The following is a 137,568-nucleotide window of genomic DNA, read 5'->3' on the forward strand; positions in this document are numbered from 1 at the left end:
TCTTTAAGGCAGAAAATGGCCCTATTCTCTATAAAGAAATTAGTATTTCCTCACATATGCTTAAGAAGCTCCAAGGATACTAGATTTTCTAAATATGTATGCATGGTGAAAAAATGCAGATCAAGGAGAAATGTAACTGATCTTACAAAAAAAATCAGTGTCAACCGAAGGGGAAAATTCTGAATATTGTAACAACACTTCACTATATTTAAGGGTCAGATTTTAAAAACTGTTCCTACACAGACACATACACACTCATACTCACTTCCTAACACACATGCCACAGCTGAGATCAGATTATTGAATTAACTGAATTCATTTTATCTTCATGGTATAAACCTAGTCAAGCTGAAGAGACTGTTCTATTTCAATTCAAATTATTTCACATATGCCGCTGACTGTAGGTAAAATGGACCCACTCTTCCAGAATAAGGCATCTTTATAAAGCCCAGGAAGTCAAGTAACAGAAATGATTTTTAACCGTGATGAGGTTATGGGAACAAAGCTCTATACGCTCTTCTCTATTAAGTAAAATCTTTTTAGCTCTATTTCTGCCAGTAAGATTGATTCTACAGGTCTGTTTTTTTGCTTATAATGCTGATTAGTGACGTTCTAGACCTATCCTTAAAACTGCAAGTTTCCATAATTAACGGAGATGTCTCTATTTCTCTGCAGCTACAGTTAGAGATGTGTCTTTGTCACACAACTGGTTTAAAGGAACTATTTAATAAGGTGTTAGACTGAGAACTTTTTACAAGAGTATCAATCATTTTTTCCAGTGGAAACTGAGGTACATATGGATATTCATAAATGTCACCAACTGGTTTTTTGCTCTATATGTCTATCCTTGGAAGTATATTTTTAACAAATATTTCAACAATTTTAGAAATTATCATGTTCTCTTGGAAAAAAAGAAAACCTCTAAACATAACTTTGATTGACTGTCTTAATTGATAATTTAGTGCCTAAGATAAGACTGCAGCTGACTTCTGTAAATTTCTGAGCAAAATAAGCCTTAGTGACTTCTCTGTCAAATCACTTTCTTCTTCTCCTGCATGCATGCTGAAGAAAAGGTCTAAACTCTGCCAAACTTATTGAACAAATAAACTAAAATTCTGCATTTTATTTAAAGTAACAGAGTCAATGCTATGAACCAAAGTGCTAGAAAAACTGATGCTGCTCTGACATCCATTATGTACCCCCGATGCTCTCTCCTAGATCATAATGTACTCGGTTCCACATTAGTGATGTTAGTAGGAGACATCACTAACATGGTTAAGTGAAATCCACAAAGAATGTATGAACTAACCAGTATTATCAAGCTTCTCATACCTAATCAATGTTTAACTACTGACAAAATGAATGGTTGAACAATTCCATTTACCTGATGGTCCTTCAATGAAAGATATTAAGCATCACTAAAAATAGCCAAAAAAGAGGAGATAGGTAAGGAAAGGGGGAAAACAAACACCATGAAAGCCTCATACTGAGTAGCTGCCCCTGGGTGATTTTAGTTGATGTCTGTGCCCTTTTCTTGTTCATTACTTAAAAATAAACTGTCTTTAATTACAGAATAAAAACTTCAGAAAATATTTAAAACTGTTTTCACAAACACAGGTATCTCATTAACCTATGTTTTATTTTGAGTAAATTCATTATTCATTATTTCACATTATAAAAAGTAACCACACACGCATATGCATTCACAAATTAGATCTTTATCATACATCAATATATTTTTTTAAAAAAACAAATATTTTCAATATCAATATAATTATATGCTGATTGCATTTTGAAATAGAGAAGCTGACAATAGCTTCATACAGTATATCTCAAGAACTGACATTTTTAAAATCAAGAACTGTATAGGTTCCACAGGCAAATTTTGATGGAAATAATAGCATTAGTACAAATAAATGCTGTTGACATAGCTTAAGCATGATAGCTTGGAATAACAGCTGATTCAAACTAGATTCATCATTTCTAATTCAGTAAGGACAAATACAATCTAAAATGTAAACAAAGTATTTATAAAATAAATTCTTCTAGGTAACAAAGGAAATCATCAATCTATTATTTTTAAGGTAGTTGTAGCTAAAAGTTATCAGAAATCTTTGTAGAATTTTCATTGCCAAATTTTAATTTCGGAATGTCCAGGTACAACATCTTGTCACCACAATCGCAGGACTGATATAATTTAGGACAGCTGTTTGTACCCTGTTTCAGTGTGACTTTTCTATTGGGCTTGGAGATTCGTGAGAAAATGCAGTGACTTTTTTACTCCCACGTCCCTGTCCAAGTGATTATCTAGGCGGGGTGATTTCAGTTGATTTGGGCCTTTCGTACAATTTTTAAATGCTAAACTCTAGCACAGTTAAATAGATGGTTTCCTGCACAAGTAAATGCAGACTTATCTCTTTTGTAGCAGTAGTTAAAGCACATACCTAATGTTTTTTTTTTCCTTACACTTCACTATAACATTGGAATTCTGTAACCACATTATTGTTCAAGAAATATATATTATACCTCCTAGGGAATATAATTTCAAATATGGAACGTTTAACAACATCAGCTGCCATTATGTATCTCTCTTTTCCAGTCATCAGCCATTGCTTTAGCTTTTGTTCATCAATCACATTATCTCCAGTTGTCTTTGTTTTGCCTCCTTCTTCAAGGAGATGGCCTAAGGATTGGATTTTCTGGATTTTCTTTGTCAGAAAGGAAGAAAGAAAGAAAGAAGAGAAGGAAGAAAGGGGGTAGGGAGGAGAAGAAAAGAAGAAAAAAGAAAACAAAACATTAAAAAGTTTATCCATATAATACTTACAAAGAAACAGATATAATCTACTTTGAAAAAACCTAATATATGAGAACTGTGATTAAGTAGACAAGTGAATGACACATTAAAGTTTACTTGGAATAACCTTTAATTACTCAAATCTTATATGCATCTAACATAGCATTCAATTCAATTCATACTTTTCCTGTTTTTCATTTCTATAACCATAGCGGAAATTAACACAACCTAAAATTATCAATCATCTGGCCTTGTAAAACGTAACATACAATGTATTCCTAAACTTCCTTTAAGACACTGATGTTTTTAAATGGCAGATGTATCATCTTTATGACAATGGAAAGTTGGAGAATGTACTGCATAGAATTTTTTTAAGCAGCAAAACAGAGATAATTAATACTTTCTGAAATCACTTCACAGGCTTATTTTAAGCAAAAAGGATAGATTTTCATTTGGATATGCCATAGTCCTGAATGGTGGATAAGAGTCCACAGAAACATGACTAATATCTACAGATACCGATCACCTATTGCAGTTATGTGGCAGTATGCATTCATGAGAAAGTCTAAATTAGAACCACATAACATGGAGAGAGCTGTGGACTTGGAGATTCAGTTACACATTAACCAAGCAGCTGTGATACCAATACACTTCTTACTTCCGAATATTCAGAAAAAATACAAACTTCACGTGACTGTTTAGCAGTGTTTGTTTCTAGATTCATTTTTTTAAACAATTATATATGCAACTGATTATATAATTCTATATTATAAATATTGAGCAAATAAAATTTAGTCCATAAAAAGGAAAAGCATGCTCAACAATAAAAGAACACATAAAGAAGTAATCTGAAATATTGATCAGTTGCTCAGCTGTGTCCGACTCTTTGCGGCTGCATGGACTATAGCCCGCCAGATGCCTCTGTCTGTGAGAATTTTGAGGCAGAATACTGGAGTGGGTTGCTATTTCCTCCTCCAGGGGATCTTCCCGACCTAGGGATCGAATTTACCTGCCACTTGTGTCTTCTGCATTGGTAGGTAGATTCTTTACCACTGGTGCCAATAATGGAGAGCTGGTATAAGTAGATTAGATTGCAATGGTCTTTACTTTTAACAATAAATGACTATCGCATTTAGAAAGATGAGAAGAGAATGAATTTCATTCTGATATTATTAAATGTGTTCTTCAGTAGAAGAATTCCAGAGCAGTCTTTTGAGAGGAAGAGGGTCAAAAGTGATCAAGAGGAAGGATTTCAGGATGTCAAAAGGTTAGGTGCCTCAGAGGATGAACTGAGTCTGTCCTGTGCCCCTTCACAGAGGGGCACAGCGAGGACCAGAGTGCTGACATGAACTGCATGTCCAGCTCTGTGGTCTCCATAGATCATTACCCTGTCCTGCCTCTATCTCAAGACTTTAAATGGAGCTTCCACAGTACAGTCATTAGAGCAATAATTGTATGGCCAAGAGATTCTCTGTAGTAACACTACTAACCTGTACCATCAATATTATTTTTTCTATTTACTATCAATTTTTTTCTATTATGTAGTCTTCCCTTGAGCTCTATTCAATAAATACGCTAAGTTTTAAATGAATTTGGAATACATCTGTATTTGTATATACCGATGGCCAATTAGAAATTTAGAACAAATTATAATACAGTTCAGTTCCTAAATGAGACTCCAGTATGGAGTTTCTGATGTGCAAAAAGATGCACGATGGAAACTGTATTAGAAAATATTCATCAAAATATTCATGAATTACCCTGATAGCTCAGTTGGTAAAGAATCCGCCTGCAATGCAGACAGGAGACCCCAGTTGGATTCCTGGGTTGGGAAGATCCCCTGGAGAAGGGAAAGGCTACCCACTCCAGTATTCTGGCCTGGAGAATTCCATGAACTGTATAGTCCATGGGGTTGCAAAGAGTTGGATGTGACTGAGCGACTTTCATTTTCACTTCATTCATGAATTAAGTGAACTATGTTTAAAAGAAAATCTGAATCCTGTTTAAATTCTCTTCTAATCAGAAGAGTCAGGGGTCCCATATGGAAGAGGAAACCTGTAACTGTAGTTTGGGCATCTTGGATGAATTGCTTCTATGTGGATATGACCTCTACTTATGTTGATTTTTTTTCCCCACTACCCTCTTACATGTCTAACCTAAGAGAAACAAAGGTTTCATCAAATAAGATACAACTGGTGCATAAAAAGGAACCACGAAGGGGTTCCTTCTAACTTTAAGGAACAAATGTCAGTAGAAATCTCTATCTTATTGGACCCACAACTCTAGATTATATAGTGCAGTAGTATTTCTTAACTGGCGGCATTACACCCATCCTTCTGAGCACTGGGTGATTAAATACCATGACCTTAAGCTAGTCGTTTGTTTTTGTTGTTGTTTTAGTCTCTTAAGTCATATCTGACTCTTTGCAACCCCATAAACTGCAGCCAGCCAGACCCTCAGTCCATGGGATTTTCCAGGCAAGAATACTGGAGTGGGTTGCCATTTCCTTCTCCAGGAGAATCTTCCTGACGCAGGAATCGAACCCACATCTCCTGCACTGCAGGCAGATCTTTACTGCTGAGCCACCAGGGAAGCCCAAGCTAGTTGTTTAAAGGAATACAAATATTTTGCAGAAAAATACATAGATCTCAGCTATTAATGGGAGCCATTTAAAGTTTCTCATCAATTCCCTAAGGTTACAACGTCTTTGCCATATATAAATTATCTTCTACAAAATATGTAACATAACCAGAGGCATGTGATAAGAACCGTTTTAACTGATAGCATTTTCCCATTACAGACACTTCCTATTCTTTGGAAACTATTTAAGTGGGAAGGAAAGCACACTAAGAAAAAGAACAGAATCAAACACTTGGCAGTCCACCACTGGATTACTTACAAGGTAGCCTTCCGTGGTTGTGTATCTTTACTTCCACTGCTCTTGGGATCAACTGAGTTACCTGTCCCTCGGGAGGTGCTGGGCAGGGAAGTATTAGAAGAAAAGGAACTGGGAGCACTATTGGTGTTACGCATCCGGAATGAGTCATCTGAAAGAACACATGTACAGTCAGCCAGATGGAGTCCACTAGAGAGATGTGAACCTTCAAGAAGGTTCATGAGAGCTGACTTTTCCTCTTCTTTTAAAGCCAACTTTACTAAGGTATAAATTATATACAATAGACTGCACAAATTTAAGGTCCTGAAATTTGTATATACTATGAGGCCATCACCACAATCAAGAATGAACACAACCATCACATTTGCTCCTGCCTCATCATCCCTCTGCTCCCTCTCCAATGCCAGGCAACCACGAACCTGCCTGCTGCTGCTCACTACAGATTAGTCTGCATTTCATGAAATTTCATTTCAGTATACACTCTTTTTTTGTCTGACTTCTTTCATTCAGCACAATTATGTTGCAATTCATCCTCATTTTACATGTCAATACTTTATCCTTTTTATTGCTGACCAGTATTCCTATTGGGAAATGGCATCACACTCCAGTATTTTTGCCTGGAGAATCCCATGGACAGAGGAGCCTGGTGGGTTACAGTCGTTGGGTTGCAGAGTACGACATGACTGAGCGACTGAGAACATTCCTATTGCACGGACATGCCGAAATTTGTCTATCCAGTCTCCTATTGACAGACATCATGATTTCCACCCCCATTATAATCTAATACAAATAAAGCTGCTGTGAATGACAGTGTGCAAGTTTGTATGTGGACATGTGTTTTCTCTTTCGTTAAGTCTTGAATGGAACTGCTGAATAATGTAGTCAGTGTATATTTAATTTCCTAAGAAACTGCCAAATTGCTGTCTGAAGTGATTATACCACTTTGTGTTTCCAGCAGCAATATATGAGACTCCTGGAGGGTTACTCCACATTCTCACACACTTGATATTGTGAGCATTTTTAAACACTAGTGGATGTGATGTGGTATCTCCTTGTGTGTGTGTGGTTTTTTTCTCATTGCATCAACTTTCATTTCTCTAATGTTACTGATCTTAAGCATCTTTTTATTTACTTGTATATCTTCTCTTGTGAAATACCTGTTCAAATCTTTTTCCCATTTTAAAATCAGTTGCCTGATTTGTTTTAAAGATTGTTGTATATTCTAAAAACTAAAAATAGAGCTACCATATGATCTTGCAATCCACTCCTGGGCATATACCCGGAGAAAACCATAATATGAAAAGATAAATGCACCCCAGCATTCATTGCAACACTATTTGTAATAGCCAAGGCATGAGAAGCAAACTAAATGTCCATCAACAAATGAATGGATTAAGATGATTTGGTGGAATATGGAATATTACTCAACCATAAAAATAAAGTAATGCCATTAGCAGCATTTGAATGGACCTATGATAGTAAGTTGTCATACTATATGAAGTAAGCCAGGGAACAATAAATATAACACTTGTATGTGGAATCTAAAAAAAGAAAAAAGGTATAAATGAACTTATTTGCAAAACAGAAAGAGACTCACAGACATATAAAACATAAAGAGGATGGCAGGAGGGATAAATTAGGAGGTTGGGAATAGCTTACACACACTGCTATATATAAAACAGATAGCCAACAAGGATCTATTGAATGGCACAAGGCATGTGTACTCAGTCATGTCTGACTCTCTGTGACCCCATGGACTGTAGCCAGTCAGGCTCCTCTGTCCATGGAATTTTCCAGGCGAGAATACTGGAGTGGGTTGCCATTTCCTTCTCCAGGGAATCTTCTTGACCCAGGGATTGAACCTCCATCTCTTGAGCCTCCTGCATTGGCAGGCAGATTCTTTACCAGCTGAGCCACCGGAGAAGCCAGCACAAGGAACTATACTCAATATTTTGTAATAATCTATAAGGGAAGAGAATCTGAAGAATATATATATAACTGAATCACTGTGCTTGTACACCTGAAACTAACACTATTGTAAATCAACTATACTTCAACTTGAAAAAAAAAAACAACTTGTATATTCTAGATACAAGTCCTTTGTCAGGTATATGTAACACGAATATTTTCTCCTAATCTGTGTCCTGCCTTTTATTTTTTTAACACTCTATTTCAAAGTGTCAAACTTTTAAATTTTAATGAAGTACAGTAAGTTAATATTTTATGGGTCTGGAGAAATTTTTGTCAATTCTAAAAATCACAAAGACTTACTTCTATATTTTCTTCAGAAATGTCACATTTTTAACTTCTGTGTTTAAGTTTACAATACATTTTGAGTTAATTTTGTGTATAGTGTGAGATAAGAATTGAGGTTCAGTTTTTTTGGGTTTATTATGGATATTCAATTGTTTTAGCATCAAAAAATTTTAGTAAAAAAAAATCTTAAAACTCAGCCAACTATGTTTGTCAGTGTAGGTCATACAGTCTTGAGTACTGAAGCTTTAGGAGTAAATGATATCAGGTAATTTTTTTTTTCAAACTACTCAGTTCTGTGTATTTAAATACACAGTAACTTTCAAAAATATTTTTATCAAGATTGCATTGAATCTCTGGCTCAATTTAAAAACAATTGACATCATAACAATATTAAGTTTTCCAATCCATGAACAAGGTATGACTTCCATTTACTTATGTCTAATTTCTTCCAGCAATGTTAGTATCTAGCAAACATTTTGCTAAATTTGATCCCTGAGCATTTAATATTTTTGAGGTTATTTAAAATGTTATCTTCAATATACAATGGATTAAAGACAATCTCTTTAACAAGTGGTGCTGGGAAATCTGGTCAACCACTTGTAAAAGAATGAAACTAGAACACTTTCTAACACCATATACAAAAATAAACTCAAAATGGATTAAAGATCTCAATGTAAGACCAGAAACTATAAAACTCCTAGAGGAGAACATAGGCAAAACACTCTCTGACATACATCACAGCAGGATCCTCTATGACCCACCTCCCAGAATATTGGAAATAAAAGCAAAAATAAACAAATGGGACCTAATTAAACTTAAAAGCTTCTGCACATCAAAGGAAACTATTAGCAAGGTGAAAAGACAGCCTTCAGAATGGGAGAAAATAATAGCAAATGAAGCAACCGACAAACAACTAATCTCAAAAATATACAAGCAATTCCTACAGCTCAACTCTAGGAAAATAAATGACCCAATCAAAAAATGGGCCAAAGATCTAAATAGACATTTCTCCAAAGAAGACATACAGATGGCTAACACACACATGAAAAGATGCTCAACATCACTCATTATCAGAGAAATGCAAATCAAAACCACTATGAGATACCATTTCACACCAGTCAGAATGGCTGCGATCCAAAAGTCTACAAATAATAAATGCTGGAGAGGGTGTGGAGAAAAGGGAACCCTCTTACACTGTTGGTGGGAATGCAAACTAGTACAGCCACTATGGAGAACAGTGTGGAGATTCCTTAAAAAACTGGAAATAGAACTGCCTTATGATCCAGCAATCCCACTGCTGGGCATACACACTGAGGAAACCAGAAGGGAAAGAGACACGTGTACCCCAATGTTCATCGCAGCACTGTTTATAATAGCCAGGACATGGAAACAACCTAGATGTCCATCAGCAGATGAATGGATAAGAAAGCTGTGGTACATATACACAATGGAGTATTACTCAGCCATTAAAAAGAATACATTTGAATCAGTTCTAATGAGGTGGATGAAACTGGAGCCTATTATACAGAGTGAAGTAAGCCAGAAGGACAAACACCAATACAGTATACTAACGCATATATATGGAATTTAGAAAGATGGTAACAATAACCCTGTATACGAGACAGCAAAAGAGACACTGATGTATAGAACAGGCTTATGGACTCTGTGGGAGAGGGAGAGGGTGGGAAGATTTGGGAGAATGGCATTGAAACATGTGAAATGTCATGTATGAAACGAGATGCCAGTCCAGGTTCAATGCATGATGCTGGATGCTTGGGGCTGGTGCACTGGGACGACCCAGAGGGATGGTATGGGGAGGGAGGAGGGTGGAGGGTTCAGGATGGGGAACACATGTATAATTTTTTTTTAATTAAATTGAATAAAAAAAAAATAAAATGTTATCTTCACACACATAACTTTTTAAAGTATTAGGTTTATAGAAAAATTGAGACGGGTATGAAGAATTCCCACCTACCCCCACAGTTCAGTCAGTTCAGTCACTCAGTCATGTCCAACTCTTTGCACCCCCATGGACTGCAGTATGCCAGGCTTCCCTGTCTATCACCAACTCCTGGAGCTTTCTCAGACTCATGTCCATCAAGTCAATGATGTCATCCAACCATCTCGTCCTCTGTTGTCCCCTTCTCCTCCCACCTTCAAATCTTTCCCAAAATCAGGGTCCTTTTTATTAATACCTTACATTTATATACTATACTTGGTACAATCAATGAACCAATGGTAACATGGTATTATTAACAAAAATCCACAGTGTGTTCAGATTTCCTCAGTATCACCCAATGTCTGTTTGTATCTAAGGATACCATTCAGGACACCACAATACACTTACTTGTCAGGTCTCCTTTGCTGGGACAGCTTCTTAGCCTTCCCTTGTTTTTGATGACCTTAACAGTTGTGAGGGGTACTGGTCAAATATTTTGTAGGCTGTGCCTCTACTGGAATCTGTCTGATGCTTTTCTCACAATTAGACTAAGGTTATAGGTTTGAGGTAGGATGACAGAGTTAAAGTAGTATTTTCATCACATCATATCAAGAGTGCACACTGACAAATCTTTTTTTCTGTTTTCTGTTTTTTTTATTTTATACTTCATGACAGATCACTAGATACGGGATTTTTTGAGGAAATATTTTTAAAAACTAGGATTCCTGATGAACTTGACCAAATTGCTCCCAAAAACTTCCACCGATTTTCATATCCACCTGCAATGGATACATTGCAACTTGTTTCCATGAATCCTTACTAGAATTTCCTTTACATTTCCTCCAGCCTGTGGTGCCTACAGAGCTTTGGAATGCTATAATTGATGACTGATGGGTACATGTTAAGTAAATAGTATTAATTTGAGTTTCCACACTGTGTCTTTGACATTTCCATTTTTTATTTAACACTACTCCCCAACCCCACACACACCCTCTCCACACTCCAGCCTGACAGGCTGCTGTTGGTCTCTAAAGACACAATAGTCAGCTTTTACTTCTAACAGGTTCTCTGAATGGGATGGTATTCCATACCCATCTCTGCCTGTCAAAATTCTAGAGCACCTTAAGGTTCATCTCAAATGACAATCATCCTCAAGCCCATCTTCGCTCCCAAAGTAAATACAATCTCTATGTAAACACCTAATATATTTGTTTAGAGATATTTTGCTCCCATTTTCTCATTATAGAGCAGATATGTAATTGTATAGTGATATTTTCCTCAGTCTGAAAGTCAATAAGTAACAGATAATAAGCACATTTTTCTAACCAAGAAACCTAGGAAATACTTCATTTAATTTATTTCCTCTCCCCAAAATAATACTGAAACTTTAAGACAATATTTTTCAAATATTTTAATAAATGATTTACCCTTATGAGAGATATGCTTTTTAGGCCATGGATGTTAAACTTTAGAATCTGCAGACCATACACAGACCTACCTCAATTTATTGCTCTTCATTTTTCAAAACAGATAATGCATTTTTTCTTGTTTTTTTGGTTTTTTTTTTACAAATTGAAAGGTTTGTGACAACACTGCATCCAGAAAGTCTACCAGAACCATTTTTCCAATAGTATTTGCTCACTTCTTGTCTTTGTGTCATATTTGGATAATTCTTGCAATATTTCCAACTGTTTCCTTGTTATTATATTTACGGTGGTGTCTGTGATCAGTAATGTTTGATGTTACTACTGAAATTGTCTTAGGGCACCATGAACCACATCCATATAAGATGGCATACCTAATTGATGAATGTTGTATGTGTTCTAATTGCTTTACTTTCTGGCCATTCCCTGATCGCTATCCCTCTACAGGCCTCCTTTTTCCCTGAAATACAACAATATTGTGTTGAATAAAAGCCACACCTACTTGTTATGTATTGTCTGTGGCTGCTTTTACTCTGCTATACTACAGCTGAGTAATTGTCATAGAAACCAGTTTGGCCAAGAGAATCCAAAATATTTACCATGTGGTCCTTTACAGAGAAGTTTGCTTATCCCTGGTATAAACTTTCAAGTATGTAATACTATAACTGTTTAGCTGCATATGATCCACAGTGAAGCCTTAGTGTTTTTAACTTCCTTAAAAATTAAAACTTTTAGTCTATGCCTGAGCAGGTCTTCAGACTGCAGTAAAACCTATCCTATCATTTTGTACTTTTCCTCTTTTAAAAGTATTGAACTCTGACTCTTGACACAGTGAAAACAAAATAGTATTGTCAAGCATTTTAATTGCTAGGGGAAAGTTTCTTTGCTATTTGATACAGACATAAATTTGGGGACACTGTATCTAGAAATAAAGAAATGAGTCATTTAAAGAAAACTGTATTTTATTAAATTTAATAATTATTTGAAGAGCTCAGATTTCTACTTACCAGTTAGTGAAATCATAGAAGTCTTTGATAAACCTGAGACAGAAGGTGTATATGCTGCTGTAGAACTTTTACTAGAAAAGAACATGATTTAGTTAAAAATACAAGAAAATGTATCTTTCAGCCTCAGCCACTGATCAGAAAATAACACTTGGTCTTTCCTAACTTTTCCTTAATGCTTTCCTCTACTTGTTATGAAACATGCTTACTACTTTTCTCATTTATTTTTTACATTCCACACCTCACAACAATTACTTTAAGTTAAAAGCATTTCCTTAAACTTCTGCTACATCAGAATAACAGTTTTTCTTTTGATACGCAGCCAAAACAGGTAATAGAGATAAAATTTTCCTAGGAATAATACATCTTTAGTTCTATTCTCTTTTGCCCATCTTGAGATCACCCTATTGGCTAGGAACTGTAAATAATTCTACCAATAATGTCCAAAAGCATAGCTGAAACACATCCAGATTAAGCTTTTTTTTTTTCAATTTTTTAATAAAAATGTTTAAAAAAACAAAAGAAAAAACATTTTTTCCATAACATAGTCTTTTTCTTGATAAGGAGTTTTGAAGACATTTACGGTTCCTTAAAATTACTTTGCTTGCTGACTGATTTGCAGCTGTTACATATTTACTATATGTATACTATATATAAGAGTCATGGTCATTTAATTTATACTGATTCTCCCCTAATCTTAACTGTTTATAATTTTGTCTACTGGGCCAAAAGGGAGACTAGATGTACAACCACAGTCAGGAGAACTCTGTTGTGACCATTTTACCACAGAAAGAGGCCAGCGGTTTCTTCATGGACAGAAACAACACAAACAGCAAATGGCTATCACATCTATTCAGTGAATGGGGCATGTCCACACCCATTTAGAAGCTGTGTGGCACATGTGATAGAGCACCACTCTCCTCATAAAACGATATACAGATTCCATGATGTGTTACACAGGATCGGGGAAGCAGTCTTCCTAGAATTCCAGGATAACTGTTCTTATGCAAATTGGTAAGACTATTATTTTCCTTAACATCAAATTTTTATAGATGGTAACTTATTGTTCACCTATGAAAAACCTCAAAATTAATTCCAATTTTATATAATAATGTAAACATCTCACATAAAGATGTGTTAAAATAAAAATTAAGTCAGAATGTGAAGAGCTGACAGATCATACCTAGTAGTACATTTGTCTAAGTTGCCATATTTTGCATGAAAAGCTTGATTATTAAAAGACTGGCTTCGAATCAATTTAGATTTCTTGATTTCTTTACCTAGAGTAACAAACAGAAGGCAAATGCAATTATTTAGTTCATCAGTTCATCCTCAGCTGCCCCAACCCCATTCCCTCTCCAGCTCCCACCACTGTGAGTACCACACTGAGCGGGTGGCTTCCCTGCCTTGGTTTGACCTGACTGGAGTATTTCTTACTTTACTGCCCATTAAGAAGCACCAAACAAAGTAAAAGAAAACTAGAGCTTTTCAAACAATATCTCATATCTCATAGAGTGACTTCCTTGTAATTATCATTTATAAAAGGAAAAAAGCAGACACAAAAACCAGTTTCTTACTTGTGGATGGGGTGGCAGAGGAGGATCCAGGAACAGAAATGGGGATGTTCTTGGGCAGACTTGTTGGTGTCTTAGAGTCTCTACCTAAAACAAACTCTGTTTTAAGTGTTACAAATTCCTCTGATTAATCTCCATACACACAAGACAACACAGAGACTATGAACCACTTTCTCTCACTAAGCAGCACTATTTCCCAAATCTTATTCTTTATATATTTAAATATTTCATTCTTAGTTACTCAGTGATCAATTTCACAATCTTATTGCTATTATCAAACTTCAAACTTTCCTTTGAAGGATCTGAACCTCTGCACTGATCCTCACCATTTATTTATTGGTGAGGATCTGTATCAGTTAGCATCCATTTATGAGAACAACTTTTGATAAACCAAAGAAAGTGATTTTCCACATAAAATTAAAACCTTAGCATAGGGAGGTTCAAGAGGGAGAGGACATATGTATACCTATAGCTGATTCATGTTGATATTTGGCAGAAACTAACAAAATTCTGTAAAGCAATTATCCTTCAATTAAAAAATAAACAAACAAGTACATATTTTAAAAATTAAAAAAAAAAACAACTCAGCATGGCCTTTCAGAATGCTGGGATATAACGTCAATTATGTACCTTGGTGGTGAGGATGTGGCAAAAGTACTTACGTTTCTTTTCAAAGGTTTTATCACTCATGGGCCTTCCATCATTTTGTTGCTTCTCTTTTTCTAATTGCTCCTATTAATAAAACAGCACCTTAGTATTAAAGGTAAGCATAAGTAGGTTTACTTTTTTAAGGTTTCTAAAATAACATTTATTTATTAAAAGTTAACATGTGCATAATAGGCAACCAAAAAAACACAAGAAGCAAAAAGCAAAGTCATTCACAGTCACAAGCAGTTTACCGTTCGACGTGTCCTCCCAGGTCTCATTTGTGTATTTTCATAACTAAGCATCCATTTTTATGTAATTAAGATCATACAGTTATGCATCATGTTGTTTCACACATCATGATTATTCACCATTTCAAAGTCCCAAAGCTATGAATATTTTAATAACCAAGAATACACTACACCAACCAACTCAATCTAGAAGGAAAAAAATGCAATCTTGCCTTTCTTGATGACAAAAATTTCAGAGAAGACAAAAGTGGCAACAGAACTCTAGATAAAGATACTGGCAGAGCTATGATTAAAATACTACATTCCCTTATGTCCAATTAAAAGTGAGACATAAAGCAACAGAGTACGCAAAGTATAATGCTTCTAGGAGGATTCATTATCCGATCTAAACTATTAAAGTATAGCAAGGAGGTATGCTTCCGTTGAATTAATTATTTAACAAGCATAAGTAGATTTAGAAAACTATTCTAATTAGAAATTACTCTAAGCTTTAGAGATATAAAAATACAGTTCACAAAAATACCTAACAGAAGTAATTTTTTTTCAAAATTGGTATCTAAAGAAGTCACAGTTCTTTCAGATTTTTTTTACATCTACGGAATTGTGCCCTTGGAGGGCTGTCAAGATAAAACAATGAATTTGGTATCACTGTTGCAATAAGCCTTTCAGATGGTAGAGAATCTGCCTGCAATGCAGGAGACCCAGGTTTCATCCCTGGGTCGGGAAGACCCCCTGGAGAAGGGAACAGCAAACCACTCCAGTACTCTTGCCTAGAGAATTCCATGGACAGAGCCGCCTGGGGTTTATAGTCCATGGGGTCATAAAGAGTTGGACACGACTGTGTCACAAACACTTTCACTTCACTTTCATTCACTAATTCTCATCAGCAAAATATTGGTACTATTGGCCCTTTCCATTTCTAACTGATAAGTGAAAAAACAACACCCTTCTTTTAAAAGCCTAAGAGAAAAAAAAATTTTGTAGATATTATTTAAATTTTGATTGAAGTATAATACACATAGAGAAAGTACACAAACTGTAAGTATACAGCTCAGTAAATTTTCCCAAAATGAACACACCCATATAATCAGCTCCCAGACCAAGAAACAAAATGTTACGAAGCTCAAAGTCTTCTTTATCCCAACAGAATAACCAAGATAACTCATATCAGTTCTGAACAAACATGACATGACCAACATGTACAGAACACTACAGTCAACAATGGAGAGTACACATTCTTTTCAAGAACAAGTGTAAAATGAAAAGAGAAAACAGACAAAAAACTCCACATAGACTTGGACTGCATAAAAAACTATTAAATAAAAATTATAAAACTGAAAATAAAACATGCAAAGCTGAAAAATATTGCTAAGTGAGCTTAAGAAGTAGTGCCATTTGTTTTATCTTTTCCTCTACTATGTAATCATATTAATCACAATTATCTTGAAGTCCTCGTTGGGTAACTCTAATAGTAGGATCATCTGTGAATCTTTTTCTAGTCTCTGATTTTTGTCTTGGGTTTAGGTTATTAAGTCCTAAAGTTATAAGTTATATAAGTTATTAATAACCAAGTTATATAACTTATTAATAACTTGTATAACTTATAATAAATTACAAGTCCTAAAATTTTTAGAGCCTGTTTACTCTTTGCAACGTCTACCACTGACTATCCTGAGCTCTAATCTTTGTTTTAGACTGCTGAATAACACAATCGCTTTTCAGAGGATTTCCACTTAAGTTTTTAATCTCACAGCACAATTTTTTGTAGAGAAATAGACAATATAATAAAATAAATGGGAATATTATAACTGAAAAACACAGTACTGGAAACTTTAAAACCACTGGATGGTCTCAATAGCCAAATGGAGAAGGCAGGAAAAGAATTGGTGACATTGAAGATGGATCAACAGAGATTATTCACTCTGAGAAGCAGAGTTTAAGGAGGAAAAAAGAGAAAGAATAAAGCCTTACGGACCTGTGGGATGATATCAAAAGATCTAACACGTGTATAATTATTGACCCAGAAATATAAGAGTGAGCAACAGGGGACAGAAGATATATTTAAACAACGGGTCAAACCTTCCCAAATTGGGGAAATGATACATGTTTACAGATTCATGAAGCTCAACAAATCCAAAACAGGATAAATATGAAGCAAATCATGCCTAAAAATATCAAAATCAAACTGCTAAAAAACAAAAAAATACCTTGGAAGTAGTCAGAGACAAACAACATTATACAAAGAACAATAATTCAAATGAGAGCAGATATTTTATCAGATACTAGAGAGACCAGAACAAAGACAGAAATAACTCTTTTAAGTACAGTATGAAAAAAGGCTTGCAAACTTAGTATTCAATAAAAATATCCCTCAAAGAGGAAGGCAAAAATAAGATGAATTTTGATAAAATTTATCAAAAATTTTAGATAAAGGAAAACTAAGATAATCTGTCTAAAAATACTTGCACTCCATTCTTCAGGCTGAAGGGGAAAAAAAACGAGAGGGAAACTTGGGTCTAAGCAATGGATGATGGTTCTATAATAACCTACAAGACCTTCTAGAACTAACACCAAAAAAAGATGTTCTTTTCATCACAGGGGACTGGAATGCAAAAGTAGGAAGTCAAGCGATACCTGGAGTAACAAGCAAGTTTGGCTTTGGAGTACAAAATGAAACAGGGCAAAGGCTAACAGAGCTTTGCCAAGAAAACGCACTGGTCATAGCAAACACACTCTTCCAACAACACAGGAGAAGACTCTACACATGGACATGCCCAGATGGTCAATACTGAAATTAGATTGATTATACTCATTAGAGCTGAAGATGGAGAAGTTCTATGCAGTCAGCAAAAATAAGACCAGGAGATGACTGTGGCTCAGATTATGAAATCCTTATTGCAAAATTCAGAGATTATTCACTCTGAGAAACAGGGAAAACCACTAGACCATTCAGGTATGACCTAAATCAAACCAAATCCCTTACAATTATACAGTGGAAGTGACAAATAAATTCAAGGGATTAGATCTGATGGGCAAAGTGCCTGAAGAATTATGGACGGAGGGTTGTAACATTGTACAGGAGGCAGTGATCAAGACCATCCTCAAGAAAAACAAAAGCAAAAAGGCAAAATGGTTGTCTGAGGAGACCTTACAAATAGCTGAGAAAAGAAGAGAAGCAAAAGGCAAAGGAGAAAAGGAAAGATATCCTCATTTGAATGTAGAGTTCCAAAGAACAGCAAGGAGAGATAAGAAAGCTTTCCTCAAGATGACAAAGAAAGATAAGAAAGCTTTCCTCAGGTAGAATGTCTGATTAAATCTAAAAACCAACTTCTAGAACAAATAAGAAAACAGCATGTCTGCAAAATACAAGGCTGATATACAAAAATCAACAGTATTCTTTTTTTTTTTAATTTTTATTATTATTTTTTTTTACTTTACAATATTGTATTGGTTTTGCCATACATCAACATGCATCTGCCATGGGTGTACACGTGTTCCCCATCCTGAACCCCCCTCCCACCTCCCTCCCCAATCAACAGTATTCTTAAGCTCCAGCAACAAAAAACTAGAAAGCAAAATTTAAACTTACAATTCCATCCACAATGCCAAGAAACATAATATACTAGAAATAAATCTAACAAAAGACTTCCTTGAACTCTATACTTGAGACTACCAAAACTACTGAGAAGAAAAGTAAAGACTAAATAAACCAATCATGAGAAGACTCATAAAGTTTAGATGGCAATTTTCCAAATTGATCTACAGATCAGTGATAATTAACACAATTCTAACTAAAATTTCAGGCTTTTTAGAAATTGACAAACTGATTCTAAACTTTGTATCAAAATGCAGAAGGCCTCAACTGGCCAAAGCAACTTAAAATAATAAGTTTGAGAACTGACCCTACCTGAGTTTAAGAATTACTACACAGTGTTCAAGGCAGTTTAGAATGCCCAGAAAGACAAACATAAAAATCAGTGGAATGAAATAGTGAGTCCCTAAGCAGAGACACACACACACATATACACACCTATGAACAACTGATTAAAAAAACAAAAAAGGTGCTAAAGCAATTCAATGGGGAAAAGCCAGCTTTCCACAAATGGTGCTAGAATAACTGCTTAGTCAGAAAAAATACACAAAAGTAACTTGGAATGATTCACAGACCTAAATGTAAAACCTAAAACTAAAATTCCTAGAAAAAAACAGGAAAAAGTCTTTATAATTTGGGGATAGACTAAGGGCTTCCTCTGGTGACTCAAAAGGTAAAAGCGTCTGCCTGCAATGCAGGAGACCTGGGTTCAATCCCTGGGTTGAAAAGATCCCCTGGAGAAGGAAATGGCAACCCACTCCAGTATTCTTGCCTGGAGAATCCCATGGATGGAGGAGCCTGATAGACTACAGTCCATGAGGTCGCAACGAGTTGGACATGACTGAATGACTTCACTTTCACTTTCAAAGGATTCTTGGGTACAAAAAAAGCATGAACTATGCTAAGAGAAAACACGGATATAAGTTGCACTTGATCAATATTAAAAATATCTCAGTCGTATCCAACTCTTTGCAACCCCATGGACTGTAGCCTGTCAGGCTCCTCCGTCCATGGGATTTTCCAGGCAAGAGTGCTGGAGTGGATTGCTATTTCCTTCTCCAGGGGATCTTCCCAACCCAGGAAACGAACCCAGGTCTCCCGCATTGCAGGCAGACACTTTACCGTCTGAGCCACCAGGGAAACCCCTTCAAAAGATACCATTAAGTAAATGAAAAAAGAAGCACAGACTCTAAGAAAATATTCATAAAATGTGTATCTGACAAAGGAATTGTATTCAGAGTTTATGAAGAACTCTTACAACTTGATAATAAAAAGAGAAACAACCCACTTTAAAATCTGAAAATAGACTTCATCAACTAAGATATAAGGATGGCCAATACACAAAGGCAAAGATGCTCAGCCTCATTAGGCATCAGGGATATACAATCTGAAATTGCAATGAAATACCATTACACCCTCACTCTAACAAGCATTACAGAGGATATGAGGTAACTGAAGTTCTCCACCACAGTCAGTGGGGGTGTAAAATGGTGCAGTTACTTTGCAAAACAGTCTCTGTTTTTAAGTTAAGCATACTTTAACATATGATCCGTGCATTCAACTCCTAGGTTATTTTCCCAAAGAAATCCAAGTATACATCCACTCAGAGACTTCTTCACTGATATTCCCAAGCTAGAAGTAACCCAAATGTCCATTAAGGAAGGGATATAACACATGGTAAGTGACTTTCCAGGTGGCGCTAGTGGTAAGGAACCTGCCTGCCAATGCAGGAGATGTAAGAGATGCGGGTTTGATCCCTGGGTCGGAAGATCACCTGGAGAAGGGAAAGGCAATCCACTTCAGTATTCTTGCCTGGAGAATCCCATGGACAGAAGAGCCTGGTGGGCTATAGATGGGGTCACCAAGAGTTGGACACAACTGAAGCGACTTAGCATGCATGCAAAAACATGGTGGTATATCCATAGTCTGGCTACTATTTAGAAATAAAAAGGAGTGATCTCTTCATATACACAACAACGTAGAAGAATCTCAAAAGAATTATGCTGATGGAGAGAAGCATGACCCACAAAGTACTAATAAATGATTCAGTTCATTAGTTGTAGATCACAAAGGGGCACAACAAAATTTTTGAGGGAACAGCAATGTTTGGTATTTTATATGCTGGTTTCATGGATATGTCCATGTCAAAATTCACCAAATTGTACACATTAAGCATTTGCAGTTAATCATAAGTCAATATACTTCAAGAAGGTATTTTTTAAAAGGCTTTCAAATGTAGTTTTTCTTCCAGTTCATGAAAGAACATATTTCAAAAGATTAGGACTCTTCTTTAGTTATTTATAGAGAAAGTAAAAGTAGCGTGATACTGAAATAATTTACTAAGTTTAATAACAGCACAGTTAATACTGGTCAGAAAGAAGTAGGTGTGTATGCATGTGAACACATACCATTTCCAAAAGAAGTAGTTCTTCTCTTTCTTTCTCTTGATCCAACAAATCTTTCTCATAAAACTTTTTCTGAAACTAAGTTTAAAGTTTAAAATGAAATTGTGAAACAGTAATGATGAGTCTCTGCCAATTTTTAAAGATTCCTTTCCACACAAGGTAAAGGGAGTATACTTACAGCATCCATGGACATTTCCATTCTGTCCAACTCTAACACGGTCTGCAAAGAAAATGTTTTAAAATAATTCAACAGCAATTAAATCGACTACTCATTTCTCAAAAAGATTCCTTTTCTAGACAGAGGTTCAAAGAAGAGATTTCTCCACTATGTGAAAGGCTAAATTAAAAAACCTTTAAAGTTCTTCTTAACTCTGTGCTGACTTTTAATCAGCCACTATACATTAATACCAGGATTTCCCTGGTGGGTCAGATGGTAAAGCGTCTGCCTACAATGTGGGAGACCCGGCTTGAATCCCTGGGTGGGGAAGATCCCCTGGAGAAGGAAATGGCAACCCACTCCACTACTCTTGCCTGGAAAATCCCATGGGTGGAGGAACCTGGTAGGCTACAGTCCATGGGGCTACAGAGTCGGACACAACTGAGCTACTTCACTTCACATATTAATACCAGGATCAATTTAAACTTTAAAAGTTTTTAACCTTAAGAAAAGCAGGTCTACAGGATTCTTTTAAATACTAAATACATGCAATTTAACTATTTTCTAATAACTCCCTGTGCCACTCTTTCCTGAATGTTCAGAAATATAATTTTTGAAATTAAAAAAATCTTTTGGCTAAATACATATGAAGCTGGCTACCATTTGGTTTAATATTCTTGGTTCCTTTCCACAGAAACTTTTGATCCTTATGACATTCTAATGAATAGAAAATACTTTGCTCTGAAAGCATTCTCTTAATTTATGTCTTTCAGAATACACTGTCTGAAATAAATTATTTCAATCAAACACTGGCCCATCTAATCCAGGGTTCTATCTCTGACAGAAGACAGTACTTCTTTATAGGAATAACTCTGATGGTCAAGATATAAGTACATTTATTCACATGCCCAAAGCTATCGATTGCAAACATAGTATTTATTTGGTTTTATTTTTATGCTGAAATTTATGAAAATGTTGCAATTCACACCATGAAATATCCCTTTTAAATGAAATGATTTTTCATCTTAAAAAAACTGACCAGACTAAGCTATTTCATTTTTATTGCAAGGCTTTGAATAGCTTCCTGAGGGGTTCCCACACCAATACGTCAGTCTGATAAACATTATAGTACAGAATTTTTAGGAGACAGAATGACTTCCTCATGTGCAATGTTCTTAAAATAACTGTAGTCCTGAATAATCCATTCAGTAATCTATTTAATTATAGCATTTTGCCCCAATTTAATGGGATCAGCTTGAGTTATCTCTTCAGTTTATAAATACTCTCAAAAAAGTAACTGGAACTTGCCTGGTGGGTAGGGGTTAAGAATCCCCCTCTGGATGCACGGGACACAAGTTCAGTCTCCGGTCAGGAAACTAAGATCCCACATGCTGCTGGGCGACTAAGCCCACACACCACAGGGGAGATCTTACACGGGCAACTAAGACCCGATGCAGCCAAATTAACTAATTATTTTAAAAAGTAACTGTCTCACGTTTACTATTTTGAAAGTTAACACCATTGCCTATACTTCTGTAATTAAATGGTAAAGACAGAAATATCTGGTAAAAACAAATGTATGTATATCTATGTTTTTAGATTTAGATGTATGTCCAGATTCTGAGTATCTCTGATTATTTCAGTTAATGAAAGGAGAATTTACATTTCAGTAAAATAAAATTATACTAATTAATACTAAGTTATCAAATCACTTTTTAAAAAAGCTTCTTATGCAACATCGCAAGGGTCTCTAGAAAAAAGAAAAGAAAATAAAAGGGTTCTCCTTCCCCTACCCCCCATCACTGACACCAAGTTGCTGATAACATTAATAAATTCATTTCTCTCACTACAAATAAAGGCTCAAAAACTATGTATCCTGAATTCCACATTCAGATTCATAGAAATAACAACTTGACTTAATCTCATAAAAACATTAGGTAAATGTTTGGCAAAAAAGGTTTTAAAGATTGTAAAGTATTTTCAAGTTTGACTTCACTAACCCAAATGTTTACTGTTTCAGTGTTAAACACTGCCAAACAATCCATATAAGATCACAGGCTTAAAAAAACCTAACAAAAAAGCCATAAAACACAATGTTACATAGTTGAAAAGGGGCAGTTCAGTTCAGTTGCTCAGTTGTGTCTGACTCTTTGTGACCCCATGAATAGCAGCACGCCAGGCCTCCCTGCCTATCACCAACTCCCGGAGTTCACCCAGACTCACGTCCATCGAGTCAGTGATACCATCCAGCCATCTCATCCTCTGTCGTCCCCTTCTCCTCCTGCCCCCAATCCCTCCCAGCATCAGGGTCTTTTCCAATGAGTCAACTCTTTGCATGAGGTGGCCAAAGTATCGGAGTTTCAGCTTTAGCATCAGTCCTTCCAAAGAACACCCAGAACTGATCTCCTTTAGAATGGACTGGTTGGATCTCCTTGCAGTCCAAGGGACTCTCAAGAGTCTTCTCCTACACCACAGTTCAAAAACATCAATTCTTCGGCGCTCAGCTTTCTTCACAGTCCAACTCTCACATCCATACATGACCACAGGAAAAACCATAGCCTTGACTAGACAGACCTTTGTTGGCAAAGTAATGTCTCTGCTTTTGAATATGCTATCTAGGTTGGACATAACTTTCCTTCCAAGGAGTAAGCGTCTTTAAATTTCATGGCTGCAGTCACCATCTGCAGTGATTTTGGAGCCCAAAAAAATAAAGTCTGACACTGTTTCCACTGTTTCCCCATCTATTTCCCATGAAGTGAAAAGGGGTAAGGGGTCTCCATTCCAGCCCTGAAGCTGCCACTTACTAATAAGATCTTAAGCTGATACCTAACATTTCTAGGTCCAGAGCTTCTGCAAAGTCAAACAGGTCACTGAAGGCCCTTCTAATCCTTTCATGGCTAAGTTCCTAGCTAGCTGGCTATGCCAGGTCTCAGCTGTGGGATGTGGGTAGTTCCCTGACAGGAAATGAACCCAGGCCCCCTGCATTGGGAGCGTGGATTCTTGGCCACTGGACCACCAGGGAAGTCCCAGGGCTAAGTTTCTATCAAAGGTGACTTTACCAACAAAGTCTTACCAATTATAATCACTTATAAATAGTCTGTGAGTGAAACATTCATTATTAGCTGAAAAGTATTTACAGAGTACCTAAAATGCAAGCTCTCTCTCATAGAGCTTATATTACCAATAATAAAAGCTTAATGTTTCAGCGCCCCCTGTGCTTAGTCACTCAGTCGTGTCCGACTCTTTCTGACCCCATGGACTACAGCCCACAAGGCTCCTCTGTCCATGGGGATTCTTCAGGCAAGAATATTGGAATGGGTTGACATGCCCTTCTCTAGGGGATCTTCCCAAGCTGGAGATCGAACCCAGGTCTCCCATAGTGCAGGTAGATTCTTTACCAGCTGAGCCACCAGGTAAATGCTTTCTAGAAGGAACTTCCCTCTTCAGTTAGAGCACACATCCACCAAATCCTTACTACTCTAGCAATGATTTAAATATTTTAACATACTACTGGTAGCCCATCAAGTTAAAATAGTGAAGCTATGATTCAGTTCAGTTCAGTTGCTCAGTAGTGTCCGACTCTCTGTGACCCCATGAATCGCAGAGTGCCAGGCCTCCCCGTCCATCACCAACTCCTGGAATTCACTCAAACTCACGTCCATCGAGTCAGTGATGCCATCCAGCCATCTCATCCTCTGTCGTCCCCTTCTCCTCCTGCCCCCAATCCCTCCCAGCATCAGAGTCTTTTCCAGTGAGTCAACTCTTCCCATGAGGTGGCCAAAGTACTGGATGCTTTAGCATCATTCCTTCCAAAGAAATCCCAGGGCTGATCTTCAGAATGGACTGGTTGGATCTCCTTGCAGTCCAAGGGACTCTCAAGAGTCTTCTCCAACACCACAGTTCAAAAGCATCAATTCTTCGGTGCTCAGCTTTCTTCACAGTCCAACTCTTGCATCCATACACGACCACTGGAAAAACCATAGCCTTGACTAGAAGGACCTTTGTTGGCAAAGTAATGTCTCTGCTTTTTAATATGCTATCTAGGTTGGTCACAGCTTTCCTTCCAAGGAGTAAGCCCATCTTAACCCAAGAAAGACAAATGCCATTGCAAGAGGGATACTTACTCTTTTTACAATAGCCAGAACATCTTTATCTTTTTCTTGACAGAGGAGTTTTCTCACACACATTTCCAACTGCTGAAGTAGATGCTTATCTGCAGGAATCTTCAGAGTAGATTTCACTTTGGGCAACAAGTAGCAAAGTTTCATTCTATAATAAATTAAAAAGCATTAACCTGTGAGTGAGTTTAATAACCTGGAATAATAGTCACAAGAATTTGAAAGAAAATTCAAGCTTTAGCTAGCTTGAGAGTTTATTATGCAGTAAATATCTATGGAGGGCACATGAGTCAAGCACTCATTACTTTGGGTGCTGAGACATTGCAGTGCATAAAATCAACACAATTCTCTGCTTCCTCACAGAGCTTTCATTCTAGTCCACAGGTAGGGAGAGAGGATAAACAAATGAATAAGCGTTAGTCGCTCAGTCGTGGCTGATTCTCTGCGACCCCACGGACTGTAGCCCGTCAGGCTCCTCTGCCCATGGGATTCTCCAGGCAAGAATTCTGGAGTGGGCTGTCATTTCCTTCTCTAACAAATGAGTAAAATGTCCATCAAACAGCGTAAGTGCTGCAGAAAACAATAAAGCAAGGAAAGAAGGTGAAGGAGTACCAGAGGAGGGGGGTTACAAGTTTCAAACATGTGGTCAGAGAGGGTTTCTGTGAAGCTTTCACTGAAAAAATGACATTTAAGCAAAGACTTAAAGTAAACTGGGGACTAACCCATGTGAATATCTAGAGAAGACTGTTATAGTAAGAGCGAATGCCCTATGAGGGGAGCTTGCCTTAGGAGTTGCCCCAAATTAACAAATTGGCCCAAGCTGGCTAGAGTGGTGAGAACAGAGCAAAAACAAATTTAGCTAGAGGCCTCAGTATGGAAATAGGAGGTCAGATCATCCAGGGCCTTGCAACTACAGATTGGAAACTGGTTTTATTTTGAGAGCAATGAGAAGCCATGGAGGGTTCTGCACATACAAGCAATAAATGCTGGAGAGGGTGTGGAGAAAAGGGAACCCTCTTACACTGTTGGTGGGAATGCAAACTAGTACAGCCACTATGGAGAACAGTGTGGAGATTCCTTAAAAAACTGGAAATAGAACTGCCTTATGATCCAGCAATCCCACTGCTGGGCATATGCACTGAGGAAACCAGAAGGGAAAGAGACACGTGTATCCCAATGTTCATCGCAGCACTGTTTATAATAGCCAGGACATGGAAGCAACCTAGATGTCCATCAGCAGATGAATGGATAAGAAAGCTATGGTACATATACACAATGGAGTATTACTCAGCCATTAAAAAGAATACATTTGAATCAGTTCTAATGAGGTGGATGAAACTGGAGCCTATTATACAGAGTGAAGTAAGCCAGAAAGAAAAACACCAATACAGTATACTAACGCATATATATGGAATTTAGAAAGATGGTAACAATAACCCTGTGTACGAGACAGCAAAAGAGACACTGATGTACAGAACAGCCTTATGGACTCTGTGGGAGAGGGAGAGGGTGGGAAGATTTGGGAGAATGGCATTGAAACATGTATAATATCATGTATGAAACGAGTCGCCAGTCCAGGTTCGATGCACGATACTGGATGCTTGGGGCTGGTGCACTGGGACGACCCAGAGGGATGGTATGGGGAGGGAGGAGGGAGGAGGGTTCAGGATGGGGAACACATGTATACCTGTGGTGGATTCATTTCGATATTTGGCAAAACCAATACAATATTGTAAAGTTTAAAAATAAAATAAAACTAAAAATAAATAAAGGAGCTTGTAATGAAAAAAAAAAAAAAGATTCAACTTAACATTTGGGAAGTATTATCTGGTTACTGTGTTGAGATTAGACTGTAGGTGGACAAGGACAGAAGGGATAGGATAGGGGAGGCTCTTTCAGTAATCCAGGCCAGAATCCAGTAATTCAGTAATCCAGTAAGATGATGGTGGCACCACCATCACTCTGGTTCTTGAACCAGAGAAGCAGCAGTGAGGCGGTGGGAAGTGGCTTGCATCTGAATATTTTATACAAGCAGGAGGATGTGCTGAGGGCCTGGAGGTGGAATGACAAAAAGGAGGTCAAGGCTCTGACCTGAGCAAGTGGCAAGACAAAATGGTTATTTACTGAGATGGAGAAGATGGCAGAAAGAGCAAGTGTGGATGAGGAAGGTGGGGCTTAACTGGATAGATTAACTCTGAGGAGCCTGTTAGGTAGTTGATGGAAATGCAGTGGGCAGTTGCCTTGATGAACCTTCTGTCCAGGGTGGATGCCCATGCTGGAGATGTGCTGTCAGGAATCTTCAGAGCATAGATGCTATGTCAACCAGGAGCCCGGAGAATTACCCAGGCAGCAAATGCAGTTTGAGAAGGAGAGATAAGAGGAGAGTTTCTATGGCACCCCCATGGTCCAGATGGGCTGATAAGGAACCAACAAGCAAACTGAAGAATTCCAGACAGGTAAGAGGAAATCCAGGAGAGTTAAAAAAACAAACAAAAAACCAACCTACCAACGGAACAAACAAACAACCTTCTAGGAAAAAGTGGTGCAGGAAATGTTCTATTTACTAAGCTAAAATTCTATTGCTTTGTCAGGGCTGTTGTCTAATTTGTGGCTGCTGTATTCATTCATTCATTTGTCTCAGCACTCTCCAGATACTATTTTTTTATTTCTATGCCAAAGCTTGAGACAACTAAGTCCCACTCCTGGAGTTCTCAGGATGCTTTCTCAGCTGAGCTTCAGTACAGGATTCCTCATATACAAGAAAATTTGCTTTTTATTTAACCAAAAAGGCAAAAGATGTTTCTTCCCCAGAATTTTCACCTCTGTACATAGCAATAATAGTCTCACACTTATTCAGGACTCACCACAGATACTGCTAAGCATGGTGGTGATGCTTTTTCTAGTTAAGAGGTCCCAATTACCCCAAAGAGAATTGTTTTCATTTCTGGCAGCTGAAGAGAAAGCTCCTCTGAATACCAATAGTCTTTTTCTAGCCTTGATATTGTCCAGACTCGATGAATTTAAATTTTCAACATTCACTTAAGGAAAAGCAGAAACAATCAGCAGTCCATGCACACTTCATTCTTTATAACCCAAGGCACATCTAGAAAACCTACATTCAACAGAAGCTACCCAAGCCTTAGCAATTATTTAACTCGATGAGAATCCTGGGCCCAGGAGATTAGGAAGATTTTGAAATTAAGGGCCACACTTTTCAGGTAAGCTAAACTCTGCATGTACACTATCTCAGGTATTTATTCCTCAGAACACCCCCATGAATTAAGTACCAAGGAAACTGATGCACAGAGAGGTTCTGTAATTTGCCTGGACGCGCAGCTGGTATAGAGGTCAGGAAGTGTGGCTCCAGCTGCTCTCCTTCTAACCTGCATGATCCTGCCTCTCTCGCCTGTGGCGGCCTCCATTCTATCCGGCCATCTCTACAGAGCTGGGCGAAGGCTTTGGCATCCAAGAGTACATGATGTAGCTGGACCCATTTTTTTTGGCTGGCAGCTGCCCAGGCAGGAGAGTCAAAACCAAGACACAGATGATCTCTTACTCAACAAAACCACCAAGACTCACAGAGCAATATTCATCTTCATTTGGTTTTTGAATTGACAGGTTGCTTTCTCTTAGAGTCAATGCTATGCTGCTAGTCACACTGACTTGAGTAGAGATGATTTCATTCCCTTTCAAATAATTTTTGGGAACTGTCTGATAAGGGATAATTCATCACGTTGGAATCTGCTTTTCTAGAATCACAACTTCAATTTGCAAAAGGTTTACAATGTGGTTGAATCCATTAACTATTTACCAAGAGATAAATTCTAAAGAACTGCCATCAGGGTCTTTCAATCTACTTAAAATCACTTTAATTTAAATCTCAAGTCAAGGAAACCTTAGCTCTTGTTTATACAGCACAGGAAAGATGCTGCTGCTGCTGCTGCTGCTAAGTCGCTTCAGTCGTGGCCGACTCTGTGCGACCCCATAGACAGTAGCCCACCAGGCTCCCCTGTCCCTGGGATTCTCCAGGCAAGAACACTGGAGTGGATTGCCATTTCCTTCTCCAATGCATGAAGGTGGAAAGTGAAAGTGAAGTCCCTCAGTCGTGTCCGACTGTAGCGACCCCATGGACTGCAGCCTACCAGGCTCCTCCATCCATGGGATTTTCCAGGCAAGATGCACAAAATACTAAAGCCAATGCTATTATGTTTTCTGTATTTTCTCTACAAAATAAAACCAATATCTAGATTTGTTCCTCCTAAATAATGCTCATAACATTCTCAGGCTGAACTCTTCAACATCTTTTGACAAATCTTGGTATATGTCTTTCTCAACAACTATGCTATTAGTCTATGCTTATTGCCTGGCCAATTCTTCCTGTTAAAAAGTGTTAAATGATTACCCGTTGCCTACAATGCACATCAGTTGTTTATAAAAGATGCACATATGTCACACAGCATGGAACGAGCATGAAGCGTGGCTGGCATGTGAATACTCAGCAGGGAGCTCTGCAGTCCTGTTCAGGAAGTCTTGACTCTGACTGTGTCTCCTACGGATGTGAGTTCCTCAAACGTGGAACACCGACATAGAGCACAAACACAGAAACCTCATGGCTGACAGTTTAAAATTCTCTTTAAATCAGTATGCAATGTACAAATAACTCAAACCCTGTGTGTGTATGTGTGTGTGTGTTTCATGCCACTGAATTGTACAAAATGGTTAAAATGGCATTATGCTATGTATGTTTTACCACTACTTTTTTTTAAAAAATTAATATGCTTATTTGGGGAGAAAAAAAAGCAAAATACAATTTATTCAGTTTTTTCAATTTCCAAGCAAGCCATTTTCAGTCCTGTTTCATTTAACTTCACAGTTAATTAATCAAATCCAATTACCATTTACTGGATTTCAAAACTGTGAGAGCGCTGAACGAAGGAGAAAGAAAAGAAAAAGACTTGGAAACAGCCCTGCTGAGTAAATGGGCTTATAAAAATGGACAGATCTCCAAGCCAACTTTGAACTATTTTTTTCTCTAGGCTTAAAAGATAGATAAGTTAATCATATCTACTCAATCTTCTCCTGGTATCAGTGTGTGTATCCACATGGCTGGAGAAGCCTGCCAGTCTGGCTGTGACTACAGCTGTCAACCCAATAAACTAAAGGCCTCAGACAGTGTTAAAAAATCACACTTTCAAGTCCTACTGAGGCTCAATTAAGACCACCAAGAATTTCAAAATGAGTACAAGTTCTTGATTATTTTCAAGACTAAGAAAACACTTTTGAATAGCTCAGTTTCTTATTCATGAATAAGATACATTAAAAAAAATACAATTTTTTCAAATATATTCTTGGATTAGTATCCTACCTTACATTTGCTACTGGATCATGTGTCAGTTCAATAGCAGGTAGAAAGAAATATTTACAGAAAAATGATTTGGAAAAGATCTCTATAATAAATTCACAGGTATCCAAAAATCGGAGTCTGTTCCAATAACTTTTTCCTTGGCCCAGTTCTAGAAACAACAACAAAAAAGTTTTGTGTTTTAATTTTTCCTACATAAAACGTCCCGTGACAAAAATCACAAAGCCCATGACAGTTTTTTTATACCCACAATTTGCTTAGCAAAAACAAGAGATAAGGGGAAAAAAATCATATTATATACCCCTGAATTAATGAAAGCATAAAAAACAGAAAGAAATTTATTAAATATTACATTTAATTCAATAAGCATTTATTAAATATTAAAGGAACATATTTACTATTTTTTGATTACCTGCTATGTACTAAGTACTGATACATATTATCTCATTAAATCCTGAAAGCCCAATGGGATGGGTATATATTTATTCCTACTAAAAGATAAGAGTACCAAGATTCATAGAGGTTAAAGGAACAGAGCTAGAATTCAAATGCAGGTCTGTATAACTTCAAAATCTTTTGACCAATGAAATTAACTGTTTTCTTCCTCTTGTCTTCTTAAAATGCTTTGAAATAAATCATATATAAACAAAATTATCACTGAAAATAATTCAGGTCAATATTTAAAGGATAATTTTTTTCTCCCTTATTACACACATATTCAAAAGCAAAATTCTTAATGTTTAAAACCAAATATAATCTCCATTCAAAATAAAACATTCTAAAGAGCAGGCCCTACCACTAAAAACTGAAAATTGAATTAAAATACAGTTAAAAAAAAAAAGAAAGATTAAAGTATATTGAGCAAAATTTTTCTTAAACAGAATTTTATGTGCTCTAATTTTTTTTTTAAAGTGGTGATCCATACTTAAAATGGTAAACTATAATAACCAGAAAATCCCATTACCTGTCTATGCTGGATAATAGTTTAATAAAAGCATTAAGGCACTATGGTCAAAGCAAGTACACAATAATTAACAAATTCACTAAGTATATATAGGTGTCTATCACTACTTCAAGAATTAATTCTTTAACAAAAGGTTTTGTCTTGATTTTAGCCCACAGCAAATTAAAATAAATTTGCATTTGTTAACTGACAATTTTTTAAGACATTATAAACCACTTCAGCTCACTAGATTCACATTTGAGTGTACTATCAAATCTATTCAAGAGGACAAAACCCACATTCTGTATTATTTAATATAAGAACACAAAACAAATTATTAGATTCATGGAAAACCTGCTTGTATCTTGTTTTCAAATTGTATTTATCAGAATAGAAACTGAGCTTTCAACAATAAGTATATGTATTTTAACTTCTCAAGTATAGAAATTCATGAAAGGTAGCCTAGAGTAGATGAATTTTTCATTCATCAAAGATCTGATCCTGTAAAAAAATTTCTAAAACAAACAAAAAGAAATTAGCCTATAAAGCTCAAATACAAATATTTAGCAATACTGGCCTAATTATTCGTAGCAATATGATAACATAAGTCAGATCTAACTAAGGCCAACCAGTTTATTTACTTTCTGTTCTCCAAATGAGAGAGAGTGATTACTTACGTTCAATTAATTTTTGAATCACTTCATGTCTCTGTTCCTGTTTACGATTATAACGTAGAAAAATGCATAGCGTTCGTGAAGCCGCCTTTTGGACAGGTAAGACATTCTTAGAGAAATAAGAAAGACAATTAAACAAGTCTAATGGTATATGCTGTAAATAATTTGACCCCACACATCAATTTTAAGTTATAGACTAAAAGTAAAAGCAGTGCTGTCTGCCTCTGAAATCAGTGTGGATGTGTCTTCATCATTTAATGTTATCAGTCAGGCAAATCAACTCAGCTATCACACTGCAAAGTTCAAGTAATCTGGCAGAGTCACTTCCAAATCACCCAGATTTGATTTATATTTGAGTCACATCTCCTTGGCACCTCATTTTAAGTGATATTCTCCCCAAATACACCTCAGCCACTTCTAGACCATGTTACTCATTTATTCAACAAACATTTGCTAGTACACACCCTATGTCAGGTACCTCACCAAAAATGTGCCACTTCTCAAATCCAGAGATCCTATGACCAGGTATACGTCAGATTCCTCTCACTTAGTTCTGCCTCCTCCACCTCAATACTATTCTTTAAGATCCCTGGTCCATGACACAGATGAAGTTTAGAATCCAAGGGACACCATGGCAATTATTCTTACTAGTGTTTTAAACTCTTTGAGCCTTTGGATTTGTGTCACACCAACTGGGCAGAACCTTAATTCTAAGTAAATCCAACCATCCATCTTTACTATGGCTTCAAACTATGCATTAGAGAAAAATCTCTCAACCAGGTATACTGTATCCAGTATGAATTCACATTCACTATCTTGACTTACATATATATATAACATTCAGTTCTTGAAGATTCAGACTATCATGATAGGGATGCTTGAAATTCAAGTAGAAAAAATATACATTGCTCAGAGAGTATTGCCTATTACCTCCTTTCACATTTTATACAAGCTATTTCCATTCTATCTAGTACCATTTTGTGCAGTTTTTTAATCTGTTGAAGGTAAAAAAGAATATTCACTATAAATTAGAACAGAAAATTTAAGAAATGTACATAAACAGAAATATCAGTGGAATTAAGGAAAATGAATGTTAGATAAATGAACTTAAATAAAAGGATGTTACTCTTTTCTTTCATTTTGTATATACTAATAGAATTCCAAATGCATAAACACTAATTGTTTGAAACAGAAATAATATAAAATATGTATATTTTATACCTCACAGTATAAGGTAATACCTTTGGGGCCAGAAATCAAAGACAAAGGTAATTATATTAAAACAAACAAAAGTCAGTTTAAAGAAACTGCGACCACTTGAGCATGTGAATAATGACTGAAATTGATTAAAACATTGTTCAATATAAAAGATGAGTCTAAATGAAAGGAAAAAATAAAAACAAAATTCATTCATCATCACTGGGTTAACTCTGAAAATTGATAGAGGGAAAGAAATAAGAATTAATCCTCTCTTTACATTAGGAAATATATTTTAGGATAAATTAAAAAAAAGCATTTATCTGCAAATCAAGACCACTATGAGGTACCATTTCACACCAGTCAGAATGGCTGCGATCCAAAAGTCTACAAATAATAAATGCTGGAGAGGGTGTGGAGAAAAGGGAACCCTCTTACACTGTTGGTGGGAATGCAAACTAGTACAGCCACTATGGAGAACAGTGTGGAGATTCCTTAAAAAACTGGAAATAGAACTGCCTTATGATCCAGCAATCCCACTGCTGGGCATACACACTGAGGAAACCAGAAGGGAAAGAGACACGTGTACCCTAATGTTCATCGCAGCACTGTTTATAATAGCCAGGACATGGAAGCAACCTAGATGTCCATCAGCAGATGAATGGATAAGAAAGCTGTGCTACATATACACAATGGAGTATTACTCAGCCATTAAAAAGAATACATTTGAATCAGTTCTAATGAGGTGGATGAAACTGGAGCCTATTATACAGAGTGAAGTAAGCCAGAAAGAAAAACACCATAACAGTATACTAACGCATACATATGGAATTTAGAAAGATGGTAACAATAACCCTGTGTATGAGACAGCAAAAGAGACACTGATGTACAGAACAGCCTTATGGACTCTGTGGGAGAGGGAGAGGGTGGGAAGATTTGGGAGAATGGCATTGAAACATGTAAAATATCATGTATGAAACGAGATGCCAGTCCAGGTTCAATGCACGATACTGGATGCTTGGGGCTAGTGCACGGGGACGACCCAGAGGGATGGTATGGGGAGGGAGGAGGGAGGAGGGTTCAGGATGGGGAGCACATGTATACCTGTGATGGATTCATTTTGATATTTGGCAAAACTAATACAATTATGTAAAGTTTAAAAATAAAATAAAATTTAAAAAAAAAAAAGCATTTATCCTGAGAAGAATGCCCTCAACAATGTAGAAGAAAAGAGAATTTAAAAGCCACTCTTTTGTAAGTTCTAATGAAACAACTGATTCAGGCAAGGATCATCAATGGATACTAAACTGAAGGGTAAAAGGTTACTGGGAAACTGGGTATTCAGTGTTGAAGTGTCAGCTTCAGATTATGACAGATCACAAGGGAAAAAACACAATTTTGCAGTGAACTAACAGAGATGTCTCTGCCTGCACAAGCACTCCGAGCTCATTTACAAAGGGACAGGCATCCAGATGTGACACAACATAAAACACACAGCAGCACTGATAAAGAATTCTTGCCAAACACATTTTATCTAAGACTCAGCAAGCCCTTATCAAACCTCCAGCTTAAAACAAACATGGAGAAGAGATAAACAAGTAAATCCATGAAGACATTCTACAGGACAACTGACTAAGTCTCTTCCACAATTCAATGTCATGAAAAAGTGGGGGAAGGGCAAAGAGGGACTCTGTTCTGGATTAAAAGCAAACTAAGAAATGTAACCACCTGAGGCTATGTATAGATCTTACTTGGATCCTATATGGAATAAAACAACTATCACACCCATTTGGGGGATAACTGGTAAACTCTGATATGAATTTTAAATGATATTAAAGATAATTGTTCATTTTGTCAAATGTAATAATTGTAACATGATTATATAGGACAATGTCCTTTTCTAGAGATGAATACTGAAATGCTTAGAGATAAAATATGACATCTATAACTTAAACTTTTTAGCACAATGAAATGGAAAAGGCAAATATGGCAAAATGTTAATAACTGTTAAATCAAGGTGATGGGTACGTGAGAGTTCATTGTAGTATTTTCTCTGCCTTCATGTATCTTTAAATTTTTTTCATTATAGAAGTAGGAAAAAAAGTTACTTGATGTCATTCCTCTACTCCAAAACCTTCCAAAACCTTCCCCTGCATAAGAGAATATAATCTCCATTCTACATCATGGCTTTCGAGCACCTGTGTGCTGTGGGCCCAAAGACCCTTCCAGGCTCATCACTAACAACCGCCACACTGGCTTCCTTGCTGGCCCTCATAAAACCAAGCACACCCTGAATTACATCTTTGCATTTACCCTTCCCTTTGTCGGGATCACCTGTGCTTCAGACCTCCACATGGCCACTCCCTTACTTGGTCCAAGCCTCTTGATCAGAGAGGGCTTTTTCCTGACCCCTACATCCACAATACCCTCCATCACTTTCTTCCCCTCTACCCTGTGTTTTAGCTCTTCCTTGTACTTTTCATCCCTGGTGTCCAATGCACTGGGTTGGCCAAAATGTTCATTCGGGGTTTTTTTTTCCGTAACATCTTAAACAGAAACCTGAATGAACATTTTGCCAACCCAATATGTGTGTGTTGTCTGTCTCCAACAGAACTTAAAGTCCCATGAGAACAGATCCTTTATCTTTTCAGTCACTTAACAGTACACGGCACATTGTAAGTGCTCAATAAATTTTATTAAGTGAATGAATGAATGAATATTATGACCATTAGATATGGAACTAAAAATATAAACCTTTTTTTCCAGAAGACACTGAAATGAAATATAAATGTCTTTATTTGATCATGGAAAATGTGCTATAGTAAATCATATATCTTTTTTAAGTGTAGAATTACCTCCTTGCAAAAGAAAACAAAGCAAACCCCTCAAACTTGAAAGTATGTTGTTCACACTATGGTATAAATTATTTCTCTTTCCTGATATGAGAGGAAATATGGAATAATTTTGTATACTTATTATCCAACCAGTCCATTCTGAAGGAGATCAGCCCTGGGATTTCTTTGGAAGGAATGATGCTAAAGCTGAAACTCCAGGACTTTGGCCACCTCATGCGAAGAGCTGACTCATTGGAAAAGACTCTGATGCTGGGAGGGATTGGGGGCAGGAGGAGAAGGGGACGACAGAGGATGAGATAGCTGGATGGCATCACTGACTTGATGGACGTGAGTCTCAGTGAACTCCAGGAGTTGGTGATGGACAGGGAGGCCTGGCCTGCTGCGATTCATGGGGTCACAGAGAGTCGGACACTACTGAGCAACTGATCTGATCTGATCTGATCTGATCTGATTAGCTTTATAAACACAAAGATGACTACTTAGTAATCAGGTTGAGACAAACAGTTAAGATCAAGCTTCATAGGACTTATCACCTCCTGTTAATACATTTTATTTTACTATTTATCACTTCCCATACCATCACCTCTTTAGAACTCAAGGTCCATTAGAGCAGGAATCTGTCTTGTTCACACCCAGATCCCCAGCTCTCAGAACAGTGCGTGAAACACAGCAAACAGAAGCTGATTGCAGAATAAAGTCATCAATAAATTCTGCTTGACTTTGTGAAATTTTCTATGTGTTGCATTCATGCATTATCCTCTGATAAGAAGTTATTTTTGCCAGTATCACTTTTTAAGATGACTACACCTATAAAACAACCTTCAACCCCTAGGCTTTGCTTTGATACACAAAACAAACTTCAAGCAGAGGTGCTAGCATAAGATATACACCTACCGTTTTTTAGTTAAGTTATAAAATGACATCAGTAATGTCATTTTTTCCCTCTTTTTAACCACTGAAGCTAAAACTGATTTTGGGTTTTTGAGATGGCTACTAGATTTCATTATCTCCCCCCCCCTTTTTTTTTTGAGAACAATGAGAATTCAAAGTACTCTTTAAAAAATAGTTTCTAACACATACACATTATGTGGAACTTTTGTATACTTGAAAAAAAAAAAGGTAGTAGGATGCCATAGTCAACATATAATCAAACTGCAGGTTAAATGATCCTCTGGGAATTTTAAGGAAAAAAAGGCAGACAATTTACTCTATGGCGAAATTTGAGTACAAGCCTTTCTTTCCCCCTGCTTTTGACTCTAATTTTTAGGCTATCCACAGGAGGGCATCCATGTTTTTTCTATAAATTTTATCTGTTACAAGGTAAAAAAAAAAGAAACCAAAAAAAGAAAAAGAAAGCAAACTAATATTAAAGGCGTTTAAGGAATACTCTTAGGTAAGGTGAGAGAGCACAGCTGAGGCAATGACACATGGAGGGTGCACATCAGAGCAGAAGTCGCTGTGCAGTTGAGACTCCTACCAGCCTCTCCCTGGAGCACTGTATCAAGCTTGAAGTGAGTGTGTTGACACTCTCCCCCGTGCATCCCTCTCTTCAGCTGGGTAGCTGATCAAAAGGAGGACCCAGTGAGGAAGCAAAGGTAACAGCACCTCTCTAGGCAGAAGGGCGTGAACGGAGCTTGCCGTTCTATTTCAAGAATGTGGAGAATTTGGTTAATTCCAAAATGTGCTCCAGTTCAAGAAAAAATCAGATAAGAGGCATTGGGCTCACATTTGTCATCATGATTGTGAACATTCTTTGTAAGAAACGATAATAGATCTGATCACTTGATATGACTTGTGGCAGACAGGCGTATTTCTGGAGCAGCTTCTCATGAGTTCTCCACTTTAAGGACGCTGCAGCTCGCTGCTCAGCAGCTGTGAGAGCTGGAACCAAGTCAGGCAGAGATGATAACTGAAGAAGAAAACACATCAAGAGAATCAAAGATAATTAAATACATCAGCTGCAGCACTCAGCCAAATTATTCAGACTTACAATACACTGGGGAAGGGAAAACTCTTAATCATTTCCGAACTTAGGAGGCATTGCAGTTGTCACAGGGAGGTAACTATTCAGTAAAATCAAATACTTCTAAAAAATCTATAAGTAAAATTTATGATTCCTGGCAACAAAATTTTGAAAGAGACAGATTCATAGCTCTTCCAGTTAAAGTAAAATGTATTCTATTTCACCATCAGCAAACTTTGATATTCTAAATTCCTACCCTTTGTCTTCACTAGTTGCTATTCTTGCAATAACAATTAATGCTAATAAAAACTGAAAATATGAAAGTAAACCCCAAGGACAGTAAATAAAGATTGTGGTAAGAAAGGTAGAGGCAATTCGAGCTGTCATAACTCCAAAAGATTTTTACTGAGCCCTTCTAGGTGGCCAGCACTGTGTTAAGTGTTTTTCATACATTCTTTCATTGATTCCTCTCAACAACTCTGCAGAGTAAGGTCATCCATACAAGATCCAGAAGCTCTTTTGATCCATCGGATTCACCTTATTTTCTTGAACACTGCTCTCCCCACCAGTAGACATCAGTTCCAGAATCTCTGGAAGATGATCTATGAGAGCATCTAGTACCTGTTAACAGAGATACTGATTACCCTTCTTGTAATGGCTGTGTTTTTCTAATCTTAGATCAATTAACTTGCCAATTTCTACACAGAAATAGTGGGTAGTTACCAAAGAGCATTTTGGGGGTTTCTAGTTCTCCTGCTCTATCACCTTTCTGCTGCAAAGTCTTAGAAACATAATCAACTACCTTGGTCAAACTACTTTTGAAAAGAGTTTAGTATGTCTGCCTCTTGATATTATTCAAATAGTTTCGATGCAAGACAGCCTAACAACATCCTTAAAACTGCCTCCCAACTTTTGAAAAACAGTTTAGGGGGTCGGATGACACCCTCAGAGATGTCTCACGTTGAGGAGCTGAGCTTTGGCAAGCCAGCAGTTGTTTGAGTGAATAGGATACACTAGATAAAGCATCAAAATTAAGTGTTCCAGAGGCTCCACAATGCGAAGGGAAATAAAAAGATATAAAATGTGACTGATATAATATATGACCACAATTGTGTAAAACTTAAAAAACCTTTATATAGACAAAAACAAAAATGAAAACATATAAGAAAATATTAAATAGAAATAGTGATTAGAACTAAAAGTACTCTTTTGTCTGTCTACTTTTTGGCATTTCCAAAGTTTCCATAATATAACAAATACATATATTTTTTTTAAAACTTAATATTTTTTAATAAAAGACCTTCCCAATCTCTAGTCTATGACACAGTCATTCATCACTTACAAGCTTCCAGGACTAGTCAGCTATTAGAATTCATGAATTCTCAAGAAGCAGGAAAATAAAAAAGGCATTGATATACTCAAACCTGATATAAAAGAAGTAAAAAACAAACAGTAAGAAGATATTACCTCCAATGATTCATCTTGCAACAATGTTATTAGTTCTTTATGTATTAAATATACTCCAGAATTCAGAAGTTTAGACACCTAAAATATAGCAATAAAGTCTCTCAGATTTGAGATTACTAGACATATAAAGGTTATAACAACAATTAAAAAAAAATAATCCCTGCAGATTTACTTCCAAAAGGAGACTTGGTTACAACATAAATATAAAATTAGATTTCTAGAAAAAATTACTTGCACACCTAATAAGCTTTTCAGTCTGCATCCTGACATGCTGGAGTGTATGAGGGTAGGGAAGTGCACAGGTGGGGGTGGGAGGTGTAGAATGGATTTATCCATCTTAAGTTTCCTATCACAAGCAGTAATGAGCCCATGAGTGCCTATAGTTCATATTTTAGTCTTAGAGCAGCCAACAGGGTCTTTCAAGAGAGCGAAGCCAGGGGAGCACTCATCCTGGTTTAGAGCTCCCAGAGGGCACAAGTTCTGCTGAAGGTCAGCAGTCACACAGGGACAGAGCAAACTCCTAAGCTAGCAAAACTTCAAAGACTTTTCCAATCAAAGACTTCAATCAGTAAGAGAGGAGTTGGGAGTTGTTGTTCAGTCGCTAAGTTGTGTCCACCTCTGCGACAGGCCAGGTTCCCCTGTCCTTCACTGTCTCCAGGAGTTTACTCAAACTCATGTCATCCAACCATCTCATCCTTTGTCACCCCCTTCTTCTGCCCTCAATCTTTCCCTGATGCTGGGAAAGCATAATCTTAAGTCTAAACTAATCCAGCTCCTTAACAAACCACTTTTTTCCCCCTCCAGACAAGCAATGGTGAAAATCTACAATGGTAGATTCACCAGGTTCCACTTTACCTTTAAGTATTTTTTAACATACTAGGTTTGAGTAAGCTTTAATTGAAAAGGGAGCTCCTGATAAAGAAGGTATTTCAAAAATCTTTGCTCTACAAGGTTGTTTTTGATTTGAAAGTATTTTGAAAATACTATTTTTCTCAAAAACCAGAATAAACCTGGACCATACTAATTATCAGAATCCAATAATAACACTGTCAGGAAAATTTAAATCCACCAGTAGATTTTCATTATTTAAAAGGACAAACCTACACTAAGCATTCATTTATGGAGTCAAGTATCATCTTAACCCACCACCATGGTATGATTGGGTGAATACAGAAACTAGCCCCCCAGAAAATAGCCAACCCAATGATTTCCAAACTCACTTCTATCAGTGAAATATTCTTGTATATATATTTCAACACGCCTATTTCTATGGTGCTAATACATTATGTCCACTATAAAACATAAATAAAAATAAAATAGTAAAGGCATGAGATAAAAATAAACTTAAGTAGAAACTCTCATATTGTATAAATACTGCTTTCTCAGACTCTAATCTCATGCAACCATCTCATGAACCGATCTAGACAAACACAAGTATGCAGGACAGCAACCAGGCATAAATGCCTTAATACACTTAAGAAATAAGTAGTTCACTCAGCCAGCTAGTGCCCTCTGCCATTTTTCCTCCTCCAAAAGCATATTCCTATATGTGTATTTACAAAGATGACTTAATTGTTCAACAATGAATTATTTTAATTAATTATACCATTTAAAGGGAATCTTTTTTGGACTTTGCACACAGAACATTCATTTAATTCACACCAGAAAAAAACCAGCAATGACTATCATTCAACAGTCAAGAGTCTAAACCAACATTTCTAATGCTGCTATGGATATCCTATATAGTTTTAGCTAATCTAACAATGCTTTGAACACAGTTCAAGGAAGGAGATACAATATTCTCACTGAGAATAAGAATATTACTATAAAGGAAATAAATATTTTATTAAGCCACTAAGATTTTTAAAATTTCTTTTTAAAAATTTTATCTTTTGGCTGCACCCCAAGGCATGTGAGATCTTAGTTCCCCAACTGGGAAATGAACCCATGCCCCCTGCATCGGCAGCATGGAGTCTTAACCACTGGATCATTAAGGAAGTCCCAAGCTACTCAGATATTTTTATATGACAGTCCTGAAGTCGACAAATTATACATGTTATACATGTTTATGGCAATGATGGCACACATGTACTTCCTACAATCACTCAAGAAACATGCCCTAAATTTCAGCCTCAAGGGTTAATAAGTTAATTACATTTATCATAAAATTTAAATTCACTTTTGTGGGACTTCCCTGGTGATCCAGGGGTTAAGACTCTACTTCCACTACAGGGGGCATGAGTTCATTCCCTGGTTGGGAAACTAAGTTTCCCACATGTCCCTCAGCAAGGTAAAAAAAAAAAAAAAAAAATTCACTTTTGCTCTGACACTATGAAGAGTTGTCATAACAGCTAAATATATAAGCTGTGCTCACAAAATATGAACCATGTATGGTAAAAGCCATAAATTTAAATAAATACTCTCTCAATTTTCCATTTGTTCTCAAGTTCTTGATTTTAGGTACAATGCTAAATATAAACATTATAAAGCATTACAAAACTGATTTTACTTCCAGATCTACAACAGCCATATTCATACCACAATGTCTGGCTTAAAGAGATAGTATAATTTAAGACAAGATATACTGAACGAATGGATTAATACATGATAAATGAATGTAACATGTAACATCTATTTGTAAATGAATTCTGTAAACACTCTAAACAGAATTATGAGAATTTTTCCAAATTTAGGATTAGAATATGAAAGAGATATGGAGCCAATATCTTTTAATAAATCTGAAAACAAAAGTGTACAAACAACACATCAGAAAATCATCTAGTACACATAAGTAAAAAACAACAAATGTAAAGTGGTTATCACTTTTCCAGACTTACTTCATAAAAGCAAATAGCAATAGTATATCTGACTGGTACTTCAGGGTCATGACAAAGGCAGAAGAATGTAGAATAGAGTTCCATGTGGAAGTTTTTGGGATCAACAAAAACAATCATGGCCTGGAGGTGGAAGATGAATTTCGAAGAGAAAAACATGCATCAATAACAATATCATAGTCATTTCACTTAAATTGAAATCATGTTCTCTGAATCATAATTTAGTTAGAAATCATATTTGGAAGATCCAAATACATGCAGATAAATCTAACATATATGCTGCTACTGCTGCTGCTAAGTCGCTTCAGTCGTGTCCGACTCTGTGCGACCCCATAGACGGCAGCCCACCAGGCTCCCCCGTCCCTGGGATTCTCCAGGCAAGAACACTGGAGTGGGTTGCCATTTCCTTCTCCAATGCATGAAAGCGAAAAATGAAAGTGAAGTCGCTTAGTCGTGTCCAACTCCTAGCGACCCCAGGGACTGCAGCCTACCAGGCTCCTCCGTCCATGGGATTTTCCAGGCAAGAGTACTAGAGTGGGGTGCCACTGCCTTCTCCCACAATAAACCATAATTGTGTAAAATAACCTAATTTGTACACTTTTCCTAAGTAAAGTATACATTAACCTCTCCTTATCTCACTTTTTTCCTCCTAAGCAACCTGACCAACACCCCAAATACAGGTGTCAGATTGCTAAAAAGTCTGGAGGAAAGCTATGAAAAAATCAGGAGGCATGCAGGTTTGTGGAAGAAACCAGCCAACCAGTTCAGAGAAATACTTTCACTGGCAGCTTTATGGTCCAAAATGTAGAGTGACATATATACATAGAGACAAATATAAATTGCACCAATATATACCAGACATAATGCTAACTAATAAGTATCAAATATGGCAATAATTTTCAATGTCATCTATTCACATATTTTATAATTAAAATGTGCAGCCACTACAAATGTATAATGTATTACCGGAAAGTTATAAGCACAGTTCTTCCGTACTGAAATATATTTCTTCTCCTGCTCTAAGATTTGGGGTGGTATCTGGTTTTCATTGTGTCCATTTTCCTGTTGCAAACCCAATGTACAAAGTTTCTTATAAAACTCCAAAAATCTCAAGTGTTGATCTGGAGTAAAAATTCCTAAAACACATGTAAAACCTTTGATCAACATTTTATTTGAAAACAAAAATTGAAGAGAGAAAAGCAAAGTGCAGTAAAAACATAATTAGAATCAGATATTTAAACAAATGGTTGGAAATCATAAGTAAAAGTAATAATGAGAAAAGAGTAACTACTGTGAAGAAATCTAATGGGTTTTTACCCTTTGTTAATTTTAATAATATTTTCATTTTAATTTTGATAGTATAAACTGTGTGATGCAGGAATTATACCTGCATTAATTTCTGCAGCATGTACCACAGTATATACCACTAATGAATAATTACAACAGTAATATAGCAGCCATTATTACTATTTATTTCCGGTAAATATTTTAAAGTTGCCTACAGAAAAGACATGCACATATGTCTGCAGAGAAGGAGCTTAAAAATGGGATCTGAGGGAATTCTCTGGTGGTCAAGTGGTTACGACTTGGCACTTTCACTGCCAGGGACCTGAGTCTGATCCTTGGTTGGGGAACTAAGATCCCAGGAGCTGTGTGGCATAGCAAAAAAAAAAGAGCCCGAAATATGAAAGACAGCAAAATAAACCTAAAATACTTTTGATCAATGACTGGTTCCATATTCATATACTATCTTAGAGAGCTAGTAACTCAACAAATATTGCAATACTTTTTTCAACAGTCTATTGAAAGCCACATAAAAATATTTTTTGCTATGCTAGATTGTTACAATTAATGCTTATATTATTTTAATAAGAGAGAACTGAGTAATACAGTTAAAATGCCAAGAGTTACAGGTATTATTCTACATTCTAATTTGAACTGCTTATGTGATATATTAATCATTCAAAAAAATTAATAAGGGTATACTTACTATGTACCAATAGTTAATATACCTAAACTTCTATGATCAAATGTCAACTAATATAAAAGATAAGATATTCAGAAACGTAAAGGGCTATGCCTACTTCACTCCTCCACTGTTCTTTCACACAGGTTCTATCAGTGAAAACGTCATTGGATGTTACACACTTATAGGGCAGGCTTTACAACTGAAGAGCTGTGGTTTAGGGGCTAACATATAAGGTAACAGAAAAAGGAAAAATTCTTTGCAATCTTGACATTCTTAGCACATATCATACCATATAATCCATGGCATAGTTTTCCTAAATGGAAAGATAAAGAAATAAGAATTGATTCATCTGCTTTGAAAGATTTTTCACAAAATGATTTCACTACGGGAAGTATAGTTTGACTTCTGTCATCTGAAAAACAAGAATAAAACAGAGTTTAGATCCAGTTGCCCACACTGCAAATGTGCAAATTACTGTATACACACAAAGTTCAGAAAGAAAAATTACTATGTTAGTCTCAGAGTAACAGAAAATATCTGACAGCAATGATGATGGAGGTATGATATAAAGAGGAAGTGAGAAGTGAGTGGAAATCATCAAGAACTTTAGTCAAGCTAAAGAGTTTGTGGGCTCCCCTTGTGGTTCAGTGGTAAAGAACCCTCCTGCCAATGCAGGAGTTGCGGGTTTGATCCCCGGGTGGGAAAGATCCCCTGGAGAAGGTAATGGCAGCCCACTCCAGTATCCTTGCTTAGTGTTAGCATTCTTATAGCCATGTAGACTATACCATGCTGCATTTTATCATTTTATTTTTGATGTATTTTAAAAGTTAGTTCATACTACATTCTGTATAATGAATGTCTTCACTTTTACTTCTTACGTGACTCTTTTTAAGAAACTTTTTTGAGTTTTTGCTTCTTTGATTCTTTGACTGTTTGCTTACTCATAAGTTTCTGATATTAACAATATTTCAGTTTTGATTTCAAATACTCCCTGAATTTCCCACAGTTCTCTTAAACTTTCAGAAAAGAATTACTACTTTATTAGGGTCAAACCAGTCAATCCTAAAGGAAATCAACCCTGAATATTCATTGGAAGGGCTGATGCTGAAGCTCCAATACTTTGGCCATCTTATGCAAACAGCTGACTCAATGGAAAAGACCCTGATGCTGGGAAAGATCAAAGGCAAGAGAAGAAGGTGGCACCAAAAGATGAGATGGTTAGATAGCATCGCCAACTCAAAGAATGAATTTGAACAAACTTCGGGAGATAGTGAAGGACAGAGGAGACTGGTATGCTGCCGTCCATGGCATCGCAAAGAGTTAGACATGACTTAGCGACTGAACAAACAACAAAATTAAGAGTGTGACAACACTAAGTAAAATTTTGTAACAGGATTATTGGTATTATTATTACCGCTATTATTATCATCACATTTTAGCACCATATCTATTGTTTTTACTAATAACATTCATCCAACATTTACTGAAATTTCTTAGAGAACAAACATTAACAGAAATAGAAAAGTGAATGATAAACGGTTTCTGAACTTATGAAATTCAGACCAGCAAAGAAATCAAGCCCCCAAAATATCATAAGACAATGTGATCATTATTTAAATAGTATAAGGCTGCTGCTAAGTCACTTCAGTCGTGTCTGACTCTGTGTGACCCCAGAGACAGCAACCCACCAGGCTCCCCCGTCCCTGGGATTCTCCAGGCAAGAACACTGGAGTGGGCTGCCATTTTGTCTGCAACTATTTTTGCAAATATTCTAGGTTTTGTAGTTTATCTGTCACAAGTACTCAACTCTGTCACTCTGGCACAAAATAGCTAGAGACAACATAGAAACAGATGAGCGTGGCTGCACTCCAATAAGCTCTATTTACAAAATGGGCAGGAGTGGGATTTGACCCACAGGCCATAGTTTGCCAACCCCTGGCATAAAGGGATTTAGAAGTCGTCAGCAAGGACACTGGATCTGAACTGGGCACTGAAGGAGAAGCAACTGGCTAGGAGGAAAATAGAAGGAAGAGTGAAAAAAGAGAACATGGAAAGCCTCGAGGTGCAAAGAATTTGATGTGCCAAGAAAATGGTGAGTGGGGTTAGAGCACCAGAGCCAAGAGAAGCAGGGAAGAACGGCAGGAAATACAGCCAGGAACACATGTTAAGACAGATCTGTGACAGCCGAGTGTGCGGCAGGAAAGGTCCCAGATCAGAGGTGATCTCTGGCTCTAGCTTGGATGCCTAGGGGCTCCCCATTATTAGGACATGGACAGTCGTTCATTCGCTTCTCAGGTACTGCTGTTTTTAGTCCTCTGGTGCACCACATGGCTTAAATTATTATTCTGTAACATCCACACAACATAGTTGTCCACATTGCAATAATTTTTAACAGATTCTCCTAACTCAGTTAAAACACTGTTAATCCTACAATTACACAATAGTGTTCTGCACCTGAGTACTGAACATCTGTCCTTTCAAATTACACCCTACCAAAATAGTCAATTGGAAGGATAAAACTAATGTCCAACATTCATTAAGAATCTAGTCACACACAAGAGCAACTAATCATCTCGCTGACTTGATCTGTGTAACACAAAGAAACACCTCCTTACCGATTCCCACCCAAATACCCCGCCCAGACTTCTCTTCTTGCGACCAGGAGATTTCTAGCATTAAAATATAAAATAGAGGAAACTAATATTGATATTGCTTCAGTCAAGATCTGTCTTACGATCAGTTAGTTGAGCAAGTTAAAAGCTAACCCACCAACACAAATTCTTATTAGCTCTCCACACTAGTCAGTTACATGCTGATGAGAGGAGAGAGAGAGGTAGGGAATATACACCACCACCAGGTGCCAGGAGGGGAAAAGTGGCAGCAGAGAAAGCACTCAAAGAGGAAGGACCACAGCAAGAGAGGGGAAGGGACGCCTCACTCTCATCAGGAAGACTTACTATACTGCAGCCAGCTTCCTCCTCTACTAGTGACACGGAACAGGAAAACACAATGCTTTCAGAAGCAAAGCTATGGAGACTCACCTGTATCAAATATGTTGAGCAGATTAACCAAAGTTTCAAAGGCTGCCAGCCGCACACTGCTGCCTTCATCCCTAGAAAGTTCTATTAATTCAGGGAGCACCACACTTTTGGTAAGTTCTGTCCTGCACAATAAGCAACAGAAGAAAACAAATCAAATCAATAAATTTTTGGTAAGAACTTGATTAAGGATCAGTTGCTGAGCTGCATGCTGCATAAAATAGGAAAAATCATGAGGATAGGGCTCCTGCTCTCTGGAAGCTTGCAGTCTGGCTAGAAAAGAATGACAGTTTAAATATAAGAAATATCCATGGTAATTGCATCATTACTTTTACAGCTTACAGTAGCTGCTCAATATATACTCACTAAGTGAATGTATTTCCATGACAACTAACATGGTTGAACAATGAGGCTGAATACATGTGTATTAACCACTTGTATTTCTTCTTTATGAAGCATAATATTCATTTTCTTTGCTCATTTGCTGTTTCATAAAAGTTCAATGGAAATAAGGCATCATTGTGGACCTACATGTATGATGCAAACATTTTCCCTCTTCATTAGTTCCTCTCAGCATACTGGATTATAGGTGAGGAATTTTTTCAGGAAGGAGATGCAAGGCGTGTACTGCCCAAACTAGTAGATTTATGAGACTATCATTCTCTTGTCTCACAGCCAGAAGTATACGGAATAGAAGTCGAAGGACAGCCCGATCCTATTACCTTTGTAGGAGTCCATATTTACCAGTTTAAATGCTGGTAATTACAATCTAACCCTGTCATGATGTCAAAAGGGGGTAAAATATAGGAACAAAAAGGTGAATGAAATAAGCAAGCTTCACTTTTATCTCTTAATACAAACACATCAGAAGGTACTTACTATGATCACTTTTAAAGATCATAAAAAGTTTAGTTCTTCAAACAAATGCCTGTTTTCATGGAATACAGAACAGGATACACATGTCTGACAATCCAGAAACAAAAATGTGACAAGAAATTGAAAGCATACTTACCCAATGCCCTGAGCTATATTTTCTAATTGCCGACACATGCAAGATCGAACTTCATATTCTACATCTTGACAGAGTGATTTTACCAAGGGAAGTATTTCTCTTTTAATGCTGAGAGAGAAAAGAAAGAATCATGCAAATAAGTATTTTAGAGTAATTAATATTTTCAAGAAATTATCCTTAAAATCTTAGCTTATTAACAACATACTTTATTTTTTTTTAAAGGGAAACAAAAATTAATTATTTGAGCTGTCCAGAGTTTAAATTCCACATGCAGTAGATTATACCACTTTAATATAGAGCTTTATAGTTTACAAACCAGTCAATCCTAAAGGAAATCAACTCTGAATATTCACTGGAAGGACTGATACTAAAGCTGAAGCTTCAGTACTTTGGCCACCTGATGCAAAGAGCAAAAGACCTTGATGCTAGGAAAGACTGAGAACAAGAGGAAAAGAGGGCAACAGAGGATGAGACGGTTGGATGGCATCATTGACTCAATGGATATGAGTTTGAGCAAACTCCAGAAACTGAAGGACAGGGAAGCCTGGCATGCTACAGTGCACGGGCTCGCAGAGTCAGACATGACTGAGTGACTGAACAATACCAGTTTACAATGTATATTTATATGTGTGATTACATTTGCATGTTAACAGCTACTTTAATGATGACAGAATCTTTTAAAAATAAGGGTTAATTTGGAATTGGCAGCTAAAACAAAAAGGCTATGGCCAAGTGGACTATCTGATTATAGCAGCTATCAACCAAAATATTCTTCAATTTTAAAGCTCACTCTTGCGTCATAATTACATAACATTCCATTCCTTCCACTTGGTATTTATCATCTATGCAGAAAGTAGCGAATAAATTATAAACAATCTCCATTAAACCTCAAAGTAAGATAAATTATTCAACATAATAATTCATAGCAATAATGGAAAAGAGCAGAAATCTATTTTTACATCATATTTATCAATTTTTAAAGATTAAAGATATCATGCTATCCTCAAAACTACACTAGGTACATGATGGAAATGACTAATACGGGAAATAAGAAAAAAGTTACCCTTACTGATTTTGAAAAGCCAAATCAAGAAGAAATGCATCTGAACAGTAGATTTCAGAGATTTCTATATTCTATAAATTTGAATCAGTTAAAGTGTATACAGTATGGAGTAGTACAAATATAATTATTAAACATATAGTCATTAAACATTTTAGTAGACAAAAAATTATGTACAAATACTCACGCAAGGGCATCAAATTTGTTGGTCAATTTTCCTAAAATTTTACAACTAACTAAACGAGACTGGACTGTTTGGGAAAGTTGTGCCTTGGAAACGAGTGGATTCAAAATCTAAAGAGAAAAGATTTAGAGAACAAATTTACAAAACTTTATATATTCCTGACATTAATGTCAGCTATTTTCTTCAAAGAACATTTTAATATCCTAAATATTTTTTACAGAACCTCAGTTACATTTTGAGGTCCATGGCTGTTTATCACCTGGATCACTACACTTTCTGGATTATTAAGAATGATGATAAATCATGCAATCAAAAATAATCAGGCACACAAAAAATTTAATTAAGGCTTATGGTGAATTCTCTAATGATCTGTATGTACATACAGGGGTGAAACATTCATTTTTCAAAAGAAAAAAGCAGTTAATTATTAGATACTGTGAAATTTGTTTTTGTTCCATATAGATTAATTTTTATATTTGTCCTCATGGGAAATAGATGGGGAAACAGTGGAAACAGTGTCAGACTTCATTTTTTTGGGCTCCAAAATCACTGCAGATGGTGACTGCAGCCGTGAAATTAAAAGACGCTTACTCCTTGGAAGGAAAGTTATGACCAACCTATATAGCATATTCAAAAGCAGAGACATTACTTTGCCAAAAAAGGTCCGTCTAGTCAAGGCTATGGTTTTTCCTATGGTCATGTATGGATGCAAGAGTTGGACTGTGAAGAAGGCTGAGTGCCGAAGAATTGATGCTTTTGAACTGTGGTGTTGCAGAAGACTCTTGAGAGCCCCTTGGACTGCAAGGAGATCCAACCAGTCCATTCTGAAGGAGATCAGCCCTGGGATTTCTTTGGAAGGAATGATGCTAAAGCTGAAACTCCAGTACTTTGGCCACCTCATGCGAAGAGTTGACTCATTGGAAAAGACTCTGATGCTGGGAGGGATTGGGGGCAGGAGGAGAAGGGGACGACAGAGGATGAGATGGTTGGATGACATCACCGACTCGATGGACATGAGTCTGAGTGAACTCCAGGAGTTGGTGATGGACAGGGAGGCCTGGCGTGCTGCGATTCATGGGGTTGCCAAAAGTCGGACATGACTGAGAGACTGAACTGAACTGAACTGAACTGAAACAAAACATTGTAACTTCAGGGACTTCCCTGGTGTCCCAGTGGTTAAGACTCTGTGCTTCTAATGCAGGGGGCCAGAGTCAGGGAATTAGATCCCACATGCCACAACCAAAACCCAGCAAAGCCAAATAAATATATAAACTTAAATGCTATTGCTGATGAAAGTCCAGGCAAACATGCATTTTCTCATATTACTAGTCGAAAGTATTAAGAATATTAATGCCTTCTAACCTAATAATTCCATTTTTGGGGAAGTTACAGTTAAGGAAATTGTCTGAAAAACAGGAAAAGCTCTACGGAAATGTTCACTATTGCCTTACTTGGATAATAAAACACTGAAAACAGGCTTAAGTATTTCATAAGTAAGTAAAATATTTGTAGCTACTACCAAATGAGTGATATGAGAAAATAATAAAGAAAATAATGCTACATGAAAAACATATATAAATTCAATATGATCACTAACATGTCAAACAGCACCATATACAGGGAAAAAATTCTGAAATGAAAATACATCGGAATGCTAAAAGAAGCAAAGTACAGAATCATGATTTTTCTTCCTTCTATATTCTCTACTACTCAAGTTTTCTATAATGAATATGCGCTGCTTTCAGAGCAGGAAATAACTCTATTCTTTTTGAAATACCATTTTTATCAAGAAACAAAAACCTTAGAGTAACTTAAATATTAAAATTTATATATAGAAGTTTTACCTCATGCCTTAGGGTATCTTTGGGCAATACTTCTATCACAGACAGAAGAGTCTCCAGCCATGCGTTGCTGACACCTGAATGACAAAGACAAAACATAAGTTAACTATCTCACAAATTCAGTTTCAACTTAGCCATTAATATTTACAACAAACTTTAATTATAAAATAGCAATAATTAAATTATCTTTATTGCTACCATAAGAAGTTTCTCTGCTTTTCTGTCTTAGCCAATATCTGGAAAACACTGATATTTTAAAAAATAATATCAAGGGGTTATCTTCAACCCAAAGTGTACTTTTTTCTTATACTATAATTAAATGTAAGTGTTGTATAAGAAGAAAATCTAAGAAGAAAGCATAAACTATGGGTCTTCAGGCTTCAAATGGCAATGAATTTTGTGGATTGTTCCAAAATGAGCCATCATGAATTTTAGTCACACCACTGACCAACTCTTAGGGAGAACAGCCTCACTCAATTGCGGTCATCAGACTACCATGACTCAAAGATCACAGCCACATATGAGCGACAATTAGTACACGTAGGATGAAGCATGCCAGGCCCCTGACCTGCGTCCCTGTGCTCCAGGTGCAGTAGGATGACTTGGAGGAAGGAGTGGGCATAGGTATGAACGGACACCGATTCGTCCTGCAGGATGGTCAAAAACGACACTGCAGCCGTTAACTGCATTTCCACCCCTGCAACATGCAGGGCTTCCTGTATAATCAGAAAGAGTTTGCTATTACAGAGATGAGAGATCAGAAGTTATAATTTTTTTTAAATCCAAGGTCATAGAAACCAAACAGTCATATTCTACAAAATAACTATATATGACCTTTAAGGATAGGTACTTCTTCTTAATACTTTATTTAAGAAAACTACATTAATCTGCTCCTGATTGTTTAACTCATTAGACCACATAAAGTTTTAAATGTCTTAGATAATTTATAGCACTCCATTGTTTTACTGCATAAAAATCATAAAAAGTACATACACCTTTAGATAATAGAATTGGCATTTTAACAGATCTCAGTTTCTGTTTTCCTATTTGTATTATACAGTTTGCCACCCCACCGAAAACAATAATGCCAAAACTTAGACAACTGCATGTGTTTTTATTACTTGTATTTCTGCTTCAAAAAATAAATATTATGCATTTTACTATAAAAAAGGAATACACTTATGATTGTGAAAATGTATTTTCCCCTTTAAACAAGTGACAAGAACACAAATTACTATGAAATAAACTGTTTTAAAAAGAATTTTGCTTAATATAAGAATGTTTTAAAAATTATATTTGGCAAAACTAATACAATTATGTAAAGTTTAAAAATAAAATAAAAATTTAAAAAAAATTAGTTATATCCATAACCATCTCCATTCACCTTTTAAAGTCAAAGTCTACATTAGAATAGTTTAACAAATCAAAGAGTAAAACAAAAGAAAACCTATCTTTCATATAAACCTCACCAAGGTCTCACCTGTATTTCTCTAGAAGACTATGTAGATGTGCATAACATAAATATAGCCAAAAGCATTACTTTGTTTAATCAATTACGGTAACTACTGGAATTTCCCCTGTATGCCTATTTTTATAACTAATAAACTTGGTAGAACAAGATGTGGAACTTGCATCCATAAAACAAAGTTTCATATCTGCGATGTTAGGAAAATTAGTCTTTCTGCATTATTTCCTAATATATAAAACATAGATATGGCTTCATCTTCTTAAAGATTTGATTTAAATCATTTACATAGAAGTTTTATGACTTACCAACTTGTGCAAACTGAGCATTTACATAATGACCACTGTATATCCAACTGTCTCCTCTACAGCACCCTTGGATATCTGGTAAGAGTCTCATCACCTGAACCCATCTCTCCCCAAAACCTGTTCCTTCTCCTATCTTCTCCAACTCAGTAAACAATACAGGATAACTTTGTCCTTCCAACTTTCAACCCTAAAACTCTGGAGTCATCCTTAACTCCTCTCAGTTGCTTACTTCCCATAATCAAATGAGCAGTCAATCCTGCCCCAAATCTGACCATCAATCACCTTTATCACTACCAGGCTGGTCCAAGCCACCATCATCTCCAGCCTGAATTACTTCAATAACCTGCTCATCAGCATCTGATTCTATCACTGCCTCTCTATTATCCATTCTTTACAGCAGCCAGAGAGATTCTTCTAAAGTCAGATCATGTCACTTATCCACTCAAAACTTGCCAGTGGTTTTCCAACTCACTCAGAGGAAAAGTCAAAACCCTTTCAATGATTTACAAAGATCTGCCTCCCAATTGTCTCTTTTCCCAGATTTCCACACAGTCGGCTCTCTGAACTCCCTCAAGCCTCTACTCTCATCACCTTTTCAGTGAGCCATTCCCTGATGATCCTATTTTAAACTGAAAGCCACTCCTCCACCCCAGCCCTCACCATGACCCAACTGGGTTGATCATCACCATTATCCAACATACAACACAGTCATTTGTTTACAGTCTATCTCCCACATCTAGAACACAAGCATCATGACTACTGAATTTTTTTGTCTGATTTTGTCTGATTCACTACTGTATCCCCAACTCCTACGGCACACAGCAGGCATTCAGTGAGTAATTGCTGGATGACTGAATATCTCTTACCCTTTCACCTAAACTTCCTGCTTTTGTGGCTCTCTCCCTTCACACTTTGTCCACATCTCCTAAAAGTTGGCTTCAAGAGATTTTGAAGTGAGTCCTAAAGATTAGGGATTGGGAGAATTAGATATAAGGCAAAGCAAAAATGGATCATATAGAAATGCATTCTCAATTCTCTATCTTGTCAGTATGGAGATGTTCCTGCCATTTTCCCTACCCCAATGTCTCTGTAACCGTGATTTAGACCATGTACCCAGAGTCCTTAATTCAGCATGGTGGGACCACTGCCAGGCATCAGACTAGGAGATAACACATGTCATTCTACAACACTGAAAGACACAGAGCTGTCAAGCATCTTGCTCAAGGCCAGCATGCTTGTCATCGGCAACTCTAAGACTTAAGCTTTGTTGGCCTAATGCCAAAGCCAAGGATTGAATTCTTTCTCACAGACTCTGCATTCCTCGTCACCATTTACTAAGGCATGGCTTACATCAACCCTGAGTCTGTAGGTGGTAGTGTCAGAGACTTGGCAGATGCCTACATGATGGGGTTCATTCCCAGAAAACTGATCACATATTAGGGTGGCTGATTTCTGTTGCATTTTGTTTTAAACTTTTGTACCACACACACATATGTCATTTCACAAGCTTTTTTCAATTATGTATCTTAAGAGTTCCAGGCTGAAAAGAAAAAGAGAAGCAATGATAAGGTGTAAAGCAGAGCAGCAACTGGTCTCTGAAATAACCCTCCCACATCCCCCTCTCATACTGTTTCCCAAAAAAGCCATTTGCTCCAAACTAAGAATTCTGGATTTGGAAAACACTTCTAGAAGATTTGATGTGGCCAGGATACATCACTTACAGGTTTCAGAAGGCACAGCTTTTATTTAGAAACAGAAAGCACTTTGCAAAGAAATATTTAAATAAATTGTGAGGGCCACAGTGTGCATTCCAGTTCACATGAGTCTGCTGTTTTAAGTTCCAAGAGATGTGATTCTGCCCCTCTTAAAGTCATTAAGGTCCTGGGTTTTGGACGTGTGCGAACTTTATGCAAAGGAGGAACAGGAGGAGTTCTCCAACTTCACATCTTCTTACTGTATTACTTAGTCTTGACTCCCGCAGCAACATATGCCCCAACTATTTTGCATTTAATTTTCGAAAAATCCTCAAGTCTTATCAGGATTTGGGTTTTTCTCTTGTTGTGCTGACTTCAACATCTGGGACTGTCCACTGTTAAGAAACCAGCACAGACTAAGAGACTTCATCAATGCTAAAATTCAATTGATTTCTAAACATATTTTTCTGAAACATAATACAATAAGAACGTGATACTTACCAGTTCCTGTTTCTCCTCCACAGAGTCACACCCTCAGGACAAACATAGTGAGATCCATACTCTCTGGGTAAATAAGTGTGCATCCTCATGGACCTTGGAAGACACTGAAAAGTAAATTCCTCTATTGCTTAAGTGCATGCCTTAATGCCGGTTACTGTTCCTCTTACATACTATCGTGTGGCTGGCATTCCAACTCAAATTCCTCAAAAATGAAATAAGACATTTTATAAATGAGTGAATGGTACACTTTCAAATTTAAAAAAACAAGTCCCACTCAAGGAAGGAAAATGTACTAGACACTTCTGTGTTTCAATTCAGTCTTTAGTTAGCATGAATGCTGCAAGAAAGCATTTTGTAGACAACGTAATACAGTCCCTGCAGAGAAGGAAACTGCTGCTTCCAATAACCCCACATCATACGCATCCAGAAGACCTTTCTCTTTACCGTCACAACACAGAGAAGCATAAGTAAATCACTGGCTTATTCCAAAAGAGCAAATATTTTGAGTCCACATATTTGGAAACTAAACTTTTAAAATAAATAAATGTATCTACTGTAAAGACTGCTGTTAAAGGTAAAGGAATCCTAAAGTTACAAAGTATCTTTGTATATTTTTAGAGATAACATCACTGATTATTTTGAAATTAAATAATAGGGAGTTAAGTATGAAAATACTAACCTGGGGCAGATATTAAAATACTAACCTAGTATTTATATTTTATATTAAAATATTAACCTATGACATATAAAATATCTGGGGTTCTGAGAGCCACAGTATGGGAATTTTTAGTACCTAACAGTAATAGTGAACAACTCTTTTTACTATATAATTATACTATTTATAAAAGACTTTAGAACTGATTTAAATATGAATAATTGGAACGCCAACCATGAAATATCTTTAACAATTTAACTACAGTATCTCATTCACTCCCTGATCACTCACTGCCATGTTCCACACTTACATGAAGGATGGGGAGAACTAGTTGAGAGTATCAAAAATCAAATTCTGAGAGGGGAAAATAAAGAGGAGGCAGCAGACAGGAATAAAAAGGGTGTGTTTTACCCTCTTTTAATCTGTTTCAGTGATCAGCAAGGTTCATGAGGAGGTACACATAAAAATATCAGAAGATCTCTTTCCAAAAAAGGAAATAGCTGTACCAATAGAAACTATCACTAGATGACTGCAAGCATGCAATGAAGTATCCAGCCATGCATAATCACCAGGACATCCAAAAAGATCAGTGCATTTCAAGACCACGGTTCTGAAACGGAACTTTGAGCTGGAACAACTCTGTCATTTTTCACACATAATAAATCAGACTCATCAGAAATTTCATGATTTACACTTGAACTGTAAATAAAAATTTAAAACACTGCAAAAAAAGGATGTGCCCATTTCAAAGAAATAACTAATGGACACAAGAGCTATAAATAACCATTTCAAATGTTCCACTTTATTAAACATTTTTTTGAAAAAAGAAATTATAAACGGTTTACAGGGGGAGATGGCACTGGAAAGTGTGACACATTTCTATAAGCAAGTAATGCCTTCTTTTCTCTCTAGTCAGTCACTTTCCCCTTCTATCCTAATCTCTAAGCCAATGAAAGTCTAATTTTGATAGTATAATTTTAATTTCAGTCACAGCTATTTATTAAGCTGCTGTTGCTATTTAGTTGCTCAGTGGTGTTTGACTCTTTGAGACCCCATGGATGGCAGCCCACCAGGCTCCTCTGTCCATGGGATTTCCCAGGCAAGAATACTGGAGTGAGATGCCATTTCCTTTTCCAGGGGATCTTCCCAACCCAGGGATTGAACCTGCATTTCCCGCTAAGCAGGAGGATTCTTTACCACTGAGCCACCAGGAAACTCCTATTTATTAAGTACCAACATCACACAAAGTATTCTGAGAAACTGGAGAAAAGTCAAAGACATGTTTTCCTACCTTTGAGGGACTGCTATTGATGATATACATTCCAATATTGAAACATATCCATTTAGTTACAGCCAAGGAGCTGAAGACATAGCACAGGGCAGGGCTAGCAATGCATCTGGTCATCCTGTAAGTACGCACTCTCATTCGATTCTTTCTGCTGAAATTCCCTATATGTCCACGCACATCACTGTGAGGAAGTGGGTGGTTCCCTGTTCTCCAGTAAGAATCAACAAACAGTCACATCTGCATCACCAAAGGAGGTTCTCTCCAGCCTCCTGACCTGCCCAAGGGGGCGTGTGGCAAAGAGCCCACCAGTGAGTGCCAAGTTCCCTTGTGTCTGGAGCTCTGAGCTACTCCAAACGGATAGCAATCTTTAAAAACGTTTTAACAGTTTAGCTGATTTTTCCTAACGATTTTATCTGGTGCCCACTTCTTCCTCTGAAACTCTTGTCGAAAGTCAGCATCCTTGTGTCCCATTGCTCTTCAGAGAGCTCTTCTGAATAGACTTCACTTGTTTCTTTGTGACCACTTCTGATGGGCTTGAGAAAAGTTACGATCATGTGAATTTTGTGAACACAAGCCATCATTGTTAGAACAGGAATGATGCTTTCCTGCACATACCTAAGTAGAAGTGGATGGGACTATTTTGTTTCTGACTCCTGAATATGCCTTACTCTCTTACAAGCTTAACCGTACATTTAAAAGAATGCTTGTGAGACCTCATCTAGAGTGTCAAGATGTTCTGATATGGGAACATTTTCTAGGCTATCTACCTCAACACACTACCAAAAGGCTAGTAAATCCATACAGTTTTAAATCAAACAAAGACCTTTATTACGGTACAATATGTGAATATCTTCTTAGTTTTATAATTTTGCAAGGATTGTAGATCAACATATCCATAAATTATCCTTTGTGTCATCCAAATGCCTAAAGTCAGAAACCATATTCAAGTAGTAATGGTGGTCCCATTATCACAGAAAAGAAAGATTTTCTAATTAAGAGATTCAGAAGTTCCAGCTCATTTTTACTGTAGGCAGGATAAAAATAACAAATGATTGAATGACTAAGAAATTTAAGTGAGAACACTGGTCTCCACTAGAATTTATCATACTGAAAGGCAGTATTTTTAGATCTATTAAGAATACTAGCTTGTGTAATTTTTATATATGTCCGGAAAACAGCTATATTTACAGTCAATGTTTTCATTGAATTTACTATCATCAAAGAATTAATGATGTTACTCTATTTTGTCTTTATGGATATACATAAAAAGATATAACACAGATATTATTTTCAGAATGCATTGTGGTCAGTATACTTTTATTTTTGAGCTATAAACCAGAGAAGAGTCATTTTATACCATCTGTCTATGCTCTCTAAATCCTTTGGTTAATGCTACTTTTTTTTTTTTCTTAGTGAACTGGAAGAATAAGTTACACAATTTTATGCTTCCTTTCCTGTAAAAACTACTCATAAGATCAATTCTGGCCCTGATAAATTTTCTCCATCAATCTGACATTACAGGAATAACTTCACTTTCTTCTTCACCTTACTTCACATCAGAGTGTCCTTAAATGCTTAGCCTGTCAGTAGAGACCTGCTCTACTGTGGGCTTTTTATGACCTGCAGGGAGTCTGGAACATCATGTTCTGCTTATTATGTAGAACTGTGTTGCCTTTACAAAACCCTTTTTTTTTCAAGAACTTAACTTTTAACTTTTCTCAGAAAACATCTCGGGCAGTGAGGAAGACAGGTACTTTTATTTTTGAAGTACAAACCAAAGGAAAAGGCAATTTGTATCATCTCTGTGCTCTTTAACTCTTTTAGTTAAGACTATTTCTTTTTTCCTTGGTGTATTGTAAGAATAAATTATATAATTGCATGCTTAAACAAAATATTATAGTCGAACAGAATTTTTTCAGCCTAGATTTTCTCAACTGTCAAACAAGAATAAATATATGGCATGGAATTGTTAAGAAGTTTAAGAGGATGTATCTAAACTGCTGAGCACAAGGCCTGGCCCACGGGGAGGGTTCTTCACTTTACTATCTTTGTTGGATCCACATCTCTGTACCACTTGAAACAGAACTTAAAGAGTAGGTAAAACTTTCAGTAACAAACATATTTATTTACATAGTAAAGGTTGTCTATAAAAAATTTTTAATAAAATTTTTTAAATCTACTTTTATTCAGTAGATATAAAATACTCAAATAATCACATTGGGAGAAACTTATGAGAAAAGTAGAAGTGATAAATCTTTTCAGAATCAAAAGATGGGGGCACCACATATTCTGATCTTATATAATCAAGTTTCATGTGATTAAGTCTACTTTATCTCTTCCCTAATATGTATCTTTCTCCCACTCCTCCCCGCAAAAAAGGTCTCCCTAGAAACGTAAGTCAGCACCGTATCACTCCACTGATAGACTGTTTATACTTCTCATCCAAGAATGCCATTAGTGGTTCAGGCCAATGTGTCATTGATCTTTCAGGTAGACACTTACTGTCTCAGAATATTAAGCTCAATCAATGCTCGTTTTAAAATTATTTTTGAGTGCCTATTTTTGCCAAGTACTTTTCTACATTCTGGGGACAAAGTGATAAATCAGACTGACAAGACTTCTGTCCTGATGGAAGAAACAGAAAAGAATGGTAGGTGGGGTAGAAAGCTAGTCAGGGTCATTTTAGAGAACTGAAGGAGTTTTATTCTACCTGAAATGAGAAGTTACTTGTATTACTTTCCTCTATGTGCATGCTCAATTGCTCAGTTGTGTCCAACTCCTTGCAACCCCATGGACTATAGGCTGCCAGGCTCCTCTGTCCATGGGATTGTCCAGGCAAGAATACTGGGCTGCCGTTTCCTACTCCAAGGAACTGTCCCGACCCAGGGATCAATTCCACATCTTCTGCATCTCCTACAATTGGCAGGTGGATTCTTCACCACGGAGCCACTTTCCTGTGGTTGGTATGATAAATTAGCAAAAACTGAAAGGCTTAGAACAACAGAAATGTATTCTCTCACCGTTCTGGAGGCCATTAGTCCTAATCAGTATCACTCAGTCAAAATCAAATTGTTGGCAAGGCCACACTCCCTGCTAGGCAGGATCAGGTACTTGCCTCTTCCAGCTTCTAGTAGTCGTTGGCCTTCTTTGGCTGGTGGCCACATCACTGCAGTCCCTGCCTCTGTCTTCATGCTGCTTCCTCCTCCAGGTTTGGGTCAAACCTCCCTCTGCATTCCTCTTCTAAGGATGCATGTGCTGGCATTTAGGGCCCACCCTGATAATCCAGGATAATCTCCTTCAGTCAAGATCCTTACCCACATCTATAAAAGCTCTTTTTCTAAAGAAAGTGACATGTATAGTTCCGGGATATGGTAGGAACTGTTCTGCCTACCACACCACTTCAGTAGTTTTCATTCAAGAAGAAAAGATATGATTGATCTCTCTGAAAGATCTTTAAAAGATCTCTCTGAAGAAAAAAATTAACTATGTGAGATGATGGATGTATTAATTCATTTGATAGGGGTGAGTATTTCACAATGTATAATATATATTAAATCATCGCATTGTATACTTTGAATATACACAGTTTTCTTTGTCAAAGTTTATTTGTTCCTAAATAAATAAATAAATATATTAATTTGTTCCTAAATAAATAAATAAATGAAAGATCCCTCTGGCCGAATGGGCTCCAGACAGCAAAAGGAGCAACAGGTCCAGTGAAGAGGCTACTACAGTAATCAGAGGAGAGATGACTAAGGCTTAGGAACTAAAATGACATATTACTTATTTATTGACATCATGATTAGCTAATGAGACAGTGGTATAGCAGTTAAGAGGAAGAACCTGGGTGTCAGACTCCTTATTCAAACCTCATCACACCACTTGCTAGTTTTGTGACTTTGGGAAAGTTAACTGACCTAAGTTGTGACCCATATAGAACTGCCATGGGCATTCAAAGAGATAAAAAATCAACAAAGAGCTGTAAAATGTTTGACAGAGTGCTTCACCCATCTTAAGACCTCAACAAATGCTAGCTATTTCTATCTGTTCCTGACATTGCACATCTTCTAATAGATGGTTTTATGCCATATCTTTTGGTTCCCAAAGTAAGTGAAAAAACAATAACAGGATCCAATAACTCAACAAGCAGAGACTTTTTTTTGTGCTTGATTTATAAAGAAGGCACTGATATCACATGGTTAATGATATCACTATTTTAAATTTTATAAAGGACCACAGTATTTTAGAAATGTATGCTGGTGAAACAAATTCTTTCACTTTTAGACAACCAAAAGTTCAGATCAAATCTTAATATCCAATATTAATTCAATGTAATATGTCATAGGAAGAATTCAAACTTAATCAACAAAGACCACAGAAAAAGCCTTCCTTTTTCAAAAGATATCCTAGGATTAAAAACAGATACAGTAATTACAGTAGACCCTGAACAACATGGTTTAGGGGTGCCAATCCTCCACTTAGTGGGAAATCCAAATAAAACTTTACAGTGGACCCTCCCTGTTTCCCAGATTTGGTAACCACATATTCAACTGAAACCTGATGATGAAGGACTGCGGTACATATTTACTGAAAAAGTTCAAGTAAAGATGGGCCCAAGCAGTTCAAACCCATGCTGTTGAAAGGTCAACTGTACATTCAGACACGTCTCATATCTAGAATTAGAGAATCTGAATAGAGGTCAAAATGTTTCCTTTCTGGACTCTTACTTAAATTAACCTTGAGATGAGTGATCTAATTGCACTATCATTCATCGTCCACTTTGGATAGAATTTAGAAAGCAAATTGTAGAATACTACGATGAGTTCAGTTCTAATCCTGCCTCTCTTTCTGCCATTTTATTTTTAACCTCAAATTCCTTCGTCTCTAAAACAGTGAAAACAGCAACCTGTTTTAAAAGCCATTTTTAAGTTAATACATTATTATAAAGATGAAATGCATATGCTATACAACAAAACAAAAACAGAATTTAAAATATTTTGTTTGGTGAAATTTTATAATATATAAGGCCAGAAAAATCTGCATCACTTCATCTGATGTTCTTCAAGGTAAAGATAAGGTACAGTGTGAGTTCTAAAAAGCTGCTTATACTACTGCTATAAATGTGAAAAGAATCTGGAGAACGATTAACTTCTTACACGAAATATTTATTATTCATGTCTTTAAATTCTAGAAAAGTGAATCAATCATAGAAGATTAGCATTAGTAAGTATTCAAATTATTTTTCCCTGTTGATGTAATAAACTATCAACCAAGACACTCAAAACCAGCAGAAACAATCCAGAAATCTGGAAGTCATTCCTCCATTTCCCACATCGGGTCCGTCATTAAGTTCATTCTATCTCAATAAATACATCTCAGATATATCCACCATTCTCTGTCATCCTAATTTGCTCTCCTGCTCCAAGCCAGCTTCACATACTACAAGGACTAGAGCTGCAACTTCCTCCCACTCCAATCTACTCTCCACACAATTAGCAAAATGATCACCGCAAAATGTTAACGGGATAAATCCTTCTCAAAGTCCTGCCCAGCTTCAAGTCTTCAAGGCCTTCCACTGTTCGAAGAAAGAATGACTCATGCACGCTCTGTCACTGACCATCTCTCTAACCTCTTCAAGTCACAACCTACCCTTACCCACTGGACTCCACCACACTTACGACCTCTTTGAACTCCCCCAACTCCTTCTGCTCTCTCTGCCTGGACCACTTGTTCTCATCTCCTCAAATGGCTGTTTCTCCTATCCCATCCCTTCAGCATTCAATTCCTCAGAGATGCTTCTTTGACCTCCCAATGCTGTTAGTGCCCTCACACTCCCAACTCCCCCACCTCCCCCTCCCCAACTTTACTCTGTTTTTCATGCTCACCCACTTGTTTAATGTCTATTTCCCACCCCCCTAAAAAAATTCTTTGAGGGTAAGTTCTTGTTTTGTTCACCTCTGTCTTCTCAGAGCTTAGAACAGTGGGAGGTACTCAGTAAATATTTATGAAGCCATTATTACTAAATGCTCACTTTGAGACACAAGATTGCTTTTTTATAAAATTAGCTAAGAGAGTATGGCCATGCAAAAGTGAATAAAGCAGCTCTGTGTGATTTTTGTCATACTTGTATCACCTGGAAGTCACCACTCACAGAAGCAAGGCAGAATTAAAGAAGGTGTTATGTGTACCAATAAATCTTAATATTGAACATTATGATTTTAAATGATTTGCTCATAAACATAGGTTTTATTATTTGAGGTGCAGTTGCTTAAATGTTCAGCTGCCTACATTTTACATTAAACCCTCTATTAAAGTCAGTATTATTGCCCCCATTAAAAAGTCTTTCCCATTTGCTTAATTCATCAGCATTTTTACATAAAGTCAGAACCACACATTAAATAATCCCCTATGCTTGTTCTTTCATTGTTTTCCATAGTTTCTATGTCTTCCTGATACAGAATCTAATCAGGGACTGTTTTCTACATTTTATAGTAAAGGGTAAGATAGATGAGCATCCTAAATAAATGGCTGCTTGTTGATTAAAGAAATAAATGAAATCATTCAGCAATAAAGATTTTCTTAGTATAATATAATCATTAGTTTATATTTTCCTTATATGCATTTATTTAGTTAATCTTCTGTATTATGAATTAAACTTAATATTTCTTTAAAAGGCTACTAAAATCTTGTCCTCTATAACTCAGTTACATAGTTTCAGCAGAAACATTTGATTCTTTGTATAAATACTCTCTATGTAATATTCTGTATATATTTCCATGAAATTAAAACTTTTTTTAGACATTAATATTTAATTAACTTTAGTGTGAACTCTTCGGCAAACACTTTTTTTCAAAATAATTCAGAGACCTCTAAAGCTCACCACTGTCTGTCCTTCACCTTTCATTCTTGCTTTATGAAACTTACAACTTGCAGCATGTTCTCTTGGCCCAGATTCAGCCTGCTCAATGCAGAGTGTACAGTGTGCTCAATATTTTGAGCTATAAATCTAATTTGCTTATGCATAATAACTCCTTGGTCAAGAGGATCTACACCTGTTCCCTTCTACAAGTGTTTAACTGGTATTCCCAGGTGACATACTAACAAGCTTAGGTCAGTTAATATCACTTCAGTTGAATGAGAAATTAAACCTAGATTGTATAGACTTAATTCCACTGAAATTACAGAATGAGCTGAGAAAAACAGACATGAAAAAGCTTCCTTTGCTTTTGAATCACATACACTACTAAAAAAAAGCAATTTCTCCATTCACCTCTATAATGTGTTAAAATATATATATATATATATATATATATATACATATATACAAAGTACATCCATACTGTCTGCATAGAAATCTGGGCATCTTATAAAAATAACATGTTATATCCCTGATCTTCATCACTGGAAGCATGCTGTATATGCCTAAAAATAAAACCCAAGGGCACATAATAATAATATTTTAAACACATATAAATTAATTAAAAAAAATTTTCTTTAAGTTAATCCAAACAGAAAGCCAAAGCAAAGTCTATAAAACTCACTATTCGCAAACAGAACCCCCAGTACTATGTAACCTCCTTGACCTCATTAGCAGGTAAGCTCCCTGAGGACCCAAAAGGCATCATCTGTTGTGTTCATTCAAGTTCTATTACAGAACACTTTGCATATGGTACAAATAAATAATAAATAGTATGCATCAGATATTTAATATTATATATTAATAATCAATATTAAATAAAGAAAAGAAAGTTCTAGTAGATCAAACATTTTATTAGTAGCAGGAAAACTAATCTGAAGGAATTTAGAAAGGAATTAAATATAAAACTAAAACTGCAGTGGCCATAATCCAATCTTTATTTGATGATTCTTGAGCAGTCACCAAAAGGTGACTATTAAGACTATCAGTTAAATCGTATTATCAATGTTCTAGAAATACTATTAATAATATGTTTGTCAACAGAATACCAAAAAAGATTGCTATGATTTTATAAGACTAAAATTTTTTTAAGCTACTGAAAACATAATGTTTCTACTGAGAAAATGATTACAGAAAACTTTGTAGTTTAAGATCTAGATTTCTCCATTTCCATCAGCTAAGTTCTCTAAATATTTTCAAAATAATTCAAAATATTTATAATACTTCCTCCACTCAGTGGTTAGGTACAAAAGATCAGCCATCCAAAGCTCTGAAATTTTCTCCTGGCAATGACAACGTACTACTGGGAAAACATGATGAATTCAAATCTTATTTCACAGCAACTTACTCTAACTTTTGGCAAGACTCTCCGAAGTGTCTCAGCAGGGTTCTGTCGCATCAGAAATGGAAGATTCGCAATCACGCTTGTTCCCTGGATATCCTGACCAGCACTTACAAAGAAAACACAAATTTAAGATTTGTAACTATAAATTTGTGATTATAATTTACATTGTAAAAAGCATGGATTAACTTGAAAACAACTGCTTTTAATAATGAACACCAAACTTCTGACAATTTTAAACTTTAAATGCATCAATTAGATATAAAAATTAAGCCAGAGATGAAATTTCATTAGGTAAATCTTACAACAAATACATGGAGATATTAATTATGTTTATGCTAAAACATGATTATCTACACGTCTTACTGAAAAAATATTGAGACCATTATTACTTACTTTAAAATTTGACCTCATTTTCCCCTATGACCTGCCAGTTTGCTATACTTTATAAAAATAGATTTGGTAAATTTCACTATAGTAAAATACTAATAATCATAACAACAGCAGGGACAGCAACAAAATTAGCTATAGCAGAATCATACAACTTTCTTCTAGTACAATGAAACTATCTGTTGCACTCCACTGATTCCGAGTTGCCAGAAACTTAATAATATATATACTCTATATTTTTAAAAGTCAGTAGGGTGTATTTATACGGTACCTTTTTGATACAGCATTCATTAGGTCACTAAAATGTTACCAAAACAATCTGTAATACTCTAGCCGCCTAAATACTTCAAATTCTTCTCAAGAACCATTTTCATGCAAAAACTTACTTGTTTTTAAAACATAAGCTAAGCAACATAAGTTGTGCAAGTAACTTGAAACATAGCTATAACAGATGTCATTAAATATGGTGTCACCTCAGAAAGAAATTCCACCTATCCTTAACTGATACTAATTTGAATGTTAATTACTGATGCCATAATATTTAAGTAAAAATGATTTTAGTTAACTCTCCAAATGGGATTATTTGTTAGTACACGTATATAAGGCCTTAACAAGGGGACTTCCCTAGTGGTCCAAAGGTTAAGACTCCGTGCTTCAACCGCAGAGGTCATGAGCTCAGCCTCTGGTTGGGGAACTAAGATCTCATATACCAAGTGGCACAGCTGAAAAAAAGACCTTAATATGGCTTTTTTAAAGAGTGTTTTCAAGTATTATTTTATTTGCTTCAGTGCTTTGTAAATCCTGCTAATAAGCAGCATATTCTGACTAAATGAAGCTGCCCTGCTGTGAAAAAAAAGTCTTTTCCCTGCTGCAGTATCTCTGTTTAGTCTCTCAGTCATGTCTGACTCTTTGCGACCCCAGAGACTGTAGCCTGCCAGGCTCCTCTGTCCATAGGATTTTTCAGGCAAGAATACTGGAGTGGGTTGCCATTTCCTCCTCCAGGAGATCTTCCCAATCTAGGGATCAAACACGCATCTCCAGCGTCTCAAGCGTTGCGGGCAGATGCTTTTCCACTGAGCCACTGTTACAGTAATGGTAGCCTGCAAAATATAGGTCAGTACAATCTTTCCACTATTCTCATCACTCTCTAAGTGAATACTTTAAGAGACAAAATTCAAGAAGGAAAGAGAAGGGAAGGAAAACGGAGAGCCATGCCAAGGTGAGGAGAAGATCAAAAATGGGAAAATAAAATTGCATATAAAAGTACTACTTGCAGCTGGTTGAATGGTACATATGTGTGTGTGCTCAGTCACTCAGTCGTGTCGGACTCTTTGCAACCCCATGAACCGCAACAGGCCAGGCCTCCCTGTCCATCACCAACTCCTGGAGTCCAATGAGTAAGCGTCTTTGATTTCATGGCTGCAATCACCATCTGCAGTGATTTTGGAGCCCCCAAAAGTAAAGCCTGACACTGTTTCCACTGTTTCCCCATCTATTTCCCATGAAGTGATGGGACCAGATGCCATGATCTTAGTTTTCTGAATGTTGAGCTTTAAGCCAACTTTTTCACTCTCTTCTTTCACTTTCATCAAGAGGCTCTTTAGTTCTTCTTCACTTTCTGCTATAAGGGTGGTGTCATCTGCATATCCGAGGTTATTGATATTTCTCCTGGCAATCTTGATTCCAACTTGTGCTTCTTCTAGCCCAGCTTTTCTCATGATGTATTCTGCATATAAGTTAAATAAGCAGGGTGACAATATACAGCCTTGAACTGGTAGGCGAATTGTTTACCACTGAGCCACCTGGGAAGCCCAGGTTGAAGAGTGCCCTCCCCCATAAAATATATCTACTCCATAATCCTGGAAACTGTGAATGTTATCTTAATTTGAAAAGGGATCTTGAGATAAAGAGCTGGTCATGGATTATCCAGTAGACTATAAACCAAATAACAAGTGTCCTTAAAAGAGACATTCAAAGAAGATAGAATAAGAGGCAATCTGGCCACAAAGCAGAGACTGGAGTGATACTGCCACAAGCCAGAGAGTGCTGACAACCACCAGAAGCTGGAATAGACAAGCAACAGATTCTTCCCCAGAGCCCCTCTGACACCTTGATTTTGACTCTGTGGCTACTGATTTCAGATTCAGTTGCTATTTTTAGCAACTACTAGTTGCTAATGAAGAGACTTAGCAGTAGCAGCAGCAGCAGTTGCTAAAAAAGTACTTGCTACCTTTAGCATCCAGAACTGTGAGAGAGTACATTTCTGTTGTTTTAAGCCATCCAGTTTGTGATGATTTACTACAACACCATGAGAAACAAACAGACCACTAAAGAACTAAGAGAGGAGAGAAATACCTGAAAAAGGAATGTTTCATCTGACAATGCCTGGGCCAAAGTAGAAGTTTAGCAAAAATCTCTTAAAAGGATGGATGAATGGATAACTCATGGCATGAACTGATGTCACGAATATTTAATATGAACATTCAGTAAATTTTATTTACTTACTTTGCAGTTAGGAAAATATATGATCACTAATACCTCATAGATAGGAAGGCAAAATATTTCATGGAAATTAAAGCAGGAAAAAAATTAAATGGTAGATTTAAGACCCTAAATAAATAGTTACATTAAAGGTAAATGATCTAACTATACCAATTAAAAGACAGGGATTGGCAGAGTGGATTAAAGGACCCGACTCAACTAAACGCAGCCATAAGAAACTAATTTCAAATATAACAATATCAGCAAGTTGAAAGTAAAGGACAGAAAATGATGTAACACAGAAATATAAACCAAAGTAAAGCAGTGGTGGCCAAATTAAGATCAGATAAAGTCAACACCCTTGTAAAGAAAATCACCAGAGGTAGACAGGGACATTGATGATAAAATGATAAAAGAGGAAATCTACCAAGAAGACATAGCAGTTCTAAATGTGTATACATCAAATATAATTGCAAAATAATTTGAAACAAAAACTACAGTACTGAAAAGAGAAGTTGTCTAGACAAATACACAGCTAGATGGAGACTTTCATACTCCTCTCCCAACAACTGATAGAACTAAACAGAAAGTCATCAAGGACATAGAACTCAACAACAACCAACAAGATCTAATTAACTTTTATAGAACACTCTCCATCCAACAACAGTAGAATACACATTCTTTTCAAGTGCTCAAAGAACATACACCATGAAAAACCACATCCTGGGCCATAAAACAGTCCTTTTAAAAACTGAACTCATACAAGGAGTTCTCTCTGACCACAATGGAATCAAACTAGAAATCAATAATAAAAAGATAACAGAAAGCTCTCTGAATTCTTGAAAATGAAACAACACACTTCTACATAACTGTGTCAAAGAGGACAATTTTTCAAAATACACTGAATTGAGTGAAAATGAAATACAAAATATAAAATTATTATATTTATAATAATAAACTTATACATTTATGAAAGGAAAGAGGAAAAGAGGCAAAAATCTCAAATTAGTACTCTAATTTTTCATCTTGAGAACAAAACAGTCACAATGCAAGCAAAGGAATAAAAACAGAAAACAACAGAAAAAATAAATGAAACAAAGACTTGGTTCTTTTAAAGGATCAATAACACTGATTAACTTTTAGCAAGACTGACAAAGTAAAAATGAGAGAAGACACAAATTACCAATGTCACAATTAAAACAGAAGATATTGCCATAGTCCCCGTACATATCAAAAAGGATAATATGAGAATGCTATAAGTGATTCTACACACATAAAACTGAAAACTTAGACAAAATAGACCAATTCCTCAAAAAACTCAAACTGCCACAACTTATCCAATACAAAAAAACATTATTTGAATAGTTCTACAACTATTAAGGAAATTTAATTCATATTTTAAAACTCCTGGAAAAAATCTCAAGGTTCAGATTGTTTCACTAGAGAATTCTACCAAACATTTAACAAAGAGTTAATACCATTCTACACATTCTCTTCCAGAAAACAGAAGGGGAAAGAACACTTTCTGAAAGCACTTTAAGAAGCTCTTACTATACTGATAACAAAACCTAGAAAGATTAAAATACCCGCACAGAGAGAACAATATCCCTCATGAATATAGATGCAAAAATCCTTAACAGAATATTAAAAAATAAAACATAGTAATACATTAAAAGAAGAATTATACACCATGATCAAATGGGATTTACTGCAAGAATGCAAGGCTAGTTCAACATTCAAAATCAGTGTAATCCATCATATTAACATCATATTAACATATTAAAGGAGAAAAATATCAAAAGTATCAATGCAGAGGGAATATTTGACAAAATTCAACACATGAACACTGAAATTACAAACAAAATACCATTTACAATCCCTCAAAAATGAAACACTAACAAAATTACAGGACTCATACGCTGAAAACACAATGTTAAAAAAATCAAAGCAGACCTCAGTAATTAGAAAAACAATCTATGTTCATAGATTGAGAAATTCAGCATAATAAAGATGTCAATTCTCCCAAATTGGTGTATAGGGTTAATGCAGTTACCATCAAAATCTCAACAAGATTTTTGGGCTGTAAACAATATTCTTCTAAAATGTATATGGAAAGGCAACAAAACTAGAATAGCTAAAACAATTTTGAAAAAGAATAATGTGGGAAGAGTCTGTCTATTCAATTTTAAGACTTGTTATATTGCTACGGTAACCAAGACGGCATGGTATTGGCAGGGGAATAGATACATAAATCAATGAAACAGAAGAGAAAACCCAGAAACAACCTCCACATATATACACACTCCACAAACATGCACAGCTGATTTTTGACAGAGGTACAAAGGCAATTCAGTGAGGGAAAGAAAGACAGCCTTTTCAACTAATCATGCTAGAGCAGCAAGAGGACACTCATAAGGCAGAAAACAAAACAAAAAACCCCAAACCTCCAATAAAAATAAAACCAAATGCCTTGACCTAAGTCTCACAGTAAAATGAATCTATAAAATGTAAAACTATAAGAACTTTTTAAAAACACAGGAGAAAATCCTCTAAATCTAGGATTAGGCAAAGAGCTCTTAAATTTGACATCGAAAGCAAGATCTATAAAAGGAAAAATTGACAAATTGGACTTTATTGCAACTAAAAACTTCTGCACTGTGAAAGACTTTGTTAAGAGTTAAAAGACACGCCATAGAGGAGGAGAAATATTTGTAAACTACATGCCTGACAAAAGAATAATATCTACAATATAAAAAGAACTCTCAAACTCAACAGTTAAAAAAAAAAAAAAAGCACACAATCCAGTTAGACAATGGGCAAAAAGAATGAAGAAACTTTTTAATGAAGATGATATACAGACTGTAAATAAGCACATGAAAAACTTCAATACTGTTAACTATAAGGTAAAGTAAACCCACAATGAAGTATCACTACACTAAATCACTCATTCATTGATGGTGGAAACACAAACTGGTACAGCCACTCTAGAAAAAAATTGGCAGGTTCTTAGAAAATGAAACATGCAACCAGCAACTGTACTCTTCAGCATTTATCCCAAAGAAACAAAAACTTAGGCTCACACAAAAACCTGTGGATGAATGTTTTGAGTGGCTCCATTTGAACCAAAAAAAAATGTCAACAACTTATATATCCTTAAATGAGTGAGTGGTTAAACACACTGTAGTCCATCCATACCTATACAATGCTACCCAGAAATAAAAAGGAACAAAAGATACTGACAGATGCAACAACCTGATGAATCTCCGGAGAATTATGCAAATGAAACACTAGTCAACCCCAGAAGGTTACATACTGTATAATTCCATTTATATAACATTCTTGAAACAGCAAAATTATACAAATGGAGAAAAGATTAGGTGATTCCCAGAGTTTGGGGCGCGGGCAGGAGGAAAAAGATGTGACTACTACAGTGTAACATGCAGGATTCTGGGTGGTGGAAAGCCTACCTGTCTTGATTGTATTGATGTCAATATCCTGGTTGTGTACCACACTACAGTTTTTCAAATATTAACACAGAAGTGTTGGGCAGCACCCCATAGGCCAACAAACCTTGAGGTTGCCCAGCACAGACAGAATAAACAGCACAGAGCCACGGACAGAGACATCAGCAATTTACTGGATAGGGGATCTTTCACGGCTGAAACAAAGGGTCCTGGAGCAATACTCCACCATTTATAGCAGATGGCAGGCAGGGCATGGTAGCAATCTTTGCTTTTTCCCCAGAAAGGCTACCACTAAGAGGGGGAACTGACATCAGGCTGGCTCCTCAGTTACCAGGGAAAACAGCATCTGGGGCACTTCCCTCACAGCCCCTCAGTTAACCACCACCACAAGGGCAGATGTCTCCCTTGAATAAAACTAGGGTGTGGAGCCATTCTGGCTTAAGGATTAGCACAGTCACTGGCTGCAGCAGGCGGAAGCACAGTCGCGAGGCAGGGTGCAGGTGAAGCAGGGACTGGTCGGGCAAGGCATGCACAAAGAACAAGGGAACAGCCATGTGGGTGAAGCAGACCTGGCTGATTCTATTATTTCTTACAACAGTCTCTGAATCTATAATTATCTCAAAATAAAAAGCAAATTTTTTAAAGATCAATGTGACAATGTTTTTTTAAAAACACATATGAATACCTCAACAGATGTAGAAATCTGACAAATCCAACATTGATTCGTGATTTAAAACTATCATGGGTGGGATGAATTGGGAGATTGGGATTGCCATATATACACTACCATGTATAAAACAGATATCTAACTAGAACCTACTGTATAACACAGGGAACTCAATGATCTGTGGTGACCCAAACAGGAAATCTAAAAAAGAGTGGATATATATGAATGTATAAGTGATTCACTTTGTTTACAGCAGAAATTAACACAACACTGTAAAGCAACTATACTACAATTAAGAAAAAAAACGACCAATAAATTAGAAATAGAAGGGAACTTCTTTAACCGGATAAAGGGCATCAGTGAAAAACTTACGGCTAACATCATACTTAATAACCATGTAAGAATGAACGTTTTCTCACTAATCATGAACAAGGTAAGAACGTTCAAATTTACTGCTTCTAAAATTCAACATTGGGTTAAAGGTTTGAGTCAGTGCAATAGGCAATAAAAAGAAACAAAAATTTTTGGTAGAATTCAGCTGTGAAGCCGTCTGGATCTGGGCTTTTGTTTGCTGGAAGATTTCTGACTACAGTTTCAATTTCCATGCTTGTGATGGGTCTGTAAGATATTCTATTTCTTCCTGGTTCAGTTTTGGAAAGTTGTACTTTTCTAAGAATTTGTCCATTTCTTCCACGTTGTCCATTTTATTGGCATATAATTGCTGATAGTAGTGTCTTATGACCCTTTGTATTTCTGTGTTGTCTGTTGTGATCTCTCCATTTTCATTTCTAATTTTATTGATTTGATTTTTCTCCCTTTGTTTCTTGATGAGTCTGGCTAATGGTTTGTCAATTTTATTTATCCTTTCAAAGAACTAGCCTTTGGCTTTGTTGATTTTTGCTATGGTCTCTTTTCTTTTCTTTTGCATTTATTTCTGCCCTAATTTTTAAGATTTCTTTCCTTCTACTAACCCTGGGGTTCTTCATTTCTTCCTTTTCTAGTTGCTTTATGAAGACACAGATGTGTAGAACAGTTTTTTGGACTCTGTGGGAGAGGGAGAGGGTGGGATGATTTGGGAGAATGGCATTGCAACATGTATATTATATAAGAAACGAATCACCAGTCCAGGTCCGATGCAGGATACAGGATGCTTGGGGCTGGTGCACTGGGATGACCCAGAGGGATGGTATGGGGAGGGAGGTGGGAGGAGGGTTCAGGATCGGGAACACGTGTACACCCATGGCAGATTCATGTTGATGTATGGCAAAACCAATACAATAATGTAATTAGCCTCCAATTAAAATAAATTAATTTAAATTTAAAAAAAAGAAACAAAAAGCTTACAGATTGGAAAGGAAGAGGTGAAACTATAATGTACAAAATAGCTGCTGCTGCTGCTAAGTCGCGTCAGTCGTGTCCGACTCTGTGCGACCCCATACACGGCAGCCCACCAGGCTCTCCCATCCCTGGGATTCTCCAGGCAAGAACACTGGAGTGGGTTGCCAATGAGTCTAGCGGTGTGGCAGGATACAAGGTCAATATACAAGTCAACTATATTTCCATATACTAGAAAAGAAAAATCATAAACAGTAGGAGGAATTGGGGGATTGGGATGACACACATACACTATTGATCAGTTCAGTTCAGAGGCTCAGTCCAACTCTTTAAACCCCATGGACTACAGCACGTCAGGCTTCCCTGTGCATCATCAACCCCAGGAGCTTACCACGTCCATCAAGTCGGTGATACCATCCAACCATCTCATCCTCTGTCATCCCCTTCTCCTCTTGCCTTCAGTCTTTCCCAGCACCCGGGTCTTTTCCAGTGAGTCAGTTCTTAGCATCAGGTGGCCAAAGTACTGGAGTTTCAGTGTCAGCATCAGTCCTTCCAATGAATATTCAGGATTGATTTCCTTTAGGATTGACTGGTTGGATCTCCTTGCTGTCCAAGGGACTCTCAAGAGTATTCTCCAACACCCAGTTCAAAAGCATCAATTCTTTGGCACTCAGCTTTCTTTATAGTCTGCTCTCACACCCATACGTGACTACAGGAAAAACCATAGCTTTGACTAGGCGGACATTTGTTGGCAAAGTAACGTCTCTGCTTTTTAATGTGCTGTCTAGGTGGGTCATAACTTTCCTTCCAAGGAGCAAGCATCTTTTAATTTCATGGCTGCAGTCACCATCTGCAAAGATTGGGAGCCCAAGAAAATAAAGTCTCTCACTGTTTCCATTGCTTCCTCATCTATTTGCCATGAAGTGATGGGATCGGATGCCATGATCTTCATTTTTTGAATGCTGAGTTTTAAGCCAGCTTTTTCACTCTCCTCTTTCACTTTCTTCAAAAGGCTCTTCAGTTCTTCTTCGTTTTCTGCCATAAGGGTGGTGTCATCTGCATATCTGAGGTTACTGATATTTCTAATCCATGCAATCTTGATTCCAGCCCATGATATACTCTACATATAAGTTAAATGATATACTCTACATATAAGTTAAATAAGCAGGGTGACAATATACAGCCTTGACGTACTCCTATGCCAATTTGGAACCAGTCTGTAGTTCCATGTCCAGTTCTAACTGTTGCTTCTTGACCTGCATACAGATTTCTCAGCAGGCAGGAAAGATGGTCTGGTATTCCCATCTCTTGAAGAATTTTCCACAGTTCATTGTGATTCACACAGTCAAAGGCTTTAGCATAGTCAATACAGCAGAAGTAGATGTTTTTCTGGAACTCTCTTGCTTTTTGTATGATCCAATAGATGCTGGCAATTTGATCTCTGGTTCCTCTGCCTTTTCTAAATCCAGCTCAAACATCTGAAAGTTCATGGTTCACATACTGTTGAATCCTGGCGTGGAGAACTTTGAGCATTACTTTACTAGCATGTGAGCTGGGTACAATCGTGTGGTAGTTTGAACATTCTTTGGCATTGCCTTTCTTTGGGACTGGAATGAAAACTGACCTTTTCCAGTCCTGTGGCCATTGCTGAGTTTTCCAAATTTGCTGGAAATACATAAATTACTTTTTTTAAAAAAAATAAAATTTTTTAATTAAAAAATTTTTTAAAGACTTGAGAGAAAGTCATATATTGGGTTCAGTCTGGTTTTTCCATAATAGCATATGGAATACCCAAACGAACTTTTTGGCCAACTCAACATATAAATTAAAAAAAAGAGAGAGAGATCCAACATACTTTTAATAGGAGTCCCTAAAGAAGCAAAGCAAGGAAACGATCAAAAAAAAAAAACAAAATTACTTGAAAAGAAGATTCAAAAGAGCACACCGTATACCTGAGAAAATCAAACCAGCATAACCAACATTGAAAGGTGTTACAGAACTTAAAAAAAATCCTTTGGGCTTCCAAGAAAATGAGCATGGTACTTAGTAATAGAAAGAACATACAGATTGTCATTCAACCTTGACAGCTATAAGATATTAGAAAAGCACATAATAACCTATAGGTGACACTGCTTACTATAAACAGAACATGAAAAAATATAAAAAGTACACTTAAATTATAATTATCATAATCTCTATCAAACATGTATGGATCTATGCTACGATCAGGATTTCCAGACAGATCGGTGGTAAAGTATCTGTCTGCCAATGCAGGAGATACCCGTTTGACTCCTGGGTGGGGAAGATCCCCTGGAGGAGGAAATGGCAACGCACTCCAGTATTCTTGCTGGGAAATCCCATGGACAGAGGGGCCGGGCAAGCTACAGTCCATGGGGTGGCAAGGAGGCGGACATGACTAAGCATGCACGCATGCTACCATCACCGAATGGAAGGAACCCAGAAATAATCAGCATAAGTTTGTCAACAATATAATATTCAGTTTATTGCTATGTGGTATGGGATATGTAATTTTAAAATAAATGCTGATCAATGCTAGACTTTTGCTTGTTTTTTACAAAATAAGCTTCCTACACTTCAAAGCCTACAACTTCCAACTGAAAGGCACAGGGAACAATCCTCCTGGCTACAACATGAGCTCCTCTTTTCTGTCCTAACCATGTTATTCTTTGGGGCATGTTCCTTTTCTAGGATACCTACTCAGAAACAAGAGGACACAATCCCACTCACTCTGAAAACCACTCCTCTAAAACTGAAAAGAACTGGGTCAATCATCTAAGCTGTACACTAGTGGCTAAAAAGGTAAGATAGGGAGAGGAAAAAAAGACCTAGTGAAATAAATAAATTTAGGACAGCTGTCTTTTAAATTAATGCTACTAATTATTTTATTCCCATTGAGGGAATGCACCTATTTCAGAGAGCCTTTTATAGTAATATGTTAAACCAATGAAAAATAAGTCAATCCACTCAAGCATTTTTTGGTAAAATAGAAGGCTTCTCAGTCTCCACTGTCATCCCAGTCCTGCCACCGTCATGGGCAGCTTCATTCAGCTGAATGCGGAACAGCTAGTTTTGACCCCCCTAACACAATGAGATCTGGCTCAAATTTTACATTCCCCGATGCTTAGCACAGTATGTAGCACACAGTAAGGGCTCCAAAAATACCCGTTGATTTAAAGTGAATTTGTCTCCACATCAGCAACCATTGTCAAAGGCTGGATCACATTACCCAGAAATGCTCCATCTCTAGAATCTCAAATTCCATGATCTCCTTTGCTGCCCATAACCTCTTATCTGTTTTTCTATTACTAAATCCATCTTTTACCCTCATCACATTTCTAATCCCTTCACTTCCTACTTATTCTCCAGTTTCTAATATTCCTCCTAGTGTCACTTTCTTCCTTGGCAGCCTGATGCTCCCTTTTACTTCAATTACACTCTCACCAGTAAACTTACTTCTTCAATTCTTCTCCTAATTACAACAATAAAAATAGTATCTATGCTAGGCATTATGCTAATAAACACCTTACTTGAGATGTATTATTAGAAGTATGAGGGCTTCCCTCATAGCTCAGCTGGTAAAGAATCCGCCTGCAATGCAGGAAACTCCAGTTCAATTCCTGGGTTGGGAAGATCCACTGGTGAAGGGATAGGCTACCCACTCCAGTATTCTTGGGCTTCCCTGGTGGTTCAGCTGGTAAAGAATCCACCTGCAATGCGGGAGACCTGGGTTTGATCCCTGGGTTGGGACGATGCCCTGGAGAAAGGAACGGCTACCCACTCTAACTCTAGTATTCTGGCCTGGAGAATTCCATGGACTGTATAGTCCATGGGGTCACAAAGAGTTGGACGTGACTGAGCAACTTTCACTTTCCCTTTCACTAGCTCCATTCCAGAGATGAGGAAATCAGGGCTTAGAATGATGAAAGTACTTGCCCAACATTACCCAGACTGTACAACTCCAAAAGCAATGCACTGATCATCACACACACTGCCTCTCTTCCAATCTGTGCACTCAGTTAATACCAAACTCATCCATCTGTTTTTTTCTATCCCACTCCTGTTCACAAGCTATGTAGCACTAAAAGATAAAACTGCATAATAATGGTATTTTTTATTAAAAAAAAAAAAGCCAGTCCTCAATGATGTGAGAGGCGAACAAAATGATAACCAATTTGTGGGAGATCAAGAAAAGGACCAGAAATTCTTAGTATATCATATTTGCCTAAAGCACTTTCAGAAACATTATCTTGGGTCTCCAAAAATGAGGCTTGTCTGTGCTAGTTCATGAAACCCATGTCCTTGCCCACAAAGAATAATCTGCGTGTTACAACAGATCTAGATACTGACAATGTTGTCTTTTTCTCTTCTTATTCCTTGTTTCAACCTTGTGACAGGTCAAAATCTAAAGAAGAAGACAGACTCACATGCTAAAAATTCTAATCGTACAGCAAGAATGAGCTAGACAACCTGCACTGTTTACCGAATCCTAAACCAATGGGAAAACGAAGAGAGGGAGCGAGCAGATGCTATCCAAAGGTGACCACATAACACAGTCTCTACTGGAGAAATTAACCTAAGAACTGTAACTCTGCTAACTGTTTGACTATGTGTAGGATCCTAAATGATTTGTAGGTACAGAGCCTGCTATCTAGACTAGGATCACTGCAGTTCTCATTTCAAAACCCCAAATACAACATATAAGCAGCTACTACTGTGTTTGGATTTGTAACAGTGAAACAGATGTCACCCAGGCCATGCTTTGAGTTCTCAAAGTAAACTAAACTGGACATAGTTGATATTCATTTCTTTACCCAAAATAATTAAAGCTTGTTTCAATGAAAAGAACAAAATTTTAAACATGATTAGCTTAGAGAATTAAACTTCCAAGAAAGACAAAACTTCTTTTGAAGACAAAGATGACTCAAGAATCTAAAGCAGAAGATACCAAGTATCAATCCACAACATCAAGAATTTTTCAAATGTGGTGTATTTTCGTGTTGTACTATAAAACTGAATCCTTAATAATGTCACATCTTCAAAACATCAGGTTAAAAAGCTTGCAAAGTTAGAGAACCATTCAACTCTGTTTACAGTCATCATGTTTAGAATCACCGAGAAACGAATTATATTTTTAATAGCACCAGAGGAAGGCAAAAGAAAACTAACATTTGAAGGCCTATGTGTCAGGCAAGATGCTTTATATATACTATCATGCTATTCTTGATAATATTTATGCAATGTATTTATTTATTACTTTTTTATTGGAGTAAAACTGCTTTACAATGTTGTAGTAGTCTGCTGTATAACATGTGAATCAGCTTCAGTTCAGTTCAGTCGCTCAGTCGTGTCCGACTCTTTGTGACCCCATGAATCGCAGCACGCCAGGCCTCCTTGTCCATCACCAACTCCCGGAGTTCACCCAGACTCACGTCCATCGAGTCAGTGATGCCATCCAGCCATCTCGTCCTCTGTCATCCCCTTCTCCTCCTGCCCCCAATCCCTCCCAGCATCAGAGTCTTTTCCAATGAGTCAACTCTTCGCATAAGGTGGCCAAAGTACTGGAATTTCAGCTTTAGCATTATTCCTTCCAAAGAAATCCCAGGGCTGATGTCCTTCAGAATGGACTGGTTGGATCTCCTTGCAGTCCAAGGGACTCTCAAGAGTCTTCTCCAACACCACAGTTCAAAAGCATCAATTCTTCAGCGCTCAGCTTTCCTCACAGTTCAACTCTCACATCCATACATGACCACTAGAAAAACCATAGCCTTGACTAGACGGACCTTTGTTGGAAAGTAATGTCTCTGCTTTTGAATATGCTATCTAGGTTGGTCATAACTTTCCTTCCAAGGAGGAAGTGTCTTTTAATTTCATGGCTGCAGTCACCATCTGCAGTGATTTTGGAGCACAGAAAAATAAAGCCTGACACTGTTTCCACTGTTTCCCCATCTATTTGCCATGAAGTGATGGGACCGGATGCCATGATCTCCGTTTTCTGAATGTTGAGCTTTAAGCCCACTTTTTCACTCTCCACTTTCACTTTCATCAAGAGGCTTTTTAGTTCCTCTTCACTTTCTGCCATAAGGGTGGTGTCATCTGCGTATCTGAGGTTATTGATATTTCTCCCGGCAATCTTGATTTCAGCTTGTGTTTCTTCCAGTCCAGCATTTCTCATGATGTACTCTGCATATAAGACCATTCAGGTATGACCTAAATCAAATCCCTTATGATTATACACTGGAAGTGAGAAATAGATTTAAGGGACTAGATCTGATAGATAGAGTGCCTGATGAACTATGGACAGAGGTTCGTGACATTGTACAGGAGACAGGGATCAAGACTATCCCCATGGAAAAGAAATGTAAAAAAGCAAAATGGCGGTCTGGGGAGGCCTTACAAATAGCTGAATCAGCTACACGTATACATATATTCCCTCCCTCTCAAGCCTCCCTCCCGCCCTCCATCCCACCCTTAGAGGTCATCACAGAGCACTGAGTTGAGCTCCCAGTGCTATACAGCAGCTTCCCACTCACTATTTTACACATGGTACTGTACATACGTCAAGGCCACTCTCAACCTGTCCTACCCTCTCCTTTCCCCACTATGTCCACAAGTCCATTCTCTCCGTCAGCATCTCTGTTCTTGCCCTGCAAACAGGTTCATCCATACCATTTTTTCTAGCTTCCATATATATGCCTTAATATACAATATTTGTTTTCCTCTTTCTGACTGACTTAACTCTGTATGTCAGATTCTAGGTTAATAAACTTCACTACGAATCACCCAATGTCATTCTTTTTCATGACTGAGTAACATTCCTTTGTATATTAAATATATGTACCACATCTTCTATACTCCTTCACCTGTCAGTGGACATCCAGGTTGCTTTCATCTCCTGGCTATTGTAAATAATACTGCAATGACTATTGGGGTGCATGTGTCTTTTTGAATTATGATTTTCTCGGGGGTATATGCCCAGCAGTGGATTTCTGGGTCATATAGTAGATTTTTAGTTTTTTAAGGAACCTGCATACTGTTTTCTATAGTATTTATAACAATTTACATTCCCACCAACAGTGCAAGAAGGTTTCCTTTTTATTGAAAGTTGAGGAAACCAAGTCCCAAGGGAAAAAAATAATGTGACTTCCCCAAAGTCATCCTACTAAAGATTAGAGAAAGACTTCCACCATACTCTCGAGCTATTACACCACTTATAATCATCGTTGCATCCAGTATAAGTGGTTGGACTGGCAGCCTAAAAATGTCTTCAAGTTGGTAATTTTGCAAGAGAAAAATATGCACACAAACTATTTAGTGATATTAATCACTAAAAAATCACTAAAGAGCCTCTTGATGAAGGTGAAGGAGGAGAGTAAAAGAGCCGGCTTAAGACTAGATATTAAAAAAAACTAAGATCATAATCCGGCCCTGTTACTGCATAGCAAACAGAAGGGGGAAAGGTGGAGGTAGTGACAGATTTCCTCTTCTTGGGCTCCAAATCACTGAGGATGGTGACTGCAGCCATGAAATCAAAAGACAATTGCTTCTTGGCAGGAAAGTGATGACAAACCTAGACAGTGTGTTGAAAAGCAGAGACATTACTCTGCCGACAAACGCTGGTATAGTCAAGGCTAAGGTCTTCCCACTGGTCACATATGGTTGTAAGAGTTGGACCATAAAGAAGGCAGAATGCCAGAGAATTGATGCCTTAGAACTGTGGTGCTAGAGAAGCCTCCTGAAAGTTCCTTGGACAGCAAGGAAATCAAACCAGTCAATCTTACGGAAGATAAGCCCCAAATATTCACTGGAAGGACTGACGCTGAAGCTCCAGTATTCTGGTCATCTGATGCAAACAGACAACTCAGTGGAAAAGTCCCAGATGCTGGGAAAGATTGAGGGCAGAAGGAGAAGACAGCATCAGAGGATGAGGTGGCTGGATGGCATCACTGATGCTATGAACATTTGTTGTTCAGTCTCTCAGTTATGTCCAACTCTTTGTGACTCCGTGGACTGCAGCACACCAGGCTTCCCTGTCCTTCACCATCTCCCAGAGCTTGCTCAAACTCATGCCCACTGAGTCAGTGATGCCATCCAACCGTCTCGTCCTCTATAGACCCCTTCTCTTCCTGCCTTCAATCTTTCCCAGCATCTGGGTCTTTTCTAATGAGTTAGCTTTTCTCATCAGGTGGCCATAATATTGGAGCTTCAGTATCAGTCCTTCTAATGAATATTCAGGATTGATTTCCTTTAGGATGGACTGGTTTGATCTCCTTGCAGTCCAATGAACATGAACTTGGGCAAACTCATGGTTTTTTGTTTTTTGTTTTTGTTTTTTTGGCAAGAGAAAAATGTGCACACAAATTATTTAGCAATATTCACATTATAATAAATTCTTTTACTGATAATTTCCACTATCCATCTTTTACTATCCCAAAGCCATGTCAAAATAGTAAGCAGAAAGTATCACACATTGTGAAAAGGAGACAATCTTCTGACTACAGCAGTACCACAACTTATAAGGAGAACATTTCATTTTAAATGGCTCTTCAATTTCACATATGAAAACCTGAGCTCATGACTCCCCTCCCTCTTTTTAACCACAGAGGTATAAACTGCCCTCTGCTTCTCCGTGGATATGTCTTAGAATTACTCTAACCTTTCCTCTCTCCCTCACAGCCCACATCAAGTCTCACAACAGTATACAAGATGAGCATTTTCCTCACTTGTTCTAGGGTAGAATGAACTTATCAAGGAGCAAACATATCTGCTGCATTAATAAATTTTTTCTTATTTTGTTTATGTATTCTTTATTCAGGGTTTTTTTCCATATTATATTTCAGTATTAACAGGATAATACTGCATGTTAACTTTGATATGTTTTTAATTTGATATACATAGAAGGACAATGATTGTTAAAATTTAGTTGCAATTATATATATATACTAATTCCCACACACAAACACATATATGTATATACTAGGTCACAATTTTTAAATGTATTCCTTACTTGTGAATCATGGTAAAAAAGATTTTTTTGAAAATCACTGTTCTACAGTGTTCTGCAAAGAGTAAAAGGGAAGATTACCAACATCTGCCCTAAATATTGAGCTATAACAGGAATATTGAAAGGTATGTAAAACATGAGTTCAAGAATAACTTTACAAACTTGGAAGATTCCTGGAAACATTGTAATATCTCCCTTTATTCTTCTTAATGTCCCCATTAACAGATGGTAGTAAAAAATCCATTTTAAAATACTTTTAAAAAATATAGAGATATATGACAGAGCAATGGAAAGGGACTAGCTAAGAGAACTGGGTTTATGTATCAGCCAATCCAAGAAGCTAAGAACCCAGGAGAAAAACAGAATAGTAACTGACGGCTATTTTTAAAGACAGAGAAACAGAGAAAATAAGGCCAAATCTCTGGCACCTGCAGAAAGAAAGGATGATAAATAGCTATCCTAGGGAGGGGAGGAGACCTGATTACTTAACCTACAGAAGATGGGTGGGCTGATATGTTCAATAATTCAGTGTTTATTCAAGAGCTGCTGGGGACCAGGCACTCGTTCTGGAGTCTCCAGCACAATTTAATGATTCTTTACATCTAGCCAGAGAAAGTACCAGACAACAAATACGGAACTGCGTGCTTATCACATATTGGACTCCGAGGTGAGCCCTGGCAGGAACATGGTGATAGACAGACAGACACAAACCCTGCCCTGTTAGAGCTTCATAGTCAAAGAACAGGTTAAAAAAAAAAAATCAATGAAGTCATGCTAAGTATGCAAAGACCCATTAAGGAACAGTCCACAGTACTATCAAGAACACTTTTGGTATGGAGGTCAAGGAGGCCTTCCCTGAAAAGTCAAGCCCTGAAAGATGAGCACGAATCAGCGACAAATGAGAGAGTGGAAGGAACAGTGTGTTCCAAGGTCCCAGGCTGATGGGATTTATTCAATGATTTCATAAAGGCTTACTGATCTCTCAGTATTTTACAGTCACTGTGCTCTGGAAATAGAAAACAATAAAAACAAAGCACTCTGATTCTGTGTATCTGAATTAGAGTGGCAAGGAAGGAACGCCTTCTTGCAGAAATAAAATCAATAGGACTTAATACAAAACTAATGACTGAGAGAAAAAGGAAGAGTATAAGATTATTCCCAGGTCTCCCTCCAGCACAATTTAAAAGGATGGTCAGGCTCCAGTGACAAGTACAGGCATATTTAGATAAAAAGTAAAGAATTCTGTTTTGGGCACATTGAGTCTGAAAAGCCAGCAAGGCATTCTGGTAGAGACGTGGTGGTGGTGGCAGCACCTGGCAGACATACTGGCCCAAAGGCAGGAAGAAAAGCCCAAGCTACAGCCACCGGTTTGGAAATTCTGTCAGAGAGATACTAAGTCTGGAAGAGGAGAATATGACACTTCTAGATTTAGTATATGGAGAAAGCAATGGCACCCCACTCCAGTACTCTTCCCTGGAAAATCCCATGGATGGAGGAGCCTGGTAGGCTGCAGTCCATGGGGTCGCTAAGAGTCAGACACGACTGAGCGACTTCACTTTCACTTTTCACTTTCATGCATTGGAGAAGGAAATGGCAACCCACTCCAGTGTTCTTGCCTGGAGAATCCCAGGGACGGCGGAGCCTGGTGGGCTGCCGTCTATGGAGTCGCACAGAGTCGGACACGACTGAAGCGACTCAGCAGCAGCAGATTTAGTATAAGGAGAGTCCCTAACATAATATACATAGACCCTGTCTGCTCCTCTGACTGATGCTACTGTAAATTGGGCACCACATCAGGAGAAATACAAACAAATCATTGTAAAATGTAAAAGCTCGTTGGTCAACCCAAAATCAATCTGTAAAAGTTGCGTGAAATAGTGAATCCTTTTCCATGACGTTAACAACAGGATATGATGGAATGGTGCTGAAGAGGGCCTATACATATTAATTCAATCCCTCACACTGCGACAATGAATAAACCAGCATCCACAGAGACTATGGAAGTAGTTCAAGGCTTGTTGTTGTTCAGTCACCAAGTCATGTCTGACTCGGTGACCCCACGGACTGCAGCATGCCAGGCTCCCCTGTCCACTGAGTCAGTGATGCTATCTATCCATCTCATCCTCTGCTGCCCGCTTTTCCTCTTGCCCTCAATCTTTCCCAGCATCAGGATCTTTTCCAATGAATAGTCTCTTTTCATCAGGTAGCCAATGTATTAGAGCTTCAGCTTCAGCATCAGTTCTTCCAATGAATATTCAGGGTTGATTTCCTTTAGGATTGACTGGTTTGATCTCCTTGCTGTCCAAGGGACTCTCAAGAGCCTTCGCCAGCACCACAGGGTTAGCCAGCTAGTTAGTGTTCAAGGTTAACGAGCTAGTCATTGCCACAGTCAGGATACTACCTCTACAAAGCAAGAATCTAATTTAAATAAAACAACGAAACTAAAGTCGCTCATGAGTTCCTTAATAACAACTTAATTTCACACATATATTTTCTTCTTTTGAAGGAGCAGAGAAATGTACTAACCACGTGCTGCTGCTGCCGCCACTTCAGTTGTGTCCAACTCTGTGCGACCCCAGAGATGGCAGCCCACCAGGCTTCCCCATCCCTGGGATTCTCCAGGCAAGAACACTGGAGTGGGTTGCCATTTCCTTCTCCAGTGCATGAAAGTGAAAAGTGAAAGTGAAGTTGCTCAGCTGTGTCCGACTCTTTACGACCCCATGGACTGCAGCCTTCCAGGCTCCTCCATCCATGGGATTCTCCAGGCAAGAGTACGAGAGTGGGTTGCCATTGCCTTCTCCGATTAACCACGTGAGGAAAGCTGATAACTAGGGTGAGCACGGAGTTAAGTTTACAGTCACGGAGCAAGAAAGAGTCTCAGCAGCATGACTAGTTCAGCTCCCTCACTTCACTGACAGAATTCAGAGGAGTTAAATGATGCTCCTAAGGTCACACAGCTGGTTAGTACTGTGCTCTGTTTCTTAGCAACAGGGATTAAAAGAAAAACTCAAGTTGCTGTACATAGCTTTCACTGCCAAATAAAAAGAAACATAAAATTAATTAGTCTAGAGACTAATAAACATTGCTGTTGAATCGCTAAGTCATGTCCAACTCTTTTGAGACCCCACAAACTACAGCCCGCCAGGCTCCTCTCTCTACAGGATATTTTCAGGCAAGAATACTGGAGTGGGTTGCCCTTTCCTTCTCCAGGGGATCTTCCCAACCCAGAGATGGAACCCATGTCTCTTACATTGGCAGGCAAGTTCTTTATCACAGTGCCACCTAGGAAGCCTGATTTTATATATATGTATGTGCTATGCTGAGTCATTTCAGTCGTGTCCAACTCTTTGTGATCCTATGGACTGTAGCCTCCCAGGCTCCTCCATCCATGGGGATTCTCCAGCCAAGAATAGTGGAGTGGGTTGCCAAGCCCTCCTCCAGGAGAATCTTCCCAACCCAGGGATCAAACCCAGGTCTCCCACACTGCAGGCAGAATCTCTACCATCTGAGCCACCAGGTAAGCCCATATTTACATATAGAGCTAACCAATAAAACATATGTCATTCTAGAACATGAAGAAATATTTTTCTTGAAGAGCAAAAAAAAAAAAAAAAAGGAAGCCACATCTACTTACCCACCTGTATACCAAAAGAAATGAGTAAAATGCTGGGATTTTTGACCCTCCAACAAGTTTCTGCTAATCCAATATTTGAAAATCATTTTGACTAAACAAATGTTTTCTCACTAATGTGTCTATCAGTAAACTACAATAAGCCGCGTGAATGTTCCTATTTAGTAAATGAAATATTTAATCAGCTTAAATAGCAGAGATGAGGAACAGGGATATTCCTACGTTTTTAAACCTGCGACAGTAAGTATTGATGCTGGTGCCACTTATCTTAGATAAGTAGGCAACCCAAATCAGGAAAGATCTGATGGAAATGATAGAGCTAGCGATGCAGATATTTGAGAAAACATTAAAGCAGAAGGAACAGCAAGTGCAAAAGCACTGAGGTAATGTGCACTTGGTATATTTAATGAACAGCAAGGATGGCTGGAGTACACAGCAAGTAAAGAAGAGAATAGTAGGAAGTGAAGTCAGAGCTGTAATGGGGAAAAAGCAGAGGTCAGAGAAGTCAGGCCAAGTACATGCTCAAACCATAATGGAACTAAATTAGAAATCACTAACAAAATAAGTATGCAGAAAATCTCCAAACATTTGGAAATGAAATAATGCACTTCTAAATGACTCATGAGTTTCATGAGTCAAAGAAGAAATCTTGAGATAAATTAAAATTTTTTTCAACTAAATGATAATGAAGATACAACATATCAAAATTTGTAGGATGCAGCTAAAGGGAAATTTACAGCATTAAAAATGTACACATTAGAGTAGAAGAACATTCTAAAAATCAATTACCTGAGTTTCCCCTTAAGAAACTAGAGAAAGAAGAGAAAATTAACTGCAAAACAAGGAGAATGAAGGAAATAATAAACATTAGAATAAAATCAAAGAAACTGAAAACAGGAAAATATTAATAATAATAATGATGAAACCAAAAGCTGGTTCTTTGAAAAGATCCACAAAAAAAAAAAAAAAACCTGGTAAACCCCTAGCCATGTTAAACAAGAAAAAAAGCAAGAAGACACAAATTAGCAAGATCAAGAATAAAAGATAGGTAGGACATCACTACTGGGCCCACAAACATTAAAAGGGAATATTAGCATAGCATAATTTGATGCCCATAAATTCAATAATGCAGATAAAACAGAGTTAAGTATCCAAAACTATCAAAACTCACTCAAGAAGAAATAAATGAGCTCAATAGCACTATATCTATTAAATAAATAGAATTTTTAGTTTAAAACCTTTCAAAAATAAAATTCCAGGCCCAGATGGTTTAATGGGTGAATTCTACCTAACATTTAAGGAAGAAATAATACCAATTCTAGATAATCTCTTCCAGAAAAATAGAAAACCACCTCCCAAGTGATTTCATCAGCATTCCTCTAAAACCAAAAACTAGGCAAAGATATAAGAAAAGTGCAAACCAGTTTTCTCTCATTAAAATAGATGTTAAAATCCTCAAAAACATTGTAGCACATAGAACCCAGAAACACAAAAAGAAAAATTCATCAAGTAGATTTCATCCCAAGAATGCAAGGCTGGTTAATCATTTGAAAGCTGATCAGTGTAATTCACCATATTAAAGGACTCAAAAAGAAAAGTCATGTATATTATCAATAGATTCAGAAAAAAAATTCAACAAGATTTAATACCCATTCATGATAAAAACTCTCAGCAAATTAGGAAGGAATAGAAAAAACTTCCTTAACTTAATGATAATCTATTAGAGGCTTTCCAGGTTGCTCAGTGGTAAAGAATCTTTCTGCCAAGCAGGAGATGCAGGAGATGTGGGTTCAATCCCTGGGTCAGGAAGATCCCTTGGAAGAGCAAATGGCAACCCACTCCAGTATTTCTGCCTAAAAAGTCCCATGGAAAGAGGAGCCTGGTAGGCTGCAGTCTATAGTATCACGAAGAGTCAGACACGACAGGGCACACAGGTATTAAGAGACTTACAGCCAACATCTTACCCAACGATGAGAGACTGAATGTTTTCACCCTAAGATCAGGAGCAAGGCTGAAAGCTCCTCTCTCACCACTGAAACAGTGGAGGAATCTGGCAGATACAATTTTAACCCAAGTGATCAGGATTAACATCACCAGTGATAAGTCATACTGATGTCAAGTACCTCTGAAATGACAGGATGAGACAGGCATGTCTATGCCTCTATGACACTCTTTCTAAAAGTCTATAACTCCAATCTAACAATGAGAAAAACATCAAACACAAGTTGAAGGGCATTCTACAAAATACCTGACTAGTACTCTTTAAAACTATAGATCGCGAAAAGCAAGGAAAAGACTAAGAATATGTAACAGCCAAGAGAAGACTAAGGAGCTATGACTAAATGCAATATCATGGGCTGGATCCTGAAACAGGAAAAAAGGACATTAGTGAAAAAATTGGTGAAATTCAAACAATGTCTAGCACTTAGTAAACAGTATTGTACCAACATTAATTTCTCAGTTTTGACAAATATATGTAAAGATGTTAGTTTTAGGGAAAACTGGTAATAGGCATACAGTAATTATTTTTGTAACTTCTCTGGAAATCTAAAATAATTCCAAAATTTAAAAACCTTTTTTTAAAAAAGTAAAAGGGTAGAAAAAGATATACTGTGTAAACACTAACCAAAAGAAAGCTGGAAAGAGTATATTAATATCAGATAAAGTAGACTTAAAACAAGGAATATTTCTAGGGATAAAGACAAACATTACATAGCTATGAGAGACTACTTCAATGAAAAACATAACAACCTTAACAGTATATACACTAATTACAAAAATCAAAATACACGAACTACTGGTAAAAGTGATATATGTGAAAGAAGGAGTAGACAGATCTGTTAGAGACTTCAATATTCTACTTTTTTAGATAGTAGAACAAATAGAAAATATTCTTAGAGATATAGAAGATCTGAAAAATATCAACCAACTTGACCAACTGACATTGATAGACTATTACACCCAACAACAGGAGAATACATATTCATACACCTGAATAATTACCAAGACTGGCCCATGCTCTGGTCAAAAAACAAACCTCAGTATATTTAAAAGAAATGACATCAAAGTGCTGTCTGTGACCATTACAGAATTAGACTAGAAACAGGAAGATATCTGGAAAAATCCCACAAACAACTGGAAAACTATGCGAGATATGCATACATACCAACCACAGGTGTAAATCATCTCTCTCCATCCCCACTATCATCAGAGCTACATGGGGAGATGCCTTCTCCTCCACATTCCCATGCTGGACTTTTGCGAGTCCTTTTCCCCTTCAAGAATGTCCATTACGCAAGGAAATATAGTTCGTATGTTTATTACGAAAAGTTATTTCCAAGCAAATGCAGCTTGGAAGCTTGTTTCCAAGAGAATTTTCATGACTATTCTAAACTCATCAGACTCCTCAGCCTGATTTTTCACCTGAATATGTAAATATTTTTATGCTAGCCATATAACTTTCAATCTGCCCCAAACATATTCAAACCAAATCTACAGAACTCTTTAAAGAAAATATTGCTGTACTCCGACAGCTTTTGGTAAAAAAATAAAAATAAAAACAAAACAGTATTTTCAGATTCATTATAACACTACTACATCTACTCCTTAACGAAACATAGGCACTTTCCTGAATTATGAATATCTTCTTCAAAAATGACCTTTTAAAAAGAGCTCTGAAACTGTTCACCTATCCAAGGTGAAGATCCCTTAGATAGATGTCCATTAGCACCGCCTAGTGGAGCAAATAACCGAGGTTCAACATCTTTTCTTTATCTTCTTAGAACTGAAGACACCTGCTAAAGCAAGATGGACCCTTTTGCGGAAACTCAGAGAGACAGTGAAGGACAGGGAAGCCTAGCATGATGCAGTTCATGGGGTGGCAAAGAGCTGGACACGACCTAGCAATTGAACAACAACAACTCATCATATCACCTGGAGTAAAGAGGAAACAGTGCTTAAAGAACTTAAGTGACTTGAATGTGACTGCAGAGACACCAGGTCCCCTGATTCTGGCCCTTTTTCTACTACATGCTATAGCTACGTGGGAGGAAAAATATTAACCGCAACACTTACCTTATACCACAAACAAAATTGAAGTGGAAATGAATCATAAATCTAAAATCAAGAGCTAAAACCACAAAATTTCTGAAAGAAAGCATAGGAAAAAATTTAATGACCCAGATTTGGCAAAGATTTCCTAAATATAACACAAAAAACACTAACTATAATGAAAAAAAATCACTAAATTAGACCTCAACAAAATTAGACCATAGCAAAGCAAAGAAACTTTGCTCTCTAAAAGATAGGTACACTTAGAAAAATTAAAAAGGAAGCCACAGACTGGCAGAAAATATTTGCAAAGCACATACCCAACTAAAGGGAGTTCCTAAGTGGCACTGGTGGTAAAGAATCCACCTACCAATGCAGGAAACTAAGATACACAAGTTCGACCCCTGGGTCGGGAAGATCCCCTGGAGAAGGGCATGACAACCCACTCCAGTGTTCTGGCCTGGAGACTCTCATGGACAGAGGAGCCTGGTGGGCTATGGTCCATAGGGTCGCAAAGATTTGGACATGACTGAAGCAAATTGGCATGCACTCATATCCAACAAATAGGCAAAAGATTTAAATATACCTTTACCAAACAAGATATATGTGTCTGACTCACAAATACATGTAAAGATGCTCAATGTCCACTGATCATTTGGGAAATCCAAATTATAAATACAATGACTACCACTACTCTAGAGCACTGGTAATACCACCAGAATGCCTAAAACCAAAAAGAGACTGCTCATACCAAGTATCAGTAAGTATACATATTGAGCAGTCCAAACTCTCATACAATGCTGGTGGAAATGTAAAAGTGTACAATCACTTGGAAACAGTTCAGCAGTTTAAGAATACACTGTACCTACTATATACCCAGCCATTCCACTCTCCAGCTGTTCACCAGAGGAAAGAAAGCACATGGCCACCCAAAGATCCGTAAATGAATGTTTACAGCCACTTAGTCTGTAATACCCCCAAACTAGAAATGATCCAAATCTCCATCGACTGGTGAATGCATAAACAAAATGGACTATATCTTTAAAATGGAATTATCAATAATAAAAAGGAATGAACCATTGATACATGCAACATCATGAATGAACTTGAAAATTATGTTGAGTAAAAAGAAGCCAGATGAAAAAGTAGCTACTATATGATTGATTTCTATAAAATTCTATAAATTGAAAACATATCTGTAGTGTCAGAAGGCAGATCAGTGGTTGCCTGGAGCGGGGGAAAGAATGAGAAGGAAGGGAAAGAACATTACAAAGGAACACAAAACTACACAGAGGAGTGACGGCTGTGTTCATTATCTTAATGGTGATGATGCTTTTATGGGGGTAGATATATATGAAGTGAAAGTCACTCAGTCATGTTCAACTCTTTGCGACTCCATGGACTATACAGTCCATAGAATTCTCCAGGCCAGAATACTGCAGTGGGTAGCCTTTTCTTCAGAGGATCTTCCCAACCCAGGGACTGAACCCAGGTCTCCCGCATTGCAGGCAGATTCTTTACCAGCTGAGCCACAAGGGAAGCCCATATATATATATATATATATATATATATACACACACACATGTGTGTGTATATAAATGCATCAAACTGTATGGTTGAAGTATGTGCCAGTTATTTGACATCAATTATACCTCAAAAGAACTGAATGAAAAAATATATACTCATCCAATAACCAGCATTCCATTCTCAAGCATTAGCCAAGAGATAGGAAAACATATGCCTATGTTCTAGAACAGGAGAATTTGCCACTGAAGTATACTGACAAAAAGCAGATCATCTGTTGCCCAGGCTCAGGGTGGAGGATTAACTGCAAAGGGGCACCATCTGGGAGACAAGATTTTATAACTACATGAATTCTCTGGATAGGAATTTTCCTATACATCCAAAGTAAAGGATGTTCTGAACTGCCAGCAGTTTATTTAAAAGACCAAGAACAATTATTCTTTACTGAACAAGACTCTACACCAAGCATTCTGCCCTCCACATACATTCCCAAATCTTCTTAACAATCCTACAATGTAGGTTTTATTATTCCCAGTTTAGATTAGGAGGCTTGAGCCCAAATAAGAAACTTAGCCTAGGTTTCTCAATAGATAAATGAGCAAGTCTCGGCCTCGGAGAATAAATCTGGTATGTCTTAATATAAAGTATTTCTGACACTACATACTGCCTTCTCAATGCCCAACATACTTATTAACTAGAGATGACTTCTATTCTACTAAAATTTAAGAAAAGTGTGTTTGCTTCCTTATACAAGTATCAATACTTCCTTGAACACAAGTATTTGCTGGTACAATGCCACTCATTCCCCAGGAGATGCCTAATACAAAGCAAGTACTCAATAAATATTTTGTGTGTCTTAAGCTAAATTAATTTTTAAAAAAAAGCTAAGATTAGGGCATCTGGTCCTATCACTTCATGGCAAACAGGGGAAAACTGGAAGCAGTGAGAGATTTTATTTTCTTAGGCTCCAAAAATCACTGCAGATGGTGAGGGCAGCCATGAAATTAAAATTTCTATCCATACTCTGATGATATATCTTGTATTTTAATTTGAATTCCCAGTTTGCTGTTGTGCTGTCTCTTTGAATGAAATACAAATCTTTTGAGAGTGTCATGGGGAAAAAAAAGACACTTGTTCCCTGGAAGAAAAGCTATGACAAACCTAAACAGCACATTAAAAAGCAGAGACATCACTTTGCCGACAAAGTTTCGTATGGTCAAAGCTACGGTTTTTCCAAAGTCATGTACAGATGTGAGACGTGGACCATAAAGAAGGCTGAGCATTGAAGAATTGATGCTGTCAAACTGTGGCGCCAGAGAACATTCTTTAGAGTCCCTAGGATAGCCAGGAGATCAAACCAGTTAGTCCTAAAAGAAATCAACCCTGAATATCATTGGAAGGACTGATGTTGAAGCTGAAACCAATAATTTGGCCAACTGATGCGAAAAGCCAACTCATTGGAAAAGACCTTGATACTGGGAAAGACTGAAGGCAAAAGGAAAAGGAGAGGCAGAGGATGAGATGGCTAGAAAGGATCATCAACTCAACGGACATGAATTTGAGTAAACTCAGGGAGATGGTGGTAGACAGGGGAGCTTGGCGTGCTGCAGTTGTCCATGGGGTCACAAAGAGTTGGAAACAACTTAACTGAACAACAACAACAACCTAAATTCATAAAATTTATTCTAAAGTAATTGCTAGTTGCATTTTAAATCTTCTCCATTATTAGCATCTCTGATTTGGAGGGGAAATTACACTATAAGACACATCTGCATACAAGAATATAATAGATTTTGCTATTATTTCTGACATCATTACTACATACCAACATTATAAAGTCAAAAAGGTGGTGACTGTGAAGAACTAAGAATGAACACTTTCTCCCTGCCTCTCACACCTGGTGGCCAACAATGGCCAGCAAAAGATATTGCAAAAAGCAAAATATCTATGTTGAAAGAGGTATAAATTTAAAGATCACGGAAACACTCACGCGTGCATGCTCAGCTGCTTCAGTCGTGTCCGACTCTTTGTGATCCTATGGACTGTAGCCCGCCAGGCTTCTCCATCCACGGGATTCTCCAGGCAAGAATACTGGAGTGGGTTGCCATGCCCTCCCCCAGGGGATCTTACCGACCCAGGGATCGAACCTGGGCCTCCTGCATTGCACTCCTCATTACCATTGAGCCACTGGGGAAGCCCTTAATTCCCTTCATGTGACCCTAATTCTAAGAGTTATGATTTTTACCACTTAGTTGAGTCAATACTTTAAATAATAATGTAACTACTAAGAAACCACTATACAACAAGATTGGGAGTAAAGCAATAAAACCCCAAATTTTTACTGGGAACTAATTAGATAAGTTTGGGGACAAAATTCAGTCTCCTTGTGCCTCACTTAGCTACATCTCAAGTGTCAGTATGAACTAATTGTTCATGAAAATAAATATATACACACACAAACATATATATACATTTATAACATCCACACATCTATATGCCATAATATAGGTACATTGCAGTTACAGAACTTAACCTGCATTTTATTTGAATCTTCATACAAGCATTTGTTTTAGCATTACTTTATAGTATATTTTCTCATAGAAACCTATAGGTATTTTATTTATTTATATTTATTTTTTCATATTTATTTATATGGCTGTGATGGGTCTTACAGCACGTGGGATCTTTGGTCTTCATTGTGGCATCTGAACTCTTTAGTTGAGGCATGTGGGATTTAGCTCCCTGACCAGGGATTGAACCCAGGCCCCCTGCATTGGGAGCACAGAGGCTCAGCTACTGGGCCACCAGGGAAGTCCCACATGTAGGTATTTAAATAAAGGATCAAAAACAGCTATGTTAACAAGATGAAAACTGCTCAAATCTCTCACAATTGCATCCTGTTATTAAGCTCTAGGTCTTCCCAATGACATTATACGGGTCACCTTTACATTGATGAAAATAGTTTACTCTTTATTTTTAAGCTTTTCTTGCAGATCCCATGAAAGCATTCTGCTTTCCACTGATGTCACAGACAGCCTTCAGAAGCTCCAGTAAATAGGAAAAAAAGAAACAGATGCCTCCCATCGTTGTTCTCATAGCAAAAGATAAGCAAAAGGAGATGGGAAATAATCTCCAAACCCCTTAGATTCAGAGACCTAGTACTTTTCCAAAACAGGGAGTTCAGGGTTTGCCAAGCACTTAAGTAATGAGGCCTCAGCGATGATGCAAGACATACAGCTGGAATCCATTATGTACGCCTCTGAATATGTGAAACAGTAATCCTGCTTATCCTAGGATGCGAAAATGAAGATGCCTCCAATTTCCATGCACAAAGGCAAGAAATCTGTGCATCACTTTCACACTGGATAACTTGGATGATTTTTTAAAAATAGGACCCTTGGAATCATTAAAAAGCACAGCGACGAGAGGTGGCACCCTTGAAAGAAGACCTTCTAATAACCAAGAGTCTCCTAGCCAAGCCATCTAGCACAATTAAAAACTAAGTGTAAAAATTCATGGAAACTCTCTTACATGGAAAGAAAAAGTTGTATGACATAAGTAAATCAGATACAGAATAACAGATAATTATATGGGCTATTACATAGGTAGTTCATTATTGATATACTAGAAATTTCTGTACTACAAAGTTTGTCACTTTTGTTTCCTAAAAAACATAGGGTGAGACCACTCATGCACTGCTGGAAGCAGTATAAACTGTGCAAGCACTTGGGAAGATGGTTTAGCAGTATCTTCTAAGCGGGACATATGCATATGCTGTGACCAGGAGTTCTACGTCTGTGAACATAACTAAAAGAAATGCATGTGTAAAAAAAATAAAATAAAAAAAAAAGAAAGAAATGCATGTGTATATTCACCAAAAGACTTGTACAGAATGTCTGTAGCAGCATTATTCATAACAGCCAAAATCTGAAAACAAATTTCCACCAAGAGTATATATGGTATGTTCATATAATAGAATATCACACAGCCATGAGGATGAACAATCTATTCCTCCATGCAACAGTATGAACAAATCTCTTTTCTAAAAGGTTGAGTAAGAGTAGCTAAACAAAAAACTGTATATTCCATGGTTCTTACTATATTGAGCCCAAACTCAGGCAAACTAATCTATGCTATTAGATGTTAGGATAGTCGACACCCTTTGCAGGGAATGGGGGAAACTGGGAAGGGTACAAGACAGGCTTCTAGGCTAACACAACTAGACAACAGGTTACATCCTGTTTCTTAATCTGGATGCCGGCTATAGGGGTGTTTTTTAACTTGTGAAAGCATAACAAGCTGTGTATTTTATGATGTGAGCTCATTTCTGCATATCCTCCAAAAGTTTGTTTTAAAAAACAAACTATATGTTTATGACAGTACTTCTTTAACTGAGATTCTTAATCCATTATTTTCTGTTTTTTAGAACAGAGCGGTTAAAGAAGAATAGACCAGACCATAGACCAAACTCAATACAGAGACAAGAGAGGAATATTATGAGTATCCAAGGATAAAGCAAGGCCATCACAGCGCATGCTCTGAAAAGGGATCGTATATCTCTCAACAAGGTGTTAGAAGACTCTCAGCTAAGCAACACTCTCCACTTCCCTGGCAAAGGCAAGCTGAGAGCTTAGAGCTAATAGACAGCTCTGTGAAATACCCACACGCTTCTGTTCTAGCCAGGTGAGCTGTAACCAAGAGTCAGCTGTGTTTGTTCTCAGACCAGTTTATCCCAATTTATTTGATACTGAAATTACATAATTTAATTAAATATTACATAAACATATGAATGCAAAGAGTCGTTTCTATGACAACTAAATTGAAAGTTTTAGAAAAACTCAAAGATAAGTTGCCAAAGAAAACTGTTATTGAATTAGGAAGAACAAGACAACTTGCAAAAGATGAGCAAAAAAGATCATAAAAATCTAAAACAGGCTTTCAGACTGCTTCAAAAGCATCTTTAAATTCTCAACTTTAAAGAGACCTGACCTTGACACTGTAAATGTATTATGGAAGTATTTATGCAAGAAAAAGGATTATGAACTGTGTTAAGCACACCCTGACTCAAAAGGCAATGGATCTACAACAAAACTCTGGCAAACAAATGTATTTTTTACACTAAAATGAAATACTGAAAGTATGTATCAATTTTATGATTCCCCACATTAACCAACTCCAGGAATTACCAACTATTCATCTCAATTGTGAGGTATTAAAAGTTGTGATGTGTCTCTTATGTACAACAGTGGAGAAAACTGGGTAAGCAATCCTGGCTACTCAAGACCCACCTCCTCCACCCTCATCACACACACACACACACACACACACACTTTCTCTCTGTCTCTTTCACACACCCCATAAGCACCCCACCTCACCAAAACAGTACTAAATGGCAAAAGGCATCAAAAATGAAAAGAAATCAAGACAATAGTAAAGGCAAAAGAAGTGTGATGGTATAGAAGCTCTTGGAAATACGAGCATACAAAGGCAGTTTTCACACATTTCCCATTTGCCTAGCAAACGGGATAAGTACTTTTTAAAGATAAAACAACAAAAAGCAAGCCAGTAGCAAAGCTAATTACTGGAGTTCTTTCTTCCTCATGGTCTCATTGCTGCCTTGTGCTAGTCTTGAGTGCAAGAGTTCCCAGGATGTGATTAGCAACAGCCACAGTTTACAGGATTTTATTTTCAGATTTGGCAGAATTCTCAGTCTGTGCTTTCACTAGGGGGAGAACTTACTATTTTCTTAATTAAAAGGCGGGCAGTGGGGGGAAAAGGGGGGAGCGCAGAAGGGAAAAAGCTCCTAATTAAAGATGTACTTTATTTGACTATCCCTAAAAGGCAAAGTGCAAAATTTTTTAAAATTCACAGTGCAAAGTGACAGATGGTTTTAAAGTGACTGTAAAAGAAAGCAACATAAAAGTTAGTTTAGATACATTAACAAAGCACATTTAATGCATAATACAAATAGCAAATATTGCTTAAACAGGCTGATCTTGTCATCAGTTTAAAACAATTATAATATGTAAAGATTCTAGTAAATACTATTAGCAAAGGGGACTTCCTTGGTGGCTCAGTGGTAAAGAGGCAAACCCGCCAATGCAGAGGACACGGGTTCGATCCCTGGTCCAAGAAGATCCCACATGCTGTGGAGCAACTAAGCCTGTGTGCCACTACTGAGCCCACACTCTAGAGCCTGTAAGCCAGAGCCACTGAGCCTGCATGCTGTAACTACCGAAGCCTGTGAGCCTAGAGCCCGTGCTCTGCAACAAGAGGAGCCACTGCAGTGAGAAGCCCCTGCACCACAACAAGCAGTGGGTCCCATCAACTAGAGACAGCCCATGAGCAGCAACAAAGACCCAATGCAACCAAAACTAAATAATAATTAATTATTAAAAATACCATGTATCTAAAATACTATTAGCAAAGGAAGCTAATAGATTATCACAAACCTGTTGATATACTTTACTTGCCTGTTACTTTATCTGATTATTAGAAGGTAAAATTAATACTGCTATCCTCTTTTAAAAATCTGAAATGTACATTGAGCAGGTAAGTAGTAAGGAATTAGGAACATGGCACAGGAAACAGAAGGAAACTCATATTAACTGGGTTCCCATTTGGTGTCTGGGGCTCCAATTACCATTTTCCACTTAACAGATGAAAAAAACTAGGACTTAACAACCATAAATCACTTGCCCATGGTCACACGGGCAGTAAATGGTAGAATAGTATATACCCTAAATCTGAATCTATGGCCCACAAAACAAAAAAATCAAAAGTTGCTGAATTCACCAGGCATTTTTTGGTCATCTTAACATAAGTAAATCAGATCAGATCAGATAGTCACTCAGTCGTGTCCAACTCTTTGCAACCCCATGAATCGCAGCACGCCAGGCCTCCCTGTCCATCACCAACTCCCAGAGTTCACCCAGACTCACGTCCATCGAGTCAGTGATGCCATCCAGCCATCTCATCTTCTGTCGTCCCCTTCTCCTCTTGCCCCCAATCCCTCCCAGCATCAGAGTCTCTTCCAATGAGTCAACTCTTCGCATGAGGTGGCCAAAGTACTGGAGTTTCAGCTTTAGCATCATTCCTTCCAAAGAAATCCCAGGGCTGATCTCCTTCAGAATGGACTGGTTGGATCTCCTTGCAGTCCAAGGGACTCTCAAGAGTCTTCTGCAACACTACAGTTCAAAAGCATCATTTCTTCAGCGCTCAGCCTTCTTCACAGTCCAACTCTCACATCCATACATGACCACAGGAAAAACCATAGTCTTGACTAGATGAAACTTTGTTGGCAAAGTAATGTCTCTGCTTTTGAATATGCTATCTAGGTTGGTCATAACTTTCCTTCCAAGGAGTAAGCATCTTTTAATTTCATGGCTGCAGTCACCATCTGTAGTGATTTTGGAGCCCAGAAAAATAAAGTCTGACACTGTTTCCACTGTTTCCCCATGTATTTCCTATGAAGTGATGGGACCGGATGCATAAGTAAATAAATACACCTTATTCCATTAAGAGGTATATATTTATATCACAGCAAAGAATAAGAAAGAACCAAAACAGCAACAACAATAAAACACAGCTTGCCCTCCAAGAGCTTAGTCTATTGAAGAATATGTATGCACACTTTTACGTTAAGGAATACCAAGATATGCAGCCACTAACTGATACAGGAGCTCAGAGAAGCCTGAGATCCATGTGGTTTCAGCAGACAGGAAAGGTCTTATGGAAGATTCAAGACTACAGCTGGATCCTGGCAATGGAAGATGCTGGAGAGGTGTCAATAAAATGAAAGGTATTCCAGGGAAGGGGAAGAGCAGTGAAGGATGAACGTGATGTATCTGAGTAACAGTGAAAAGAGCAACAGGACTGCTTCAAGAAGGAAAGACTGAGTGGAAACAACTCACGTGTCCATCAACTGATGAATGAACAAACAAAACGTGATGTACCCCTATGGTGGAATACTGCCCAGCAATAAAAAGAAAAAAAGCACTGACACACGCTACAACAAGGAAAAACCTTGGGAAGAAAGTCAGAAAAGGCCACATACTGTATAATTTCATTTACATAAAATGCCCAGAAAAGACAAATCCATAGAGAAAGTAGACTTCTGGTTCCCAAAGGCTGGGAAGACCGGGCAAAAGTACCAACACAACAGGGAAGTGACTGTTAATAGGTAGAGGGTTTATCTTGCATATGATGAAAATGTTCTAAAATTGTGGTAAAGAACCCACAACTGTGTGAAAACACAAAACCATTCAACTAAAAATGGCATATGAACTACATCTCAATCAAGCTTTTAGAAAGAAAAGCTGAAGCCCTAATGGGACATCTCATTGCACAGCTAAGATGGAGTCACTTATGCCAAATTAAGGATCTGAAATTTATCTGGCAGGAAATTAGATATGTGAGTAAAGGTTTACCTAATGAAAACAGAGTATACAAACTTAGGACCCTTCTCTAACAAATCCATCCACCTGCTTTAAGTACACTTCTAAAACATATGCCAAACTCACAAAGGGAGAGAACTAGAAGATGTTGTGATATGATTTTGACTAAGCCACAAGCTGTGACTATTAGGAAAGCTGTTTTGCTTCACAGCTAAACGCCACAGACGGGTACAGCAGCATCCCATTTATGCAAAACCACAAAATCATCTGTGTCAAATCTTCAAATAGTGTAATGTTCTAAACTTAATTATGAAAACAACATTAATAATTGATCTGTCATATTTTAGGGTAAGATAATGAACAGTGTAATCTGGTTTTCATTGGACAGTAGTCCAATATAATGCCTTTTTAGACACTACATTCAGTTTAAATGCTATCAGAACCCCCACTAATATAAAGCATTTCCTACTGATATTTACACATTTGAATCTGAATTCTAAGGTAGCATAATCTCCAAAATAGATGTAATATACAAAAATAAGACAACTAAAAAAACAAATCTGACATTCAAAAGCAAGGAGGAAAATTCTGGGTAGAGAATATCTAAAACAGAGGAAAAGGTAATGTACTCAAAAATAAACCTGAAAATCATAGGAAAAAAAAGAACTCAGTATTAGATTTTATAGCATTGGGAAATACAAATAGGAGAAAAAGGAATACATTACATTTAAAATAGAAGGCTCAATACGTGAGACAAGAGGCTTTAACAGCTTTAACAGAGGCAAAGTTTGGAACACGTCCATAAGACAATCCCACACCCTTCCCCTGAATCCCAGGGAAGAAAGAACCTTTCAGGCAGGCCTCGTGTTCTCTCTTCAGAAGCTGTCCTAAAGGTGAAACCCCACTTTCCCCTAGGAGGGGGTGAGATGGCAGGAATACAAAAAAAGAACTTGGCTGGAGGACCCATGCACAACCAAACTAGTGTTTGCCTTTGGAGTCACCTTGCAAACCTCCTTCAAGGTAGATGAACCACAAGAAACTAAAGGAGGTATCAGATTTCTTTCCAAACTCTCTTGCCTAAGAAGGAGAGGCCCCATCTGTCTCTGTAAGGGCTTTGTAAGTTCTAGAATTGGGTGAAACTCACGTCCTGTGTCCGAGAACCACTGACAATTTAGACGACCTGGTTCGCTAACAATAAAAGCAAAACAGAAAATAAGCTATCCTCAAAAAGAAGCCTTGTCACAGATACCTAGAATGAGGTATCCGCTGTCGCAAGTAAGTAGAGCAAGACTCTCTATTTCCTAATTGTAAGCCAGCGTTTATCTGGAGAGGATTCAGTAGGAGTAAGTAGGCAGTGACTTCACATCATCAACTGCTGTATGCTAAAAGAAGCTTACCCAATTTTCACCAGTTGTCTGCCTACTCCAAACAAGAGAATTGTGGGAAAAGGCAGATGCTTACAACTTCTGTTCACAATATTGGATATGTTCATCATTAAGGAATAAAGTACTTCAAATATTATACAATTATCAATGACTCTATGAAACATCAAAAACACATACTGCTAATTCATACATAAATAAAATCATTTTATTTTGCAATAAATAGGTAGATAACACCAGAAACTAATGCAACACTGTAAATCAACTACACTCCAATAAGTGGCTTCCCAGGTGGCGCTAGTGGTAAAGAACCTGCCTGCCAATGCAGATGTTGGTTTGATCCCTGGGTCAGGAAGATCCTCTGGAGGAGGGCACGGCATAGTATTCTGGGGTGAAGAATCAGAGAATCAGACAGAGGAGCCTGGCGGGCTACAGGGTCGCAAAGAGTTGGACACGACTGAAGCAAAAGCAGCAGCAGCATACTCCAATACAAAAATGTTTTTAAATAATAAAATAAATAGAAATGATGAGAGCAGGCTACTATAAATCACCAAAAGAGGAACGGAAACAACATCGACATAAAGCCTAAGATCCGGTAACATTTTAAAGTAACAGAATTATTGAAGAGAATGGTCTAAATTATAAGCATGCTAAAATTCTGACTTAAATAAGAACAGAAGCCAAGATGTCAGAATAAGAAAATGGAAGTCAAGGAGAGGGTTGCTTTTTTTTTTAAAGGGGGAAAAAAAAAAAAAAAACATTCAAAGAATACCATGGGACTAGAAACATGATCTATAAAACAAGAAAAGAACAAGAAACTTGCCAGCACCTGAAACTGGCAAAGCAGACCTGAGCTAAGGAAACAAGGATAGCAAATATTCCAAGGAGGTCAATAGTACCAGTTTTCAAAATCTGATTCCAGAAAACAAAAGCGAAAACTAAGTTGCCAAAAGGGGAAAAAGAAATGTGCAAGAAAAATGTTAAAACAATGTACACAAAATACCTTAGGAAAATTTCTATTTCTGAAGTATTTTTATATATTCATTAAATGCTCACATTAGCTTTTAAACTTAAATCCACAGCACAATTTTTAAAATAGCTGAAAGAAATCTTATAAATATTTGTCATAACCATTTGGCGTAAGCAATTCTGTAGAGCTTATGAGATGAACCTTAAGTGAGAGTAGACTCAAATTTTAAAATCTCTTAGGCAAAATTATAAAGCGCACATAGCAAAAGCAATATAAACAGGTTATCCTGAGGAAAAAAACTGAACTACCATATTGGCAGATTTTTTTTTCTGTAAATACCATATAAAGTTCAAACTCTACAATTAACTTAAAATTAATCACTGGATATTCTTAACTGTCATCTAAATTTACCAGCTCTTATGTGAACACAACCAAAGCTGCAAGATTTTTTTTTTTTTTAAGATTTAACTCAAACCATGAGTTGTTCTGTTCCTCCTTCAAGCAATATTCTATAAGCTAGGTACCTTAGTTGATTTCAGTTCTGAAATTCATAGGTCCACATCTAAATCTAATTTATGACATAATTAAGTGCTGTGCATGCAAAGCACTCTGTTCAAGTGGTTAAGTAAATCTGAACATAACAGTAACATGACATTTCAGAAATCATTTGTGGATGCTGCCACAGGAAAAGAGAAGGAATTATCACAAAAAGACTTTACGAAATACCTGAGCAGATAAACAGCCCTTTCAATATCACTGAGGTCTTCATCAACTGTCAATCTTTCTATTTCTTCTGGTGTCTGTCAAGTGTAAAATACAAATTATGCACACAAACATCAGCTCAAGTCTTGCCTCCAGGGACCCTATATGAGTACAGACTAATGAAAAAGTTTCGCAATTAAGCATTATCCTCAAAAACGAATTAAGGGGTCTGCCACCCTCAAATCAGATATCTCTAATGGTCGGGTTTAGGTGGTGGAGTTTGGGGGGCTCTGGGGCTTTTTTTTTTCTTTTGTTTACTCTTCTAGCTTCTAGACTGAAGCCTGAGAAACACTCTGTGGCTTCAGAACCTTGCTGAAATCAATTGTGTGTGCATATGTAAAATATGTACGTAGTTTTCATCTCGAATATCTAAGAGTGTTTTGCCAACATTTCCATCCCAGGAAATGCTTAAAAGGGGTCGGGGGTGGGGGTAGGGATGAAGACTGCAGCCAGCGGAGGGAGAATGAGAAAGACGAAATCTGGATTGGGGGAGGGAAGGGAATAAACTCTGGGGCTGGAAGGAAATCAAAGATATTGCGGCAGGTGGGAGTGAAAAGAGCTAAAGGAGCAATTGCGGGGGGCGGCGGTCGGTCAACCAGGTTTGGCAGCAGTAAGGGTTGGAGCCTGGGAAGCAAGATGACTCTGCGGGGTGGGGGAGCTAGTGGCAGGTTGTGGGGGGGGGGTGCCTAGTGAAGGCTGACTCTCCTAAGGGGATTGGGGAGCAGGGTCCCTGCTAAGAGTCTTGGAGGGGCTGGAAGGAAGGGACACGTGGTGACTCAAGATCGGGACAAAGGGTCGAGAGGGCTTTAAAGACCGAGAGCAGGACGACTCCAAGATGGGTATTGGTGGGTTGGGAGGTGAAGTGGGGGCCCTGGGCTTGCTCGGATGAGGACGGAGGTGGGGGGGCGGGGGACGGAATGGGATCTGAGGTATCTCTGGAAAAGGTAGCGGGGAGAGTCGGGGCCGTGTTAACTGAAGACTGAGACTAGGTCCACAACCCCGGGCAGCAGCAGCAGCACCAGGGAGCCGAAGCGGGGGGAGGGGGAGCCCCAAGGAGAGGACGCGGGAGGCAGCGGGCTGCGGCTGCGAGGGGCAGCTCCCGCAGGGCCCAGGGGGAGGGGGCCGCAACGGAGGGGCCCCGGGCCGTGAGAGAGGGACGGCGCGGGAGAGGACGCCGGGCTGGCCCGAGTCCAAGGGGCTCGGCGGGCCGTTCCTGAGGTGGCCGGGTTGGGGAAAGGGCCCGGAGCGGGCCGGGCCGGAACGGGCAACTGGAAAAGCCAGAGCGTCTGAGGGGTCGCGGGCTGGCCCCGGGCGCCCGTACCTCAGGGCTGGGGGTCCAGGCTGGGAGAAGCCGAGCCACGTCGAAGAAGGGGGCCCGCGAGGGGTCGGGTTAGGGTAACACGGCCCTCGGGGACTGAGGGGGGCGGGGGCGGGCAGCAGGACTCTGAGAGGGTCCCGGGCCGCCTCGTGAAGCGAACGGGCGGGGGTCGGGACAGGGGCCAGCCGCCGGGCGCCCTACGGGCAGTTCCTCCTCCCCGGGGCGCACCTTGAGGCTCCGGCGGACCGGCCTCTCGATGATGGTGAGCTCCTGCAGGTCCTCCATGTAGCCGAACAGGCTGTTCTGACTGAAATCCATCGCGGCGGCGGCGGCGGCGGGCGACGGCGTATGCATGGACCGCCGGGCCCCCTCGCCGCCCGGGCCGGAGCGGTCCCGGGATGCCGGACGCTCACAGCCCCGCGGCCGCCCACCAGCAACACTTTCTCCCGCTCTCCGCCGCCGGAGCCGGGCTGGAGGCTAGCGGGCGGCGGGAGAAGGAGCGCGGCCGCCGAGGGGGCGGGGCGGCCAAGGCGAGGGGGCGGGGCGAAGCGCGCGGGCGTGCTGTGGGGGCGGGGCCGTGCCGGGGTAGGTGCCCGCCTCGGCCCCACCCCCTCCCGGGCGCCCGCTGCCGGCGGGCGGGACGCAACTGCCGCGCCGCGTCCCCTCGCCGCCCTCCTCGCCCCTTCGCCCCGCCCCGTCAGAGTGCGCGCCTAGCAGTAGCGCATGCGCAGAGCCTCCTACCTACTGCAGCTGGTGGAGGCGGTTTGGGGTCGGTAGACTCCGGGCGAAGATGAGCCGATAAGCGAGGGAAACAAAGGGGAAGGTGGGTTGGGATCTTGGTTAACTTGCCGTAATTGTGGTGCGGTTATTCGTGGGACAGCCCACCCCAGCGCACGAGCTGGGTAACTCTGCTCTGTCCTTGAGGGAGAGGTGTGTACCCAAAATAAGCAAATAGAACTTGGGGTGTGCTAGGTTGTGGGGGACGGGTGATCTGGAAATACAGTCCGGGAGGGGTTAACGTAGGGAGGGCAGCCGTCAGAAAAAGGACTCCCGAAGACACTTAAAACTGAATTTAAAACAGGATTTTTTCAAGAGAAATAAGAGTAAGCGGGTTTCGGGTTGAAGCCTGGGCGTCTATATGGTTGTAGGAAGTGCAGAGTAGAGCTTGGAGTGCAGGGAAACGGGTGCTTGACAAGGTAGAGAGGTAGATCCTTAATGGAGAAGAGCCCAGGTCTGGGCAGCAACGTTGAGTTGCTTGCATTTGGATTCTGTTACGAGTAGGAAGCGATGGAAGAAGTTGGGGCAATTTTGGGGGACCTCAGAGACAAGAGTTTTGTTGATCATACTCTTCAGCGCCCGAGAGTCAGCAGGACCTATCTCTTATTATTTCCCACTCATTCCCTCTCCACGGTCCTGTTTCACTACCCGCCTCCTGTATGCATTCTCTCTCGTTTGATGTGTCCAAGTACATGTATGTATCCTCGAAAGACAGTGCTTTTGGTTTAAGTACCTATTTCTAATATACATGAATGCTGTTGTGATAGGAACTCATTCTGTACGTTTTTCCCTCAACAAAATGTCTAAGCTATCGATGGGGCATATCATATCAGGAGTTCCTTAACTGTCCTTTAAAAATATTTGAATTGGGGGTCTAGCACATGTTACTTATCAGTTCAGTAAGCAGTTAGGTTGCCAGAAGTACCTTGTTATCACAGAAATGCTGGAGTGGGTATTACATGTGTCTCTTATGGACCTTGAGAGGGAAAAAATGGAGCTGCTTGCTCATAGGATCTACACTGCTTGGTTTCAGTCTGCCCTGGTACTCTTTAGGATGGCTTTGCACTCCACCAATGAAGACAGGAAGGTTCTTGTCTCTCCACTTTGTACATTAACTTTTGGTATTACGTCCCAATTTATATTAATCTGGCATTGGTAAGGGTTTCCCTGGTGGCTCAGATGGCAAAGAATCTGCCTGCAATGCAGGAAGCCCAGGCGCTCCATCCTTGGGTCGGAAAGATCCCCTGGAGAAGAAAATGGCAACCCATTCCAGTATTTTTGCCTGGAGAATTCTCTGGACAGAGGCTGTAGCCTCTGTAGTCCATGGGGTTGCAAAGAGTCCTACAGAGTAGTACCATATTTTAATTTTCTTGATTTGTTGTTTAGTCGCCAAGTGGTGTTGGACTCTTTTGAGACACCATGGACTATAGCCCGTCAAGCTCCTCTGTCCATGGGATTTCCCAGGTAAGAATACTGGAATGGGTTGCCATTTCCTTCTCCAAGAGATCTTCGGGACCTGGGGATCAAACCCACATCTCCTACTTGGCAGGCGGATTCTTTACCACTGAGCCACTAGGGAAGCCCAGTTTTCACAATTAGTGATAACTATTTTTGCATATATTTAAGAGTTATAGAGATGTTTTTCCTTCCGTGAACTACCTTCTTACATTTTTTGCCTATTTTTCTGCTAGATTTCCTATTGTTTTTCTGAATGAATTTTTGAAGTTTCTTCAGTTCAGTTCAGTTGCTCAGTCGTATCCAACTCTTTGCAACCCCATGGCAGCACACCAGGCTTCCCTGTCTATCACCAACTCCCAGAGCTTGCTAAAACTCATGTCCATCGAGTTGGTGATGCCACCCAACCATCTCATCCACTGTCATCCCCTTCTCCTCCTGCCTTAAATTTTTCCCAACATCAGGGTCTTTTCCAAGGAGTCAGTGCTTCGCTTCAGGTGGCCAAAGTATTGGTGCTTCAGCTTTAGCATCAGTCCTTCCAATGAATATTCAGGACTGATTTCCTTTAGGATTGACAAGTTTGATCTGCTTGAAGTCCAAGGGACTCACAAGAGTCTTCAACACCACAGTTCAAAAGCATCAATTCTTTGGTGCTTAGCTTTCTTTATAGTCCAACTCTCACATCCATACATGACTACTGGAAAAACCATAGCTTTGACTAGACAGACCTTTGTTGTCAAAGTAATGTCTCTGCTTTTTAATATGCTGTCTAGGTTGGTCATAGCCTTTCTTCCAAGGAGCAAGTGTCTTAATTTCATGGCTGCAGTCACCATCTGCAGTGATTTGGGAACCCAAGAAAATAAAATCTATCACTGCTTCCGTTGTTTCCCCATCTATTTGCCATGAAATGATGGGACCAGATAGCATGATCTTAGATTTCTGAATGTTGAGTTTTAAGCCAGCTTTTTCACTCTCTTCTTTCACTTTAATCAAGAGGCTCTTCATTTCCTGCCATAAGGGTGGTGTCATCTGCCTATTTGAGGTTATTGATATTTCTCCCGGCAATCTTGATTCCAGCTTGTGCTTCATCCACCTAGGCATTTCACGTGATGTACTGTGCATATAAGTTAAATAAGCAGGGTGACAATATACAGCCTTGACGTACTCCTTTCCCAATTTGGAACCAGTCCATTGTTCCATCCCGGGTTCTAACTGTTGCTTCCTGACCTGCATACAGGTTTCTCAGGAGGCAGGTAAGTTTCTTATATATTACGAATATTAACCCCTTGTCAGCCTTGGACATTACCAGTATCTCCCAGTCTTTCTTGCATCCTTTTAGCTTGGTATTTGCTCCCTTACAGTGTAGGGGAAGTGCCTATTTTGATGTACTCAGATGCATGCCATTTCAGCTTTGTGAAAACCTTTTTGGGATCTTGTTTGAGGATCTTCTCCTACTCGTGGTTGCAAAATATTCTCCTACATTTTCCCCTCTTTTGCTTCACATTTGTACATAACACATGTCTTAATTCATCTGGAGTTCACCTCCTGTGTACTGCAAATAGGAATTCAGTATTACTTTGTGCACATGCTAAGCCAGTTTTCCCAGCAGTTCCCACCAAACAAGCTATCTTTTCCCTACCAAGACGTGATGGCATCTGTGATGTAAGCCAAGTCCCCTTAGACATCTGTCTCTGTCTCTAGTCTCTCTTTGCTCTTCTATTGACGCAGCTCAGCTCTTATACCAATGCTGCACTGATTTTATTGCTGTGACTTTGTTATTAATATATATCCTAATATCCAATAGAGTGAATCCTCCCACTCTTTGCCCTTGTTTTTTTTTTTTTTTTTAGATATTGCCTTGAAGGTCAAAGCAAAAACCGGTCAGGAGTTACCTCAAAGCTGCAAGTCAGGTATCCTGATCCCTACTCCACTAGGGAGAATTCAAGGGAAAATGAAAAGGGGTGGATCTTGATGGAATCAGGATGGAGAAAAAGCAAAGACACGATGAAGGTGGTTTTCCTTAGCTAATATCTTGAAGCCTCCATCTTCTATGAGTTTTCTGAAATTCTCCTTTTCCTCTTGATTTGTAGCTGCTATTAAACAATGCTTGTAAGCTTTACCCTGTTTCAGTTAAGAAGTTTTATGTTATCTCCTATTTGAATTTTGTAACAGCATCCTCTGAGACTTGCTGCTGCTGCTGCTAAGGCACTTCAGTCATGTCCGACTGTGTGCGACCCCATAGACGGCAGCCCACCAGGCTCCCCCGTCCCTGAAATTCTCCAGGCAAGAACACTGGAGTGGGTTGCCATTGCCTTCTCCAGTGCATGAAAGTGAAAAGTGAAAGTGAAGTCGCTCAGTCGTGTCTGACTCTTAGCGACCCCATGGACTGCAGCCTACCAGGCACCTCCATCCATAGGATTTTCCAGGTCAGAGTACCGGAGCAGGTTGCCATTGCCTTCTCCTCTGAGACTTGAGGCCATTCTTTTTTTTTTTTTTAATCTGTATTGATATTTTACAATTTTATTTTTTTTAATTTATTTTATTTTATTTTTTAACTTTACAATATTGTATTGGTTTTGCCATACATCAACATGAATCCGCCACAGGTATACACGTGTTCCCCATCCTAAACTCTCCTCTCTCCTCCCTCCCCGTACCATCCCTCTGGGTCATCCCAGTGCACCAGACCCAAGCATCCAGTGTCATGCATCGAACCTGGACTGGCGACTCGTTGCCATTCTTAATGAACAATTGAATACACCGACACAGCTTTCATGGACAGGAGGTTGGTGAAGTGAAAATATTCAGGCTGAAGAGTTGTGCCTGCTGTAGTTACCACCGTGTGGTGGAAATAGCCCACCTTGCCAGGAAACCTGAGTCCCAGTCCCGAATCTGTCAGTGACATGCAGTGGAATGACTCTTGGAACCGTCTTTTCCTTATCTGACCTGCTTTGTTACAGCTTGTCTCAGTGTTTCCTCAGAGTAGCCGTGAGAGGTACAGAAGAGATGCACTACTTTTCCAATTTTATAAAGAAACTGAGGCTCAGAGAAGTTCTGTGACTTAGGATTGAGCAGCTAAGGGGAGCTAGGTTTACTTATTAGTTCTGTCCCTTGAACAACACCATGGTGGTTGGGTGCATGGATTTTGGATCCCAGCTGCCTGAGTTCGAGTCCTGGCTCTGCCACTTCCAGCTGTGGGCAAGGTACTTAATCACTTTGTCCCTCACTTTACTCATCTGTAAGACAGAAATAATGAAACTGAAAGTTGCTCAGTCGTATCCGACTCTTTGAGACCCCATGGACTCTACAGTCCATGGAATTCTCCAGGCTAGAATACTGGAGTGGGTAGCCTTTCCCTTCTCCAGGGGATCTTCCCAACCCAGGGATTGAACCTAGCTCTCCTACATTGCAGGTGGATTCTTTACCAGCTGAGCCACCAGGGAAGCCAAAGACAGAAATAATAGTACTGGCCCTTAGCACAAAGTCATGTGCGAATTAAATGAGGTAATATGCATACAGTCCTTAGAGAAATTCCTGGCATGCAGCAAGCATTCAGCATCTGCTATTATTATTGTTTTTACCACCAGATCAGTGTTCCTCTGTTCCCAAGTTCAGAAAAGATTAAATACATTGTGCTGAATCAATTATTGTGGGAGGCAGAATGAAGCTGTCCCAAAGATGTCCATGTCCTAATCCTCTAATGTGTGACTGTGTTACCTTACACAACAAAAGGGACTTTAAATATGTGACCATTGTTGTTGTTTAGCTGCTAAATCGTGCACAACTCTGCGACCCCATGGACTGTAGCCAGCCAGGCTCCTCCATGAGATTTCCCAGGCAAGAATACTGGAGTGGGTTGCCATTTCCTTCTCCAGGGTATCTTCCTGACCCAGGGATCGAAGCCATGTTTCCTGCTTGGCAGGCAGATTCTTTTTTTTTTTACTACTGACCCACCTGGAAAACCCAAAAAATGTCACTAGTTTAAAGATTTTGAGGTGATCCAGGTAGGCCCAGTGTAATCATAAAGAGTGCTTACAAGTGAAAGAGAGAGGCAGGAGGGTCAGTGTCAGAGTGATGGGAGGCAAGAGAAACTTGACTGGCCGTTGCTTTGAAGGTGGAAGAGAGCACAAGTGGATAGCTGGGAAAAAACAAAAACAAGCTTCTAGATTCTCCAGGTGGAAATGCCATGCAGCCCCCACAGACACCTTGAATTTAACCCAGTGAAACCCAGTTCTAATCTCCAGAACTGTGAGATAATAAATTTGTGTTTTTCAAGCTACTAGATTGGTGGTAATTTGTTACAGCAGCAGTAGGAAACTAATGTAATTATAATATGATAATGAGAAAACTATTTAGATTTCTAATTGAGACCATAGGCAAAATCATTTTCAGGTGAGTAAAAAACCAAGGACAAATCTTTCAAACTTTTGGAAGAAAATATAGAAGAATAGTTTTATGACATCAGGGAGAGTTTTCTTATACAAAAAAAAAAAAAACACACAATATAAAAGATTGATAAAGGTAGCTACTTTGAAATTTAGAACTCGTTTCATCATAATGCACAAGAAAACCTGCAGACCAGGAAAGCATATTTACAATAAAATAGCCATGGAAAAATTGCTGTCTAGAATTAAGAACTCCAAAAAAGTCAGTAAGAAGACAGCTAAGTGGAAACACCGGCAAAATATACAAGCAACCGTTTTGCAAAAGAAAACTCACTAATAAACCTATGGAAAGAAGCCCAGCCTCATTAGTAATCAGGGGAAGGTAAATGTAGACACCCACCGAACAGGCACAAATTTTAAAGTCTGATGGCATCAGGTGTCTGAAGGATGTAGAACGGAGGGCACTCTTGCACACTGTTGGTGGAAATGAAACTTGTGGTAAGCACTTTGGAAGCCACAGCATTGACTTATAAAGTGGAATTTACTTCTTCAAGGTATGTACTGTGTACCCTAGAGGAATTCTTTGCACACTTGCACAGAGCCATGTACAAGAAAGTTCACAGCAGTACAAATTGCAATTGCAAAAACCTGGTAACAGTTCACATACCCATTAACAAGAGGATAAATTAATGGTATTACACTCAATCAGTGGAAAACTGTGATGATAAAAATGAACCCCAACTATGTAATTCTACAAAAATAAACCTCACCAAGGTGGTGAACAACATGTAAATTGCCAAAGACTACATACAGTGTTATACTACTTATATAACATTCAAAAGCAATACTATATGTAATAACTGCACGCATGATAAGTCGCTTAAGTCGTGTCTGACTCTCTGTGATCTGACGAACTATAGCCATCCAGGCTCTTCTATCCACAGTTTTCTCCAGGCAGGAATACTGGAGTGGGTTGCCATGCCCTCCTCTAGGGGATCTTCCTGACTTTGGAGTCGAACTCGCGTCTCATTTCTCCTGCATTGGCAAGTGGGTTCTTTACCATTAGCACCATGGGAAACCCCATGTGGTTAAAATGTTGATAAGGAAAAGAAGATGATGGATAAAAAAACGGAGCCTTTTGTTAATCTCTGGGACTGAGATGTGATCGGGGAGGAGCACATAGATGTTAGTGATGTGTTTGTTTTCTGTTTCAATTTTTCAGCCACGCCAAAATCAGCATGTGGGATCTTAGTTCCCAGACCAGGGATGGAGCTCACCCTGCAGTGGAAGTGCAGTCTTAACCACTAAACCCCCAGGGAAGTCCAAAGTGATGTGTTATTTTTTAAACTGGGTAGTGATATGTGAGTGTTTTATTGTTAGGCTTGAAATATACATACGTACTCCATATCATGTTTTATGCATGAAGTATTTTAGAAATTTTTAGATCTGGGAGGTGATGTGGTTTCCAGTCATAGTGTAGCCACTGCATTCATCCAACCATTCATTCAAAAAATATTTCAAGATTCTACTTTCTATGTTATATTAAGCATTAATCATAGTTATATTATAGGCACTGTTCTAGGCCTAGGGATTCATAGTAAGCTAGGTACAGGTCCTACCATTAAGGAGTACATACCCTAGGGATAGCAATAGAAATTGATCCAATAATTGATACAATTAAATAGATAACTACAAACTATAATAATTGCTATGGAAAAAATGCAGGGAGCAGACTGATGGAGGAGGATCACCTCAACTATTTTTGCATAAGTCAGAAATAAACTTCTATTGTGTTAAGCCACTGAGAATTCATGTTTTCTGTTACTGCAGCATAGCCCATCTGTCCTAATGAATAAAAGATTCTAGGGGCACCAGAGTGACAATAGAGAGACCAGGTAGGAGATGATAAGAGCTTGAACTAAAGTCATGATGATAGAGATGAAGCAATGTGAACAGATGCAAGAGAGGTTTTGGAGGTAGCTGGGGATGGATTAGAGGTGGAGGGGTGGGGGTGAGGGAGACAGAGGCATTAAGGATGATTTCCAAGTTCTGGGCTTGTGCAGCTGGCTGCATGGAGCTATCACCCACCCTGTGCTCATTCCGTGATTTCTTTAATGTGTGAGTAGATGGCAACTGCTGACAACGGTCGCAGAGGTCAACCTATAGCCCCAAGAGGACTTTTCCCAAGTCAGCACCTGCCCCATGGAACAGCTCCCTTCTCGCCAGCTTGGGTCTGGGTGAACTAGGTCAGGTTCCTACTAGGCTATACCTGTTAGAATCTGCCCAGTACCTGGCACAACAATTAACAGATAGCAAGGCTTCTGTTAATGTTTGTTGACAAAGTGGTAAGGGAAAGATGGAAGAGGCAAGGAGAATAGGGCAGGGAGCACTAAATTGACACTGTTGTTTAGTCACTAAGTTGCATCCAACTCTTTGTCACCCCATGAACTGCAGCACTCCGGCTTAGCAGAAGATCTGCCACCCTGGGCCAAGTCACCTGGATTAATGGAGCTTTTGCTGCTTCTTTTTCTTTTCTGCCATGCCATGTGGCTTGCAGGATTTTATTAACAATTCCCCGACCTGGGATTGAACCCAGGTCACAGCAGTGAAACCTCCCAAGTCCTAAGCACTGGCCCTCCAGAGAATCCCTGCTCTTCTTTTGAAGTCACTCCCAACATAGTCAGAATGATACTATGCTCTAAACCAGGGCTTCTCAACCTTGTTACTATGGGATTCTTGGTAATTGTTTAAGTGACAGTTCGCTCAGTCGTGTCCAACTCTTTACAATCCCATGGACTATAACCCACCAGGCTTCTCTGTCCATGGAATTCTGCAGGCAAGAATACCGAAGTGGATTGCCATTCCCTTCTCCAGGGGATCTTCCTGACCCAGGGATTGAACCTGGGTCTCCCACATTGCAGGCAAATTCTTTATCATCTGAGCCACAGGGAAGCCCTCTACTTGGAGCAAAATGCTATCGTGTGCGTTAGCAGCCTCCCTGGCCTCTACCCACTAGATGCCAGCATCTGATCCTAACCCTCTCCTCACACCTTCTCAGTTATGACCCTGGAAATATCTTCAGACACTTGTCAGATTTGGACACAAAACCCTCTTCTTCCCAACTGAGAACCACCGCTCTAAACTCCACAGCAACTCCCCACCTCCTGCAGAGAACGCCCTCCCACATCCCTTCCCATCTCTGATCTCCCATCCGCCCGTTTTCTCCATCACCCACTCTGCTTTTTTGCATGCACTGGTGTCCATGTTGTCCTGTGGGCACTCGAGGTGTGAGGCCCGTCAGAGCCCCGAAACCTGGGATGCTCTTCCATCGGAATTTCAGAAGATTTCCCCCCACACCATTGCATCTTTCAGGGTTTTTCTCAAATGTCCCCTTCTCAAGGAAACCAGCTCAGAACACCTTTTATGAAAGTGTTTTGGTTTGTTAGGGCCACCACAACAAAATACCGCAGACTGGGTGACTTAAACAACAGAAGTGTACCGTCTGTCCATCTAGAGGCTGGAAGTCAAGATCAAGGTGTCGGCAGGTTTGGTTTCTCCTGAGGCTACAGGTGGCGGTGTCTTCACGGGGTCTTTTCCCTGTGTGTAGGCATCTTTGGTGTCTCTTTATGTCTCCACATTTTCTCTTCTTATAAGGACACCAGGCGTGTTGGGTCTGGAGGAGGAAATGGCCACCCACTCCAGTATTCTTGCCGGGATAATCCCATGGACGGAGGAGCCTGGCGGGCTACAGTCCATTGGGTTGCAAAGAGTTGGACACAGCTGAGCGACTGAACACACATATTGGGCTAGAACCTACTCCAATGGCCTCATTTTAACTCCATTACCTCTTTAATGCAGTCGCGTTCTGAGGTACTAGGGGTCAGGACTTAACACGTGAATTTTGGAGGACACAGTCCAGCCCATAATACCCAACCATCACCCCTACCAGCACTCATCAGTCTAACATTCTGAGTATTTTGCTTATTCATCTCTTTTACAGTCCTTTCCCCTCTAACCCTCCACTCACACACTGTCTTCCATAAAGGGAGGGGCCTTGTCCATGTGATTCACCACTGCATCCCCAGTGCCTAGAATTGTCCCTGGAACATGGTAGGTGCTTATTAATTAGTTGTTCAAGTGATAAATAGGCAGAGCTTCTCCATTAACTAGTTGTGAACTTGGGGAAATCACTGAACTTCTCTAGCTCTCAGCTCCCTCTGTCAAGTGAGGAAATTAGGCTAGATAACATAAAATGAGAATTCTGCCCTATTTGAATCTTAGCACACTCTTCCCTGGGCGGTGCAGCCCTAGGGCAGCCCCAGTGAGGGGAGTGAAGTGAGATGGGGCACAAACGGAAACAGATAGAGGCACTGTGCTGCCCAGCCGGCCACCAGTTCACAAAGAGACACAGCCAGGTAGGTGCTCAGTCACAGAGGACCTTCTCCAGACAGGCTGTGCAGACACCTGGTCTGGGAACCGCTGTGAGAATCATTTTCCCCTGTCATCTACCTTCTATGGGTCACAGGTGGCTCCTTGAGGAGTCAAGTCCCTGGCACTCTAATGGTTTTACCTGGTTCCTTCAGCAGCTTCTGGGGGCACCAGGCCCCAGGCCCTCTGGAGGAAGGTCTCAATCCTATGAAGGCCTCAACCTCTGAAGCTGCAGGGAACCAAGAAAGTAGGGTAATCGGGACAGCCATCTCTGATCCTTAGGGTCGAAGTGGCTCAGGGCCTAGGAGACAGCCGAGATGCAAAATCTCAGATGGCCTAAGATGTGTCCAAGCAGGAAGATAAGGGAAGGAACAGTGAGGAGGGCGACAGCTGGGGTGTCTGCCACCCAGGTCAGGACAGAGCTGGTAGGAAGCATTGATGGGCTGCAGCCACTGAGGAAGGAGGTCAGACAGAGACGTGCAGCCTAGCAGGCAGGGCATTAGGTGGGCTAGATGGAATTGATCCTTTTGAAGTCCTGAAGGGGACTCTGTGGCCCCATGAGCAGCCCAGCCTCATGAAGTATTCTGGCCCGTCCTTGAACAGGCAGTTAGCATCATCACTTGCAGGGGCAGGCTCCAGGTGGCTGTTATGGGGAAGTGGGGGTGGGAGGGGGTCCCATTTCCTCGACATGGAGCCTTGGGGTTGGGCAGGCAGGGAACTGTTTCATTAGCAACAGGATTTGGGTGCTCAGTTTACCTTCCCCCAACCCCAGTCCTCCTCACTATTAACTGCCTCCGCCCCTCGCCCGGCCTGATCGTCACTTTGCCAACTCTTCCCAAACTCCAGCCGCCCCCTCAGCTGTCTCTGGAGGGTGAGAGGGTGCTCAGTGCCACAGCGCTCCTCCTCCGGGAGGGGGTGTTTTTTTCTTATGTGTGGGCTGGGTGTGTTGGGCTGTGCTCCAACTCAAGGGCAGGCTCCTCCCTCCAGAGGTGGTCATCCCCGCCAGAAGTGCAGTCACACATTTGTCTCCTGGGAGGCGGTGGGCGAGGGAAGCAGAACACAGCATGTGAGCATGCGGAGGGGTGTCTGCAGATCCGGGATCGGGTGATGGGCCCTGAGAGCAGGGAGCTGACACTGCTGACTGTCTGGAGAGGCAGCAGGAGGCTGATTATAGGGCTGGGTCTCTCGGCCCTGGATGTGGGTGCAAGAGCCTGCGGACACACTTAACTGTCAAGGTGGGGGTGATGGTTACCCTGGTGACTGGGCTAGGAAGTGGGTTGGCCTTGCAGGCAGTAATGCTGGAAAGAAAATATAGTAAGTACTGGTTAGGGCTTCTCTCTTCTTTTTCTTGATAGGAGCACCAGTTAGATGGAGCCTTATTATCCTAAACGAAGGACAACTTTCAGTGGTCAGCCCACCGTATTCTCTGTTGGTTTCCTGTGAACACCCCACTTCACACCTTTAAGTCCTGATGGCTCAGCAGTAAAGAATTGGCCTGCAATGCAGGAGACACAGGAGACACGGGTTTGATCCCTGGGTCAAGAAGATCCCCTGGAGGGGAGGGCATAGCAATCCACTCCAGTATTCTTGCCTGAAGAATTCCGTGGATAGAGGAGTCTGGCCGGCTATAGTCCATAGGGTCACAAAGAGTCAGACATGACTGAAGCGACTGAGAACAAGCATGTAAGCTAGTATAGAAGATCTTGATCCTAGTCCCAAATCACCCTGGGACCTGGGGAAAGTCACTTCCTCTCTCTAGGTACCACTCAGATCTCCAAGACCCCTAAGATCCCTTCATATTCTAATTCCTCGGCCCAACCCCCCAGATATTCTGATTCAGCAGGTCTGGAACTGGGCCCAGGACTCTGCATTTTAGCCCTTCCCCCTCCACTCCCCCAGGTTCATTGTTGTACCTGCAGTTCAGAACTACTGAAGCTGGGTGCTAAGAGCTCAGGCATGGGAATCAGACAGTCCCAGATTTGAATCTCACCTCTGCTGCCTACCGTTTATCTACAGCCCATCTGAGCCTCAGTTTTCTCACCTCTATAATGGGGGAAAGAGAACTGCCAGAGTGTTGTGATGAGAATCAGCTGAGATGAGGCTGCAGGCATTCCTGGCACGTGATGAGGGTCCCATAAGTGTTACGCTAAATTTTACTTGCTATTCTGTGTGAATCTGTAGTGTCTCTACTATCCTCTCCCCTTCCCAGCAGCTCCCTTCCATCTGCTCTTCTTCTCCAGCCAAATCCCACATCCAGGAAAATGGTCTCGGCAGTAAGCAAGGAAGAGTCAGGCTAGAGGAGGAGGAGACAGTACACTCACAGCTGGGGCCCTCACACCCTGTTCCATCTGTTTAATTTGTTGCCATGACAACTCATAGCTTACCAGCCTCTGTGGGGTAGAACAACTTCCTCAGACGCTCTGGATGTGAATGGTCATTTTCCCCAGGCACCAGCAGCTGGGAGACCTCTATGGCCACCCCCATCCTATCCACCACATTTTCATTTCAGGATAAACTGAGGGCTTCTCCAGGGCAAGGACTTAGCTGAATTTTGCTTCAAGGCTCAGGCACCTAACACAGTTACCTGGCATTTGCTTTTATTCACTTGCTAAGTCAGCAAGGAGATCAAACCAGTCCATCCTAAAGGAAATCAGTCCTGAATCTTCATTGGAAGCACAGATGCTGAAGCTGAAGCTCCAATACTTTGGTCACTTGATGCAAAGAACTGACTCTTTGGAAAAGACCCTGATGCTGGGAAAGATTGAGGCAGGAGGAGAAGGGGACAACAACAAAGAGTTGGACACAACTGTGCGATTGAACTGAACTGAGTTGCTAAGTCGTGTCCAACTTTTTGCAACCCCATGGACTGCAGCATGCCAGGCTTCCCTGTCCTTCACTGTCTCCCGGAGTTTGCTCAAACTCATGTCAATCAAGTCAGTGATGCTATCCGACCATCTCATCCCGGCATAGAGCTCAAGAAATGCTGGCTGAATGAATACATAAATGTCATGTAAACCTGATTCTCTTTGAGTTTCTTTATCAGCAGTGATCTTCATTTAGGAAAGTTAAAAATGAAGTTAGGAGTCCAGGTGTCTGTCAGTTGATTTCCTCCCCGCCTACCCATTGGGAGTCCAGGTGTCTGTCAGTTGATTTCCTCCCCGCCTACCCATTGGGAAAAATGCATTCCAACCTCTTTGAATGGCATTTATTCACCTTGGCTGCATCTACACATGAATACATAGGAAAGCCTGAGGCCTCCAGGGCCCCTGAAGTATTGTAGTAATGTTGCCTCAACAAATTGTTCATCTAAGCTTTTCTGAGCCACAATGGTTATTAATATATCAAAGTCTGTACACCAAGAACATTCATCTTTCCTTTGCAGGGACTTGCTTCTCCCAACCATGAATTTTTCATACCCCCTTTCCCTCCCCTTGCCCAGTTAAAAATAAATCTAATATTGTCAGTCCATCAACTTTCATCCTAGCAGCCTGTACATTTCAGATAATATATCCTCCTGTCTGGAGACAGACCCATAGATGAATGAGTCTTTGACTTTTAGACACAGTGGTGTCAGGTGTATCTGAACCTTTTTTTAAGACACGTGCATAAGGAGAAATAGAATAGTGCACTTACTTTTCTTTTAAAAATTAATTAAAAACAAAAATTAACTGAAAGCAAAACAAAATCGGTTCCCATCTTCCTCTCTCTTGAGGACAGCCTCTCTCAAGCAAAAGACAGAATTGGTAAAACAAATCCACTCGGTGTTGCAGCTGATTAACAAATTTCATAAGAAAAAGAGATTAAGACTCTTGGCTCAGAAAGTTTTTTCAACATCACAAAGATTAATTTTCTATTATGTCCGCCATTAATAGACAATTGTGAGGTAATAGAAAATACATACACGGGTTTCCGCTCCTGGTTCCTGGCACAGAACTCCTAAAACCCTTGCTAATTTCCTAAGTGATAAAAACACTAGGAGCATCTCTTGCTCTGTTGAGGACACTGCAGATAGGCTGCTGGATGAAGGCTGGGCACCAGTATGAGCAAGCATTGGTTAGAAGCTTGGAATTTTCAGTCTCACCCCTTGTCCTCCAGAGCGGGAGGAAGGTGAGTTAGTAATTGATCATGCCTCTATGAGGAAGCCTCCTTAAAGTCCTAATGCTAAGGGGCTTGGAGAACTTCCAGATGGATGATCAGGAGGAGGTGATGGGAGAGTGGTCCAGGAGAGAGCATAGAAGCCGCTCGCCCTCATCTGTTCCATCTGGCAGTTCATCTGTATCCTTTATCATATCCTTTTACAATAAACCAGTAAATGAAGTAAACTGTCTGTGTTCTGTGAGCCACTATAGCAAATTAATCGAGTCTGAAGAGGGGGTCATGAGAACCTCTGATTTATAACTGATGGGTCAGAAGCCCTGGTGACAACCTAGACTTGTTTTTTCCCCCATATTTTTTTAAAACATCTGGTCCCACTCTGCAGCATATGGGACCTTAGTTCCCTGACCAGGGATTGAACCCACGCCCCCTGCATTGGAAGACGGTCTTAACCACCAGACACTGGGGAAGTTCATGACAACCTGGACTTGTGATTAGTGTCTGAAGTAATGGGAGGCAGTCTTTTGGGGCTGAGTCCTTAATCTGTAGGATCTGATGCTACCTTGAGGTAGATCGCATCAGAACTGAGTTAAATTGTAGGACACACAGCTAGAGTCAAGGAGAATCATTTGGTGGGTGTGAGAGAATTCCCCCACACACGTTGTCACTGGATCGTAGAATAATGCCAACAATTGAGCTTTGGTTAATGAAGCCTGTGCTTAAGAAGTAACATTTGTACATTCATTAAACCAAAAATTTGAGTACTTAGCATGGCTTCCCCTGTGGCTCAGCAGTAAAGAATCTGCCTGCAATGCAGACGCCACAGGAGACGCAGGTTCAATCCTGGGGGCAGGAAGATTCATCTGGAGGAGGGCATGGCAACCCACTCCAGTATCCTTACCCAGCGAATCCCACAGACAGAGGAGACTGGCAGGCTACAGTCCATACGGTTGCAAAGAGTCAGACACAACTGAAGCAACTTGGCATGCATGCATATATCTGGTGCTGCTGCTACTGCTGCTAAGTCACTTCAGTCGTGTCCAACTCTGTGTGACCCCATAGACGGCAGCCCACCAGGCTCCTCCGTCCATGGGATTTTCGAGGCAAGAGTACTGGAGTGGGGTGCCATTGCCTTCTCTGATATATCTGCTAGACAGGGCCATCTTCATGGGCCTGCAGCCTGGACAGTCGCACAGAGAGGGCCTGGTGCTCAGAAGAGCCTCCAGCTTGAGGTTTCATGGTCTCATGTCACCATCTTGAAATTCTTAACTTTTTCTTTGAACTTGTGTTTGGTAAGTGAGGTCTGATGGGACACTGGTGCGTGTTAGTAGCAGAGGAACTAAGCACAGTGTGTGGACAGAGGCAAGCTTCCCTTATCCCTTTGTTTCTGAGGTTGGGTTCTGCATTTGTTTGCCAGCACAATATTTTGTTTTGTAATTTGGGTTTCAAAGCTGTGAATGGAAGAAGTGCCACACAGCTGCTTATAGTCCCATTGTCCCCTTTTAGTGTTAAAAGATGCTTTCTCCTTGGAAGAAAAGCTAGGACCAACCTAGAAAGCATATTAGAAAGCAGAGACATTACTTTGCCAACAAAGGTCTGTCTAGTCAAAGCTATGGTTTTTCCTGTGGTCATGTATGGATGTGAATGTTGGACCATAAAGAAGGCTGAGCACTGAAAACTGATGCTTTTGAACTGTAGGGTTGGAGAAGACTCTTGAGAGTCCCTTGGACTGCAAGGAGATCCAACCAGTCCATCCTAAAGGAAATCAGTCCTGAATATTCATTGAAAGGACTGATTCTGAAGCTGAAGCTCCAATACTTCACCTGATGCAAAGAACTGACTCATTAGAAAAGACCTTGATGCTGGGAAAGATTGAAGACAGGAAGAGAAGGGGATGACAGATGATGAGAGGGTTGGATGGCATCACCAGCTCAATGAACATGAGTTTGAGCAAGCTCCGGGAGGTGGTAAAATGACAGGGAAACCTGGTGTGCTGCAGTCCATGGGGTCACAAAGAGACACGACTGAGCAACAACCCCTTTTAGTGTAAATCTGGCCACATCACATATTTGTTATTTGTCTGTGTTTTTATTTCATGTTTTAATTTTATTTTATTATTTTTAAAATCTTTTTAATTTTTACGTTGGCCATGTGGCACGGCATGCAGGCTCTTAGTTCCCTGATCAAAGATCAACCTGGGCCCCCTGTAGGGGAAGCGCAGTCCTACCCACTGGACCGCCAAGGAATTCCCGCTTGTCTGTGTTGTTTTTTTTTTTTTCTCCTCCTCACCCCCCCCCTCCCCACCCTTGTCTGTGTTTTTAACCTTGAATTTATTCAGCAGTTCCTTCAACAAGCAGAGTTGAAAGCTGACTTGGGTTCCTGTTCCGCATGCCAAACTCTATTGGAAAAGGAAAGGACTCCTTTATTCAAACCCCATGCAAAAAGCATATTTGATCTAATAGAAGTATTTATAAAGCCTCACTCTACTCACCTAACACCATGCTTGGAGTGAAGCAGGAGCAAAAGGGTTGAAAATGAGATGCGGCTCCCACCTATTTGAGCTTATGACCTAAGAGGAGAAATAGGATATGCAAACTGTTAACAAGGGCAGCATATATGTGTTTTAATACAAAAAATGATTTTAGCTACTCAAGAGCTATTTCTTAGGCAAAGCAGGAGTGTGGGAATGGTGGTGAGGAGAAAGTGTGTGATCTAACTCACATATGCATGCTCAGTTGCCCAGTTGTGTCTCTTCATGACCCCATTAACCCACAGCCCACCAGGCTCCTTTGTCCATGGAATTCTCCAGGCAAGAATACTGGAGTGGGATGCCATTTCCTCATCCAGGGATCTTCCCAACCCAAGGATCGAACACGCGTCTACTGCATTGGCAGACAGATCCTTTACCCCTGAGCCACCTGAAAAGCCCATATACTACTCACACTTTCCCCTTAAAAGGACAAATAGGAGAAGAAATAATGCCTAAGGTGGGTGCTTCCTGTTCAGGAGATTGCCTCAATAAATCTTTAGCCATCAGAGGTCTTCCCTGAATCATCTGGGGGCAGAAATGAAAGACAAGCCCACTGAGGGACAGAGGAGAGAGGAGATACCAAAAATCCATTACTCAGTCATGTCCAACTCTTTGCAACCCCATGGACTGTAAGCCTGCCAGGCTCCTCTGTCCATTTATTGAGGAGATACAAAAACCTCAGGCATAGTAGTGGAAAGATTTTGAAAGACAGTAATGTCTAATATTCAGTATTAAGTAGTTGGCATTGGTGACTTGTAAAGGTCCTTCCTTTGCCTGAAAATCTTTGATAAAATCTGCCCCACAGATGAGGGTACTGGGTCCCATGAATGAGTCTCCTTCATTCATTTTTATATCTCCCAGTGTGTCTGGCACTTGGCAAGAAATTGATGAGTATGTATTATAAGAGAAAAAAAAAAGTTTAATGAATAGACACAAATGAGAGCATGACTGATGATCTACTAGCTTCTCCAGATGTCACATCCGAGTACAAGTTGGAGATACAGAATGTGCTATAAGGTGCTTCCAGAGGGTGCGTGGTGGGTGGGGGAGGTGAAGCAGAGCCTTTGTTCACGGAAATTTGGAGACCAAGCTATAAATAGGTGCTGTGGCCCAAAAGACTCAAAGCACCTTAAAAGTAAGCCTGTATCTGAAGGGCCCACATTCAGGGTGAAACAGAATGAGCTGGGATCAAATGCACAGAATTGCTCAGCAAGACAGCGTGAGGCTCTTTAACACTGTGTGCTGTCAGTATTTGCCTTGGCAAACAGAGCCCCAGGCAGTCGGCTGGCACCTGTTTCGCCCCAACACCTGCTAAGGCTCATTCCTGACTCGCGCCAGCTCACTGTTTCATAAGACGGGGCAGTACCGTCTCTCTTCCTGTGTCACCACAATAGTCACTGAGAACAATAATTTGAACAAGGAGAATTTATAATTCTCCGGTAACATGCAAAATACTGTGGTTTACGGCCAAATAATCCCCTGACTGTTGGGTAATGGAAACTATTATGTTCTGCTTCAGTTTGCATGGCAAGCGTCAACCTTGGCTGTGTATGGAATTAGAACCACTCACTCACTCATTTACTCTTCAGCCCATACTATTAATAACCAGAATGCCAGTGACGGAGCAGGCAGTGTGCACCATGGAGTCGAGAGTCTGGCTTTATTTCCTCCCAGGGAATCGTGATCCAGGAGGAAGCCTTGTAAAACAATGACCCTTTGATGCTGGGCTTCAGGGGAGTAATAAAATACCTCACAGACACCACTGTCCTTAGGGTTCCATCTCAAAGGCCACCATCTTTGAGTGGTCACAGTACAGTAATTCACGTCTCAAACCCCAGAACCCACAGACATGACATAGTGGGCTAATCTGGGTCTGAAGCCTAGTCCTGCCCCTCACTAGCTAAGTGACATGGGACATGTGTCTTCTCCTTCCTGAATCTCTATTACAGGAGGTGAAGTGGAAATAAGGCATGTCCTTAAGATCACTCCAGCAATAGGACATGGGAGGGATTGATGGATTTAGAAGCTAAAGTGGGGACTTTCCTGGTGGCCCAGTGACTGAGACTCGTGTGCTCCCAATGCAGGGTTTCATCCCTGGTCAGGGAACTAGATCCCACCTGCCTCAACTGGAAAAAAAAAAAAAAGATTCCACGTGCCACAACTAAGATCCAATGCAGCCAAATAAATAAATTTTTTTTTCAAAAAAAAAAAGAAAGAAAGAAAAATAAGTAAGGTGGATCTTTAGAATGGATATTCTATGCCATTTCAGGCAAATTGTTATAACTCAAAGCACAGCACTCATTAAATGGCAAATATAAACAGATAAGATTCATTCCTCTTACAATTAGCTCAATTTCAAGAATACTATAGCCTTTCATGGGGTCGCAAAGAGTCAGACACGACTGAGCGACTGAACTGAACTGAACTGAACTGACTGATAGCCTTTCAGGTTCTTTGTCAGGCGACTGCACTGCAGTAGAGTCTCAAGAAAAAATCGATCCACGAACAAAATGTCCATTTACCTGCAACAGTCACTACAGTTCTGACTGCACATGCACCCAGACACAAACAAGACCTACTTAACACAGTTTCTGGTTTGTTGCTAAGAAACCACACCGCCTGATATGCATGTGACCACTCTGGTCTTGTGTCAGCTCATTATGCCCACATAATTAGAGTGAACTCAGCATTGGAGAATGGAACGTGGGGTTGTGTTTTTCATCACCTATACAGTTAGTCTATTATTGTCCAGAGGCCTAAAGAATATTTTCCAGAACCAGGTGAAAGAACAGAGAAGTCAAGGAAGACTTGAGATCTTGTGAAGGGAAGGAGGAAGGAAATATGCTTCTTCACCTGACAATCCACAAAGGCCTACCAGCTGAGTGGTACCCTTTCATTATCTATCTTTTTTCCTGTTTTGAGTGCTGTGCTGTCACAGTGGACAAGCATGGATGCCCAGGCCTGGATGCCATGGTGCAAGTGAACCAGAAGAGTGAGGAGCAGTATTTCCACAGTGATGACCCAGGTGAGCTATCAGGGCAGCCCGCAGTGATGATCGGCATCCCCCTAAGCCACTCCCCGCGTAGGAGAACATGGCTGCATCTTCTCCCTTGGGAGTGAGAGAGTCAGTGTAGCCCTGCCCCCACCAGCCTGTCCCAGATGGCTGAGCATCCTTCAGCCTGTAGGTGGCTGCAGTTTCCCAGAATTCCACAGTCACACCAGAGCCCAGAAGCACATGACATGGTTTCTTTCTGAGCTTCTGGAGGATGGTCCATAAATCACTTCTCTCAGGAAAGCAGTCTCAAGATAATTCAAAATTATTCTTCCAGTCCCTTGGCTGGCTTTCAATTTCCTTACCCCATTTTACTGCACAGTCAATTTTTTAAGATCCAAGCGATGACGCATGGGAGACAGATAATTTAGCAAACAACTTTTCAGTGTGGTGAGCAATGTGACCAAGGTAAACACACGAGGCTGCAGACCTCAAATAAGGGACCTGTTCCTCAATGGGACAGGTGTGTGTATCAGAGATGGGGCCCCTGAACAGGTGACACCTAAGAACCCACAACTGTGGCTTCTTGACCTCAGCCATTTTTGCATCTATCTTGTGCCTAGCACAGAGCCTCACATTTGGCGGGTATGCCATAACCATGGACTTGTACTGTAAGTTACTTAGACATCTCAGATGACCACTGGCCATCTCAGCCGTTAGTCACGTCTTTCTCTAGCTTGCTCATTCCTTGTGCCCTAGGGTAATTTCACTTATGTTTGTGTAACTTTGATTGGAAGTTTTATAAAAAATGAACTCAAAGCCAGCTTCCAGGCTCTTACCATGTCTTAGAAGAGGATCTCTTCCTCTAAGGCTCTAAGCAGAGCCTGGCAGACCAGGCCCATGCTAACCATCAAAGCCTGAGGCTCCTCAGAGCAGACCCTCCTATTCAGCACCTGCTGAGGGTCCAGGCAAGTCAGGGGCAGATGGCAGGGCTGGCACTACGGTCTCCGTTGTCCAACAACAGGGCTCTTCACACTGCTGTGTGGGCATGTGCGTGTGCTAAGTCACTCTGTCGTGTCTGACTCTTTGCGACGCTATGGACTGTAGCTCGCCAGGCTTCTCTGTGCATGGGATTCTCCAGGCAAGAATACTGGAGTAGGTTTCCATGCCCTCTTCCAGGGGATCTTCCTGATGCAGGGATCAAACGAGCATCTTTTATGGCTCTTGCATTGGCAGGTGGGTTCTTTACCACTAGCGCCACCTGTGTGGGCATACATATGCTCATGGGTTTTGGTTGGGGGCAGTAGTTTTTCAGAAAAGTAATACAAGTATCAGTTAAACTCATTTTCAGAAAGTGGGAAAAAAACAAAACAAAACACATCTAGCTCATATGTTAGCTACATTTTGAATGACAGCCTTTTTAAAAACATACCCAATTCTAGAGGGAAAACTTAGACAAGGACTGTGCTTAAAGGCCACGTGTCATTACTATTATTCTTACTAACTTCTGTTGCTGTATTACATGCATTATTCCAAGTCCTGTCCGTGGAGGGAAACTGTGTGCCTTGGATTTTAATCTTCCCTAATCACTGCTTTCATGGTGTCACTTTTCTCTTCAAGAACTTGAACTGATGCCCAAGTCCCACTGAAGCCAGTCCAAAGTCTCAGCCCCCATATTCTCTATTGAGAAGTCCTTCCACACTTCAGCCCCTGCTCTCACCAGGCCGACTGCCTCTGCTTGTGCTGGAAACCACCCTCCCTCCTGCCTTCCTACACTTATTTATACTGTTCCCCCACCATGAAGACTCTCTGCCTTTTCTCCAGTAATGGTAATCCACCTTGCCCTTCAAAGGTCAGTTTATGCCTGCTTTCTTTCTAGAATGATCCCAGATAATTAAAAAAAAAACAACAAAACAAAACATTTCTTTATTTGACTGTCTGGAGTCTTCGTTGCGGCACGGGGGATCTTTTGTTACCACACACAGACTCTCTAGGTGTGGCTTGCAGAATCTTAGTTCCCTGTTGTTGTTGCTGTTGAGTCTTCCTGTTGGGTCTGGCTCCTTGGGACCCCATAGACAGCAGCACACCAGGCCTCCCTGTCCCTCACCATCTCCTGGAGTCTGCCCAAGTTCATGTTCATTGCATCAGGGATGCTGTCCAGCCCTCTCATCCTCTGATGCCCTCTCCTCCTTAGTTCCCTGACTAGGGATCAAATCCACGTCCCCTCCATTGCAAGGCAGATTCTTAATCACTGGACCACGAGGGAAGTCCCAAACCCAGATATTCTCAGCTCTCCTCCCCTCCCCAATCTGGATACTCCCCTCATTTATGCACACGGTTCTGTCAGTTTTCTACACGTCCATGTGTTTTGTGTTTCTGTTTCAGAGATAGATGGCAACATAGTCAAATTAGAAGCTCGTTGGATTTGAAATTGAACCTCAGCTGTGTCACCTATTAGCTGTGTGGCCTTGGGCAACTTACTAACCTTCTCTGGGCCTAGTTTCTCCATCTGTTAAAAAAGGATAATAATGACTACTTTGCAAGATTGTGATGATTTTTAGGGGAAATGGGCATAAACGCACCTGTCACATAGGAAGCTTCATAATGATGGCTACTGTTGGCATCAGTGATCTTCAAGGCCTCCTTCTTCTGGCCTGGCCTTCTCGGAGGGTGTGGTTAAAGAGAGCTGGATGACTGTGGTGGGGCAGAAAGGCAGTGACTTCTTCCTGATGCCAGTCTTGCCTGAACATGCAAACTATCCTACCTACTCCTCCCCTCCCTCCCACCACACACAAAATGCCACTCCCCATTGCTGGCCGTGGGATAAACTGTGCGTTTTGATCCAGGAGTGTTTGCTCCTCTTTTGTGCCTTGATCTGGATATTTCAACATAAATATGTCCTCTTCAAGCCGCTCTGCCCTGTGAGACAAGATCTAATCCATCTCCTCCCTCATCTCTTCGATCAAAAGTTGCCAGGAATGCCCCTGGAGCCTCATCTTGCTTTATGTGTCTTTGGCTCATTGCCCTGCAGGATCAAATGAGTTAATCTATGAGAAGCCTTTTAAATAGTTCCTGGTGCAAAGGGAGCTCTAAGGAAGTCTTGGCAATTCTTACTATTACGCCGGTCCTCATCACCGACTCTGCTGGATACAGTCAACCCTTCTGTCCATGAGCCTCTCCAGACTCAGGCTCTGTCCATGGAGGCTGATGCCCAAGGATGCAGGACTTGGACCCTTGACTCTAGCTTCCCTAGGGCTCAGCTAATGAGGAACCCTGAGGAGGAGGAGAGGGAAGGGAGGGGAGTGTTGTCAGGGAATTGTTTTGGCCCCGCCTGGTAGCAGCTCCTCTCCAACTTCCCCCCACCAAGTCCTCTGATGTTACTAATCCCAAAGTACTGCGTGTTTCCTTTATTAAATTCTTCTGAAAGTACCCAAATTAACTAGTCATTTGTTTCTTGACAGTCCCCTGTTTGAGACCCTGGTGGCTCAGACGGTAAAGAATCTGCCTACAACATGGGAGACCTGGGTTCGATCCCTGGGTGGGGAAGATCCCCTGGAGGAGGGCATGGCAACGCACTCCAGTATTCTTGTCTGGAGAATTCCATGGACAGAGGAGCCTGGTGGGCTACGGTCCATGGAGTTGCAAAGAGTCAGACACGACTGAGAGACTAAGCATACTTTCTATATCTTGTACACCTTACAGTTGGTCAGGATCCCTGAGGCTCTTCTGAACTTTGTTTTAAAAGATAATTTGAAGAAAAGAAATATGTATATATACACAAAGATCATTATGAGGATAAGCTTAAGAATTGACACTCATTTTAAAGACTTAACCTTGAGATTCCCTGAAAGTATGTCAGGAACCCATGGGATTTGGAGTTTCCTAGAGAACGTTGTGCTTTTGAGGGTGGCTGAGGACATGCCAAGAAGATGCTCAGTGAAGACCATGGCTGGGGCACAGGTCCCCTTGGCAGAGTCCTTGGGAATGGGTATCTTCTGTCCCCTCCTCAGTGCCACAGTGCCCATCAGGGAACAGAGGCGGCACCCTGGCCAGCTGCACTGGCAGAGGAAGCCGTGACCAACACCAGGGTCACTCTGGACAGTGGAGCCGGGGTGTGCCGGAGGGAGCCCCACGGGAGGCAGTCAGCCCGCCCTAGACCTCGACAAAGGCAATGCCAGGCCAGACTCGATTTATTTTTTAATAAATAAAGAAACAAAGGCTTCCTTGATAGCTCAGCTGGTAAAGAATCTGCCTGACATGCAGGAGACCCTGGTTCGATTGCTGGGTCAGGAAGATCTGCTGGAGAAGGGATAGGCTACCCACTCCAGTACTCTTGGGCTTCCCTGGTGGCTCAGCTGGTAAAGAATCCGTGTGCAATGTGGGAGACCTGGGTTCTATCCCTGGGTTAGGAAGATCCCCTGGAGAAGGGAAAGGCTGCCCACTCCAACATTTTGGCATGGAGAATTCTATGGACTATACAGTCAATGGGGTCGCAAAGAGTCGGACACGACTGAGTGACTTTCACTTTCAAAGAAACAAAACATTTGTTGAACCTCATTGTTATGCTGTTGTTTAGTCGTATTCGACTCTTTTGCGATCCCATGGACTGCAGCCTGTCAGGCTCCTCTGTCCATGAGATTTTCCAGGCAAGAATACTGGAGTGGGTTGCCATTTCCTCCTCCAGGAGATCTTTCCAACCCAGGGACTGAATCCTCATCTCCTGCATTGGCAGGCAGATTCTTTACCACTGAGCCACCTGGGAAGCACTGTTATAAGAGAGACTAATTGTCACCCCTCCTATCTTGTAGGAGAGGCTTGTGACCAGGGCCACCCAGAAGAAAGACCTTAATTCCTAGAATCCTTTCAGATGGGTGTGAGCAGAATTTCCACGTTCTGCCCTTAAGGAAAGTGGCATGATGATAGGAGGTTGTTCTCACTCAGCTCTACTCTGTGCAGCCTCGGGGACTTTGGCCTAAGATATTGCCTTCATCTGCAGGATCTGAGTCGGCTCCCCACTTATGTCTGCCTTCCAGTGGTTGCCAGGGGCTCGGGATGGGATATGAAGGTCTCTGGAAAAAGATAGCAGATGAGAATTTATTGGGGTGATGGATCTGTAGTTCATTATGGTGGGGGTTACATGAACCTATACATGTGTCAAAATTCATAGAACTATACACTAAAATGGGGGAAAAGTCAATTTTACCACATAACCTAAAGAATAAAATTAATGCACACATGTACATATGTATATGTGTATGGTGGTTTAGTTGTTAAGTCATGTCCAACTCTTTCGGATACCATGGACTAGCCCACCAGGCTCCTCTGTCCATGGGATTTCCCAGGTAGGAATATTAAAGTGGGTTGCTATTTCCTTCTCTAGGGGATCTTCCTGATTCAGGGATCAAATCCTGGTCTCCTGCATTGCAGATGGATTCTCTACTGACTGAGCCACCAGGGAAGCCCCTATACATGTGTGTATATACACACATCTAGTGTTTCATTGTGTGCCTGAAAAAGCGTTCAAGAACAGGTCCACTCAATCTGTGATCCGTAGACCAGTCACCCACAATTACTATTAGGATCCATGGTGAGTAGGACCTCATGCTACAGGATAATTCAGCTACTTTGCTAAGTACATGTTTTAGGCTATTGCTGAGTTTTCTTTTTCGCAAGAAGACTTTCCCGGTAGAGTTAATAGCGTGTTGATTTAAGTTATGGTGCAAACTCCTTTTGTAGAAGCTGGTGGGCCCTTCGAACGGCTGCTAAGTCGCTCCAGTCGTGTCCAACTCTGTGTGACCCCAGAGACGGCAGCCCACCAGGCTCCCTCATCCCTGGGATTCTCCAGGCAAGAATGCTGGAGTGGGTTGCCATTTCCTTCTCCAATGCATGAAAGTGAAAAGTGAAAGTGAAGTCACTTAGTCGCGTCTGACTCTTAGCCACCCCATGGACTGCAGCCTACCAGGCTCCTCCATCCATGGGATTTTCCAGGCAAGAGTACTGGAGTAGGTTGCCATTGCCTTCTCTGTTTTGAACAGCATGGCTGTGGAAATTGTAGCTATAATAATATCCATGTTATTTACATAAGAATGTTATAACAATGGTCACTGAAGGCAGAGACCACGACATTGACCTCTGTTGATTAGCACCAGGCATGGGACCTGGCTGGCAGACAGTAACGTCAAATCAGGTTTGTTGGAGGAGATGAGGACTCATGCTAACAGTTCATCCACTCATTTGATTGACAAACTGAGGGGCCAACAAATAAAGAGCTAATGCAAGGCATATTGAAATGCCTCCTGAATTGTGGCCCAAGAAAAGAGTCCTGCACAAGGATTAAAAGAGGTGACGACCTGTTGGAATGTGTCTCTCCCTGATGCCCAAGATTTCGCCTCTTTTTCATGTACACCCCCAGAACGAGTCCTTCTCTCCCAGTCTCTAAAGTCTGCTGCCCTGCTGTTTTAATAATTTATTTTTAAAATAATTTATTTATTTTATATTTGGTTGCACTGGGTCTTCGTTGTGGTGCATGGGCTTCTCGTTGCAGTGGCTTCTCTTGTTGCAGGGCATGGGCTCTAGGCACGTGGGCTTCAGTAGCTGTGGTGTGCCCGCTTAGTTACTCCATGGCATGTGGAATCTTCCTGGACCAGGGATTGAACCCACTCACTCCATTGATGAACTGAGTCTTCCCCTGCATTAGCAGGTTGATTCTTATCCACAGTCTGACCAGGGCTTCCCAGGTGGTGCTAGTGGTAAAGAACCTGCCTGCCAATGCAGGAGACAGAAGAGACATGGATTCGATCCCTGGATTGGGAAGGTCCCCTGGAGAGGGACATGGCAGCCCATTCCAGTATTCTTGCCTGGAGAATCCCATGGACAGAGCAGCCTGGTGGGCTAAGGTCCATGGGGTTGCAAAGAGTCAGAAATGACTAAAGCCACTTAGCATGTACCGCCAGGGAAGTCCTGTCACCTGTTTTAATCCAGAGCCCCCTGTCCTGCTTAAGAAAAGTCGCACAAGAGGATTCCCTGATGGTCCAATGGTTAGGACTCTGCACTTCCACTGCAGGGGGCCTAGGTTTATCCCTGGTTGGGGAATTCAGATTCTGTAAGCCTTGTGGTGCAGCCAAAAAAATATAAAAGTCACAGAAGATCTGGTCCACGAAAAGGCAAAGAGGTGAAACAGGAAAAGACTTGAGACTTAAATTGAGAAGCCCTGACCCTGGCCCCCCGGAACTGTCCACAACAAGCAGAGTGACCCAGGCAGGCGCCCCATCTATGGGCTTCTGTCTCCCCAGCTGACCAGTGGACGGGCTGGGCTCTCAGAGTCTCTTACCTTCACCCCTCCAAGCACAACATTCACAGAGTCACTGGGCCTGAAGTCATCACTCATCGAATGGACCCTTTTTGTCCTTCTTTTCCACCCAAGATCTGCATCTCTGGGTATGTTGGTCCCTTGCTAAAGGCCAGCAAGCTTTACCATGGAGGAAAGCATTGTTCCCTCCTGACGCAGGTCCAGAAGTTGAATGCCTGGCCCCAGCCTCCTGACCCTTCTTGAATTCTCTGAGTGCCCTTGGCACAGTTCACGGCACCCCAGCAAAGAAGTCCACCGTCTCTGCCATCACGGACCTTCTGGCGGATTGCAGCAGCCTCTATTATTTCAATGTATAATTTATATGTCCCATTTCCATTGCCAAGGACAGCCCACAAAGCACACTTGATCCCACACAGGAAACTGGGATCTCTGCCCTCTGAGATATGTGTGTTCTCCACCCACGACCACATACAACTTTTCTGAAGTCTTTCACTTTACTGGGGCACCTCACTAGGCCAGGAACAGTGAGACCTGGGAGTAATAGAACAATAACCACAATTTCAAGGCTGAGCTTAGAGGCGGGGGCATGGGTGACATCAAACACATATGATGCGTTTGTAGCAGCCGCAGGGCTGTACCCAGCAGGCTGGGATTCACAGCTTCACACACGTCTTAGTAGCCAAGCAGCGTGGCCAACCTGGCATACGTTTTTTTAATCAGAAGCCTGGGTTTCAATTTTGATGCTGCCGGCTACCCAGGAGGCCTCAGAAACGTCATGCCAAGTCTCTGGACATGAGCCTCCTCATCTTTAAAATATAAATGCACTAGCTCCTGCCCTCCCAGCCCTGCCAGGTTGCAGCAAGAATCAAGAGGAATAATACCTGGTTTGCTTTTTTGGAGATAGTGAAAAACATGCAAACCTAGACAAATAGGTAAGGTTTTTAAAACTTCTGTAGCAAAACTGCTAAATTTTTGATATAGTAACCACATATGTTGCCGTTTAAAACAAGGGAGATGTTATGTAAATTGCTTAGTTGTCTCTGCCAACGCATACGTATCAACTTGCTTAAATAAAAAGATCTTCTGTGCTTTAAAAAAAAAAAAAGGAGAGAGGAATAATACACATAGACGTTCTTCAAAGTAAAGCACTGTACTCTGGACTTCCCTGGCGGTTCAGACTGTAAAGAATTTGCCTGCAGTGCAGGAGACCCGGGTTTGATCCATGGGTCAGGAAGATCCCCTGGAGGAGGGCACAGTAACCCCCTCCAATATTCTTGCCTGGAAAATCCCATGGACAGAGGAGCTTGGCAGACTGCGGTCCATGGGGTCAAAGAATCAGACATGACTGAGCAACTGAGCTCTCTGGCTACTCAAAGTGCGGTCCATGGTCCGGCAGCATCAGCACCACATGGGAGCTTGTTAGAAATGCAGGTTCCCAGCTCCCTCTCCAGGCTTCCCTTGTGGCTCAGCTGGTAAAGAATCTGCCTGCAATGCAAGAGACCTGGGTTCGATCCCTGGGTTGGGAAGATCCTCTGGAGAAGGGAATGGCTATCCACTCCAGTATTGTGGCCTGGAGAATTCCATGGACTGTATAGTCCATGGGGTTGCAAAGAGTCAGACACAACTGAGCGACTTTCACTTTCACAGGTCCCTCTCCAGGCCTGCTGAATTGGAATCTTTTACCCACTCCCCCCGACTAGGTGATCTTTGTGAGAAGCTCTGTAATAAGCAAATCTAAGTGTGGTGGGAGGGCAGGGACGTGCAGGGTGGAGGCTCCTACCTCTCTAAGTTCAACTTCCGTTCTCCCACTGCCTGCCTTAGTGGCCTTGGGAAAGCTTTTAGAGGCTTGTTTCTTCAACTAGAAAATAGTATCTTATTACTTTCTCTTTCCTGGTGGGGTGAAAAGAAAGGAAGGGGTGGCCAGATATAGCCAGATATAGGCAGATGAGGAATGGAGAAATAGAGAAGATAAAATGATGGAGAAGAGCAGGAAACAGGCCAGTGCTTCCTCCTGCCTGCCCTGTGTCCCCTCCACCCTTCTCTTCCCCAGTCTCCAAAGCCTGTTGACCAAAGGCAGCTGAAGAGTGAGTGGCTCCTGCTCTGTTGGCAGAGAGCCCCAAGTGACAACCAATGCAGATGGAAAGAGAAGGCGTGGAACTGGGGGCTCGGAGGGTCCCTGGTTCTTCCAGGAGAGCTGGCAGGTTGTCCGCCTCTTCCCAGACCACAGAGCATCCCAGGGATGGTACCTGGGGAGCCAAAACCGAGGTCAACAAGGGAATGGGAAGAACCACAGAGCAGCCTCATCCTCTGGGTTGCAGGTTGTCTTGGAGACCTTGCCTGCACATGTAATGAGCGACATTACACTGGATTTTCTATTAAGCAAGCTTCTTGTATAACCTGAAGGTGAGGGGACTTGACCTGTGTTTCATAATTTTCCAGTGATGCTGGGAAATGGACTGCATCACACTCTACAAAATTCCATTCAAGTAATTACCCAGGGAGAGGTATTATAATTGCACAGATGGAAGTGCTCTATTCCGTGGGTTCAAAAAGACCGGCTTTACGGGGCTGTTGTGAGCATTAAATGAGATAACGTGTCGACTGCTCTTGGTGTACAGCTTTTGATTAATCTTTTCCCTTCAATCTTGCAGATGAATTGAAAGCTTTGGTCTGACCCAGAGGTCTCGTCCTTGGCCTCAGCCCTGGCAGCTGCATTCTAATGAATCTGCTAATCGACGTTTCTAGTTCACGGTGATGGAGCCCCTAGCCCTGATCCTAAAAGCCCCGACTCATGGCTGATGGATTATGTTTTTTTTCTGAAAAAGCTCTTCTATTTTTTTTTTCTCAAGTACCACAGGCAGCCTGGCCCTCTGTACTTTCTGCAGCTAAAAATGATCTCCTGAGGAAATCAAGTTAAAGAAATCCTTGCAGACAATAGTTTTAAATGCTCCTGGGTGCACATTTAAAACCCAGAGAATTTACAAGCCAACGTGTGGGATAAATAGTACAGACTGAGCACTGACCACGTGTGACAGATAGATTTAGTGGCCCCAGTTCTTCACCCCTCCCTGTATCCACACCCCTACCATGGCCTCATTTTGGGCAGGGTAATTCTATACTCCCGGATTTGTGGCTTGATTGTGTGACTTGCTCTGGCCAATGGAACGGAAGAGAAATGACAGCATGCGGATTCCAAGCCGAGGCCTTAAGCAGCTTCGTAGGCTTCTGCCGTCACCATAAAAAGACCTTCCCCTAGCTGCTTCCCCATCAAGCTGGACGCCAGAATGAACCCGCTTGGGTCAGAGCTACCCCAACTGCCCAAAGACCATCAGGGAAAGTCAAAGCTGCTGCAATTGCCACAGCTTGAAGCAGTTATCTCGTCAACCCCAGCCTAGAAAAACAGAACTGCCCCAGCCTTTGTGCAGAGCCAAAGGGGGGTTGGGAAATGATTGTTGTTTTAAGCCACTGTGTTTGGGGATAGTTTATTATGTGGCATTCTTGTGACCATAGCAAGCCTATACACCATGTGATGAAGCTGGGAAAATAAAGCGGGAGGAAAAGAAATACAGAGGGATAAAAGGAGAGCAGGAAAGAGGGGGAAGCTGAGAGTTCCTTACACTGTTTTAGCTCATTCTGAGGATGGACCTGGCCTCCTGGGTGTCCTCAACTCCAAGCGCACGTAGTGATAATGCAGTCTGGTGCCACAGCACCCGGTTGTACTAGATGTTCATAATTCTGGAAAACTAAGACCAAGCCCGGAAGAAGTGGAGTTCACAGGAGGGCAGGGAAGCAACTGTAGAGCTAGGAACACCCAAGACTTAGGACCAACAAGGCCCGTATCTGCATTCAAGATGAGAGGAAGATGGGGAATCAGAAGTTACACCTTGTTGAGACTCGAGCACAACTTTGGAAGGCAGGACGGGGCTGGTCAGAGGGTTAGTCTTGGGTTGAGGGAGGCGAGGGAGACCTAGAGTGAGCTTGTTTCCTGTGTTGGAGATGGGGGTGGGCAAGGACAAGCAGGTGCCTGGTTTTAGGAGGCAGGAACCTGAGGGTTGGAAGGAGTCTAATGGGTAGACAGGGTGTATTAATCAGGGTTCTCCAGAGTACCGGAACCAGCTGGATAGATAGGCAAATATTAGATACAGATATGATGGTGGTGGTTTAGTCACTAAGTTGTATCTAACTCTCTGTGATCCCATGGACTGCAGCACACCAGACTTCTCTGTCCATGGGATTTCCCAGGCAAGAATACTGGAGCAGGTTGCCATTTGCTTCTCCAGAGGATCTTCAACACAGGGATTGAACCTGCATCTCCTCCTCCATTGGCAGACATATTTTCCACCACTGAGCCACCTGGGAAGCCCAGTATGAATATAGTAGTCCCAATTATTCTATGGGATATACTTATACTACACAGTTTCTAGCTGTTTATCTGTCATGATCTTAGTTTTTTGAATGTTGAGTCTTAAGCCAGCCTTTTCACTCTCCTCTTTCACTTTCTTCAAGAGGCTCTTTAGTTCCTCTTTGCTTTCAGCCATAGTCTTATCTTGTTCAGTTGCTCAGTCATGTCTGACTCTTTGCG

General features: G+C 39.8%; 1 protein-coding gene and 1 long non-coding RNA gene across 4 annotated transcripts; one reads left to right on the plus strand and one right to left on the minus strand.

Moving 5' to 3' along the window:
• Positions 1–1,620: 1,620 nt before the first annotated feature.
• On the minus strand, positions 1,621–105,575 carry PPP4R4 (protein phosphatase 4 regulatory subunit 4). Of its 3 annotated transcripts, none has more exons than XM_086363107.1 (25): positions 105,244–105,562; positions 103,662–103,735; positions 65,630–65,732; positions 52,023–52,170; positions 51,458–51,531; positions 49,617–49,723; positions 48,370–48,477; positions 47,361–47,482; positions 44,609–44,731; positions 43,317–43,486; positions 42,354–42,473; positions 39,517–39,594; positions 38,587–38,670; positions 37,813–37,995; positions 32,038–32,143; positions 30,421–30,568; positions 25,062–25,206; positions 20,959–21,000; positions 20,784–20,858; positions 14,550–14,619; positions 13,891–13,974; positions 13,497–13,593; positions 12,317–12,387; positions 5,694–5,841; positions 1,621–2,708 (listed from the first exon to the last, which is right to left on the minus strand). In XM_086363107.1, exons 1-25 carry the CDS (start codon positions 105,367–105,369, stop codon positions 2,684–2,686), a joined length of 2,631 nt encoding a protein of 876 aa, XP_086219233.1. In that variant the 5' UTR covers positions 105,370–105,562; the 3' UTR covers positions 1,621–2,683. The 3 variants fall into 3 exon arrangements, with proteins under 3 accessions (XP_086219233.1, XP_086219232.1, XP_086219234.1); XM_086363106.1 differs by having other exon boundaries at positions 13,891–13,986; XM_086363108.1 differs by lacking the exons at positions 1,621–2,708; positions 5,694–5,841; positions 12,317–12,387; ... (17 more) ...; positions 51,458–51,531; positions 52,023–52,170 and adding exons at positions 54,945–55,316; positions 55,423–55,526 and having other exon boundaries at positions 105,244–105,575.
• Positions 105,576–105,686: 111 nt separating this feature from the next.
• LOC147349082 (uncharacterized) lies at positions 105,687–109,366 on the plus strand. The gene is made up of 3 exons (XR_015149444.1): positions 105,687–105,838; positions 107,179–107,256; positions 109,098–109,366. It is a non-coding gene; the product is annotated as an uncharacterized LOC147349082 (long non-coding RNA).
• Positions 109,367–137,568: the final 28,202 nt, after the last annotated feature.

Source organism: Bos grunniens, chromosome 21 (genome assembly GCF_055505025.1).
Source record: "Bos grunniens cultivar Pamir isolate PY7600 chromosome 21, Bosgru_T2T1.0, whole genome shotgun sequence".
In the NCBI taxonomy this organism is placed as follows: Eukaryota; Metazoa; Chordata; class Mammalia; order Artiodactyla; family Bovidae; genus Bos; species Bos grunniens.

Excerpts from the sequence above, each read along its gene's own strand:
- PPP4R4 (XM_086363106.1), bottom strand. The coding sequence starts at position 105,369 with ATGCATACGCCGTCGCCCGCCGCCGCCGCCGCCGCGATGGATTTCAGT. Across the intron at positions 5,842-12,316 it reads TTCTATGATTTCACTAACTG|ATGACTCATTCCGGATGCGT; the intron begins GTAAGTAGAAAT and ends GTGTTCTTTCAG. Across the intron at positions 2,709-5,693 it reads CAACCACGGAAGGCTACCTT|AAAATCCAGAAAATCCAATC; the intron begins GTAAGTAATCCA and ends TTTCTGACAAAG.